General features: G+C 37.7%; 1 long non-coding RNA gene across 1 annotated transcript; it reads right to left on the bottom strand.

The window, feature by feature from the left end:
- Positions 1-395: 395 nt before the first annotated feature.
- Positions 396-111,366, bottom strand: LOC127527705 (uncharacterized). The gene is made up of 3 exons (XR_007934868.1): positions 110,466-111,366; positions 98,372-98,451; positions 396-579 (listed from the first exon to the last, which is right to left on the bottom strand). It is a non-coding gene; the product is annotated as an uncharacterized LOC127527705 (long non-coding RNA).
- Positions 111,367-121,896: the final 10,530 nt, after the last annotated feature.

Here is a 121,896-nt window from a genome sequence, read left to right as displayed (position 1 = left end):
TTGTTTCTGCCATATGCAGCAATGTAAATGAAATAAACGTTTTCAGTCAGGCATAGCTATAAGAGTCAGGCCAATAATATCTTTGCTGGTGAAAGGTTGAGCATCCCAAATCTGAAACTCTCCAGATCCAAAACTGAAACCACTGTTATTCATCTACAATGATAGTGTATGACTTGATGTAAGGTTAACAGAATTGGCAGTTATGTTTGTGAAAATATGAATTATAAAATAGCATTTGAAGTAAACAATGTGTCACACTCTGTGTAAGAGCCAGTCTTAGAAGGTTAATGCTTTAAGATAAACTCATATTTTTGTTTGCATAATTTGAATAGAATAATATTTTTTTTCATAGTCATAGACAATGGTATAGACTTTTATGTCCTGTAAGGTACAACAACAACAACAACATTTATTTATATAGCACATTTTCATACAAAAAGTAGCTCAAAGTGCTTTACATAATGAAGAACAGAAAAAAAAAAGACAAAATAAGAAATTAAAATAAGGCAACATTAGTTAACATAGAAAAGGAGTAAGGTCCGATGGCCAGGGTGGACAGAAAAAACAAAAAAAAAAAAACTCCAGAAAGCTGGAGAAAAAAATCAAATCTGTAGGGGTTCCAGGCCACGAGACCACCCAGTCCCCCCCTGGGCATTCTACCTAACATAAATGAAATAGTCCTCTTTGTAGTTAGGGTTCTCACGGAGTCACTTGATGCTGATGGTCATACAGACTTCTGGCTTTTAATCCATCCATTATTTTTGGAACATCATGGTACTTAGAGTAGAATGGTGGTGGCACAAGCCACCACCAAAAGGACACCGGAAAAGGAAACAGAAGAGAGAATAGGGGTTAGTACAGATTTTAGAGCCACCATGAATGGTTATTATAATGAATTGGATATACAGAGTATCAGGGTTAAATTGCAGTGAAGTTATGAGAAGGCCATGTTAAAGTAATGTGTTTCAGCAGTTTTTTAAAGTGCTCCACTGTATTAGCCTGGCGAATTCCAACTGTAATATAATATGGTAAGGTAAGGTAATATGAGATCGAACTTTCTTGCTATAACTAAGATACAGTGTGAGTCAGTTGTTGTTTTGAGTAGGTGGTCCCAGTGCTACTGGGGACTGAAAGACCCATTTACAGCATAAAAATGGGATAGCATATAGTTTTCTCACTGTTTAGAAATGGTTCAACTGTGTAAGCAAACTTAAAAAAATCCATCCATCCATTATCCAACCCGCTATATCCTAACTACAGGGTCACGGGGGTCTGCTGGAGCCAATCCCAGCCAACACAGGGCACAAGGCAGGAAACAAACCCTGGGCAGGGCGCCAGCCCACCGCAGAACTTAAAGAAATGAAACAAGAATTTTAATCTTTAAACAGAACTTTTCTTTTCTTTGCCATATCAATTTTTTATTTTTAATTTTTACTAAAGTTTTTTAAATAAAGATAATTTGCCTGTGGAATCATTTCAATATGTCAAGCTATTGCTGAATCCCATTTTGCTGAACTTTGATCATTTTTGGGTAAGTGCAGCTACACCCTGTTTAAAGAAAGTGAGCTTGACTGCTGTTAAAGACAGCTGATAATGAAGAGCTACAGGAGATGCAGACTTCAGTATTCAATACAACAGTAACAACACCAGTAAAAGCCTAGACGAGGCTGTACAACATCCACCTACTGACTGCACATCTGAATGAATAGCTAAAGAAAATGCAAACATGCCATTCCAGAATATAGCTGCAGCATTTTAACACACAGTATATCAATAAACTTATGCTTATCTAAACTCTATTTGCTGTTGTTATGCCATATACTGATGCAGTAGTTAAAATGACAGAAAGATATCGTAGCAGACAGAAGCATTTCTCCAAAGAGTGGTGCCAAGTAGCTGCTGTGGTCTATGTGTGTGTGTGTGTGTCTGTCTCTTCTATCACCACGCTCATTACAATGTACAAATTAATCAGTAATTGTTAGCAGGTATTTTATCCTTGAATTTTCTCCCAGTATCAAGTCTTTTGCTCAGTTTCTTTTGCTCTCACCTTGAAACCCCGGCAGTTTAAAGTGCACAGACTGGAGGAATTGAGAGCAGGTGTTTTAAGAACAAATATTCCAAAATCCAAAAATATCTGCAATCCAAAATACTTCTGGTCGCCAGGCATTTCGGATCAGGGATGCACAATGTTTACTGACAAGTATTATCTATTGTAAGTGAAAAAGCTTCATTTCTCCACTGTCTTCTGCTGTCACAAACTTCTAAATATGTGACCTACCTATTACAGAGACTTTATGCTTTTACGTAATATAGCTGTGGGCTCATTCAATTAACATTCTCTTACATAATTAACCAATAGCCTACTGTATTATACTATCAATAGCTGTTCTGTCTAGGAAAGAAATGTTGAAAAAGTTTAAAACAGATATGTTTGGCCACAAAACTATGACAGCAATCTCATTACTCTAAGAAAATGTAATTTATGTTTGTAAAGGTCACTTGTAAGCCAAGCTAAAATGTATTGGCCAAACATCTTCACCACTTAAGATTCTGGCACCAGCCTGTCATGATTTTGAAAATAATGAGTGTGAAAATGGATCAACAATTGTGACAAATTCTGTTCATTTTTTTCTGTGTGCCTTGCTTAAGAAAGAAATGACACAATGAGCATTACATAAGAAAAACATAAAACAATTTTGATGAAAACAGGACATTCAGCCTTTAAGAATCCCATTCTTAAAGGTCTGTGATGGTATTTTATCATGTTATCAGATCAGCTGTGACACACTCCTAACACAAAAGGTACCAAGAGACCTCTGAGGTTATTTTCTTAATGGGCAATAGAAACAAATGCCAAAACCAGCTGTGTTCCTGCTATCTGTAACCTTTTATCTATCTCACTGTCCATATTGTACCCTGTATATTCAACCCTCAGGACCTGTAATGGTAGACTGCTTGCTGACGAGGACACCTTTACTTCAACCCAGCTTTACCACCAAGACAGGACTGTACAAGAGCATCCTCTTGTGCCCTTAAGGGACCACAGAATGGACAATGTAGCTTCTGGGCTCAGCTAGTAACAACCAAACAAAGACCCTTGTTTCTATAATGATTTGGCTGATTTTCTGACCGTTACTTGGTCTTTTATTTTTTACAGGGTTTCAAAGACCAAGGAATCTATTGGTAACATCTATTTTTTTATTTCAAAGTGTTTCTAATGATGTGAAAAATAAATTATGTTCTTCTATGGAGCTGTATTGTTTTCTTTTAAAGGTGCTGCCATTTTTGTTGATGGTTGACAGACAAGATGATCAGGAGTTTGCAAGCATGACACAGCGTTATAAAAGTCAGCAAAAGGTCAACATTTGCCAGTCGTCTGAAATTTCAGTTTCCTCTAAAGAAAAAATCTGAGTGATTATTCACTTTGTGACTTAATTCTCTTTGCTTTCAAAACTGGCACTTCTGAGTGCAGGCAGGATAGATTTAAGCTTTTTTAAAATTATATTTATTTGCATCAAAATCAATTGCAGCAAATATGAACAATATAAAGAAATATACAACCTGGGTGGATCAAGTTTTTATTCAGTCACAGAATACAATTCCACGCTGACGTTTTTTTTTTGTAGTTCAAACTGCATATCCTTAATTGAAAACTGAGAAGAAAAAGAGTTTTTGCCATAGAGAGTCTAGCAGAGTAGGAACAGAGCTCTATGAAAATGACTTGTTTCAATTTTTACAAAGCAGCAAAGATGGAGGGAAAGGCTCCTCACAAGTGTCCATTTTTGCAAATGAGCTGAAGTCTTTACAAAATTGTGAGAAAACCAACAACCAAACTTAAAGAACACTTTCTTGAGAAAATGTCTAAAAACAAAGCAGCTGCTCTCTCCTCCATTCTCATCCAAAATAAACACACACATGAAACACCTAGCTTACTTTTTTCATCCCTGTCAAATCACAGAAATGTTACAAAATGTTACAGAATCATTATCAGACGACCAAGGTTATTTTCCCATTGGGCATTAAAAGCAGCACTGTCAACTATGCACAATACTATAAATCCTGCTCTGCCATACAGCTTTCCCAGAATACACTGCAGTCCTCTTCAGCCTGACAAGACTTTAAGGCTAAGGCTTATGACCTGAAATCCATCCATCCATCCATTTTCCAACCCACTGAATCCGAACACAGGGTCACAGGGGTCTGCTGGAGCCAATCCCAGCCAACACAGGGCACAAGGCAGGAACCAATCCCAGGCAGGGTGTCAACCCACCGCAGGACACACACAAACACACCCACATACCAAGCACACACTAGGGCCAATTTAGAATCGCCAATCCACCTAACTTGCATGTCTTTGGACTGTGGGAGGAAACCGGAGCGCCCGGAGGAAACCCACGCAGACACGGGGAGAACATGCAAACTCCACGCAGGGAGGACCCAGGAAGCGAACCCAGGTCCCCAGGTCTCCCAACTGCGAGGCAGCAGCGCTACCCACTGCGTAACCATGCCACCCAATAAGACATCTTTCCCTAAAATTTTCCAGGTGAAGCCACATGTCCTCACTAAGATGGGGCTCATCATCCAACTGAAGAGGACTTACATTTAAATTCTGTTTGGCATAAACAGCAACCCCACCTCCTTTTTTGTTCTGTCTATTCTTCCTAAAAAATGTGTATCCCTCTATGTTACACTCATTCCCATCTTTGTTATTTAGCCAGGTTTCTGTTATTGCTATAATATCATAATTATGCTCTGCTACATAGAACTCCAACTCACTTACCTTATTTTTGATACTTCTAGCATTAAGGCAAACTATTTTTAATGTGTTACTCCTTCTACATTTAAATGTTTGCTTAGAATTCACATTACTATGCATTTTTCCTCCATGTATAGATCTAAACCTGGCCCGTCCTAAACTCCCCGCCCCCCCCATTCCCTAGTTTAAACAATCCTTGACTAGCCTACACATACGCCTCCCCAATACATTGGTGCCCCTCCAGTTCAGATGTAACCCGTCACGGTGGAACAGGTCCCATCTGTTCCATAAGGAGTCCCAATGCCCCATAAGCCTGTACCCTTCTACCCTGCACCAAGATTTGAGCCACACATTAAGCCTTCTAACCTCCTCAATCTTACCTGGACCGGCGCGTGGCACTGGCAGAACTTCAGAGAAGACTACCTTGTCAGTTCTGCTCCTCAGCTTGGCACCTAACTCCTTGAATTTGGATTGCAGAACTGACAGACTACCCTTATGTATGTCATTTGTTCCAACATGGACAATGACAACTGGATCCACCCACGCTCTGGCCAAGAGCCTATCCACCCTTCCAGGGAGGTCTCCCAACTATGCTCCTGGAAGGCAACACACCATGTGAGACTCTCTCTCTCTGGAGCACACCTGTGCTTCAATCCCCCTAATGATTCAGTCCCCAACTATCACTACCTCTCTCTTTTTGGGAACTGGTTTTGAGGTGGCCCGTTGGTGCTCCTCATCCCTGCCTACTACCTCAGAATTATCAGAGACACCGTCCAGCTTCGCAAGGACATGATAACGGTGTGACACTTCTAATTCTGGGGTTGATGCCCCCAGGCAGTGTGCATCCTTTACCTTACGCCTTGTGACCGTGACCCACCTATTTCTACCGGCCTAGTCTGGAATCTCCTCCCACGCCACCTTGGGGGTGCACACTATCTCTCTAAAGGACACCTGGGCCAAGTCCGCCAATTCTCTATTACAATGCAGGTCAGCCAACTCCTCCTCCAGTTCAGCGACCCTGAGCTTGAGGTGCTGGATCTTCTGGCATCTCTTGCAGATGTAGCCCTCACAGACAACTGGCTCTTCCAAACCATCATCTAAAAAGTCCAACATCCAACAGGACTTGCATTGCACGGGCCTCATTATTAAAATTTGATTTGGGATTAGTAAACTGCCTTAACTTTTTTTTTCTTAAATTAAATTTCTTCTTCTTTTGGCTGCTCCTTCACATAAATGGTAACACTAAGTTCTGCGACAGATATTTTACACCTTTTCCCCTGAAGCTCCTGTATTGTTCTCCCTCTCAGCTGCCTTCTATTTGTCTTTCTATGAGGTTAACTTTACTTTTCTCTGTCTCTTCTCCTACCTTTGCGCTCCTCTTACTTATAAGCTCTACACTCACACTGTTTGTATTCCCCCGTATTAATGAACCCTTACGCTGTCGCCCACTTAACTGCTCTACCTCTGGACTGCTAAGGTCTGTTTAATCTAAAATAAACAAATAAATAAAACTTTACTACCTTATTTGCTCCTACAGACCCTTGTGCCTGATCGGTGTCTTAATGCTGGCCGCTTACCTGCGCACAGCCGCTGCCCTTTATTCTTTTCCTTTAAACTAAGGAATCACTGTTACAACAATGCGGTTATTTGCTTACAAATGCCAATATCAGTTACTGCTGCTTTCTACCCTACCTCCTCAATGCTAACTCAAATACAGATAACAACAACAAGTAACTTTTCTAAGCGCACCTCCAAACACCCAGCTACTTTTGCTCTTGTGCAGGTGAAAAAAAAGCAAAAAAAAAAACTATCTAAAGGGAAAAAAGCTTTAAAAATTCCCATTTGGTTCCTTATCGGCAACCAAAACCCAAGTTTTTTAGAGCAAAATGTATTTTCTCACACCACAGAACAGACCAAAAACTCTCAACAGCCTCTAGCGTTTGCAAAGCACACATCAGCACAAAGCACACGTCAGCCACATGACCAGCCTTTTAGCCACGTGACCAGACTTTTGTCAGTGTCAGTATCAGCGAAGGCTAAAGTCCATTTGGACCCCTAGGCTGGTTTTCTATGACATGTTGTCGCTATTGTTGGACTTTCGATGACCTGCATTATATAAAGCACACATCCATTCAGTAGCACAAATGGTTCCCCTTTTTGTATATACCGTGACCTTTATAGAGTGCAAGCCCCTTGGTGTATGGAATATGTGCAATTTTAATTTCATAAATGGTTTCTGGTGAGTAACAGTGTCCCCTCAGTTTCATCATAGTTCGACAACCGGGCTGTAGAGTCTGTCCCCCTCTGTGTCAAGAGCCCTTAACTTTCATATCTGGTGCCCCTCTGATGACTAGTGAATTGATTGGTTTTGATCATTGCTGGCTTTTCTCAGTGCCACATGGAATGACATCAGCACTGTGTGACCTTAAACTGGATGAGCAGGATAGAATAAGGACAGCTATTTTTTTCAGGAAAGAGCACTCTATTTTGAAATAGTAACTATAAGAAACTATTCAGACCTCTTCAGTTTCTGAACACTTTATTGTGTTGTATAGTTAATTTTAAATGGATACATTTGCCAATTTTGCCCATCAGTCTAATAACCCATAATGACAAAATGAGAACATGAAAGGTTTGCAAATTTATTAAAAATGAAAAACTGAAATCTCTCATTCATTTAAGTATTCAGAACCTTTGTTGCTGCACTCCACATTGTGTTCCGGTGCATTAAGTTTGCTTTAATTCCCCTTGACATGTGTCTAGAACTTGAATGGAGTCCACCAGTGGCAAACTGAATTGTTTGAACATCATTAAGAAAGCCACACGGTTGTGTATCTAAGAAATGGTTTAGGGGTCATTCTGAAGGAACAGTATGTCAAGTGTATTGGAGGTGAAAAGAGTTTCAGACAGAGTAATGACATATGAAATTGGAGGTGTGATGATGAATGTTGGTAGTGCATATGCCCTGCAAGTTAGGTGTTCGATGGGTGAGAAAGATGATTTCTGGAGTGAGTTGGATGAAGTTATGAACAGTGTACCCAAGGGACAGAAAGTGGTGATTGGAGCAGATTTGAATGGACATTTTGGATAAGAGAACAGAGGAGACGATGAGGTAATGGGTAGGTATGGTGTCAAGAAAAGGAATGAAGAAGGTCAGATGATAGTGGATTTTGCGAAAAGAATGGGCATAGCTGTGGTGAATACATATTTTAAGAAGAGGGAGGAACATAGGGTGATGTACAAGAGTGGAGGAAGATGCACACAGGTAGATTACATCCTATGCGGAAGAGTCAATCTGAAGGAGATTGAAGACTGCAAAGAGGTGACAGGAGAAAATGTAGTTAGGCAGCATAGGATGGTGGTCTGTAGGATGATGTTGGAGAGTGAGGGCAGAGACAAGGATCAAATGGTGGTTGAGTTTAGGGAGGAGGACAGGCACTGGGTGGCAATGAAGAGTTACCAGACAGCTGGGCAACTACAGCAGAAGTAGTAAGGGTGACAGCAAGAAGGGTGCTTGGCATGACATCTGGACAAAGGAAGGAGGAAAAGGAAACCTAGTGGTGGAATGGGGAAGTACAGAATTGTATACAGAGGAGAGAATGGCGAAGAGGAAGTATGATAGTCAAAGAGATGCAGAACGTAAACAAGAGTACAAGGAGATAAGGTGCAAGGTGAAGAGAAAGGTGGCGAACGCTAAAGAAAAAGGTGTATGATAAGTCGTAGCCAGAAGGAGTTGCATTGTGTTTTTGTGGACCTGGAGAAAACATATGACAGGGTGCCACAAGAGGAGCTGTGGTATTGTATGAAGAAGTCGGAAATGGCAGAGATGTATGTAAGAGTTGTACAGGATATGTTCGATGGAAGTGTGACAATGGTAAGGTCTATAGTAGGAGTGACGGATGCATTCAACGTGGAGGTGGGATTGCATTAGGGAATGGTGACGGACAAGTTGACAGATGAGATTAGACAGGAGTCCTCTTGGGCTATGATGTTTGCTGATGATATTGTGATCTGTAGCGAGAAAAGGGAGCAGGTTGAGGAGACCCTGGAGAGGTGGAGATATGCTCTAGAGAGGAGAGGAATGAAGGTCAGTAAGAACAAGACAGGATACATGTGTGTAAATGAGAGGAAGGCCAGTGGAATGTTGAAGATCCTGGGAGTAGAGTTGATGAAAGTGGATGAGTTTAAATACTTGGGATCAACAGTACAGAATAATGGGGATTGTGGAAGAGAGTTGAAAAGGAGAATGAAGGCAGGGTGGAATGGGTGGAGAAGAGTGTCAGGAGTAATTTGTGACAGACGGGTGTCAGCAAGAGTAAAAGTGAAGGTCTACAGGGTGGTGGTGAGGCCAGCTTTGTTATATGGGTTGGAGAAAGTGGTACTGACCAGAAAGCAGGAGACAGAACTGGAGATGGCAGAGTTAAAGATGCTAAGATTAGCATTGGGTGTGACGAGGATGGACAGGATTAGAAATGAGTACATTGGAGGGTCGGCTCAGGTTGGATGGTTGGGTGGCAAAGTCAGAGAGGCGAGATTGCATTGGTTTGGACATGTGCAGAAGAGAGATGCTGGGTATATTGAGAAAAGGAAGTTAAAGATAGAGCTGCCAAGCAAGAGGAAAAGAGGAAGGCCTAAGAGAAGATTTATGGATGTGGTGAGAACATGCAGGTAATGGGTGTGACAGAGCAAGAAGCAGAGGACAAGAAGATATGGAAAAAGATGATCCACTGTGGCATCCCCTAAAGGGAGCAGCCAAAAGAAGAAGACAATTGTGTATCTAAGGTCCCACAAGCCACACTGCAGTTAGGACTACAGCCGAGTTATGAAGTTCAGTTTCTTTAGACATCTTGTGGTATAGATCAAAGTAAGGTAATACAACCATTTTTAAAGCTTTGAGTATTCCTGGAAGAATAGTGGCTTTAATAATTTAAATGGATGAAATTTGGAACCATCACAACTCTTCCCAGAGTTAGCCATCTGGCAAAAAGAGGCCATGTTTAGTGGAGTGAACAAGGACCCAATGGTTACACTATCAGAGCTTCAGAAGTCCTCTGCTGCAATGAACAAACCTGTCACAAGGACAATCTTCTCAGAAGCACTCCATCAGTTAGCCATTTATGGAGTGGCTGGATGGAACCCACTCTTTAGTGAAAGGCATATAACAACATTTAAAGGAATCTGACAGCCTGAAGAAAAAATTGTGATGAGACAAAAAATGTAACTCTTTGGGCAGAAATCCAAGAATTATGTCTGGCAAAGACAAGACACTGCTCATCACCTACCAAATAACATCCCTACAGTGAAGCATGGTGGTAACAGAATCAAATACTCCTTAGTGGCAGGGTCAGGGAGATGAATCAGAACTGAGGGATCAGTTGATAAATGCAGCTAAATAATGAGAGGTTCTTGAAGAAATCCTGCCCTAGAGTGCACATGAAATCAGACTGGGGCTACAGTTCTCCTTTGAACACAGTAATGACCCAAAGCATAAAGCCAACACAACATTGGAGTGGCTTCAGGACAAGTTTATGACTGTCCTTGAGTGATCCAGCCAAAGCCCAGACTTAATCCCCAAAGAACATCTAGAGAGAGACCTCAAGATGGAAGTCTGCAGACACTTCCCATCCAATCTGACGTAGCTTGAGAGGATCTGACAGGAAAAATGGGATCAATTTCCCAAATCTCGGTGTACAAAGCTTAAAATGACCCAAGAAGAGTTGAAGCTGTACTTGATACTGAAGAGGCTTCTACAAAGTACTGAATTAAGGGTCTAAATTCTTACATGAATGAGAAATTTACATAAACTTGCAAGTCTTTCTGAAAACGTTTCACCTTGCCATTATGGATTATTGAGTGTACAATTGGGCAAAAATGGCAAAATTATCTCTTATGTTGTAGATTTAATTTTATGTAAAGTGTACAGAATGTGTGAAGGTCTGAATACTTTATAAATCCACTGTATTGCTGATTGAATATAGCAACACATTTTGGGACCAAATTATACAAATCTAAAATTTTAGGAAGAATGTTAATAATTTGACAGTACTACAATTTAATATGACCACAGCAGACAAATGTTAAATATGAAATAAACACTCAAAAGTTTGGCACATTTAATTAATTAAGCACAACACTGATAAATGCCTGTGTTGTAATACTGTGTCCAAAAATAATTGTGAAAATAAAAACAGCACCGAGCAATGGTTAAAAGAGAAATAAATAGTCAAAATGAAGGAAGTGGTGAAAGCCAGAAGATTCAAAACTGGAAACAGAAGGAAAGGGGCAAGACAAGAATCAGATGTTAGGGGCAACCAGAAGTCCAAACCTAGCACAAGGGCCTACTTGAAATGTAAACTATTACAGCTAAACAGAAATGACTTCTTTGACAAGAATGCATCAGTGGATGAAGCATAATGAGGCCTTTGATGCTGTTGCATCCATAATGTCATCAGAGAGAGATGGTTGTGATCATGTGACAACTTCACAGGCATTGTGTAAATAAAAAAAAACAGAATGTAGGCAACAATAAACTTTGTCAAAGCAAATCAAAATAACAAATAAGCCACAGAAAAGGAATCCTTGGTTGGAAAAATACATGTAGAACAACTAATTAATATAACAGTCTGTTATATTCTAAAATGTTTTGAATAGTTCCTTGTAAAGCAAATTTAATTTTTTTCTAATTTTAAGTAAATTAGGTATAATGTACTATATGAGTCAGTTATTATTTTGAAATGTTCTTAAATTCCCTGTGTGCAGATAGTATTAAGATATTTACTAAGCTGCTGTAGAAACATGTGTGTGTGCTGGTTAACTGTACTGCTAGATGATCCAGTAAAAAAGATAAAGAACTATCCACTATTTTTGTCTGCATTATTGAACACAGATACTGCAATTGTATCATTAACTTTTAAAATGTTATTTTACCCAGGAAATAACAAGAGGAAACACTATTGTCCATACTGATATGGTAGGTAGGCTGGGATTCTATTTCAGTAGATTGTTCATTAAGCAATAATGACCCATAGGGCATTATAACAAACTCAACTTGATTTGTGACTTTGGTGATCCCACGTTTATCTGATAAATAAGGAATGACCTTATTCCAATAAGGTCTAAGTAGAGGACATTTCCAAAACCTATGACCCACTAATACAGATAAATCGCGACATTGTATAGTATTAAATTCCTGTTTAGTGTTGGTTGGCAGAATTCACCAAAGTGTTTTTTACAGTGAATTTGCTGGGTTTGCCATTGACTTATTTAACCAAATATTTTCCTGAATATCTGCTGTGCAGCCAACTTAGAAAGACTTTTTTCCCCTAGTCCACCATGATGCTTTGTGAAGCCAGAGTGTCATCAGAGGTGTAGCAGCCAATGTCACAGCCCCATGAGTATATAATGCTTATCCTAGTAGTGGGCGGTATGCCAGATCAACTGCTATACTGGACAAAATTATTTTTCTGGTATAGATGTAATAAGAACTGTTTTACTGATATGCTAAAAGTTAGCAGAAAACTTGTGAAAAATAAAATGCAAATTCAGGAGGAAACTAAAAAGGTAATGTCATTTTTCAAAGACTTGTATGTGACCTATGTGTAATACATGAGCCTACCTTTTAGTAGTATAACCCAGTGTGCTGTACAGTTGATGCAGACGGGAAGAAGTAAAGAATCCATGTGCTTTAATGTTTCTTTTATTTGGTAACAATGGCAGTGAAGGAGCAAGCACATCGGTTTCGACAGAAGTGAGTACCTCCTATCAAATGTGTGGGGGCTAAGCCTGAAGTTTCAGCAAGGCTCACGAAAATGCTCCCTTGGGTTCCCCTTAACACCACTAATTCACTTTCTGTTTGTTTGTCCTTTTACCCTCCCGAACTCCATATCTATTATTCTTCTCCCCACATTGTTTACCTCTCTATCTCTTTACATGCCTGTACCACTTTACAATTCTTTCCTTATTTTCTTTGAGATTTCTCCAACTTTTACTGTACCTATGATTTTCTGATTCTATCAAGTATTGTTAGCCCATACATCCATCTCAACAGGGATCTTATCTTATTCATTGTTCTTTATCATCATGGAAGATTGCAAACATTCCAAAATGTAAGCATACTTAAATTGTGCTATTTGTTCTTGGGCTTAATTTTCCTGATTACTGTTTCTTAATCTAATTACAAAATTTGACCTTCATATGTTTATCAATTATTTCTTGTTTAATGTCTGATATCCGTTTGTGTCCCATGTTATTAAAGTTATCTTTGCTTCTATTTCAATTGTATTCTTTTTAATATGTGTGAAGCCCTTTGAGCATGCGAAAGGTACTACAGAAATAAAATGTATTATTATTACTATTATCCTCATTTCTGTACATTTTTATTTTTACCGTTATTTGCTTTATCCAAAGTGACTTACAAAAGACTGACAGCATGGTCCTTAACTGGAAAATTCTGGGTTGTTTCCAGTGTCTGAGGGGAAACTGCCTTAAACGTAAGAGGCAGAGTCTTGAGGAATGTTGTATTTCAGCCATGGTTTCTTCTCCTCTAACACTAGAATTACCAAAGCCTATGAAAAAACTCGTAAACCCGGCCCACCTTAAATTCGTTCGAACCTTTCCATCAGTGTCTTTTCTTTTGTAAATGTGTGCTTTGTGAGCATGTCCATGTTGATCAAACAGAGGAAGCTCTGCAGTTTACTTGTGACTTTAAACTGTAGGAAGATATGTAAATAAATCAAGGTAAATAACATTCGATCAGGCTTTTATATAAGAAACATATAAATGTTTTTATATAAATACTATCACAAAACATAATCACAAACTGGATTTTGCACAATACCTTGGCGAGCTCTATAAGCTGTGCTGTTTCTTTGAAGGACAGGTGTGGGGCAGACTGACTGGCAGGATGACACCCGAACTGTTGCTGAATCCAAACGGTGCCATCTTTCACCTTTACACCTGGTGCAGCTGCGTTGTTCTTATATGTAAGTGGACGTTTCTTGCAGGGAGAGTTTCTGTTCTCTTCGATGTAGAACCCTCATCCTCATCTGAGTTCACCTCTGTTAAAGCACGTCTTTATTTGAAAATAGCAGTGTCAGATCAGGGGGAGTGTGAATGCGACTGAGGGAACAAAACTGAATTAAAAAGAAAAAAAACACTAACCTTTACAAGTACCATACATTTACAGCAGCTGTTACGGACTCAAATCAAATGTATGTTTTTATTGTATAATAGTAAAAATAAGAGCAGCTCACTACTCAAAACATTTATTTTGTGATGCACCAAGGTTCGAACCCACGGTCTGTTGATTATGAGTTAGCAGTTCTTACCACTGTACTACCAAAGCAGTCGGATCAACAAAGTACACTAAACCAATTTCATTTTCTTCAGTTATAGTCTTGAATAAAAGCGCTCTTGTTCTGTTATATTTGTACCTTTTGTGAAAGCGCTTATTTGATATTTGGACTTCAGTCTTCACACATTATACACTTCATGTCAAAATTTTGTTGTTAGTACTAAAACATGAAAAAAGTTTGGATTTTAGTTATGTGTTCAACATTTCTTGCATTTCCTGTCATCCTACACTTACATAGATCTTTGTAGACATGGAACACACATGAAATGCATGTGTTACAAATAACGATATATTATTTAGCCTATACAGCTCCAGGTACCTCACTCTCAGATAAAAGAGGATTGAGCTGGGGGAGCTTTTTGCTGTTTCTGCAGTGGTGGGGGGATGGGATAGCAGGCTGCTTGCTGCTTGTATTGATCGACACATTTACAACACAAAAGACGCTGACGGAGTGGTGCAAACAGATTTAAGGTGGGTTTACGATTTTTTTTCATAGGCTTTAGTAATTCTAGCGTTAATGTTTTTCTTGTTTACTTGTGATTACTTTGTTTATGTTAACATTGTTGATTATGTAGTCTCCTTATGTTTAAGTATCTTGTCCTATGTACCACATGTTTTGGGGGTGGTACCCCAAGACGTGGGTCAACCTGCCTATTAGGAACAGAGAATGCCTTTAGTCTTATAAAGGTAAGGGTAACTCATAGTCCATTGTGGTTCATTTGAATGTGTTTGGGAGTTGGTGAGTATGTCGTGTGATTTATTAGATTTTTGAACATTTTGGTTTGTTTTTGACCACTCTTTCAATTTCATATCGGGACTTCATTCACCTTGGATTGGCTTTGCTGGTGTTCCTTTTGCCTTTTTGTGCTTCACACAGCTTCAAGTTATTACAGAGCATTTTTGTAAAGAATAAATCTTTTACTTTATAAAGTATATATCTTGTGCTTGCCTTTGTTACTAGCTGGGTTTTGATGGATTTGGCCTCTAGTGGGTATTTTTGGAATTTTTCAGGTCTTTTGTGTGGCAACTGTCAAGTTTCATAACAAGGAGGAGATTATAAGGAGACTTAAGACTTAGTGCAGTGACAGAACCTTTAAGAAAATTATACCATTCAAATAAAAAGTAATCATTTTGCCTTTTGTATACACATACATGTACATATAATATTTGTAGCAGTTATACAAATGATTGCTAAAAAAACCCATCTGCAAAATCAAATCTGTGTCAAAAAACAAAACTGAAGGTCATAAAACCAAATGAAAATGAAGACATCTTAAAAAACAATGAAAAAAGAGAAATTACATTATAACAGGATCATAGCCAAACACAGAAATCCTAAAGCTAAAGGCCGACATTTTTGCCTTATAAAAGAGCCAGATGTTCCAAATTAATTAACATAATAGAAGTGTCTACCTTTAAACAATCCTAAAGTGTTTATTTGATAGAAAAGCAAAATGTTATTTTTCTTTAGCCAGTAGTAGTAGGGTGTTGTACCATGTTAGCCATTACGGATACAATGAGAAATCAAGAAAAATGATACCTTTTATTGGCAAACTGAACAGAATTACAATATGCAAGCTTTCAAGTCAGCTCAGACTCTTTCATCAGGCAAGTTTCAGTCTAAATTGAAAGTTTCTGCTTGGCAACTCAGTTTATGAATAAGGATGGCTAAAACATAAACCAAAGGGCGGAGTGGTGGCTCTGAGGCTAAGGATCTGTGCTGGTATCCAGAAGGTTTGAATCCCCGGTTCAAATCTCCGTCAATGCCAAAAGAGATCCTACTCTGCTGGGCCCTTGAGCAAGCCTTAACCTGTAATTGCTCCAGGGGTGCTGTACAATGGCTGACCCTGCGCTCTGACCCCAAGGGGTAAAACTAACAAACTAACAAATTCCTAATACAAGAAATTGTATAAGGTGAAATAAAGAACAAAAAAAAATAATAAAAGGACAAAATAAAATCTCAAAAAAGCAGGGAAAAGAAAAACAAAATGTACAAAAATACAAAATTCCAAGATGCTGACATGAGTGGGAATATAAGAAGGACGTATTAAATAGACTTACAGCAAGTAGAGGCTCGTCCAGTGAAGTTAGTTTTAAAAATATGTCAAGTATTCTCTGTGATCTCAATTTAAGCTTCTTTATCCTGGGAAATTAGAAACAAAGAAAATAATTGCTACAAAAATAAATTAATAAAACCTCTGAATTTCAAGATCAATTTCTTCACAAATTTTTTCCTTGCCTCATAATATCTAAAAAATTTCATCTTATCTATTCTTTACTCTAGAGATGGTCCACTGTGTATTTTGATTAATTTTATTTTATTACTTACTGTGCAAAGCTGGTGGTACTGAACAGTTTACTTTGTATATGGCTGTTTCTCAACTTCAAGATGTCCCTCAAGCTGAATGCGTACTTTCTCCCCAATAGGTAGTAAGCGATTTCTGTGCATCACCTTCATAGGACACGTTCCGTTCTGAGGTCACTGTCTGGATACCAATAACCTAGACATCTGGTTCTCCACTATGTAAAGAGATGGTGCCCAGCAGTCATCTAAATGATAGTTTATGGACAGCCCAAGTTTCTGTTTCAACACTCCATCTCCAAGAGCAAGAGGTAAGTAGCAACCGCTGTTCTCATACTGTTGTTTGTTTTCTTCTTTCTTTCTACCCGTCTATGTTTTTCAGTGTTGGAAATGTCCAAATGAAATTGTTCACCATGTTCATCTCTGACTGCACCAAGGTTTTCAGGGGAAAAAAGTCCAAGTGAGAGTTCAAGAAATGAACCTTCAATGACATACTGCATCCCATTGTTTGGTATGACCTGAGAGGATCACTCATTATTTCAGGATAGTTTACAATTTCCCAAAAGTTTCTGCAGGCACTTTTGAATCTCTGAAAAATAATTCTGTTAACTTCATTCCACTTTTCTTCTAATATCACATCTTTTTAACACTTCTCTGATTTGAGAACCAGCAAAAAATTATTCGTTAACCTTAGTATCACTGATCCTGGGAAATTTATTTCTAAATGACATGAATCCCATTAGTGTTCTCTGCATTGCTTTAGCAGTGTTTTTCTTAAATTCAAGTTTGATATGCAGAAGAGGAAGGTAAACTTTCTGAGGGTCAGCAAGTGGATGGTTTACCACATTTTTCTTTTCTGGAACAAGTGAGGCCCATTTGATCACTCTTTCTGAAATTAGTTCTTCTTCTTGAACCTACTGTCCCATTTACACAAAAAAACAACAGAATTTGGTGTAAGGAAGGGAAACTGCAATCACCTTTAGATCTCCACAGATATTCCACATATACAGTACTTGTGATACTGAATGTTTTCTAAAAGTAACTTTATGTTTTCTTATGACCTTTTCATGTTAGTAACATGTTCTATAGGTGTAGAAGGGAATTTATTTCCATAAATGGAGAAGGAAAGCTTTCAAGCTGGCTTTTGAAAAGTCAATGTACAAGTGCTGTTCATCCGTGTTATTTTCTTGCCCAAGTGTCTCCCTAACTGATTTTTAAAAAATTAAGTAATAGTGATTAATATTTGCAAAATATAAGTTTTTTTATTAATAAATATTAATGCAGTGGCACTAAATGCTAAATATATGAAGGTGGTGTTACAAGAAAACTAAGCCAAATAGAAAAAATATGACTTCTCATTTGGATTCAGCATTAAAAAGTATGCTTGGAACCTCCATCACAATCCTTGGGACCAAATTGTTGCTGACCAGCAGAGTCTTCAGACCTTTTCTTTTTTATTTTAGTGAGATTTCCAATAAGTCCCTGTAGTGTATTCCTCAAAAATGTGTGCTATAAAGCCTTTATACAGTCAACTGGTCATACCATAATTCATGAGGTCTACCATATAGCGGAGTCTTCAAATCCTCAGTTAATAATGAATTCTTAAACAGAACTCCCTTGTGGTATTTTTTTGTTGGAAACGTGATATAAAACTATATATTTTGTACTTAAATTTTTACCAGGTCAGCTCTGTGAAAAGGTCCAAACCCCTATTAACACAAAAGATTCATTATCAACATCTCCTTCAAATTCTGTCCCCTCGAGGCAAGTGTGACTTGGAATAATCCTAATAAATCCAAGGTAAGTCATCATAGCACCGAATTTAATCACATTCTGGCAGAGATCCCTGACTAGTGGCTCATGTAAGGAAAGTAATAAGTCGGAAAAGCAAGAAAACAAACCATGTGAGTTAAAGAGGCCAGCAGTAAATATGAGTCGTGTCAGATTCATTCTTCAGCTGTGATGTGGAGACAAAACAAGGTACATTAATCATTCAGTATTTCTGATGCTTTTTACAAACTGAAGGGAAATTCACTTTAATAAACAAAACCCATATTATTCAACCAAAGTGTGTTAGATTCTAAAACTGAGTACTCTTCTTGGCCTTTTCTTTACTGTGCAGAAGTGCTTCTGTATATGTAGGATAGGAAACCATATATTTTTACAATTGATTGTAACTAATACTACACAATTCTAATCAGTTTTGTATTATTCTTTTAAAATCACCTTCACAGCTTTTATTTATTCTCAGGTTATCTGGATAATGCTGACAGATATTACAACTACAACTTGGACAATAGTCACTTTCCTCCATTACCTTGCCATTACTCATTTTCTTTGATGTGCATAAGAAACACATTTTATAAATGCAGGAAGCACATATTATTTTTTTAAGGAAAACTGTGACATTTTCACAGTAGGAACATGTTTATACAGTCCCATTTTCCTTAAAAATATACATTGCTACACAGTATGACTCAGCCATACACTTGGTTTACTAAGTGATAACGGCAAAGCAAATCCTGCTACTTGAATACAATTATCAATAAATCACAGCAAGCTAAGTTCAAGACTGAAAGTGTGAAACTAAGCCATTTTAAGAAGTTAAATATTTAGGACAGTTTTAGTAAAGTGAGAAGCACCAAGGACGTGTCATATAAATATTTGTCTCAGTTGTATAATGTTACAACATCAATTAAATTGGAACAAGAAAGAAAATCTGAGTTATTCTAAAATCACTGTTAGTGACGAGAATGTAAGAGACTATGAATTTGTGTGTTCGCCAACTTCCACGTTCTTCTGCTCCATAAAACCCGGTCAGCGTGAAAAGTAACGCATGTGCACACGCTTGCTGCCACTCCCCAAACTTATCTCAGAATTACGCCTCGTTTATTAGGCGTAATTCTGGGATAAGTAATATCCCCCTGGGGTGGTATCCCCCCTGGGGTGGTAATTCTGGGGTGGTAATATCCCCCTCCTACGAAGCGTGAAATCATCAAATACCAGATCACAGGTTTGTGGTGCTTGATTTATGAGTGTATGGGTTTCTAAGTAATCACTGATGCTGGAAGAGTAGGAACATCTGTGAAAGACAATCATAATAATGAGGAGCACCAGTAGCAGAGAGCTGTGGCGAACGTCGTAAGATCAGGATGATAAGGACCTTTCCAGGGTATTCTGGTTTCCTCTCACTTTAAAAACAGCAGGGTAGGCCGAAGGTGACTGTAAACAGGCCTTGTTTGAGTGTGTACATTTGGGTGTCCCATGATACCATGGCATCCCACCCATGGTTAATTTAAGCCTTATTCCTGATGCTGCCAGAATGGATTCTAGTTCTCTGTGACTCTGGAATATACTATATGCGTTTAAAACATGAGGACTAATTATTTTTTAATTGAAAAAGCATAGCACAAAAATAAATTAAATAAATAAATAGGTATTATTACACTTTGCTTAATAATGTTGCTTAAAATATCACAGTTGGTTGGTTAAATTACTTGCCTGCTTGCTATCAAAACATTCTCCCATTTTCTCTGTGAGTTTGTAAATGCTCTGGATTTTTGACGTTTTTTTTTAAATGCAAGCCTCGTTATAATTAACGGGCAAATCTAAAATGGTATTAATGTAAATGGCCCATGATGGAATGGAGGTATCATTTATTAGCTTTTCCTGTTTTGCACACTGTATTAATGGCATCGATTCTGGCTCGCACAACATTTGGGTACAGAAAATAAATGCATAATTAGAAAGAACTTTACACAATCACTATTATTTCTCAATCCTGAAAGGGGCTTGTACTTTTTAAACAATTTTGTATCACAATTCTTAATACTTTGTCTGAGAAGAGTATTGTATTAATTTGGAAACATAAGAGTAATTCATGTAGATATAAATTACCATAGGGTTGAAAGATGAAAATGAGGGGAGGTATATTATAGGCCTTAAATGAATGCTGAATATTCTTTTGTGTTATTTAATCCATGTTATTAGTAGTGGTGGTTGAAATAAAAAAAACTTGTACCTCATGTTTTTGTGGAGAAAGAAAATAAAGTTTATGATAGATGAGGACCCAATGGCGAACCACACTGGACAACAGCAAATAATACAAAACACCCACGAAAAAATCTCACAATACTCAGGTCACATAATCCACACTTCAAGTTATTCAGTTATATACTCAGAATATTGCAAACAGCATGTATTTTTTTGCTAAAATGTGCAATTTTGCTCCAGAAAATGAAAGTAGTAAACAATGAGGAAACCTCTTCATGCAGGGCCGCACTTTAGAATCGAAAAAAAGACTTTTGACAAGTGAATGCGGAGAAGAGGCAGGTGGTCTTCAATTCAAAAATGAGACCTCCTCTGAAGGGGCATACAACTGTATAACTTGACAGGTGGATTATGAGACAGGAGTAATGTGAATTGGTTTTTTTTATGGCTGTTTTATATTGTCTGTTCTGCGGTGGGTTGGCACCCTGCCCAGGATTGGTTCCTGCCTTGTGCCCTGTGTTGGCTGGGATTGGCTCCAGCAGACCCCCGTGACCCTGTATTTGGATTCAGCGGGTTGGAAAATGGATGGATGGATATTGTCTGTTATTGGCCATTGGGTCCTGTTCTATCAGTAACTTGATTTCCTTTCTCTAAAAAAACATGCAATTAAAAATGCTTCTCAGCCACCACTGCACACTACTTGGGATGAATAAGATATACAAAATATAATTTTTGGGAGAAGTATTCCTTTAAAACTAGTAAAATGTATGAACAAGAAAAAATCTGCAAAGGATATATTGGTAACTTGTGGAAACTTGTTGTACTTACATTTCCAAAGCCACTTTATTGCCAGTATATTGTAAAAGATTTCTTAATGGTTGGTAAGAGAAAGGAGGAAACAATTATTCTGATGGACCATTCAAATCCCTTGATCTATTGAAACATTTTTACCAGTTCTTTAACTTAACATAAAATATAAGCCATGTAAAACTTTACAGTTATCTAATTTAATGTGTAATATAGTGTGGAAGAATATTACAATTCGTTTTTAAAAAAAATGTTACTTTCATGTTAAATCTTTCTAGAGATTAGGTGAGGCGTCCCTGTCAATTTTGATATTTTGTACTATAATCAGGTTCTTTTTTGTTTCATAATCTGCCGAGTGATTCACAGTCTGCATTCCATATGGACTTTGTTTGCATTCCACACAGTTTCCTCTTGATGCTGAAAAATTAATTATTTTGTTCAATCATATGAAGTTTGAAACAAAAAAGGAATTGCAGCAGTAGCACGTGATCATATGTCTCGCACAGATGCGCTCACAATATTGCCAAAACTCTCCGAATAATCCTGGGCTTAATTTCCTTGAGCAGTTTTCAAGTAAAATAATTGCAACTTTAAACAGAAGGCTGCTGTTAAAGACATCTTTCTGGCATTAGAAAGTCTGTGAAAAAACTGTGATAAACAGTGATCATTTTGAAACATGTACAGTTTGGTGGCATGCAGATCAAGCTTGTCATAATTATAGATTGTTGTGCAGTTTTCAAGGAATGAATGAATGATTTAATAATTCTGTACAAAATGTAAATACTAGAGAATTTAAACCTTAGTTACAGAATCGGAATGAGATTATGTCACTGTAAAGTTTATTTATTTTTTATTCTTATTATTCAAGGTATTAGTATAATGCAATTTTAACTCATCACCAACTATTTTAGAATGACTGCCAATTTATCCTTCTGTTTTTGTTGACTTTTTAAAATAACTTAAATCTGGAGGATAAGCTGTTTATTTTTTCTAAAGAGTGTCTAAATAGGAGAAACATGTAGACTGTTTCAGGGAGCACGTTCAAGCTGTTAAGATCAAAGACCTATTATAGAATACTTCACAACCATTCATCATAGCTACACTGCTCCTACTTTTGTGTTTTTGCACAGTACTTCAAAGAAACTTTTAAAAGAAAATCAGAAAAAGATAAGCTCATTCTCCACCTGGCATTACATTTTTCCCCAGGGTTTAATGACCAACTAACATTTTCATCTCTCCCTTTATTCTCTCTAATGGTAGCTTTTAACACCTACACTCACCTCTCACTCCCTTCATGTCCCCTCTCTTTGTTCCTCCTTCAGTTACACACCCGATGAAGGCTAAATTCCTGGCATGTTGTTGTTTCTTACCTTCTTTACATTAGCAAATCAAAGAGTTAACACTAGATTTACCAGAGCCTACGAAAAAACTTGTAGATCCGGCCCACCCTAAATCCGTTCGCACCTCTCCCTCAGCGTCTTTTGTCCTGTAAATGTGCCGATAAAGACAAGCAGCAAGCAGCCTGCTATTCCATCCCCCACCGCCGCAGACCGTGCACAAACTTCTCCCGGCTCATGCCTTGATTGATTATCTGGGAGTGAATTAAGTGCTGGAGTTTTACAGTGGAAATAATAGATCATTATTTGGAATACATGTATTTCATGTGTGTTCCGTTTCTACAATAATCTGTGTAAACACATTGTTAAAACAGGAACGTTTGTCATATTTTAGTGGTAAATGACAAAATGTTGGCATAAACTATATAATGTGTGAAGCCTGAAGTCCAACGATCAAATAAACACTTTCACAAAAGGTTCAAGGGTAAGGCATCAACGTCTGGGGCGTAGCGGTAAGATTTGCTGACTTATAATTCAGAGTCCCCAGTTCGATCCCGACTCACTCCTATATTTGCCGTTTTCAGCAGTGAGCTGCTCTTATTGTTAATATTATACAGTACACACATACATTTGGTTTGCGTCTGTAACAGACAGTGTACATTTATAGGACTTGTGAAAGTTACTGGGTTTTTTTTTCACTTTTATTCTCTCAGCCACGATCACGATACATACTACCGCCCTAGGGATCTGACACTGTTTGTTTTTATTTGAAACTGCGAGTAACTGTAAATGTGAGTGGTGTTTTGAGGCAATGGAACTGGACATTCTCTGATCTGGAGGGATCAAAGCTGACTCTTCGTATCTCACCATCACTTGATTTTTTTTATTCAGTTTTATTGAGTGTTCCTGCTCACACTGAATTAGTATGTACCTTATGGTCTATGATGTCAAAAAAAACAAAAAAAAAACAGAGACATAGGTATATATAATATTTGGAATTATTCATTTTATGACCTGTATAGTACATTTTGGAAAACATTGTGGCACGGATGCAATATTATTCATATTATTCATATTCATTTGCATAACACAGCGTGTTTTTTTTTTCCCCGATCTTGCCAGTCCCCATGTAATGCATGTATTCCAAATAGCGATCTATTATTTCCACTGTAAAACTCCAGCACTTAATTCACTCCCAGAAAATCAATCAAGGCATGAGCTGGGAGAAGTTTGTGCACGGTCTGCGGTGGTGGGGTGTGGAATAGCAGGCTGCTTGCTGCTTGTCTTAATCGGAAAATTTACAGAACAAAAGACGCTAAGGGAGAGGTGCGAACGGATTTAAGGTGGGCCGGATCTACGAGTTTTTTCGTAGGCTCTGGTAATTCTAGTGTTAAGAGCCTGGGCTGCTGTCTCCATGGACAAACATAGGTCAATCAGGCCGTCAGGCTGACACATGAATAGTACTTTAAGGGAATGAATATTTTTTAACTGTATTATCCATACTAAAGTCCGACTAATTCTCTCTCGTTTTAGATTGAAAAGTTCATGGAATGTTTGCTCTCTGTTTAATGCAAAATGCTTGATAAAATGAACAGTCAAATGGAAAAAGAAATAATATAACTGCTTTGTTTTGAAATATGGAGCCACTATCAAACAGTAGCTAACATTTTTAGGTCACTTAAATAAAATCTACAGGTGCCAGTCTACACTCCATAATTCAGAATTAGGTTCTAGCAAGAATTAAAAGTTACTATACGCGATACACATTCTAAACTAACTTGTTAATGCCAAGTATATTTCCGAGCACAAAATGAACTGCTTCATTGTCCAACAGCAACTGATGAGAAAAAGATGTACATAGTGTGATAAACAATTAAAAACAGTTATTTCTGTCTTGCTATACCTTATTGAATTATTTGGCTAGCTCACTTTAAAAATGCAGTATACTGTACCCATAACTCAACGAATTATTAAAATTGGTAGTGATAGGTTAATTGGCAGAGGCTTACTAGTGTGCTTACATTTTGAGTCTGTTCTTGCAAAAATAAACATCCAAGCAAGTATATGTAGGAAATAATACAAAACAAAAACAATAACTAGAAATGAAAATCAGACAGGGAAGGAAAAGTTAGTGAGGTAGCTGTAGGGTATCTCTGTGGTCAAATTCAGATCTCCGGAGCTTTGCTTTCTCTTTACAGCTTGACCTGAAATTTAGATGTTTGACTCTGTTTCTGTTTTTTCATATTGTTTGTTATCTGCTTTATCTGCACAAAAATAATTTATCTGTTTTGTTTGATCGAAACAATTCCTGAAGCTATGTCAGTTATTACAATACTAGAAATAAAATGATAAAACAATTGAAAAAGATTTGCATTATGCTGTTTTTGAAAAATATTTTTGCATTAAATGTTACTATATTCAAGGGGGAATGTTATTGTGCCAGTTGGTAAATAAAGACAATGGGTAGATCAAATATGAAGGGCAAAAGATAGCTGATGCCTGTGCTGTGGATTTGTGTACATGGCGTAATGTTTCCAGTGCTTAATATGAAATGACAAACTATAAAAAACACAACTGCAAGGAAAAAAATATTCCTTCCTCTTTTATTATTGATTTTAAATTAATTTGCATATGTGCGGTATGAGGCTGTAAAGCTGTAATGAGGATGTGTTACTGCCAAAGTTATAAGGCAAAAAAAAGTCATAACAAGGATAATTATATATTGCTTCTGGGAATTTAATTCCTAATAGCGGTTTTCTTAACAATTTTTTTATAGATACAAGAATCACAATAAAAAAGGGGAAAATGTTACATTATTTTTAAAAAGGTTAGATTCGGTTTGCATTGTTTAACATTTACAACATGACATTAATTTATTGTAAATAGCTTTAGGATTTTAAGATCTGAGAGTTATTAGCAGCACTTACCAGCAACATCAGTATCTCACAGTAAGCAATCTAAAAAATCTAGGCTAATTTCTACCTGATACTTCTCAGATAGGTGTTTAACACTTTGATAGGGACACAGTGGTTTGGGCTTTTGTCCTACAGCTACAGGTGCCCAGGTTCCATTCCCCTGTGGGACATTTCTACATTCACCTTTGGGTGAAAATGTACATCCTAAAGATGTGCCAGCTAGGTTAACTGGCATCTCTAAAGTGAGCTGCTATGAATTAGTTTAGTATATTTTGAGTGTTTCCTGAGAGTACCATTCTATCTGGAATTTAATTCTGATTTGCCTCTGAAGCTGTATGTCATATCCATCCATCCATTATCCAACCCGCTATATCCTAACACAGGGTCACGGTTATTTAAGTATATATTGTGGCAGATGGCTGGGGACCCTACCCAGCCGGGACGCCTGGAAGGACCAGGAGAGGGACAATACCTCTCCTGGACCATGAGAGGGCAGCTGCCCTGGTCTGCATCGGGGCCACGGGATCAGAGCTTGGAGGCTCGGCCCTGTTGGGGCCCGTGGCCACCACCAGGAGGCCCCTGGAGGATTATGGAGCCCTAGACTACAGCACTTCCATCACAACCGAAAGTGCTGTGGGAAGAAGTTCCAGGCACACCCGGAAGTGGTGCCGGAAGATTGTCATGAAGCGCCTGGAGCACATCCGGGGTGTTATAAAAGGGGCCGCCACACTCCATTAGGAGAGCCGGAGTTGGGAGGAAGAAGACAGAGCTTATGAGAGGAGTGAGGGTGAAAGAGAAGAAGCAAAAGGCAAAGAAAGGACTGAGTTGTGTTTATTGTGGTGGTCCGTACACTGTGTGCTGTGTGTGCAGAAGAAAATAATAAAAAGTGTGTGCTTTTGGACATTGCTGTGCCTCAGTGTCTATCTGTAGCTGAGCTGGTCTTTTACAATATATATATATAAATATTTAAAATGGTTAGGTGGATGAATATTTAAAATTTAGAATTTCCATAACATTGAAGATTTCTTTTATCAGTGAGAGAACTATTGCCTTTTATTACTTCGTTAATTGACTTACAAAGCCTATAAATGGTATTCACTCCTTGGAAGTTTTTTTACAGTTTATTATTATAAACTATTAATTCACAGTAGATTTAATTTAGCATTTTTGAAATTGATCACCAGAAAAAGCCTGTTGGGTCAGTTGGCGTGTACCTGAGATAGCAACGTGCTAGCAGTAGATCAAGACCAGGCTACATAGTACGTTAATAAGAGAAGATGATCCTCAGGTCTGTCTCAGTGAACAGCAAAACAAGATCAATACCATGTTTAACTAATTTGCAGCTAGTCTTGTTTTGGCCTTGTGTTTCTTCTTGGTTTGCTCAGCTGGTCGTCTGACTGTCCATTAACGGTGGCATGCCAGCAATTAATGTCTCACCCTATCTCAATTAACAACATTCACCTACACATTCCACCCAATGTTAAGGGACAGAACACAGAAAAAAAGGTACATTCTGATGTAAAAGTAATAAAAAATAGTTGCAAACATTAAGATACCTTAGGTCTAAAAGAGTGCTATTATTGTTATTGTAAACATTATTCACTTTAAGAGTATGGAAAGGCTCTGAAATTCTCATATGGAAAGTAATGACAGCAAGAGGTACACATTAGTAGAAGCGTATCGGATGCATAATTGTCTTTCCTCTACAGCATAAAGAAATGCACAGAATCGGTCAACCAAATGTAATTAAAGGCTTTTATTTTGTTCTGTTTTGACGTCGTCAAGCGTTTGTTTTGTGTTCTCCTTTGAAGTAGTCAGGGACAGCTGGGTGAGCGCCACAAAATTTATTTTTGTCAAGTCTGTCATTCCCTCAGATGACCACAACATATAAAACACAAAATAATTGATTGAAAAAGTCTTCAACATAACATGACATGCTACCAACTGGTGCAACCAACTGGTTTTAGATGTCCCATCATTAATTTAATGGAGATCACATGTCTGGGGATTCACTTGATTGTGGTCCAAATGCACCTTATGTGGAAGGGCCAACTTATGGTAAGTCAGTATGGCGGCCTATTATATACAGTGACGTCAAAAGAACACTCCGAGGAACTCCATGAAAGGATTAAAAGCACAAGTGAGGGGATGCAGTCAAAAAATATCCAAGTCACTGAATATTCCTTGTAGTCCGGTTAAAGCAGTCATGAAAAATTGATAAAACTATGACACAGCTGTAAATCTGGCTACAGCAGGCTGTTCAAAAAAATGGAGTGATCGTGTAAGAAGAAGATTAGTGAGGTGGGGCCACCAAGAGACCTATTTGAATTGTGAATTACAAGCTACAGAGGGTGAGACTGGAGAGACCATGCTGACAGTAACTGTTACCGGGTGCTTCATCAGTCACAGCTTTATGGAAGAATGGCAAAGAGAAACAACACACATGACATCTCATGTTCTATTGTCAAATGAGACCAAAATTGAGCTTTTTTGCCCATCAGACCAAATATCATGTTTGAAGACTGCACATTATCATAAAACACACCATCCCCACCGTGAAGCTTCGTGTTGACAAAATCATGCTGAGGGGATGCTTCTCTGCAGCAGGCCCTGGAAGACTTGTGATGGTGAATGATAAAATGAGTACAATGAAATCCTGGAAGAAAACCTGATGCAGTCTTCACCTTGGGAAAAGATTTATTTTCCAGCAAGATGACAACAGAACACAGAAATGGCTTAAAAACAACAATGTTAAATGTTGTTGTCCTTGATCGGCTGAGTCAGAGTTCAGATCTCAAATCTGATCGAGAATTTGTGGCAAGATTTGGAAAAGGCTGTTCCCTCACAATCTTCATGAAACCTGACAGAGTCTGAAAAGTTTTGTAAAGAAGAAAGGGGAAAAATGGCAGTGTGCAAAGCTAATAGGGACCTGAGGACACAGATTCAGGGCTGTCATGGCTGCCAAAGGTGCATCCACTAAATATTAACTTGAATTATGTGATTGATTATTTTGTATTTTATAGTTACAATTATAATTAATGTAGACAACTTTGCAGAGAGAAAGCATTTTTTCCTGCTGATCAGTGTCATAAAAGTAAAATTAAATTAATTGTGATTCAATGTTGTATAACAATAACATGTGAAAGCTTACTTTTTATACGTACTGTAAATGTGGATTCTTTTATCAAGCCATTCTTGCTGTATTACATGGAATTATTTTATGTACAGTACATTTTTGTTAATTTTTCAATTAGATTTAATTACAGTTTTAAAGTATTTTTATTCAGTTTGGAATTTAGGTTTAAGGTTATTTAATAATGCAATATTTATACATCAATAAATCATTTTTTGATAAGTTAGATTCAATCATAATCTCATCCATCCATCCATTTTCCAACCCGCTGAATCTGAACACAGGGTCACGGGGGTCTGCTGGAGCCAATCCCAGCCAACACAGGGCACAAGGCAGGGAACCAATCCCGGGCAGGGTGCCAACCCACTGCAGGACACACACAAACACACCCACACACCAAGCACACACTAGGGCCAATTTAGAATCGCCAATCCACCTAACCTGCATGTCTTTGGACTGTGGGAGGAAACTGGAGCGCCCGGAGGAAACCCACGCAGACACGGGGAGAACATGCAAACTCCACGCAGGGAGGATCCGGGAAGCGAACCCAGGTCCCCAGGTCTCCCAACTGCGAGGCAGCAGCGCTACCCACTGCGCCACCGTGCCGCCCCATAATCTCATTTATTTGGAATTCAAAACATCCACATTTCCAAAGGGCGACCTTACAAAGACCTAAGGCAGAAGGTGGCATGGCTCTACCTAATTTTCAATTTTATTATTGGGCAGCAAAAATACAAGCTATAAAAACCTGGACATTGACACAAATAGATGAACATACACAGGCTTGGTCCACAATAGAAATAAAATCCTGCAGTACTTCTTTATAGTCCTTGCTTTGCACCCCAATAAATACAAGTCATCGCCAATATACTAACAACCCAATTGTGCTTCACTCACTCAGAATATGGAACCAATATAGGAAGCACTTCAAGACAGAGAAGCTTTTATCTGTGGCACCTCTGCAAGATAACCTCCTTTTTCCACCCTCTAAAACGTGTGCAGTTTGTAATGTCTGGAAGACATTTGGGATTAAATCACTTAGAGATCTGTACATAGACAACATCTTCACATCCTATGAACAATTGCACTCCAAATTTAACTTTCCAGCAACACATTTCTTTCACTACCTTCAAATTAGAAACTTTGTTAAACAAAACCTGCCCAATTTCCCCACCTCCCACCTATTTCTATTCCAGAAAAAATATTGATCAGTCTTGAGGACTCAAACAGCATTTCTGTAATATACAAAAACATTTTAAAGTTCCTCCCTTTCAAAGATCCCAGAGTACAGTAGGAAAAGGATCTCTTACTCAACATCTCAGAAAAGGAGTCGAAGGTAGCAATGCACAGAATTCACTTGAGCTCCATTTGAGCAAAGCATTCAATTATTCAACTTAAAATGATCTATCAAGCAAATCTGTCTTGTTTAATTTCCAGGGCAAGATCCAACCTGCAAGCGTTGCAATCAAGTTCGGGCCTCACTGGGTCACATGTTTTGGGCCTGCAACAAATTAACATCATTTTGGACCAAAATCTTTAAATGCCTTTCAGACAGCCTTGGTGTCACAATCCCTCCTAACCCACTAACAGTTGTGTTTGGTGGACTCCTAGATGGGCTTAAAGTGGAGAAGGACAAACAAACTGTAATTGCGTTTACTTCACTTTTGACACGTAGACTTAACTTGGTCAACTGGAAGAATCCTAACTCACCTCTTTGAAGTCAGTGGGTAACTAATGTTTTATACTATTTGAAATTGGAAAAAATCAAATTCTCACTTAGAGGATCTGTGCAAAACTTTTTTAAAAACCAGGCAGGAAAAGAATAAGCATTTAAATTGAGGAAGCAGATTCTCTTCCCTTTTTTATTCTGTTTATTTATTTATTTTCCTTGGCCTAGCTCTCTTTCTTATGAGTGGGGGTTGATTTGATTCGAACCTAGTTTTGTAAAATTTGACTTGCTTGTATGGAATGTCATTTGATTTTAATAAATCCAATAAAATGTTAAAAATGCAATATTTACAAATCACCCTTAGTATTCAAATGAGAAATAAAGGCAGAGATAACAACTAACAACTGAATTGCTTTACATTCTTTTCATAGCATTTTCCTTCTTCTCTCTTCAGCTATCCAAAAATAAAAAGTGATTGTGCTGTATCATCACAGATGGCCATGTCAGCTGTGGAGTTTGCTCTACAAGCCCCTCTGCTCCACATCTATACAAACGCTGCTCACGATGTGTCAACACAGACACTGATACTCACTCCAGATTTTTGGCTGCAAACTGTCAGTGAATGCAGCCAATGTAATACATTTCTTGAATACTGATTTTAGAGGAAATGTAGCAATTAATTCATTGTAGTTTTCTCACACTGCATCATAAAAGACGAGAGATGCTCAGATGGTAAGAATGTGTAAGCTGCCTTACAAATTAACATAAAAAGGATTTGAGTTTTTTGGGGGCCACACAAACACTTGTTTCATATTCACCACCCAGGGATGCTTTGAACTTTGTGAACAATATAAAAATTTAAATTAGTGTATTCATTTTGAGCAGATACAGTCGATCTCTTTGGGAAATAACTGCCATTGTTTTTCTGAGAATCCTGTCACAGAAGTTTATGTTTTGTTTTTATTTGTACAATTTTTCCATTTTCTAAATTTTATTTAATAAAAAGTGTATACTTTTGTGAATTCAATTAATTTCTCAATCCACTTGTTTTTTTTCTTGTGGTTATTTTTTTTATTCATTTTCATTTTGTTTATTATTTATTTTGAAACAGATCATCATTATTTTTACCTATGTATGTTTGCTGTGGAGAGCAGTCCTGAAAGTCACGTGAATTACAAAGAATAAGAAAGAAATTTAACACAATTAAATAAAGCTAAATGAATTGAAAATGTAAAGCATAAATCAGTCATTCAGAAAAGAAGAACCAATCTATAAAGAGAAAAATATATAATTCCACTAGTCATGCAGTAAAAATACATAGAAACATATATACAGAATATATTTTATTTACATACAAAAACCAAAGGCCAGTTTGGTAACTAATAATGAATAGTGCTGATCGGCGAAATTTGGCAAAATGTTTTTCGTAGCGAATATGGTGTATTTGCTGTTAACCTTGTTGCCGAATATCTTCCTTGAAATCTTCCCTGCAGCTGGCTGAGGCAAATATTGTTTTTGGCACAGATTATGATGTGTTGCAACCAGTGCAGAATGCAGCTGCCAGAAACTTAACTAGGAAAAGACAATCTGAACAAATCTCTCCAGTTTTGATGTCATTACATTGTTTAGCTGTGTCATTTAGAATTTACTTTAAAATACTGCTTATGGTTTACAAAGCCTTAAATAATCTCGCTCCATCCTATATCTAGGAATGCCTGTCACCTTACACTCCAAATCGTAACCTTAGATCTTCAAATGAATGTCTGATTAGAATTCCAAGAGCTAAATATAAAGGAAGTGGTGAGGCAGCTTTCTGCTGTTATGCACCTAAAATCTGGAATAGCTTACTGATAGAAATTCGCCAGGCTAATACAGTATCATTTTAAAAAACTGCTAAAAACCCATTATTTTAACATGGCTTTCTCATAGCTACATTTTAGTGTAATCCTGATATTCTGCATATATATGCATTTAATTATCATTTTTATCATGGCTCCGCAATCCATACTAGCCCCTACTTCTCTGCTGTTCTTTTTCCATTTTTTTGTTGTGGCTAGATCTGCACCACCACCACCTCATCAAAGCACAGTGCAGTTCCTACATTGATGGATTAAAGGCCAGAAGTCCACATGACCATCATCATCTAATTCTTCCATGTGAAGCCTGAAACCCATGAGGACTGATTGGGATTATTTATGTTAGACAGAATACCCAGTGGGGGCTGGGTGGTCTTGGAACCCCTGCAGATTTTGTTTTTTTCTCCAGCCCTGTGGAGTTTTTTTGTTTGTTTGTTTTTTCCGTCCTCCTGGCCATCGGACCTTACTTTGTTATTTGTTACTTAGTATTGCCTAATGTTATTTTTATATTTTTCTTTTTTCATCCTGTAATCCACTTTGTGATACATAACTTGTATGAAAATGTGGTATATAAATAAATGCTGTTGTTGTTGACTCTCCACTCGCTTTTTGACTCAGTATTTTGATTTTGGTTCAGGCTCTAACAAATGACTCTAACTGATTTGTAATGTGGCCAATTTCTGATTATTTTCATATTACACATACCATAATCATAACAAAATATTAAATAAACAAAACAATATTTATAATATCAGGATTAATAACAAAATTAAAAAAAAAACCTCTTAGCCAGGGTCAGAGCCCGGGTTAAACTATAACTTTAGAAATGTTCTGATTTCAGCCACTGCTTACCTATAATGCCATCTTGACTGATGGCTAGGATATAATTGGTCGGGACAGGTAGTGGCAGGAGCCACACAAGGTCAGTTGCCTTCCTAGATGAGGGTGTAATAGAGAAATAGTAATTAGCACTGTGAATACTAAATCCTCCCCAGTGTTCCTCTTAAAGTCAGTCCCCTTAAAAGGTCCACCATATTCACAAGAGTGAAGACAGCTTAGAAGGAATGATTATAAAAAAAGATATGGATTAAACAGAAGATTGTCAATGCATTAAAGCTGTAAAGGGTGTTATAAAAATACTAAGCAGTAAAAATATACACTTTAATGAGGGCTAAATATCTTTTATTGACAAGAGAATATCCTGACAGAACTTTGCAACAGCTGACTGTTTCCTAATCAAATACCTAAATGAATAATTATGCATTGGCTATTTCTTCTGACGTCTCATTTGAATCTTTTTTGCATGCTGCATTAGGTTTCAGGGATGCTGCATAGGAAAGAAAGCATTGCAGCTGCAAGGCACCAGTCATGTAAAGACGGTGCAAAGTAAGCAGCATTCTAGAGTTCAAAATGCGTATTAATTTCATGGAAGATTGTTTCACGCCTCATTAACTTTGACCCCTAGATAAATACATAACAGTGCAATCAAGGAATAGGACTGTGGGGAAAAATGCAAAGATTAAGCTGCAATAAGACTGCTAAGCAAATGTGCCTCTAGGCTTACAAAAGCAGCAGAGGGAAAGTTTAATTAAAACAATAATTATCAAATACATTTTATACAAATAACACCTGTTTACATGATACAATAAACCTGTATAAAATCTGATAAGGTAATTTAGCAATTCCGGTTGGAATATTAAAAAAACACATTAATGACTCCAGGGAAGGCATAACATAGATATGCTGTATGTTTAAGCATTTGGGATCTGATTTACCAGGGACAGAAGTATCTACATGTAGAATCTGAAAAGCTTTTTTAGAAATTTGCATTTTTCACACACCATCAGTATCAAGATCAAGTTACATGTAGGTCTTCAACTTATCTAGTTTTTTTCCTCTCTTTTGTTCTCAGCTTCATTAATTTTCCTTTCTTAACTCTTGATTTTGAAAATACAGAGATATGATTTTCATTTCGTAATAATAGATTATCAATAGACAGGATTTTTCTGGTGGCACATCTCTGGCACATATTTTGGAAGGATTTGAGTTAATTTATACTGTATGTATAAATGATATTTTTATGTTTGTAATATTATAATTATTTTAAACATAATACTGGCCCAGTAAGGCTCTGAAAATAAAAAGGCACAAATGTGCACTGAGTCTTAAAGTCTTGCCAAGCTTTTAATAATAAGCCTTAAAGGAAAAATGTACCATATCTTTGAGGCATTTGTATTTAAAATAAAGAGCTTTACTTGTTTCTTTTAAAAAAATATCTTTTTAGTACATGTTAACAGTTTTATCACAAGTACAGAAACATTATTTTAAACTGGCGTAATTGGGCATTGCAAGTAAGCCCAAAAGGCATGTTCCGCTTTACAGTTGAGGTACATACTATACATATGTGTGTATGTGTGCATTAATCAAAACATGAGGTTTTTATGCATAATTTGTATAAATTAGATTTTCCTCTGGTGTCCATGACCCTTTTTTTAATTTGAGCAGGTTTGGGAATACATAGTTTCGCTGACCGATACATCTTATATATAAACGTCTATGTGTGGAAGTGTGTGTGTCTGTCTGGCCCGGAAGTGAGAGGTGGAGTCGGGGTAAGGGCTCTGCCTGCAAGGAAACAGAAAACTCTCTTAGCCACTAATAACACAAGTGAGGCGAGCACGTCAGCAAAAGGAAACCTCTGAAGAAAGACAAAGTTGCTTAGCCGTTAAGATCAGCAAAACAGTATCCCTTTTACTTTTCCTCCCACCGGTAATACACAAGCGAGGTGAGCAAGTCTGTAAAATGAAACCCCCGAAGAAAGACAAAGTCGCTTAGCCGCTAACATCGGCAAAACAGTATCCCTTTTAATAATAATAATAATAATAATTCATTACATTTATACTTTTCCTCCTACCGCTAATGCACAAGCAATGCGAGCACGTTGGCAAAATGAATCCTCCTAGGAGAAAGATGCCCAGAGTAGTTCCTTTCAATTACCTGACATCTCTACATTTCATTTTTTTCTCTGACAATTTCAATAGTTTCTAGGACCTCAGGCTTTTTACAGCACGGGCTTACACAGCTAGTATAATATATATAGTACGTCTGGAGACAGCCATGAATAAATTGTGTTTAAAACTGGGTGGGAACAATTAGACAGCTATTTGAGTGTCATATTTCTAAAGCAATCCTGTGCCTTATGAAGGCGGAGCTCAAAGTAGGGACGGTTATTTTGAACTGCAAACAGCAGAGGTGCTCTAGTTAATCTGATCTGGCAGAAAGCAAGCTTCTGATTAAGATAAACTGTACAGCCAAAAGTCTCCTAAAAGGACCTCCTATTAAAGAGAGAGCACATTGTATAAAATAAGCATAACCTATTGCATGGGGAAAACCTTTCTGTACACTCAGATTATACATTGGCATTTGAAGACATCAAATGTGAACGATACTTTGTCACAAATGCTGTGTGTGCTCTCTTTTGTTCAGCTTTATGACAATAGTGTAGAAATCAATGTAAGATTGAAAGAATTGGCAGCTATATTGATGAAAACATGAACTACAAAATATGCATTTGAAGTAAATGGTGTGTCACACTCAAAATGACTGCTGTTAAGAGAGCTGATAACAAAGAGCCCCAGGAGATGCAGTTTGTAATCAACACATCCGAATCAACAAATCTGCCTAACGACACCTGCAGAAGAATGCCAAGGCTGCACAACATCCACCTTTTGACAACACATTTAAATGAATCACTAAAGTAAATTAACATTACCTTCTAATTGAAAATGCCACAGTGTTTTAACACGTAGTATATAAACCACAAGGCTTATCTAGACTCTGTTTGCTGTTATGACATATAGTGATGTACTATTGAAAATGGCAGTATCTTAGCAGACAGAAGCTCTTCTCATATAGTATATGTTGAACCATGTAGCAGTGCTCATTAAAATGTACAAATTAATCAAAGTTTCAGTTACCTTGCGCTAGTGAGCTCCTGAATTGATAGCAGCAATTTTAGCTTTTTATTTCTTTTGCTCTCTTCCTGAATATTCGGCCGTGGTTTAAAATGCACGGACTGGAGAAATTAGGGCAGCAGATGTTTCAGGAAGAAGCTCTGTGGGTGTACACCTTGCAGTGATGGATTTCACAATTATTCACTACACACTTTTTAATGGGATGTCTCCAGACATGTATTCTCTTTTGAGAATCACATCTGGCCCTGCAAGACTAGGGTATGCACAGATGAAGATTAACTTTTGGGGTGATCAGTATAAAGGAATACTCCACTTTGCTGTATTCTTTTTTCATTTTATCAATAAAAATGTGATCACGTTAAAAAAGGAATACTCTAAAAAATAGGAATACCTAAAAAATTATACTTTTTATATGTTACTCACCCATTGCACTTTGTAGTGGTGGGCGAGGAAAATATTTAATCTCATGTTTTCATGCAGACTGTATGGGAAAAAAAAGTTTGTAGAAGCCAATAGTGACCAATGCCGTACAACAGAAAACGATGTAAAAAACGTTCATGAAAAAAAAAAGTAACCTCACGCTACTTATGTTGCATATTTCTCATTTCAGTTATCTGAATAGTTACTAGAAGTAATAGTATAGTTACTTCTGGGATAATTAGCACACATCATGAACAGAAAACTAAAGCTTCATGGGAGCCCCTTTTTGAACTGAAGATGGAACTCTTGACTAGTGATGAGTAAACCCTGCTGAATTTGCTTCACCTTGAGTTTGGCAAAATCATGGAAATGTTTGTAAACTTTGCCAAACTCCATGAAATGCATTGAAGTCAGTGGGGAGGAGGAACTAAATATAATAATACAATGGTCTTTTAAGCGTCCTTGAGGGCTAGTGGAAACTCCGCCAACAATTCTGGACCAATTATTGTGGCTAAATATATGACGGAAGCTGTAAAGCAGCAGTGCTAACCACTGTGACACCGTGTTTCAAACAACAAAAGACACAGATGGAACAAATAATACAAATAAAATACAATAAACTTGTGTGCTTGCAACACAGAGATGGACAAGATGTCAAGAATCTTACAGTAGGCATGCATCTTGCATCATCCCAGTTCCAAAGGTATCACATCCTAGTGAGCTGAACGACTTCCAGCCTGTCGCTCTGACGTCGCATGTGATGAAAACCATGGAGCGGCTGCTGCTTCACCACCTGAGGCCACAGGTCCACCACGCCCTCGACCCGCTGCAGTTCACATACCAGGAGAAGGTGGGAGCGGAGGATGCCATCATCTACATGCTACACCGATCCCTCTCCCACTTGGACAGAGGAAGTAGTGCTGTAAGAATTATGTTTCTGGACTTCTCTAGTGCCTTCAACACCGTCCAACCTCTGCCCCTCAGGGACAAGCTGGCAGAGATGGGAGTAGATTCATACCTGGTAGCATGGATCGTGGACTATCTTAAAGACAGACCTCAGTATGTGCACCTTGGGAACTGCACGTCTGACATTGTGGTCAGCAACACAGGAGCGCTGCAGGGGACTGTACTTTCTCCGGTCCTGTTCAGCCTATATACATCGGACTTCCAATACAACTCGGAGTCCAGCCACGTGCAAAAGTTCGCTGACGACACTGCTATCATGGACTGCATCAGGAGTGGGCAGGAGGATTAACATTATTCAAAGTTATTGTCTGTTATACCTGCATTTTTATTACTCTTTAATTTAATATTGTTTTTTGTATCAGTATGCTGCTGCTGGAGTATGTGAATTTCCCTTTGGGATTAATAAAGTATCTATCTATCTATCTATCTATGAAAGTTCTACACGTGGTTGCTACAGCTCTGTGAGTCATGTTGGCCTTGGAAAGCATCATGGGGCGTTTGGGAAAAAATGTTTGCATATGCTTTGTGGGCTTCTAATTTCTACGAAAATATTCTACAAACAAGGTCACTTGGGAAATTAGCATATTTACTGCGAAAAATGCGAATTTCGACCATTCCACATTAGTCTTGACTAGTGAACAGGGGAAAAGGGCAGGTCTTCAATTCAAAAAGTAAAAGACTTCTGTTATATCATAAACATTATTCTCTCCATACATTTTACATTTTTCTCAGCCGTCACTACAAAATGCATTGGGTAAGCAACTTAAACAAAGCATTATTTTTGGGTGGATTATGTCTTTAGCAAAGAGTACCCATTTTTAGAATAAGTAATTGTTACTCTGTGCGAATGGCAAACAAGAAAGCCATCACATTAGTATTTTATGACCACTTAAAAGTACATCAAACACTTTTACATTAGATTAGATAGAACCTTATTTATCCCCAGGGGAAAATTTGGCTTTTTACAGAAGCAATTTCTTGCATGTGTAAGATAGGTTTTGCTTTGATAACAAATGGTTTGCCATCATTTCATTTCAGAGTTAATGTCATATGAACACTGTTCAGTGAAATTCCTATCTGCATGTTTGACCAGCATGGAGCAGGTCCACAGTGTCACTGTTTAGCAGACTGAATCTCACTCTGTTGGTTATGTATAATATAACAAAATAATAGGTAGTGGTGAGCCAAACAGCCAAGTTTGCATCTGCATACAGTTTCGTGAAATTGATACTATACTGCATTTCATGTGCAGCCGTGAAACTCGCTGAAAGTGGTGTTTTAGAGTTTTTTCAGGGGTTGAAATAAATACTGGTTAAGAGTTTGGCAACAACATACCCCACATATTTGGTAGAAAAGGAAGTAGATGAAAATAAATGGGGAAAAAGCTGTCTTTTGGAAATTCACCTTAGCTAAAAACAACGCACAATGACACAAAATGATGTACTCTTAGAATAAAACTTTAATTCAGTATGTCAATAAAATTATTATCCAAAAATGCTGCCATGATATCCTGCTTTGGCCAATACATAACGCTGTACATGCTAATAAAGGTGTCCTCCCATCAGGCCTAGTGCACAGGAATTGCTCTCCTGCGTCTGTGCTGGCTTTTGGGTTGCCTATACTTTAAGTTGGGCCGATGGCAACACACACGCAACATTTAGTGAAAATAAGTTTATCCATTTTTGAGTGCTTGATGAACAAACGAATAGACAGATACTGATTTTTATTTTGATAGATTTTTACATACTGTATCATGAAAACAAATACCGAGTTGGTCAGTTGTGTCGTAATGCTGTGGAGTGTCACATATTAGTTACAAGGCAGATGTACACAGTATCCCACTTTTTGCTCCCTCTCTTTCACATGTTCATGCTAACATAACGTATGTACTTGCTTAGTAGCCATGTTCACCAACCATACATGTTACAGAGAAATGGATTTAAACAAAATTTCTTTGAAAAAAAAAATGATTTCACCAAGTAGATAAGACTAAAAACTACAACAAGAAATGGACCAAATATCTCAAAGCTGACATTCGAAGCTGAAATTCATAAACAATTACAGGAAAAAAAAACTTGCTTAACAACACCTGTTCTAGTCCTTTTACTTTGAAGGTTAATTGAAATAGTGTTTTGTAAAGCATGCATACAAATTTAAATGGTTCTTTTTGACAGAATGGCATGATAGCATCAAAGTTAATGCTGCTGTCTCATAGCTCCCAGCCTTGGTCCATGTTTGGCATGTCTATGCAGGTTATCTCTGGCTGCTCGATTTTGATCCTATGTACAGGATAGACTAACTAGCAATATCAGCTTAGCCCAGTGTGAATAGGTGTGGCATGATGTGCTTGACTTTAGTGCCATGAATATAAAACATGCCCTATAATGGAGTGACATGTTGCACAGTGTTGGTTCCTGCCTTTTGCTTTGTGTTGACAGAATTGAATTTGGGTCTAACAACCCTGTACTTGAAAAAGCACAGCTTATCGACTGTATGTACATTCAGTGGACTCATATGTAAACTCTAATTGGTAATCTGGCCTCTACCATACAATTTCATCAAAGTGGGAAAAATGTGATTCTTAAAAATATTCCAGTTTGGTATTTCTGTTGTATCTGATTAGAAGCAGATTGGTTAGTTGCCTAAATTGTTTATGTTCTTACTGAATAGCCAGGAGCAGGACTATTGAGAAGTCAATCAGCCTATAAAATATATTTATTGCCTGCTCTTTTCCTTTGTATTGCCTTGATGAGGGATACAGCATGCATGCAAAAAAGTAATTGCAAGGTAAGGAACCAGAAAAGATATAAAAAAAATAATCTTTTTAATTGAGCTTAATATTAGCAGTTACAACCTGATGGTCTTCAGGGAAATTCTGATTGCTGATTCCTAATGCATATGTATGACTGTAATTGAGTTCACATTTTCATATTTACAGTCTTGTCACCATCATCTATATTATGCTAAATATAGGTGATTTTAAGGAAATGGTTTTAAAGACATCTGAAGTACATAAAAAGTGAAGGAAAAATGACAAATTGCATTCAACTAACGATTCCTCTTTGCCCTCTGAATTTCCTGAAGGCAAGTATTGATGCTGATTGCTTTAGAGAATTTCCAAAGAAGGCCTGAAAAGTAAAAAGACAGAATGCTACATTTAACTGAAAGGATTAAATCTGAATGAACCTACATGAAACAATGACACTTGTTTTGGAATGCAAGAATTTTGTAGAACAAAGGATATGCATTCTGATTATCAGGGAGAAAAAAGCAACCAACGGGAGCATGAGAAAAATTTTTTAGTGAAACACCAGTTTCAAATAATTTCAAATAAATTAGAAAGAAATGACCTGAATTATAATAGAAAATCAATCATCATTTATAAATGTCTCACATACAGAAAATAAAAAATACAAAAACAACACAATATATGAATACATAATGTATAATACAAATGTACAGATGTTTAATAAACTGTCATACAATTCCTGTCTGATAACACAAAGAATTCACGACACGTGTTTCACCCTAACTGGGGCTCATCAGGTGTACGTACCTTTGCTTGCCCATGCGGGGATCGAACCTCAGACATTAACACCTCAGACGCTGGTTCCCTTACTTGGCAGGGTGAAGATCGGAATATTACAGGCATAGGTCTGAATCCATCCATCCATCCATCCTCTTCTGCTTATCCGAGGTCGGGTCGCGGGGGCAGCAGCTTGAGCAGAGATGCCCAAACTTCCCTCTCCCCGGCCACTTCTTCTAGCTCTTCCGGGGGAATCCCAAGGCGTTCCCAGGCCAGCCGAGAGACATAGTCCCTCCAGCGTGTCCTGGGTCTTCTCCGGGGGCCTCCTCCCGGTCAGACGTGCCCGGAACACCTCACCAGGGAGGCGTCCAGGAGGCATCCTGATCAGATGCCCAAGCCACCTCATCTGACTCCTCTCGATGCGGAGGAGCAGCGGTTCTACTCTGAGCCCCTCCCGGATGACTGAGCTTCTCACCCTATTTTTAAGGGGTGAATTGCAGTCTGATTATTTAGGTGGTCATCTGCCAGGTAACGCTTGTGGCTAGTCAGCCAGTCAGCCAAGTTTCTCCCTTTATCGCCATTTGAGTAGCCAGAATTTACTGGGACATTGTTCAGCCATGGGTTCCCATACCACTAACCTTCTCAGTTCACAGATTTGAACTGTGCTAACTGCTGGCAGCCAGCTATGAACCAGCAACCTCTGGATTTTAGTAGCCCTCAGAATTAGCCTGACATGACTGCAAAAAGTGTAGTCAGTCTATGGAATAGGAGTGAAGCACAAGAGAAAGAAAAGAGTCATGACAAAGCAAAGGTCAAAACCAAAAGTCAAAAGAATAGGACGTCTGAATTAAAATGTAAACCAAAAACCGGAGTCAAAAGGCAGAGCTTAGTTTCAATAACCAGCAATCAGTGGCTATATTTGGTCTAATCTCTGATAGTAGTGACTGTTTTGGGGGAATCACTGATGACATCACTGGAGAATCCCCATGGAAACAGACAACACAAATACCACAAAATGGTGGTGGCCATTGTCAAACCAAAATGGTGTTGGAAAAGACAGTAGGTATTTATCAATTTCAAAATGGACGCTCAAAGTAATAATTTCACTGCAGAATTTCATTCTTTGGATTTTAAACCTCCAAAACATGCTTAAATTAAGTTGTACATTTTGATTTTCCTTTTTCATGAAACCCCATTGTCATCCTCAGCAGTTAGTTAACTAAGTTTAGCACATCTGTTATACTGCACAAGTCATGTAGGCCTTCCCCAGCCTATTTCATTAATGTTCTCTTCCTGGCCATATCACCACCACTGGCTGGGATTCTCATTACTGATAAATGCACTGCACTCACTAATAGCCTCATGCTGGAACATCTTGCACCTGTTACCATTCCTAGAATCTTTACATATAATGCACTACCGTGGCTGTTTGTTTGTCTCTCCGGGATTTTAAATCACCTGTACCTCGCAAACTGTTTCACCTATTGACCTGAAATCTGGTACACACGTACGAAGTGATGTCTACTATCTGCTTTCAGGGTGATGACTGACCTCCAAGGTTATTCCTCTTTTTATTTTTATTTTATTTTATTGTAGAATTAGCTCTTGGCAGCAGCCAGCAGGGCCATTCTCATCCCTACCACCTTTGCCATCACTTCCAACTACCTCTTCATATCTTAAATCATTCTTGAGGCAGATTGAAGACTTAAGTGCCAGCTTAAGTGGAAAAATTAAAGAAAACGTACTAAGTAATTGCAATAAAAACACTGACTTAATCAGTTTTAACGAGAAAAGATGCCGACGAAAGAAGCAGCAAGCGCATCAACCTCTGAGCAAATGAAGGCTAAACGTACAGAGAATGAGGATGAAAACTATGAATGCTCAAGTCAAGTGTATTCACTGCACGTTATGGTGCAGTGTGCCGTTACTGGTCTTAAATATTACAGGACAAAATATTTTTTCAAAAGTTTTACTTTATAAAAAAAGGCCGATTGTGATAGATAGCATTAAACTGAGCACAAATATACTTTAAGATTAACTATATTATGTAGGAATTGGGAGGAACATGAAATTAACTTTTATTAAATTCACTGTGTTTATTCCTTTAATGATGCATGTGCATTGCATTAGTTCAGCTGAGCTCAAAATGTTTGATTGCTGATTTTCATTTGTACTGTTTTATTTATACTTCTCATTCTGGGGTCCGACAATAGTCAGCCAGCATTGATTTGTTCCACTTGCCCCGATACTACTTTTCCATCATTGCAATATAAGGATGAAACCTGTTCACCATATTTGTCACTGGCAGCACCAAGGCTAGCAAGGAAGAAATCAAAGGATAAATGTAGAAAATTAATCGTTAGCAACATGTTTCATAGCTCTACATTGTTTTGTATGTATCAGCATATTGTCAATCAGCTGGATTCAATATGGTGCTCTGTAGTTGCCAAGAAAATTCTTAACAGCATCCTTGAATGCCTTCCTTGCAGTTTCCTCCAGCCCCACTAGTAGATCTTTGAACCGCTTGTTATTGATGACATATCTGATTTGTGGACCAACAAAAATAACTTCCTGTTTTATTGTATTAGGAATGCAAACATCTACACTCATTAATAGTGAATCAATTTAAAGTTTCCAATTGACTTAATATGGATATCCCTGGGATGCAGGAAGAAACTGGAATATTTGTAGATAACCCACTTTAGAGTCATGAGGAGAACATGTACACTATACATATCATAACCAAAGTGGGGTTCAAAACCAGCTTTCTGTACCTATGTATTAGGCAGTAGCGGTATTCTGTGCATCACCAATCTACTTCTACAGAAAGCATAAACAAACCAAATTTATTTAATTACAGTCACATTGTATATTGTATTTAATGTCTAGATGATATGAACACAGCTTTCCCATGACACTGCCTGGGATAAGCATGTCAAGAAAATGTATTAAGCAGCCTGTACGTTGTTGTGAACTTGTCTTCTATATTCAATGCTATAAATACTTTAGAATGGGTTGTTGCTGTTTCATTTCAGTTGTGAGCATGTTTCAGTAGTGAAAATGGCTACAACGTATTGTTGTCTGGAATGGTATTCACCACCAATGAGCATTACAGCTACAAATTGAGATACTAAAATATCAACAGCCTGAATCACAAATGAAAAATGACCTCTGTGAAGGCATTTTTCCAGGTCCAGGAATCACAACCTACAATTAATGTCCCTTTCAAGCCAAAAAAATGCTCGTGACCACTCTACATGCACACAACTAGGATGGCAGCGAATTTATGGCATTTCTTATATTCTCACAATATTTTCCAATATGTTTGATGGTATACTTATATCAGCTCGACTCTATGTGCATTGAAACAACACTCTCAAGCATTTTTGTTTCCAAAGATACCTTTTTCAAAACTTTTTTGTGACTTCTTGAAAAGAATAAAACATTTGTGAAAAGTAAGCTCTTATTCTAGTGAGTTCAGAGATCCTATGAAATTTGTCCAATAAAATGAATATGAGTGGCAATGAAGAATATTGATATAGTTATATAGAGTGCTATGGGATCATTTTTTTTAAATACCTCCCTGATGACCCCCTAATCTTTAGTTGTTTCTGAAGACAGACTGTCAGGGATGCAATTCTAAATACAAAGAAGCATTAGTGATAATGTTCATCCCTGTTTGGTTCTGCATTCAACTGTGAAAGAGTCATAGTTTATATTATGGGAGAGATGGCCCTGACATGGAAGGATGGGGGAAGACAGCTCCCCCAAAATGCTAGATGGCAGCTCCCCTGGAGTTTAGCGGTGCCCCGGATTCCCACAGGGTTCATGGGATTTGGAGTTCAGTTGCTCAGCCCTGTTGGGTACCGTGGATGGTGCCGGTGGAGCTGTGAAAGGACAGGAGGAGTCATACCTCAGCCACAGCCTGGAAGTCACGAGGACGGAAGCTCCACAGTATTTCTGGAGTCGGGAGGAGTAGGGCAGAGCTTGCTGAGAGGTGTGGAGGAGAGATATGAGTGATTATTATTGTGTTTATTGATTGTGTATTGGCAGCTATGGTGCTTTGGGAGCACTGTCGAAGAAGAAATATTTAATAAATATCTTCTGGGTGCTTTTAACCTGTGTTCTGTGCATCTGTCTGTTGGGTTTAAGGGTCATCAGCTACCCCTAGCATCCACAATTGTTTATATAAAAAGAGTCCTCTGGGCTAGACTATAGTAATCTGATTCAAGCACATACATATTGTACTCAAAACCAGATTTGCATAGTACAGTAAAGAGCTATCCCCATTGAACTTATTCAAGTTTTTTTTCTGCACTGACTTAGGAATTCTAAAAACTTAGATTTTATAGTAATATACTGTACATGTATACAGTAATCCCTCCTCCATCGCGGGGGTTGCGTTCCAGAGCCACCCGCGAAATAAGAAAATCCGCGAAGTAGAAACCATATGTTTATATGGTTATTTTTATATTGTCATGCTTGGGTCACAGATTTGTGCAGAAACATAGGAGGTTGTAGAGAGACAGGAACGTTATTCAAACACTGCAAATAAACATTTGTCTCTTTTTCAAAAGTTTAAACTGTGCTCCATGACAAGACAGAGATGACAGTTCCGTCTCACAATTAAAAGAATGCAAACATATCTTCCTCTTCAAAGGAGTGCGTGTCAGGAGCAGAGTCTGTCAGAAAGACAGAGGAAAGCAAACAAATCAATAGGGCTGTTTGCTTTTAAGTATGCGAAGCACCGCGGCACAAAGCTGTTGAAGGCGGCAGCTCACACCCCCTCCGTCAGGAGCAGGAAGAGAGAGAGATAGAGAGAGACAGAGTTTGTTTTTCAATCAAAAATCAATACGTGCCCTTCGAGCTTTTAAGTATGCGAAGCACCGTGCAGCATGTCATTTCAGGAAGCAGCTGCACAAAAGGTAGCAACGTGAAGATAATCTTTCAGCATTTTTAGACGAGCGTCCTTATCGTCTAGGTGTGCGAACAGCCCCCCTGCTCAATCCCCCTATGTCAGGATCAGAGAAAGTCAGCGCAAGAGAGACAGAAAAGTAAGCTGGGTAGCTTCTCAGCCATCTGCCAATAGCGTCCCTTGTATGAAATCAACTGGGCAAACCAACTGAGGAAGCATGTACCAGAAATTAAAAGACCCATTGTCCGCAGAAATCCGCAAACCAGCAAAAAATCCGCGATATATATTTAAATATGCTTACATATAAAATCCGCGATGGAGTGAAGCCGCGAAAGGTGAAGCGCGATATAGCGAGGGATTACTTATTATAAGCAAAAGACTTGACAGTAGATATCAGCCCTTAATAATTCCAGCTAGAATTATTGCAATAGTAATCTTAATAATAATCTTGCAAAAGGGGATCTTAAAGGAATACTCCACCCAAAATTATATTTTTTTATAAATTACTTACCTCATGTAGTTTGAAGTGCTGAATGAGAGAAATGTTTATCCCATGTTATCATGCAGAACAAAGAGAAAAAAGTTAATGACATAATAGAAGACAGAGGTGACTAATGTTGCATAAAGGCAAAAAAAAATCCCACTTTTACAGGAAAGAACACCATATTAACAGATGGGTTCTCGAGTAGCTAAATGAAACCAAAGAACTACTTCATAAAGCAAGAAAGTTAAAACTTGTCTACTTTGGGCACATTACAAGGAAAGTTGGCTGTATGGAGAAAAACATTATTTAGGGATGCACAGAAGGCAAGCACAGCAGAAGGTGACAGAGGAGAAGATGGACTGAGAATATTTCTGAGTGGACTGGGATGGGAATCAATGAAGCAGTCTGGGAAACACAAAACCACGAGACATGAAGAAAGGCCACACTCGCTGCCAACCCTACCACAGAAGAATGACATTGAATAACAAGAATAATACAGTACACACATCATGTCATCCAGTCATATGTTCGAAATGTGCAAATCATATGCATAACAGTTAGTCAGTTATTTTCTAACCTGGAGCTGGAACCTATCCCAGCGAGCATAGGGTGCTAGGCGGGTACAAACCCTGGACAGGGTACCAGCCCATCACAGGATGAACACACACACACACCCCAATCACACACTAGGGTCAATTTAGGTTCACCAGTTCACCTAACCTGCATGTCTTTAGACTACGGGAGGAAACTGGAGCACCCGGGGGAAAACCAGACACAGGTAGAACATGCAAACTCTACACAGGGAGGAACTGGAACTTGAACCCTGGTCTCCTTACTGTAGGGTGCTGCCACTGTGCCGCCCAACATGTGCATAATTTTCTAAAACAGTTTTTAAATATATACTTCTTTAAAAATTAGCATACATCACAAACAGGAAGCTAAAGACACTCTAAATCTGTACAAAGTGTAGTTTAATTCAACTAAAAATTGTAAGTCACACATATATCTTGGCTAAAATGATCTAAAATTTGTAAGGAGCTAGACTGAAACTGCGAACTGTCAAACCAAGTACTGGCCTCTGTATGTCACACTTAGATAGTATTAATAATGTTTCCAAAACAATTAGGTAGTGTTAATACAGAATCTCCATAGTCTTTATCAATATTGTTTGGAGTATCATCAAGTGGAAATAGATTATGAAATATGAAATCTGTTGACACATCATACACCACATTGCTTATATGCTTTTTGTATTACTAAATTAGAAGAATTGTAACCTACGCTCCATAATTGAATGGGAAAGCAATGTTATCTAAAACTAGAAAACTTCCAAATTTTGCTTGCAAGGAATGGTCCAGAGCTTCTTCAGAATTTGGTTAGAATTTGTTAATGCTGTTCTAAAATAAGTTTACTGGTCCTCTGATTAACCCTTTTTATCTTTTGATGTTTAAATATACCTGAATAACTACCTCATAATGAACTCTCTATAAACATTGTTCTCTGGAGAGCGATGGGAAGAGATGCCGAGTGTTGAGTATGACTCAAAGGAATTTACCGGTAATTTGAATCATTGTTGAACTTTGTATGTGTATTTTTGACTGATCTGTTTTTTACTAGCATTAATGTGACCAACATGCTCAAAAAATTCAAACAAAAAAAAAATCTATTTCTGGTTTGTTGCAGTTTCTATAGCTACAAAAAATACAGATGTTACCGTTCTGAATGTTTACTGTCAGGTTGTTTTATCTGGTATTGGTGCATGGACACAAGACTGCAGGTATGTTGTGACATCAAGAGAGTGATGGATGAGACATCGTGGCTGGTATGCCATGTGTGGTCACCCTGGACATTTTTAGCTCTACTGACCCTTCTTCATTGCTTGTACTTTGTCTCTTTGTATTAATGTTATTTCTGATAATATATATCATTTTTTTAAGCACAGTGGTGATTTTCTACCACTAGAGGTAAGATGTGTGTAGCAGTGTTTCTCAAAATGCTTGGGTCCAAGGACCACTTTGTCAAAGTTAAAGAGATGGCGGACTACCTGTGGCTAACAGCCACTTATTACAGTAAATTTTGCATTACAATTATTGCATTATTTTTTCTACAGGTACTCAGGAAAAATACGGTAAACACCCAAGATACAAAGAAGAACAATTGGCGGACTCAAATAGTGAGTTAGTATGCCTGAACAGTGACGTACTACTCCTGCTATTATGCCTTTGGAAGGTGATTAAGAAAGACCACCAAAACTGAGCACAAACAGAAAACTCACACTTGTCTTCAGTCTGCAAGTTACTGTAAGTTAATTCTCGTATGGCTTCTTTATGAGCTACCATGCTGGGTTATTTTTATTGATTTTACCCATAGGTCTTTGCATCTCACCTGTTGTCTTCTATCGGGTCTGGGTAGCTGTCTTTATTTGAATTTCATGCCTACCAGTTATGCAACCCTTCACCTGGAAAGAAAGTCAGCATTCCACTACATTCAAACCTTTCTAAGTTACTTTTCAGAGTCCCAGATTTTAGCCAATGATCCATAACAAAGCCTTGGAAGTGGAGTGAGGGGATTGTTGTTGCCAAGGATTGGTACTCAATGTGGACAACAAGGTGGATTTAAAAAAAAGAGTTCCACACAGTCAAGAGGTAGAGAAGGCACATTTGAAGAAATGTTGAAAGAGAGAAAGGGAAAGAGCAACCGCTACAACCATGAAGAGCCAGAGTGGGAAGGAGTGGTATAAAAGACTACCCGGCACATGCTCACAGACAACCAGTGGGCCGTGGCCCACACTTTGAGAGCCAGTGGTATATAGGAAGGTGATTTTTAGGCTACTGCTAGGGCCTGTTACATTTTTTAAACCCCATATGCTATTTCATTTATCTGTCTCTCAGTCAAATCCCTTAGCATCATGTTTTTTGTGTATAAATTTTATTATTTATATTCTTACAAGGTTAATTGTAGTGGGCAATGGAGGCTGACAATCGAAATCAAATGTAAAGACTGTTTTTTTTCAAAGTCTCACTTGTATATTGTCTCACAAGGTGTGAAGACGTTCTAAGCTGTTTGGTTTGACCATATAGGCCTGATGCTGGAGCTCTGTTGCGTATTTTTCTCTTTGAAGCACCCTTAAAATGAAAATTGGTAAGAGAAATTACATTTTTTTCTCAGTGTCTGTATTAGTATTAGATTCACATCCAACTTTGTTTAAAACCTCCAGGGAACGTATTGTTTTTATTTGTTGGTATGAGTAGCAAGTAGGCAACAGCTTTTTTGGACAGGGTACGCTGATTAAAGTGAGATAATTTTGTCTGAATTTCATACAGTATTTGATGTCCCCAAAGGAAAAATGTACAAAGACGAGCCATCTTTTATAGAGGAGTCAATGTTGCAGCTATTTAAGTGAACATGTAGTGGGAATTACATGTCTGGCAGCTGCGATCTCATTGGCACGAGGCCATCAGAATTTCTACAGGGCCTTCCTGAGGCTATTAGAAGATATAAAAGATTTAAAGATTGGATATGATGTGGGTATTTGCCTTGATCTAGTAAAATGCTTAAATCGGATGCAAAAAAAAAAAAATCTGTTTAAATTTGTTTGTGGTAGTCCAGAACATCTGCATAACAACAGCCCTGTGTTGGTTTGAAATTAAGTAAATTCTGACTGCTAAGCAGGAGTTTGGGACCTCAGGTAATTTATTCCCATGTTCATTTGTACCTTCCTCTTCATTCAGATACTTCTGTGGACTCATATTATATTGAGTGCTTCCATACGGATAAACTTGCAGCTCAGCTGAACCTTGAAGTAGCTAAGCATCTAGAAAATATGTTACAACAAAGCTATACTTTAAAAGCAATCTTTCTTGATTTCTGTTCTGTAAAGCTTTTCAAAATTTTGAGCAAGTTTAAGTCTTTTGTTTCATCATATTCTGTGCATAATATTGCAATGCTGTTGATTCTATCCTCAAGAATGTTTGATCTTAGATACAAGATGATCCATTTTAAAGCTTCTGTCTTCTGATGCCACTGTAACAGATATTGCCAAAAATACTTTGTGCATAGTAAACATAGTAAATAGAAATGTATGCATGCTGTAACATTCAGTTGCGTTCGGGGACTAAGTTAACTGATATGAAAGTTGAAGTATTTTACATTTTTTTGGTTGCTTCATTAGAGTCAGTTATGTTTGTTTATTAGATATTTTTGTAACAATGAGTCATATTCAAAATTAACAGTCATTGTAGAATAGCATTACATGTGTTAGTAGACTACATTAAATATGTGCTTTTAACAGGACTTTACAATGTTATGTAGTAAAAACGGAGCACAAATAGGCTTATTGTGGCTCAATAACTTCATATGCAGAAGATTCCAAATCAAGTGATATAAAACTGGCATCAGTTGTTGTTGATAGTTGTGGAAGGTCTATGAGTATTATTTAATTTTTTTAAATAACAAAAGACATCCAAAAAAGAAAACAAAAAAACAATATTTACCAAAAAAGTATTTAGTGCAATAAATACAATCCCCTCTTCCTGCCCCTTAGTAGCAGTATCATATCACTCAGTTAAACAAACTAAAGGCCAATTCATACTGTATAAACAATAAAGTGAAATTACCAACAAAACATAATAACATGTACAGTAGTCACCATTAATATTACTCAATGAAAGTAGAAAAGCATTTAAAATAAGTTCCCATCTTTGACATGTATATAAACTGCAGTTTCCTTTCTAACCCAAAGCTATCTTTGTTTAAAACCTTGAAATCAGAAGTGTTGCTGTAGTTCACACTTTTGCAAATCAATCCTACCTTGTCGGAATATGCTGTTTTTGAGAATTTTAGAGATTTGCATAAGAGTAATATATTCCAATCTTTGAACATCACCCTTTTAAATATAACTTTCTACATGTTTTTATTTAGTTACAAGTTAAGGAATGTTACCAGAAGCATCAAAACTCAATTTGTTATCCAATTCCCATCTATCTGGACAATGATTTCACAACTAATTGCACTGACAAAGCAATTTTGTCAAAACTACTCCATAGCATCCACAAGAGCAGAAAACCAACAACCACATTAAGCATTGGGTCTCATAATCAGATTGATTATTGGGTAATGAATGTACAGTTGATACAGAAAATATTCAGACCCCTTCACTTTCTGCACACTTTATTGTGTTGTACTATAGATTGCATTTTAAATGGACGCATTTGGCATATTTGGCCGTTAATCCACACTAACCAAAGTGAAATCATGTTTTTAGAAAGATTTGCAAACTTATTACAAATCAAAAATTGAAATCTCTCATTTATATAAATATTCAGACCCTTTGCTGTTGTATTCTAAACTGTGGTTGGGTGTATCCTGTTTGCTTTATTTTTCCTTGAGATGTGTTTAGAACTTAATTAGAGTCCACCTGTGGCAAACTGAATTGATTGGACAACATTTAGAAAGACACACATCTTTATATATATATATAAGGTCTCATTCACACATATAATTCAAACTGCATGTCAGGATGAAAACTAAACTATGAAGACCACTATGATCAAATTGTGGTGGGGCATAGATCAGAACAAGGGTAAAAACTCATTTCTAAAGTATTTAGTATTCCCATAAACACAGTGGACTCAATAACTGTGAAATGGAAAAAAGTTTGGAAAAACCAAGACTCTTCTGGTCAAGAACATTTTTAGTCAAGGAAGTGACCAAGAACCCAATGGTCAATTTAAAAGAGCTTCAAAAGTCTTCTGTTGAGAAGGGAAAAACTGCCGGAAGGATGACCATCTCAGCAGCACTCCATTAATCAGACTTTTAACAAAGCCTGCTCAAGAGACTAGGTTGATGGCTCACGTTTAAGCTTGACAGCCCAGGCAATGCTGGACTGGGTTCAGGACAAGTCTCTGACTTCAGACCAGAGTAATAAAGAATTGGACAAAGTGCAGACAATGAGAATTATGACTCCTCTTATCCATACTAAGTGGGCAGTGCTAATGTCCTTGAGTGGCCCAGCCAAAGCCCAAACATAAACTCCATAGAATATCTGTGGAGATCATAGTTTACAGATGCTTTTTATCCATTCTAATGCAAATTGAGTGGATCTGCCATTAGAAAATTAGATCTAGAACACAATAAAGTGTGCAGAAATTGAAGGAGACTGAATACTTTCTGAATGCACTGTAAGTCAACTTAGATACACTGTTCCTCAACATGTACTTCACGCATGTTAATTCATATCAGGTTTGCACATGGAGGATATCTCTGTCTAAATGTGCCTAATATTAAAGCCTAACTGTAATAGAGGCATTCAGGTTCCTGCTCCCATTTGGCCTGGTTGTGGCTCTGACCTCGGCTTACACCGATATGAACTACCTCACTCACATAGTTATCAAACTCCTGTTAGAGTTACCATAGATCCAAAGTTCTCATAGGCCTCTTCTGTGTTACATGAAAAATCATTTTACCATGAACACTTCACAATAATGTTTGTTCCACTATAAGCTTGCCACCCCATTTTGACTATAAACAAGAATCCTAAATCACTTAATATTTTTCACTGGAAAAAGTACAGTATTCTCTCCTGCAAATAAGTGCTGATTATACTCAATATGTGTTAATTTTCTAGACAGTTTGCTACTCTTGTATTACCTTTTATTGGTGTTGTTATTATTGCAATGCTTTCCTGTTTTCTTTTTTTGTTTGCTTTTGGTGGTGAAATAGGACCTGCATAAGACAAATGCTATATTAAAATGTATTATAGTGCATGAAGTACATTAAGATTCACCACTATGAGATAATTAGAACAAAGTCAAGAAAGCTTTATTGAGAATATACAGCTCATAAGTTTTTCCTGGTGGGCTCCAATCTATTTTTTTAAAGAAACCCCACCTCTCCCATTCAGTTATAACTTAAATAATTATTGTATTCACCTAAGTAAAACATTCAGCAAACAAACACCATCAAATAACTCAATGAACTGTTTTTCTAAAACAAAAACAAAAATGGTTTACATCAGTTCATTAACTATCAGTGCTTGCACCCTGTTGACTATGGTTTCCTCTCCTGAAGTTTGAAAGCTCTCTTCTTATTCTAAAGATCTGCTCACAATATAAATACTATGCTGGTAGGTGTGTGCCTACATGGAAACCTCTGTCGACAGGTAATGGTTTCTGCTCTCAGGATAGGTTACCTGAGATTTGTTTTTTTGTGCTGCTGAATTTTTAAGCATGCATTTTTTTTCTTTCCATCCATCAGCTACAAATAATTAAAAAAGAAAACAAACATTAAAAAGCTTTGTGATACTTTACAGTGACTCTGTGAGATTATTTTATTATTATTATTATTTTAACTACTTGGTAAATAGGGAAGAAAAATAAGACAGATACCTGGTAGAATAAAAGGTTGAGTGTTATACCCATAGTCTACATTCAATTTAGCAGTTTGGATAAACAGTAGACTTCTGCAATGCAGAAAACAAATAACCTGTGTGACCAGTAGAGGACACCACTGAGCCCCAAGCCCTCGGACACACCCATACCAACCTCGGGCAGAGATAATAATTTATTTTAGTAAATACCTTCACTAAAGACTTCTTTGTATAGCTTACAGAAACACCCAAACACAATTATCTTCTTCTGCTTTAATATCAAAGTGCAAAGAAAATCTCTGCAAAGTGGTCTAAATTAATTACAGACATAAAACACAAAATAACTTATTGTGTAAGCATTCCCTCCCGCCAAGCCAGTATTTAGTAGATGGACCTTTGGTAGCTACGTTAGCCTTGAGTCTGTGTGGTTGTCTCTCTACTATTAGCTTTGTACATCTGGACGCTGCCATGTTTCTCCATTCTTTTTTTTTGGAAAACTGCTCAAGCTCTCCCAAACTTGTATGGAGACCATATGTTAGGAAGTCTTTTTCAAGTCCAGACAAAATATTCTGAATTGAATTGAAATCTGGACTCTGACTTAGACACTTCAGGACATTACCGTTGCTATTCTGAAGCCATTCCAGTGTAGCTTTTGGCTTTATCCATGGGGTCATTGTTTTTATGGAAATTCTTCTCCCAAAATGCAGGTATTTTTGAAACTGCCTCAGGTTTTCCTCTGCATTTGGCTGCATTCATTTAACCCTCACAATCCTTCCAGTGTCTGCTGCAGGGATGCATCCCCATAGCATGAGGCTGCCACCACTAAGTTTCACAGTGATAATGGTGTATTTTTGATAACGTGCAGTCTTCAAACATGATGTTCAGTGTGATCTCCATCAGAATTCCCAGAGGTCTCTTGGTGGCCTCCCTCACTTGTTTATTATTTAGTTCTTTAGGATGGCCAGCTCAGATTGGATAGTTGGGAGACAAAGTCAGAGAGCCAAGATTGCATTGGTTTGGACATGTCCAGAATAGAGATGCTGGGTATATTGGGAGAAGGATGCTAAGGATAGAGCTGCCAGGGAAGAGGAAAAGAGGAAGGCCTAAGAGGAGATTAATGGATGTGGTGAGAGAGGACATGCAGGTGGTGGGTGTAACAGATCAAGATGCAGAGGACAGAAAGATATGGAAGAGGATGATCCGCTGTGGCAACCCCTAATAGGAGCAGCCGAAAGAAGAAGAAGGATGGCCTGCTCCCGCAGATTTACAGCTGTGACATATTTTTTCCATTTCTTAATGACCAATTTAACTGGACTCCAGGGATATGCAGTGAATTGGATATTTTTTTGTTTCTGTCTCCTGACTTGCACTTTTTAATCTCGTTTTCAAAGAATTGCTTGGAACATTCTTTTGTCTTCGTTATCTAGCTTAGGCCACGATACTGACTCACCACAAATTTGATATATCAAATTCAGATTCATTTATGCAAACCTCAATTTGAACCCCAGACTTGTGATTTCCATTGAACTAATTCTTTGACTTCTAAAGCTTTTTGCCTGCACCAGAGATTATTTAGGTATGTCATATTAAAGTGATTGAAATACTCAAGCAATTAGTTATTTTGTATTTTACATTTCTAAATAATTTAGACCACTTTGCACAGACTGTTTTCACTTTGACATTAAAGAGTCTTTTTCTGTCCACCAGTGTCAATAAAAGTAACTTGAATGTACAGTGATTCAGTATTGTGTAAAAATAAAATGTGAAAATTTAAAAAACTTGAAAAAGTGGTTGGGTACTTTCTGTAGGCACTGTATATTGTATGTTGAGCCACTTCAGTGTCACAGCTGCCATATGCAAGCTTAGTTTCTGCCTTGCACTTAATATAGTGTGGCTGTGCATATACTCCTCATAAACCTATTCTTTTTATCTAATAATTTATTTTTATTTATTGTAACATATATGACCAAATGCATTCTCATTGTGGAAAAAAAAACTACCTTAGTTACCTTGAGGATAACTTGACCTTAACTATGAGACTTGTATAAAAATTTTCATAGGCAGGGTAGCCATAAGTGGCAATAAATAATGAATTACTATTGTTGTTATCCAACAAGATTCTACTAAACAATAGGCTGATCTACAGCTGTTTTGCACTGTGCTGTTTCTTTTAACAAATATGAAAGAAGAGGGAAAAAAAGTAAAACAGTCGTGGCAATTACAGTAACTTTCAACCTAGTGTGAGAAAAGTAATGGATAAAAAAACGCACTAATATAACTGTTAACTGGGATTTGTTGTATTACTCAATAACGGGTTAGCATCTATATTTTGATAACACTCTCACACCGGATGTATTTATCATTTGCATTTGTTTATGAAAGCACTTAATAGTTCCTTTATTTTATGTAATTTTGCACAATTGTTTCTTCCTTCTAAACAGTATAATTTCTGTATAATACGTATATTTTTTAGCAGATGCTTATCTCCAAAGGGACTTATGAAAGAGATAAACATAATCAAGTAACCATCAGTCTGTTGGACTTTTAATAAACAACCATTACATGACAAGATTACTACATTTAATACATTTATTACTACATTTATATTATATTATGATATTCGTATTGGAATTAATAGTCAATCTGAGTCAGGATCAATATCTTAATTATATCATTTAGAGCTACAGTGCTGTTAATAAGTAAATATGCCCCATGGAAATTGGTATGATATTCAACATATTCACACGTGTGGTTATTTTGGTCATCATTTCAATAATAATGATGGATGAACATGATCTGATTTAACAATAAAAGTACAGATGATATTTTTTCAATCATTTAATCAATAAAAAATCAGAAATGCGTTTGTATTTTTGTGGAAAAAATAAGTATACCCATCAGTACTTGTTGTTGCCCACTTTTGTATTATTATAAGCAAGAAAAAATGCAAAGCAAATGTGTATAACGCAAAAAGTGAGTCGTCCCGATTTACGTCTTAGGCAGACTGCCCAAGATGGCAGCTTCTCCAAATTTCAGGCATTCACAGAAGTGATGTCAGAGATGGAATGTTGTCCTCCTTTCTGCAGAGGGAGAAGAAGAGAGATTGTTATCATACATCGCCATCTCCTGTCTTGGCAGAGAATTAATATCACCTAAGCCTTTAAGCTGTTTAACATGCACACATTCATGACTATATATGTATAAACTGTATATATTTATAAAACATTAAAAATAATGATGCCATAAAATAATCATATCAATTTTCTTAACATTTATATTGACACACATTTACAATTTACAAATGTCTTTCATATTAATTAAACTAATATACTTACTATTACTCAAAAAAATCACGTTTCTACAAGTTAGCATAATTACAAATACAATTACATGTGACTCAATAGCAATAAACTATTGCTAAAATTACTATGCTATTCTATCATTACACTGCACTAGGCATTGCAGCATCATCGCCTTAACTAGTGACAAATTGTACTAAGAAAACAGAATAATAAATACTAAAGAATTAATTATTTTGCTTTGTGTGAATCTTAGCGTTTCATTCTAAAGAGCACATTTAGTGGTTTTCACGTTTACATTATTAATATAGAATTTCAAAAGTTAAGCTGAATCTTTCAAAATCTTTTCCAAAATATGTGCAATATTCTCTGAATGTTATAATGTTTATTTAATCACAACTTTACTTATTTACATACCTAGAAAAGGAAGAATAATAACAGAAATCTTGTCTCGTGGCTCGTTCTACAGAAACTTTATCAGGAATGAGCCAGTGTGTGGAGGACTTCCTCTTCCCCTTGTTGCCAAGCATAAATAACTACTGCAGCAGGTGTTCTTTTTAAGGCCCTGATAGTACATAAAAGAATAGAATAATTAATCAATAACATGTTATTCTTAAACTGAAACCGTTTCCTTTTTCATGTGTAAGTAAGTTAATTACAGAGTAAATATTAAACCTACCTAATTAAAAAAAATGTTTGCTGGAGCTAACAGAAAATCTCACATTCTGTGGAACTCGTGGTTCACTCTACAATGGCAAGCAGTACAGAAAATCAGTACCAAACCATATTTTTTTGCCGTTGGGCTGAGGTCGTTTTGGTCAGAGTCATTTTTTGCCTTCTTCCAAAGACGAAGTTTGGCATTGTCGCCAAACAGATCATTGTCTCATTTGTCCAGAGCAAACAGTTACAATAATCCTCTCCTTCTTGTTCCTTGTCTAGCAAACCTCTGCCATGTGTCTGTATTCTTTATTGAGAACAAAGACTTCCCCTTTCCTGACCTTGCATGTAGGACAAAGTCAGGCAGTCTCTTCCATGGACTTTGCTACTGACTGAGGCACCATTTGCCAGGAAATCCTTTGGTATTTTGGGGACCTCCCCACAGCATCATTTGGTCAGCTCTTGGGCTTAATATGGTGGAACAACATGTCCTGTATGGAATGCCAGGAGTCTGAAACTTTCTTTATTCAGTTTAATGATTAACTACAAACTTCTTGGAAATGGCTTTCAAACCCTTCCCAGACTGACAGGCATCAACAGCAATTCTTTAATCTTGGCCTTAAAGAACTGCTAAAACAAAACCATATATTTCCAATTTTTATATAAGATAAAGCCCTCCAAATTACTGACTAATAATTTTCTAATTATTTGCACCAGTGTGGTTGGATGTAATTCTAATTTTAGGCATTTGATGCAATGATAAAACACAAGGAAATTACATTTCTTTACATATAAATATTTCAAATGAGTGGAAATGTCATTTTGCATTCCTTTTTTTAATCAGATCACCTTTATCCGTCGGTAATTTTGAAATGACCATCAAACATCTTTAGCCAAATAATTGTAAAATATACAAACCTTTCTTCCTAATAAAATCCTGTCCTTAAAACAGAGTGGTTCTTTACAGTTGGGGAAAAAATAACAGCTCAATGCCATAATGGTTACTCGTGTTCACTGCTTGTTTGCAACACAGCAGAAATATATAAAAGAAGTCAGCAGTGAGGAAAAAATGTAAGTAAGTGAGAATTTAATTATTCCTAGAAGTAGATAAAGATTAATGAAAGTAGCAACATAATTTAAATTAGCCTTGGAATAAGCTGTTTTCCTTTATTCTTTTTATCAATTGAAGGATTTAGAACATTTCAGAGTTAAAAAAGCCATTTTGTGTTTTAACCTTGTACAGATATTTGTTAAAGAATACAGTAATGAAAACATAAAGTTTTTTATGGCAAGGTTTACCACAACAGAAATACATTTAGGGTTTGAGAAAATAATACATTTTGTTTAGTATTTATTAATTAAAACCAGAATACTGTATATTAAAACAAAGGTAATGAAATATTCAATAGTTGGTAGAATAAGGCCACATTGTGAAACGCTAGGGATTAATATATGGTGAACACATGGAGATTAAATGAGGTCTAAAACTTTCTCCTGCTTCTGCTTGTATTGGTACAATCTGATCTTTGCTGAATGACTTTTAAATTTGGTCCCAAAACTTCAACTTCATCTCCAGGGGGCTCATTTATAAAACTTGCTGTGGAATTCATTTTGAAAATATGCACACACCGAAAAAACAGGAAAATGTGTATGCTAAAAAATGTCAGATTTATAAAACTTGGCATGTGCACATTTCTAAGCAATTTACCTTTATAATTCACGACCATCTTGTAAATGTGCATTTGTGAATGCGCCTCGATGCTAATCAGCTTCATACATATGTAATCACCATGTTGCAGATGTTCATTGGTTAGTACAGCAGCCTCTTTCCTGACGCGTCGGGACCCTGTCAAGTGCATTAAGAGCATCTGGCTGCGCTCTGCAACTAAGTGTGCAAGATCATGCCCAGCATTTGTCACACATGTGCAATTAGGAGACATCAGAAAGGCCTTAAGAATAGTACTACCATGCCAGACCAGGGGGTGGCGAGCTGCACTAACTCTCCTCATTCTGTGAAGACGGCACTTCTGGTTCCAGTGCCATGGATGAAGGCACTTCCAGTCCAGAAGATATTACTTCCTATTCCGGTCCCAATGACGTCATTTCTGGTATCGGGCTTTAAAGCCACCATCTCTTCCTATTACAGTTAGTTCCATATTGGACTCAAACCTGTGAAGATCTCAATCAATTTCAACTCCATTTTGCAGCCAAGGCACAATATGTCTGTGGTCTACTTTTGTGACACATTGTACTTCCTCTCCTCTGTGTTCTAGGGGTCCAGCAAAGGCATAAGTTGTCAGCATCTGATTACTATTACCTGGCACATGTAATGACATGATTGCTGATACAATGAATAGTATAAAACATATGAAAAAAATGGAATGTTCAGCCAGTTAACTTACCACAAGTTAGCCATCACATATAAAATATTGCCAAAGCTAGTTTGCTTCAAAATAAATGAATCATGGGTTGACCCAAGCCATAGAGACATGAAATTTATCAATCTCATCTTGGCATCACAAATGACTTTGGTCTCATCCGTTACAGGAGATGGACGTCTGAAGCGGAGCTCCGTTAGCAGCGGCTTTATTTTCTCACGTATTTCTTATTATTCAGAGGTATCCTGTATTTACCTGACCCGAGGAGCTTCCACTACAGTATATATAAACATGAGCAACAAGAAGAGAGGTCAGAAAGAACCGGAAAAGAAACTTAAAACTACATCAAAGTCTAGACAGACATCAAGCCCAAGTACAAGGTACGGCCTCTCGGAGACTGACCTGGAACTGACAGATGACTGCGCAGAATTCCTAGGACCCCGCTCCAATGCATCATCTCCAGTTGAGAGTGAAAATGGGAGCAAGGGTGCAAGTGATGCAGGTCATGATGGATCATCAGTTTTCAGAAGACGATCAGCTCAAAACTAGAAAAGGCCCTGCAGTACGTGCTCTCATGTATTCCTTGCAAGCCCGAAGCATCGGCTGCAATTCCACCTATGGAGCACAAAAGCCAAAACGATCTGTCCGAACTAAAAGACATGATCGCAACACTGGCCACTGCCACGGCCGTAAGTGAGCTTAAGAAGGAGCTCAAGAAGGATAACAAAGACCAGGAAATGTGTCTATTTAATCATTTCGACGCAACCTTTAAAGGTATATTGGGGAAATTAGAGGAACACATTGAAGAAAATAGATCCAAACTGAAAAATCTTGCCGATCAGCTAGATGACATTAAGCAGGCATTCATGGTTCGAATTGAAACAGTGGAACAATTGGCATCTAATACCAATGAAAAAGCTACAGCTGCGAATTCCGAATGCAATAAACTCGGAGACAGACTTGCAGCCCTGGAAGATGGGTGCAGAAGGAATAATATTAGAATCGAAGGTCTACCTGAGAAACGAGAAAGTACAAACCCAGTGAAATTTGAAGTAGAATTTCTCTCTAAAATAATTGGAGATGACTTTAAATCAGATACTGAGATAGCAGCAGCTTATCGTATACGCAGATCAAATACCTTTAAAACTAGGTCTTTTATTGTTTGCTTTGAGCAATTACGATGTAAGCTTGATGTGATGGCACTTCTCAGACACAAGCAAGAGATTATATTTGAAAATAATCTCATTCGTATTTTCCCTGACTTCTCACCTTTAACAGCTGCAAAACGGGCAGCCTTCTTCAACATTAAACAGCTGTTACGGAAAGCCGATATCAAATACAGCCTCTTGTATCCCGCCAAACTGAAAGTGGAAGTTCATGCCCAATATTACGCATTTTCAAGCAAGGGGGAAGCTGAAAAGAAGCTGTTCCCGACACTCTTTTGAAAGACAATAATGAGCTGTATCCTGTCATGAATATTTTAAAATTGCTGAAGATTATATTTTAAGCTTAAAGACTGTTAATGATTATATTTTTGGCAGATAGTATTTAGACTTTAGCTGCAATAGATATCTCTAATTTTTAATTCTCAAACACCACTGCTGTTAGGGGGAGGGGGGGCTTGTTTTGTTTTGGATGTGCTCTGTCTCTCGGTATGCCAGAGGACTGGGAAATTGTAAAATGGGGTCTAGCCTCATGTGGGGAGGCAAAATGGGGGGATAAGGGGGGGAGAGAAGGAGAGCAGGCTATATCTAATCTATCCTTTTAACCCTTATAATTATAACTATCAACGCAACAATAGGCTGTATGGCAATAACTCATGGGGAACTCGGAAGTTAAGATTAAAACTGCCTCACTACCAGTTAAGACTATAAAATGACATTAAAAGTTCAGAATCAATGTCTCCATGATGGGACAGTTAATTTTGTGAGCTGAAATGTTAAAGGCCTGAATCACGAATTAAAGAGAAAGAAAGTATGCTCTCACCTAACAGGCTTAAATGCTAAAATAGTATTTTTACAGGAGACCCACTTACTAAGCAAGGATCAGTTCCGGCTACAAAAAGACTGGACTGGCCAAATGTTCCATTCTAGCTTTACAAAGAAAACCAGAGGTGTGGGAATTCTCATACATAGAACAGTCCCATTTGTAGCATCAGATGTAGTATCGGATCCTGAAGGGAGATATGTGATGGTCATGGGCAACTTATTTAACTGTAAAATGATTTTGATAAATGTTTATGCACCCAATGTCGATGGAATTCATGCAAAATCTATTTACATCCATTCCCAATGTGAACACTCATAAAATTATAATGGCTGGGGGCTTTAATTGTGCTTTAAATCCACTCTTAGATAGGACTCCTGCCACAGGGGGGACGACATCTAACACTGCAAAGACAATTACACAGTTTGTAACCAACCACAACTTATCAGACCCCTGGAGGTTTCTAAACCCAAACTCAAGAACATATTTGTTCTACTCACCAGTGCATCATAACTACACAAGAACTGATTAATTCTTTATAGTTAATAAATTCTTGCCTACGATTAAATCTTGCAAGTACGACACAATTGTTATCTCCGACCATGCCCCTCTAGTCTTGGAGCTAAAATCATTAAGCCCCTCACACTCACCTTGTAGATGGCGTCTTAACCCTCTTCTATTAGCAGACGAGAACTGCATAGAATTTATATCCAAACAAATCAGCTTCTTCCTAGAGACAAACACACCCTCAGAGGTTTCTGCAGGAACACTCTGGGAAACTCTAAAGGCCTTCTTAAGAGGACAGATTATTTCATATCTTTTCCATAGAAATAAATCAGAAACCAAGAAAGTGTCAGAACTAAGAAGCGAAATTACTAGAATAGATGAAGAACAAGCCAAGTGTCCAAGTGAAGCTCTTCATAGGAAAAGGCAGGCTCTGCATACAGAACTCAACATCTTGACAACTAAAAAACTGAACAACTTATTTATAAATCAAGACATCATTACTATGAACACTGAGAGAAAGCTAATAAGCTTTTAGCTCAACAAATCTGCAAGCAAGAAGTTCGCAATGCAATCCCAGTAATGACCAAAACGAATGGAGAAGAAATCATTGACCATAAAAATGTAATGCACACATTTAGAAACTACTATAAAACCTTCTACTGAGTTTAAAGAAGACAACACACAATCTAATGCATTTCTGGATACATTACAGATACCACAAATAGATACTTTTAGTGCTGAGGAACTGGATAAACCTCTGACACTATCAGAATTACAAGATGCTATAAAGTCACTTCAAGGCGGGAAATCAGCACGCCCTGATGGCTACCCTGTAGAATTTTATAAGAAATTCTCCACTCAGCTAGCTCCCCTCTTATTGGCAACATTTACAGAAGCTAGAGACAATCAAATTCTACCTCGAACTTTTCGTCAAGCATTAATCAACGTCTTTCCTAAACAAAATAAGGACTTGTTACAATGTGCATCATACAGACCAATTTCACTTCTGAATAATGATGATAAGATACTCTCAAAAATTATAGCTAGAAGGATGGAGAAAGTGTTGCCTTCAGTAATATCACAGGATCAAACTGGATTTATTAAAGGCCGACACTTATCTTCCAATCTTCGATGCCTGTTTAATGTTATATATTCACCAGCAAAGTCAAACACCCCAGAGATATTATTATCATTGGATGCACAAAAAGCATTTGATATGATTGAATGGAACTACCTTTTCACTGCATTGGAGAAATTTGGGTTTGGCCTGAATATTTGTGCATGGATCAAACTATTGTACACCAGTCCAGAAGCTTCAGTTTGTATTAACAATATTTGTTCAGACTACTTTAAACTAGAACGTGTCACCACTGCTGTTTTCAATCGCCATTGAACCACTGGCGGTCCACTGTCGAAATTCTAATCAGATAAAGGGGATAATCAGAAAAGGACTGGAACAGAAAATTTCTCTATATGCAGATGATATGGTTTTATATTTATCATACCCAGAAAACACTGTGCCTGCAGTTTTAACAGCACTTACGGAATTTCAAAAGATCTCTGGTCTCAGAATTAATTTGAATAAAAGTATACTCTTTCCAGTGAATTCACAAGCATATAATATTAGATTGGACACCCTACCTTTTACCATAGCAGATCAGTTTAAATACCTAGGGGTAAATATCACAAGTAAACATAAAGCTCTTTATCAACAAAATTTCACCATCTGTATGGAAAAAATTAAGCAGGACTTGCATAGATGGTCAACCCTTCATCTCACCCTAGCCGGAAGAATTAACATTGTTAAGATGAATATCCTTCCTAAGCTTCTTTTTTTATTTCAAAACATTCCAATATATATCAATAAATCATTTTTAAGCAATTAGATTCAACCATAACCTCATTTATTTGGAACTCAAAATATTCACGGATCCGAAGAGCAACCCTACAAAATCCTCAGGCAGAAGGTGGCATGGGTCTACCTAATTTTCAGTTTTATTACTGGGCAGCAGACATACAAGCCGTAAAAACTTGGACACAAATAGATGAACATACACAGGCTTGGTCTGCAATAGAAGTAAAATCGTGTAGTACTTCTTTATATTCCCTGCTCTGCGCTCCAATAAATGCAAGTTATCGCAAATATACTAATAACCCAATTGTGCTTCACTCACTCAGAACATGAAACCAATTTAGAAAGCAATTTAAGATGGAAAATCTTTTATCTGTGGCACCTCTACAGGAGAACCACCTCTTTCAACCCTCGCAAACATATCAAGTTTTTAACATCTGGAAAAAATTTGGGATTAAATTCCTCAGAGATCTTTATATAGACAATATCTTTGCATCCTTTGAACAATTACATTCCAAATTTAACCTTCCAGCTACACATTTCTTTCACTATCTTCAAATTAGAAACTTTGTTAAACAGAACCTGCCCGATTTTCCTTATCTCGTACCCTCCACCAGGCTGGAAAAAATACTACTCAATTTTGAGGACTTAGACACCATTTCTGCAATATATAAAATTTTATTAGAGTCCCTTCCTTTCAAAGATCCAAGAGGACAATGGGGAAAAGATCTCTTAATTAATATATCAGAAAAGGAGTGGAAGGCAGCAATGCAGAGAATTCACTCAAGCTCCATATGCGCAAAGCCTACAATTATTCAACTCAAAATTATATATTGAGCTCATCTGTCTCTCTTAAAACTGTCCAAAATGTTTCCAGGCCAAAATCCCACCTGCAGTCTCTGCCTTCTTTTTCAAATCCCTTTGTCAAAGGATGCATTTCCCTTCATTTCCAGCCACTCAATTATGTAGCTTAGTTCAACAAGTGAGGAGCTTGCAGACAGAAGCCTCACCATCCTATCTGACTTAAAAACTGTCTGCCGGCTGCTACTATACTTTCTCACAAACCTAATAACATGCACTGAGTGATTTATAACAAAAAAACATGCTTTTAAAGTTTATTTCTTAAGGACCTTCCTAAAATTTTCATTTTCAGATTTTAGGTGGCCCAAATTAGGGACCTCTTCTGACCCCAAACCACCCCATGTTTTGCATCCTGGTAACAACTACTTGAACCTGTTATCAGATCGGCTTCAAGTATGACAGAAAAACGGGGATGGGCAAGTTGTGAGGATGGCATAATGGTGAGAGATTATGTTTGTGACGTGAAATTGCAACAAATACATCTGCTGTAGACTGGTATGGCATGCAGCCATGACAGAGATAGTGAGAGAAATATTTGAGTAAAGAAGTACAATTGGTGAGAATAAAATTTGGATTAACTACTTCGAAAGCAAGTTCATTACCACAACATCAAGTCCAGCACCATTTATCCATTGATAGGTCACCCTGAAGTATATGACCCTTGTTCCTCCCCCTTTAATACCATCTATGAGTCATCCTCAAATTTTTATGAATATCATTGCAGCCCTTTTTTATGTGATGACAAAGCAAACACACAAACAGGCACTTTTTTATATTGATGTATTGTTGCATTCTTAGGTAACTTAAAACATTGTTTTTCTAGAATCTAGAATGTTGAAGTGATGGTAAATGGTATATTTTACAAATTTGCCAATGGGAATGAATAAACATGTTATCATGGCAGAGCTCACAGAAGAATAGTAGTGCAAAATAAACATAATCCTTTGTGGTTAAGACCATTATTATAAAAAGTAAACTATAAAGTGGGCACTCATAGAGGTGTGGAGATTTCTATCAAAATGGTATAATGTATATTACATGTGCAGTTTCAAAAAATTACATCTATATCATAATTCTAGCTGTAATTAAGATGGCACTTAGTCTCTGCTGTCACACACAGAGCGCATGGGAGGCAGCTAAAGGGCTTGAGTAAGGGCAATTTCAAATCAGACCGGGATGTGACAGAGTGCACTGACTCTTTTTCTCCCTTTCCTGCAGACCATTCACGGGAGATTCCACCTGGCCTTCTTGACGTCACTTTCGGGTCCGAGCTATAGAAATAGACCTTGCCGGCTCCGGCCCCTGTGATGTCACGTCTGGGCTCGAGCCTATGAATGAAGACCCTCATGAACTTGACCCCTTTCACCTTACTTCCTGTCTTCCCCTTTAAAAGCCTCCACCTTTTCCCTATTCCCTCAGTTCTGTTTTGGACTCGCTTTTGTGCACATCAGTGCTGTGTAACATACTCACGACTTTGCAACCAGGAAACCAATTATACGGGTGGCTGCCCCAAACCTTGCTATGGCTCTTTGTGGCTTTTGTGGCACTGCTCATACTTGTTATGATTTGTGACATCTTATCAATTTTTTGCTTCAGATAATTTTTTCCTGCTGCTGTATTGTGTTGTTTTGGAACTTAGGCCATCAGAGAAGATTAATAAATAGGTGGTTTCTATTAATAATTTAACTACAAGTTTGGAAAATTTTATTATCGATATTTTTTGAGTTTTCCTTGTCAGCAACTTGTAACCGCGGACAAATAAATGTTGTGTTGTCGAAATGTACTGCACATTTTGTAAGGGGCATAAGTCCCAGAAGGACTAATGCTAATGTGCCACACTCAGTGCAGAGTGTGAAATTACAGTTCCAACTAACAATACCTTCATTGTGTGCTATCGGTGGAGAAATTCTTTTGATTATTTGCTTCTCACCAACTATGGAAAAACCTAGTATGTCACATCTTTCAAGTTTTCGGCAAATTGATAAAATGATGTTGCCGTTATAATTAACCATCTAATTTTCAGCCTCAGTTAGTTAAGCAACAATTATTACATGTCAAACAGTCATCACTAATCTCATTAATAAAGTTAGTGAAAGAGGAGTTACAATGTTTTTCTGTTGCATAACCATCAACAGCAGAGCTCATTATACATTTCATTAACATAGCAACTGCCTTGCAAATTAAAACAGCAGCAGAAACTGTAGAAATCGTCACAGTAAGACTAATAAAAACAGCAGTATGGTATTCATGGTTAGCATTCAAAACCGGAAACATGAAAAACGAAAAGCACCATAGAAAAAAAAATACAAATTGAAATATTATGGCAGTAGACTGTGATATAATCACCAACCCCATTAATCATGGTCAGTGATAATTAGCAGTGTAGTACACAGACTTCAGTTCTTACTGAATACCGAATAAATGCCATCACAAGAAATTATGATATCACAGTTTCAATAGGCATGTAACAAGGAAAAACGTGAACTCAAACAAGCATGACAGAATAGTGGTGTGGCACTCAGAATTAAGTCTTGTACTGCACAATAAATATCAAAGTAGAACCAGGCCTGTGACACAAAAGTGGTTAAATCAGCCCACATGCCAATATTGCAGTGGTAAAGCAAAATGAAATTCACTGACAATTTCCTAAACAAAAAAATTATGTTAAAATAATGTAGGATAAATATCAATATTCAGGTTGCAAGACACAACACAGTCTTATTATTCAGTTCATTCAACATTCCCTACATGGAAATGAAGCACAAGTAACACATACAAATACAAAACAAAATATTAAAAAAAATGACATTACTCAACATGATCTATCAAATCATTACTGGCTTTGTTAGTAAATATATGGGACATTGGGTATAAATTTATGGTACTTGTAAAAAGTTTTATTCTCTCAATCACGATCACGCTCTAACACCAGCCTACCACCCCTACCATCCTGCCTCTCCTGATCTGACTCTAAGTAACAGCACCAGCATAAATTCACACCCGATCTGACACTGTCGTTTTCAAATAATATTGCATTAGTGCAATGATGTTTTCTGATTGGTACTATTCAGGTCATAAAATGATTTCTTCAAAATGTCACATATATTGTCTCTTTCTTTCAGGTGTGTAATAGAAACCACAGCACAGAGAGAAGTGTGCGCATTGCAACAGGTACACATGTAAATGTAGGAAGAATGGTTCTTGCGTGTGTGTAAACTGTTAACATTTGAATCTGATGATTGCATATAGCGCTGAACTGACCTCTCTGTACCATTCTTTCCTCTGCATGTCCTGGAGTACAAAAGAAACATCACCATACAGCAACATGGAGACTGGCAAGATCAGGGGGAAAAAAACACGTGAAATGCGCAGTCAGTGATTACTTCCGCATGATGTTATGTGAATGAATATGAATAATATGAATAATGTCGCATCCGTGCCACAATGTTTTCCAAAATGTATTATACAGGTCATAAAATGAGTTATTCCAAATATCATATATACCTATGCATTTTATCCATCCAGATCAGAGAATGTCCAGTTTCATTGCCTCAAAACACCACTCACATCTACAGTTATTCTCAGTTTCATATAAAAACTAACAGCGACACTTACGGGTAGGGGGAGAATGCATCGTGATCATGACTGAAAGAATAAAAGTGAAAAATAAACAGTAACTTTTACAAGTCCTATAAATGTACAGCGGCTGTTACAGACACAAACCTAATGTATGTGTGTACTGTATAATATTAACAATAAGAGCAGCTCACTACTGAAAATGGCAAATATAGGAGGCAGTTGGGATCGAACCAGGGACTCTTGATTACAAGTCCGCAAATCTTACCGCTACGCCACGGAAGCTGTTGTATTGTAAGTGTTTATTCGATCTTTGGACTTCAGGCTTCACACATTCTATAGTTATGCCTACATTTTGTAACATTTATTACTAAAATATGACAAAGTTTCTGTTTTAACAATGTGTTTACACAGATTACTGTAGATACAAAACACACATGAAATGCATCTGTTCAACATAACGATCTATTATTTCCACTCTAAAACTCCAGCACTTCACTCCCAGATCATCAATCAAGGCATGAGCTGGGAGAACTTTGTGCACGTTCTGCGATGGTGGGAGGATGGAATAGTAGGCTCCTTGTTGCTTGTCTTAATCGACACATTTACAGGACAAAAGACGCTGATGGAGAGGTGCGAACGGATTTAAGGTGGGCCGGATTTATGAGTTTTCTTGTAGGTCTGGTAATTCTAGTATTAACAGGTTGAGGCCACTGACATTTTTTCCTCCTCATCTTTTAGTTTGCTGTGTCTCCCAGCACAGTCTCAAGGGAATGGAGGAGATTCTAGGAGACAGGCAGTTACTCTAGGAGAGCTGGACAGGGCCGTAGAAGGTCCTTAACCCTTTAGCAGGACTGGTATCTGCTCCTTTGGGCAAGGAGGAACAGGATGAGCACGGCCAGAGCCCAACAAAATGACCTCCAGCAGGCCACTGTTGTGAATGTCTCTGACCAACCAATCAAAAACAGACTTCATGAGTGTGGCCTGAGGGCCCAACATCATCTAGTGGGCCCTGTGCTCACTGCCCTACACTGTGGAGCTCGATTGGGATTTGCCATAGAATATCAGAATTGGTAGGTCCACCACTGGTACACTGCACTTTTCACAGATGAGAGCAGGTTCACCCTGAGCACATGTGACAGATGTGAAAGGGTCTGGAGAATCTGTGGAGAACATTATGCTGCTTGTAACATTGTTCAGCATGACCAGTTTGATAGTGGGTCAGTGATGGTCTGGGGAGGCACGACAACGGCACCTTGACTGCCATTAGGTATCGGGATGAAATCCTTGGACCCATTGTCAGACCCTATGCTGGTGCAGTTGGTCCTCGGTTCCTCCTGGTGCACAACAATGCCCGGTGCTCATGTACCGAGAGTATGCAGGCAGTTCCTGGAGGATGAAGAAATTGATACCATTGACTGGCCCCCACGTTCACCTGACCTAAATCCAATAGAACACCACTGGGACATTATGTTTCAGTCCATCCGACGCCACCAGGTTGCCCCTCAGACTATTCAGGAGCTCAGTGGTGCCCTGGTCCAGATCTGGAAGGAGATCCCCCAGGACACCATCTCTTGTCTCATTAGGAGCATACCCCAATGTTATCAGGCATGCATACAAGAATGTGGGGGCCATACAAACTACTGAGTAAGATTTGGGGTTGCTGCACTGAAATTTCAGCAAAATGGACTAGCCTACTGCATCATTTTTTCACTTTGATTTTTGGGGTGTCTTTGAATTCAGCCCTCTGTAGGTTGATAATTTTCATTTCCATCACACAATGTGGCATCCTTTCGTTACTAACACATTACCAGTCCTTATCAGTAGAGATATCCAGCAGGATTTTTTTTCCCATTGAGATCTGAGGTGTTATCAAAGTGTTCCTTTCATTTTTTTAAGCAGTTACATATATATATATATATATATATATATATATATATATATATATATATATATATATATATATATATATATATATACAGTATAAAACAAAAACATTTATAGCTATTTTTATATGCCCCTTGAAAATTATTTAGTTTTAATTTCACATTCCTGCAAACTTATAATTACTAATGTGACTACAATGTTTTTATAGTGTGGTTAGAGAAAAAAACACCTCTAATTTTTGTTGCACTGCTGTCTAAAAGTAATTTACTTTCATTAAAATAAATGCTGACAAGCAGTTTACAAATTTTTATGTAATCTCACTGGAGTAGGAGAAGGATGTAATTAGGCAAGGACTTCCATGCATTTTTAAACACTGCCAGTAGAGACCTTTTTTTGTGCACAGAGACCAGTTAAAGCTTCATCTGAAATGCAGTAAGGTGGCATAATGTGTGATATGTGCATCTTGGTGAAATAATGAATAAACACTTTCATTGCTTATTTCGTTTTAATAATCCTAATTACAGAGAATTTGAAAATAGCATATGATTCTGAGAAGTGCAAATGTAAAAAGTGATGTCTGCTAGTAGCGATTGCACAGAACCTTAACCAAAACACAATGGTTACTTCTGATCTTGATATACAGTACATTGATGTTATTATAAACTGTCCAATCAGTGCAACCTAACAATCAGACTTTTAACCAGAATTTTAAGTACAGTCAAATGTCAAAAACTGACTAAGTTGCATCTATATTTTTATATTTTTTGAAACATTTAATGTTGGTCACCAAGATCATTTAAAATAAAATCAGTCATACAGCTGATGAAAAACCCTGCTATTGGTCATCTCCCATCACAGTTTAATCTAAGAATTTACCAAGATAGTTGGGTTTGCCTTTTATTTAGGGGAGTAACTGCTGTATTCCTCAAGGTTTCATAATATTTTTCATAACTGAATAACTTAAGTTGCTTAAATGTTTTTAAATGAGAGTCTATACAGGTCCTTGATCTTTTGGAAAAAGTTGACCTGAGGCAACTCTTTAACTGGTTACTTTCAGATTTTTCCAGGGATGCAGCTCTCTGCTTACCGGACACTCCCGCATTTATTGGCAGCAAATTAGTATTGTGTTAGTTTTTTGTAGTCTAATGTGATTGGACAAATGTCAACACACTGTCATTTTGATGTCAATGGTTCACAGGTATCGTCCACCTTTAACATTACCTAACTACAGTGATCGAGGACGAGAGCACACACAGACTTTTTCCAGTTCTTGTTATGACAGAGTTGGCTAACTGGGTGTGGTGTAAGTAATGCCTTTTTTTGCTTTCTCTGTTTGCTGTTTCAAAATGTCGGTACCAAATCATTATGGACAACAACGGGAGTACGAGATCTAAAACATCTTTGTGAAAAATGCAAGCAGTATGAAAGTAGCTGCAGTTATCTAGACAATAGTATGTGACTAATTTTTTTGGATGGCTTAGTATTGCTGAACAGCTAGATGAAGGCTACAGGATTGGCATTAGAAGGCACAATGAAGAGGTGCCCAAAAATTAACACATACTGTCCAGAATTAAAGACTGTGTGAAATGTTGTGGAGCATTTGAATTGGCTTTGTGTGGCCATGATGAATGCAAGAGCTCTGATTAGCCTGGGATTTTCCATGGGTTGGTGCATTATTCTTGATGGAGTGTTCAAAGAGCACCGTGAGAACAACTGTATTTAAGGGAACTTCAAAAATTGTACAGAATGAGCTTTTGGACTGTATGTTTTCTGTTATGAGAGAATTAATTATAAAAGAAACACAGAGCAGTATTTTTTCTCAACATTGACAAATGAGACAACTGATATTGCCACACAGTCTCAACAACATTGATGACAAAAACAATGTGCAGGAAAGATTTTTTGAGTTCATCCCAATGCAGTCAACTACAGAATATAAAGAGTGTCTTGGTGTCACCATTCCTGAGGAGCAGAAAAGTAAGCTCATCTGCCAGGTATATCACAGAGCCAGTGTGATGAGTGGTGCCACTGGAGGTGTTCAGAGGAAAATGCAAGATGTATACGCAAATGCCCACTACATCCACTGTAACGCACATCAGCTTAACTTGATAATGCAACAGTCCACTTCTCACATATACAAAGTAAGAATTTTTTTCTGACCTTGGAGGATTTGCCAGCTTTTTTTTCCACATCACCCAAGCAGTCAAGCATTCTTCATAAAGTAGCGGCCCAGAGACTTCCAACATCCATCAAGTTAAGATTGAACTTTCACAGCTGTGCCATCAATGCCTTATTTGTGCACAAACAGGACCTCATTCACTGTTTTGAGAGCATATGGGTCTCAGGTGACTTTGACCCCAATACTGTCAAAGAAGCAGAAGTCTTTGCTATGCTACTGGATGATCAAAAGTGAATTTTTTTCTGCAACTATTTCACCACGTCATGCCACTTTGCCAAGCTCCAGAAGAGGAACATAGATGTGGTCCATATAAATGGGTGCATCCAGCAGAATATACAAAAGATCAGGTAGTAGCTGTATTCATGTAATTAATTATTATTATTATCATTATTTATTACTGTCCCTTTGATTATCTCTCTTTAAATTCTCATTTTCCTTTGTAGAAATTCAGTCCTTTTGATGGTTGAGCAAAGGAGTGGCTCTTAGCAGAAAAGAGGCATCAGGAACTTAGCTCAGAGGACCATGAAAGCATTGCAGCTGAGGTGACTTTATGGTGTAAAAATCAGTCTCAATCCATGTTACCTGGAAGTGTAATATTTTAATCTGTGGCATTTTGTCATTTCTACAATTTATTTTGTTGCATTAACATATCAATCACCGCAAAGTTTTAAAAATTAATAATTTGTTTATTTCTGGGTCTTAAACAAACACAACACACAAGGCTTTGTGCAACCAGAGAGTGTTCCAGCCAAATTAAAGTTTATTCATAAACTGTGCTTTTCTAGTTTTCTAGTAATCTTGGTGCCATTTTGTCGTCTCTACATACTTGTTTGTTTATTCTTCTCTCTGTAAGTCTATGACAGGACTGTCTTAACATATGGGCACCCTGGGCAGTTGCCTGAGGGCCCCACGAGCATAGGGGCTCCATGCTGATCTATGTATGTTGTGACTTGCTGAGCTGTTGTGTAGGTAGGGACCTCAGTGCACTGCTTTGCCTGGGGACCCATAATGCTGTTAAAATGACCCTGGGAAACATCAGTGAACGCATCTCTTTCACAAATCATCTTGAGTGTGCCACTGCTACAAGAGGAAAGGTTTGAACAGTACAACAAGGCCTTTCCTGAAGATACACTGAACAACACTGTGAAGGCCTATCCAATGCTGAAGAGAAGCAAGCTGAAGACTGAGCTTAGCCTCATCGACAGCAAGGAAGACTCCAAAGCCTGTCGTGGTACTGTGTCCCACAGAAAGAGAAAAATCCTGAAGAAGTCATTTCACAGGCCGTCACTCTCCTGAAGATCCTAATAACTAAACCAATGACCATGTCAGAAGCAGAATGGCGCTTCTCAACTTTGAAATGGATTAAAACCTTTCTCATCAACACCATGACTCAAGAGAGGCTGAATGTATTGGCCAGGAAATGAAAAACAGACCACTAACTGAAATGACTCAATTTAATCAGAAAGTAATTGAGAAATTTTAGCCCTAAAGGAAACTGGGGCATTTTGTATTTTTTTTTATGAATTTATTTATTATAATTATATTTGATTCAAAGCACTGGATAAGTCTTATTTGCTTTAGATTGCCTTTTTAGGCAAATCATTTTGCCCTTATTTTACCTTTTTACATTTTCATTCTGTTTTTTTTTTTGATTTGGTAAATACATTTTTCATTTATAAAGATTCTATATTTGCCTTGTCCTTTAAGCCAGAGGTTTTTTTGGTTTCTCTCCCTTAAGAGAATTTTTGTGTCTCTGGGACAATTAAATAATTTTAAAACTTTTAAAACCACTTGTCCATTTTGAGCTAGTTCAAGTCTGATGGTCTGATTCTTGAGTATTTGGGGACTGGCTGCCTAGGGTGAGGCGTGTTTTCGAAGCTGACTAGTTAAGTCCTGGTTGGGTTTTCCTTCATTTTGAGGCCTGTTCATTTCTTTTTGCCATTTTGTGTTCTGCATCACAATAACCTGCAGACCTGAAAACTCAACATCTGCAGGCCACTCAAACCCCTAAAAGGGATAAAACAAATCCTGGACAAATATACCTAACATTTTCAAACCTCCTTTCTGTTTTTTTTTTTTAATTGGCATTTAACCATTGTGGCTCTTGGTGCTTTGACTTGGTTTTTGTGTTTATTGCAATTAGGGAATCAATTCCCAGATGGGTTTATCCATTCCCGGGAATTCAGGAATCCTGCATGTCATTCCCGGGAATCCCGAGCTCCCAGGAATGACACAGTGCATGGGCATCTCACATGTGAACAATTTTAGAGCGAGCAACACTTATTTTTAATAAAATTACTGCAATATGTTGACACCAATAAAAGACTAACCTTAACTACAAGCAGTTCGTTCTGTCAATAAGTACATGTATCTAGTTAGTTGCGGTAATAAGAGTGTAGAAAGCACAACGTGTCGAACGTGCGATCGTCCAGGCGAGAGCGCACCTTCGTGCAGAGTACGCCGGCCGCTGAGAAAGCACGCTCTGCCTCCACTGAAGTAGGCGGCACAGTCATCAGATACCGATACACTTGTTCTAAACAATGTCCGTGCTTGCCGTTGCTCTGAAACACCGCCATTTCAGCTTTTACTGATGCACCAGTTTCTTGTCATCATTCTGTGATGGTAAGTTTCTTAGCACAGATAATGCGGAACAGACTGACGCATTGCAATTTCAAGTTGCTGTTCAAACCTGTCAACAGCACAGACGTCAATGAACTCTGCCCCGTCCCAGCATTCGTGCGCTGCAGAGTGCAGACTCCTCCCAGTCCACTGTGCTCAGTCAGCTGGGAGATTGACTGCTGCTGGTCTGTTGTTGACTGAATTAATCGGCAACACACTACACCATGGGCTAAAAAACCATGCCACTGAATTATTTTCAGCTATAACTGTTATTTCTTGATTGATTTTTACACTTTCACACGCTATACATGTGAGCTTGGCTGTTACCGTTTTCCCAGGAATTATAGCAGTTTCATTCCCAGGAATGTGGGAATGAAAAATGTCCGGGAATCCCAGGTTCCCGGTAATCAGGAGCCTGGGAATGGATTCCCTAGTTGCACTCTTAAACTTTATTATTCCTTGGTTTGAAATCTTGACATTTTTGGTTCAGTTATTTTTATACCATAGTCTGTTTAAATGAAGATTTTTGGTTTGTGAATATTGACTTTTATATTCCAGAAACATTAGGTGAATTGAAGATGAATTATGCTGAGGTAAATGGTTTGCTCTTGTCAAACATTTCTTATGTTCTTATCAGCTTCAGCAAGGAAATTAGTGGTGTCATAGGTGTAATGAGAAAAACATTAACAAAATAATGATTAAAATGAACTTCTAAATTAATACTAAAAAGAATTTAAAAATAACATAACATTCTTAATAATAGCAAAATGATGTTCTCTGCCACTATGTCTATTGTTTTGCTATAGAATAAAAATGAGAAAAACTAATGAACCAAAAATTATTTGTGTGTGCTTTAGGTATTTAATGAAGGGCTTTGTGGTCCTGATTTTTAGTAAACCAAAACCATCCAAAGGATGGACCCTTTCCTTATTCTCTTCAGCTGATGTCTGTTTTGTTTTATGCTGCATTTTCTTGCTGATTGTCAGACATATCCCTTATCTTTGATTTCTTGTTTTAGACTGTTGCCGGTTTAATAAATGAAGATATGAAAACAATTCTCATGCTCAAGGTATAAACCACAGCAAACCTTAAGAAACAAATGTTGCATCTTCTTTCTTTCTTTTATGAAAGTATGGTAAATTGTGACACTGTGATGTTTTCCATAAGTAACACACTTGTCAGTGAAACCTACAGCATTGCAATGCATAATTTTATTACAGACAATTCCACTATTTCTACATCATAAATTATTAATGTAAAGGGTTAGACATCTGTATTAAGCTGCCAGGCCCAATTCTATGGCCAAGAGAGTTACTTCATTCTCTGATTCATTGCATCTCTGCTGTACCCAAAAGAAACAGTTAACTAAAGCACATCAAACAAATGGTGTAAGAGCACATGAACAAGAGGGAAGCATCTGAACACCCAGAAGGCAGTCTATCCAGGAATCAAAAGGTGGTCCACGTAATGTGAAGTGGCTGCACTGCTGTGCCTCCCTAATCTCAGTTTTATCAAAAAAATACAGGACACTTAAAATGTATTGATTCTTAAGAATCTGCAGTCTCGTTTTCATTTTTGTATTTGCTAATGTACGGGGGGGGGGGGGGGGGAATCTAATACTTTATTACTACACTGATAACAGCTCCATGCACATGCTGTTCAGAGTCAGCAAAACTCAAAGTTTAGCATCTGCAGCAGATTTTGAATAACACACACTGATGTCTGTCATCTGCTTGCAAGAGAAAGGGTGGATATGAATACTAAGGGTGTTTCATTTTTAGAAAATTACATTTTCAAACTAATCAGCCAACTCTTTCTCAAGCTGCACTGACACTGCTGTTTCAGAAAAGGCAGTAATGGAAATGTTATTCCTGGACCCCAGTCAATCCTCATCCTCACCACCCTAGCTTGCAAAATAACATGCACGGTCTGATTAAAATGTTCTCTTTGTTCAGTCATGGTTTAATCTGGGTTTCTCACTGAGGCACTGATTATATTATTCTGTGTGCTGTTGGGATTTTGTTGGAAACATATACTTCTCAGTACGGATTGAAGCATGCATTTCAATTAAAAGTTGCTCATGTTCATTCCATACTAACAAATGTGAAATACAATTTGTATATTGATTAATTACAATACTAGATGTCAGGATGTTTTATTAAAATTCATTAAATACACTTTTCAGTTATTTTCTATCCATACACATCAAAAAATCCTTATGGGAATTTCTATTTTTAACTTAGAGCAGTATAAAGGAAAGTAGTCTAAGAATAAATGTGATGCTTTATTTAAGCAACAGTAATCTGTATTCATCTAAAGGCTAGTTTGGAGAAGTGTCATAGCACAAGCAGAAAATTTGCTTTCAAATGAGAAGTCATAGTTTTTTTGCACCCTTACTGACTCTCAAATATGGATTCAAAGATAAAATCTACTGCTTGTCATTGTTATGGGACCGTGATAAGTGGTCTGTGGCATCACGTAAATTTTATATAATCACACCTGAAGAAGGTTGTTTTCCTCTAGGGGGTGATAGCTCCCTGGTTGGAAAAAGTTCTTTTTAATTGCGGCGTTTTAAGTAACCTGAACCTATCTATCTATCTATCTATCTATCTATCTATCTATCTATCTATCTATCTATCTATCTATCTAAATAGATATATTATAAAGAGGCAATATCCCTCCTATAGTGATACGGCAGTAAGAAATCACATAAGAGAAAATAACTTAGCTTTCTTTAATGACGATTTATGCGGCATAACAGACGAAAGGAAGCCAATGGCAACACAAGTACTGAAGTGGTAGTTCGATGTATACAGTCTGCCATTTACGTTGCTGCGCTGGAAGGCTTTTCGGGATCGGATGACGTTATCTCCCATCCGTCCGGGCTTCCTGGTGTGCCAGGCAATGTTCCAAGTCTTTATACCCTTTCTCCATGTGCAGACCCCTACTTAGGTAAATCGTGCCATTCCAAACAAGGCAAAGAGAGGATTAAATTTCATGCACACAGAAATAGTACAATGCCCATTTTCATAGTTGTCCCTTTTTCTCTTCTAATGCTTTCCTAGCAGTTCTAAATTCTGAGCCCCTCTGTGCTAAATGTAGCCTGTACATGTGAATGGATTTATAAAATATTTTTTGTACAGAGCATAATGACATTAAACTTATATTCTTATTACAATCCACCCATTGTCACTGTATCTGTGACAAAAACAATACTTGAAGGTCTTATCCACAAAGCAAAAAGGTACTTGATCCCCTCTTACAGTGTAAACAATTCCTTAAAAACTTTGTGGAAATGTGGGTTGTAGTGCCACTATAGCTCCTATTTCATTCATCTAATATACCAGCATAAATAAATATTAACAATGATAAGTTACAGTACAATTGGATGAATAATTAACATGGTGTTACTAAATAGTGATCATTGTATTCCCCCCAGTGCTGTAGGTGGAGATCTCCTGTTATGTCTTTCATTACTTACATAGTCAATTTTGTAACTGAATATCACTGGGCTCATACAGTGGGTACCATAGCCTCAGATTACAGTATAAATCTATATAGCATCTTGATGGACTTTACTATTTTTTGGCACTCATATCATTTCTAACTACAGTATATTGTTATATGTGTCCCACCCTTTGGTGTCTGATCCCTTTAAATGAGTTACAATAGTTGTAACATAAATCAGATGTTATTCCAGATCTATTGCTATGATTATTAATAATTGTTCTTAACCAGTATTATTGCATAATTGTACACTATCTTTTATCCTCTCCAACTTCACTATGGGATGTTCTATTCCCTTTCAATTTACAATTTAACATCATTGGTAAATTATGTACGGTATATCCTCATACCCTTGAGCCCCTCCTATAAAGTATATTCCTAAACTTTCTACAGTATATACATGCCTTGTCCAACCCAGTGGTTTGTAGATAAAGTCTTTTGCTTGGTGGCTTTGCAGATCCCTCCGAACAAATGTGTGGCTGGTACAGGAACTAAAGTTTTTGCCATTACTGGAACAGAAACTAAACAGTGTGATTGCCATTAGAGAGCTAATGAGATGCACAAATGGTGACTGTCCATTTAGCAGAGGAAACAGTAGTCATTCATGGGAGCCTTTGCATTCAACAGCTGTCATCTCACTTCAATGGCATTTCACAGTCTGTTTGTGTTAAAGTCCATAAAACTTTGTTTCTGAAGCAAATGTCTGCACAACCATATCATGGCGTCAGATTTACTTAGCTGGACTTTGATTGATTCCACACTTCTTCCACTCTAGAAAAGCACGTTGTTTCTTCACCAGCTATTATTAGGTATGTGCAGCAGACCAAGAGTCATTAGTGCAGTACAGTCACTTTAAATCTTCGCTTGTAGAACACCAACTTTTCTTTATTGATAAAGCTCCACCACTGAGTTGGAGAGGTCTTAACAACCACTAAATTGAGTGGGCAAACTAAAATACTTGCTATGCTAAATAAAGAAGGGTGACGGGTAGAGCAAATACATAACATAAAACAATGCTTCATCAATCATATGTATAACACGATACAGCACTACATTAATGAAAATCCTAGACTCCCAGTTTCCAGTCTCATATCATATATCATAAGTAACAGTTAAAGATAAATTAATATGGCAAATTATTACAATTAAACCAGGCTAGTGAAAATGTTTCTTAGTAGGATACACATTAATACACTAAACAAAAGAAACATATTGCATAAGTTATCTATCATAGGTGTCTTAAATTATAACAAGATGTTACATATTTGAACTTATAGGTGTATTCATTTTTGTCTAAAACAAAATCTTATAACATCTATACCCTATAACTAACTGTAGCTTATCTTATCAAGAGACAAATCTCATACATGTCTTTAAGATATTACAACAGCACAGTTTATATAGACTAATGGTAAACTTTTGAATTATTCCCGTATAATATAAATTTCCTAATGTATAACTGACTTCAGCTATGTGCATTATCACTGAGTACTAACCTTAATACATTGATGTAACAACATATGTTCATAAAATTAATCACTAACAGATACAAATGAATACATGCATTCAGTTCTAATACATTTCATTATTACTGAAGTGATAATAATAATAATCATTTGACATACATCAAATATGTAAATCCTATTTACTGTATTTTATATGAAGACTAGAGAAAGAGGGCAGCACAGTGGCGCAGTGGGTAGAGCTGCTGCCTCGCAGTTGGGAGATCTGGGGACCTGGGTTCGCTTCCCGGGTCCTCCCTGCGTGGAGTTTGCATGTTCTCCCCGTGTCTGCGTGGGTTTCCTCCGGGCGCTCTGGTTTCCTCCCACAGTCCAAAGACATGCAAGTTAGGTGGATTGGCGATTCTAAATTGGCCCTAGTGTGTGGTGTGTGTGTGTGTGTGTCCTGCGGTGGGTTGGCACCCTGCCCAGGATTGGTTCCCCGGCTTGTGCCCTGTGTTGGCTGGGATTGGCTCCAGCAGACCCCCGTGACCCTGTGTTCGGATTCAGCGGGTTGGAAAATGGATGGATGGACTAGAGAAAGAAATTAGTCTACTGTAGTTTAATATAGCAACATTTAGCCTGTTTGTACTTTACAATTATTTTGATCACTTAAACATTTTATTATACAGGATGTTATACCCTTACACTTGCACAACTAATCAGCATGCAAGGAAATAATTCCAATAATTGCTGTTCATTAATCTATGATTGATAAGCAAACATTCACCACCTCTTGGTCAGATTATATCTATTTTCTCTGCCCAAACTTGCGGTTAAACTATTTCTTGCAGCTTGTATGGGAATATGCTGTGTGTTTCATCCATTGGTCACAGGATGTTTGCTGAATCTGGAGAAAAAGAACATTTATAGTTTTGAAGTTACATATCTTTTATGCTTATATCCATCCATTATCCAACCCGCTATATCCTAAGTACAGGGTCATGGGGGTCTGCTGGAGCCAATCCCAGCCAACACAGGGCACAAGGCAGGAAACAAACCCCGGGCAAGGCACCAGCCCACCGCAGGGCACACACACACACACACACACACACACACTAGGGACAATTTAGAATTGCAATGCACCTAACCTGCATGTCTTTGGACTGTGGGAGGAAACCGGAGTGCCCAGAGGAGGAAACCCATTGCAGACACGGGAAGAACATGCAAACTCCACACAGAGAGGACCCGGGAAGCGAACCTGGGTCTCCTAACTGTGAGGCAGCAGCGTTACCACTGCTCCAACGTGCTGCCCTATGCTTATAATATGTTATTGAAATTCAGATTTTTAAATTCTTAACTCTTTAACTGACCACGCTACAGGCTGTCCTTCTGCCTTCAGTTAAACTTTTCTAAAATTCAGCAAGGTCAATAAGTCATCTTTATTTAACACTGCATCTGTTTCTAGCCTTCATCAATGACATTCCAAGATCACTGACTAGGCACAGGATGGATTACAAATACCAATTTATATTATTCTTATTATCACTTTTGATTTTACTTGCTATAGCATTTTTTTAGATATTCACATGTAATACTAAGTTACTATGTTATTATGTTATTATGTGGGGCGTCCCCCATCTTTTAGGGTTTGCTTCACATTATTGATTAGTCAGCTGACAGACAAACAAGCATAGACTTTTAACAGACTTACAAATAATGGCATATATGAGCATCTGCCACCCCAGACACTGAATAAGAGTAATTCATCCATCCATCCATTTTCCAACCCGCTGAATCCGAACACAGGGTCACGGGGGTCTGCTGGAGCCAATCCCAGCCAACACAGGGCACAAGGCAGGAACCAATCCCGGGCAGGGTGCCAACCCACCGCAGGACATAAGAGTAATTCATCTTTTTTTTTTTCATTACTAGATTTTATCCCACTTCATGCCCAAGCAGTTTACTTGGCTAAGGCAGACGTTCTTTAAATAACATTCAGCAAACTGGAGAAAGCAACTGTACACAAAAGACAGCCTCCACTCTTTGCAGTCATTTCTACACACTTAGCAATTGCTTCATTCTTTCAAATATCATCACATATTCTCATACTCACATTCGCTTTTACAATTGCACTTCATTCACAGAATAAAGTTCTTTTACAATCGTATTTCATTCTCATAGTTCTCTATTACATGTGCTATAAACTCACTTCAGGTTGTGCTTTTTATTTTATTTATATAAGGTTTTCACCGTTCAATGCACTTAAACACTTCTTGCCCTTCATGCTTATCACGACAGTCAAGCAACTTCTCAGGACGCAAACTGGTATTACTTTAATCAAATTAGGAGCACTTCTAGCTCAGTTTCATATGGAGCTAGTCTCCAGATCATGGAAACTCCGTGGCGATCCGATTCAGCGATTTCACCCATCAGGAAATCACATGTCACAATTCCACAACAAGAAAACATTCCCAGAAAAAGCTACACAGTCACAAAGAATATGCTGACTCAATAAGGAAAACATACATGCTTGAACCTTTATTTCCTATCGCCGGGCAAGTGTGCTAACCACTGTGCCACTAATCGCTTTACCTTAATAGTTCCAAAAATACACAACCTCCATTCATGCACATCAGGCACATTCTGCTTCTCACAAGAACTTATCTCCCTTCTCATTTATTATTATAAAAAGAGCACTTTTCCTTTAAACTTGATCAGGGTTTGAAAGGAAAAATGTTTTGAACGTTTATGATAAGCTTTAAACAGAAGTGGAGACATTTTTATTTACTTTAACTCAATTATACATAGATAATTATATTTCTTTGTCATGTGAGATGCTGTCTCATTTTAAATCCACACTTCTTCAATTAATACCTTCCTAAAGTATGGCCAGTACTTGCAGGAAGGTAGCAGAGGTATGCTTCTCATTTCAAAGTTAAAACCAAACATATTTGTTCTTTTTCCAATTTAAGTTAGAGCTCTTTATATTTTAGTGCTATTTGTGTACACATTCTACAATTTCCTTTTTAATATTAGCTTATAATGTAGGTCTGTAATTTACACAATACTTATAAAATGACTTCAATAATTTCATTAGTTTCTGTGTGTTTAGCATTTTAACACACGTCATGATAGCAGTATAGGTGGGGGGGGTTGCCAAAACCTTTAACCTTTAAGCCTTTAACCTTTTGGGCAGCGCAACAGCAACAGCCGCACAGCTCGTAAACTGCGTTTTTAACAGACAGACAAATATTTCATTTTGGATTATATTGGGCTGCTATTATTCCATTAAAGATTTCTACAATTATTTTAGTGAGCACGATCAAGACTTTATGGATTTTATCGGCATTGACATTGTTCATCTTTAAGTAACTGACTGCCAAACCCGCTGGATGAGTGACTTGTCAGACAATAAGGTACATGCATCTACTCTAAATAACGCACAGTGCTTCATAGCTTTACAAAATATTATTTCTAATGGCTAACGATGTAACTTTTTTAATAACAGTGTTCCCCAACTCTTTCTCTGGCAGGTTTTTGGATATTCTGATTAATCTGTGCTGTTCACCCGGGTGCCGCTTCGCTTTATTCTGGACAACCAGTCTTGTGTCTATAATTTTAAAACTGTTATTTTACAATTTATCGTGACAGGCTTATTTTCGTCTTTTATTTTATTTATTCCCACATTTTATAATCATGCTTTGGACTTTTAAGTCCAACCCACATAATGTAATTAGCAGAAGCTACCACAACTCACCGGCAGCTATCTGGCTTTTTTTTTATTATTACCCATGCAGTGTAGCCAATGTTTTCAAGACCGCCTCTTGCACTTTCACAGGATTAAAATCCCATTTCAGTTAGAGCCAGGCATTTAGGACAGTATAACTTGGTCACAGGAGTCCATGACTGTGCGCATGACAAGCCCGGTATACTCAGTACCTGACCGAGACCTTCCATGCCATCATTATCAGAAGCGTATTTTTTATATATATGATACATTATAAATATGAGACGGTTATTAATTTAGCCACAATCCTGCTCACAGCACCATTTGTTTTCCTCTAGGGGGCGATAGCTCCCTGGTTGGAATAAGTTCTTTTTAATTTTGCCGTTTTAAGTAACCTGAACCTAAATAGATATATTATAACAAGATGATATCCCTCCCGTAGTGATACAGTGGTAAGAAATTACATAAGAAAAAATAACTTCTTTAATGACGATTTACGCGGCATAACAGACGAAAGAAAGCCAATGGCAACACAATTGCCAAAGTGGTAGTTTGATGTATACAGTGCATGCAGAAAGTATTCACAGCGCATCAATTTTTCCACATTTTGTTATGTTACAGCCTTATTCCAAAATGAATTAAATTCATTTTGTCCCTCATAATTCTACACACAACACCCCATAATGACAACGTGAAAAAAGTTTACTTGAGGTTTTTGCAAATTTATTAAAAATAAAAAAACTGAGAAATCACATGTACATAAGTATTCACAGCCTTTGCTCAATACTTTGTCGAAGCACCTTTGGCAGAAATTACAGCCTCAAGTCTTTTTGAATATGATGCCACAAGCTTGGCACACCTATCCTTGGCCAGTTTCGCCCATTCCTCTTTGCAGCACCTCTCAAGCTCCATCAGGTTGGATGGGAAGCGTCGGTGCACAGCCATTTTAAGATCTCTCCAGAGATGTTCAATCGGATTCAAGTCTGGGCTCTGGCTGGGCCACTCAAGGATATTCACAGAGTTGTCCTGAGGCCACTCCTTTGATATCTTGGCTGTGTGCTTAGGGTCGTTGTCCTGCTGAAAGATAAACCATCGCCCCAGTCTGAGGTCAAGAGCGCTCTGGAGCAGGTTTTCATCCAGGATGTCTCTGTACATTGCTGCAGTCATCTTTCCCTTTATCCTGACTAGTCTCCCAGTCCCTGCTGCTGAAAAACATCCCACAGCATGATGCTGCCACCACCATGCTTCACTGTAGGGATGGTATTGGCCTGGTGATGAGCGGTGCCTGGTTTCCTCCAAATGTGACGCCTGGCATTCACACCAAAGACTTCAATCTTTGTTTCATCAGACCAGAGAATTTTCTTTCTCATGGTCTGAAAGTCCTTCAAGTGCCTTTTGGCAAACTTCAGGCGGGTTGCCATGTGCCTTTTACTAAGGAGTGGCTTTTGTCTGGCCACTCTACCATACAGGCCTGATTGGTGGATTGCTGCAGAGATGGTTGTCCTTCTGGAAGGTTCTCCTCTCTCCACGGAGGACCTCTGGAGCTCTGACAGAGTGACCATCGGGTTCTTGGTCAACTCCCTGACTAAGGCCCTTCTCCCCCGATCGCTCAGTTTAGATGGCTGGCCAGCTCTAGGTAGAGTCCTGGTGGTTTCGAACTTCTTCCACTTACGGATGCTGGAGGCCACTGTGCTCATTGGGACCTTCAAAGCAGCAGAAATTTTTCTGTAACCTTCCCCAGATTTGTGCCTCGAGACAATCCTGTCTTGGAGGACTGCAGACAATTCCTTTGACTTCATGCTTGGTTTGTGCTCTGACATGAACTGTCAACTGTGGGACCTTATATAGACAGGTGTGTGTCTTTCCAAATCATGTCCAGTCAACTGAATTTACCACAGGTGGACTCCAATTAAGCTGCAGAAACATCTCAAGGATTATCAGGGGAAACAGGATGCACCTGAGCTCAATTTTGAGCTTCATTGCAAAGGCTGTTAATACTTATGTATGTGTGCTTTCTCAGTTTTTTTATTTTTAATAAATTTGCAAAAATCTTAAGTAAACTTTTTTTATGTTGTCATTATGGAGTGTTGTGTGTAGAATTCTGAGGAAAATAATGAATTTAATCCATTTTGGAATAAGACTAACATAACAAAATGTGGAAAAAGTGATGCGCTGTGAATACTTTCCGGATGCACTGTACAGTCTGCCATCATGCCATTCCAAGCAAGGCAAAGAGAGGATTAAATTTCATGCACACAGAAATAGTACAATGCCCATTTTCATACTTGTCCCTTTCTCTCTTCTAATGCTTGCCTAGCAGTTCTAAATGCTGAGCCCCTCTGTGCTAAGTCTAGCCTGTACATGTGAGTGGATTTATAAAATGTTTTTTGTACAGAGCACAGTTATAATCTTATTACAAAGGTGCAGGCGCCAGTTGGGTGCAGGTGTACGTGAATGCATTTCGCTCCATGGTTAATTGAGGTATTGTGCAGAAGCGGGTGGATCAGTCAGGTTCCTCAATGGTGCTGCAGAGGGGCTTGCACAGCACGAAAGGGGTGAAAGACAAGGAGGAAAGAAAAAAATAGAAACAAAAGAAAGCATGGAGGTTAAAGGATGGAGAAGAAGGGCAAGAGCGAGAGAGAGACAATGCTAGAAAGAAAAAAGGAGGTGGACAGGAATGGGGCCCCGGGAGAGGAGTGTGTGGCTGGTGCTCTAGAGGGTTGCTCCAGTTCAGCATGGGAGCAGAAGCAACAAAAATACACCGGAGGATTCCCCGCAAGGCCAGAGATGGCAGCAGGAGTCAAGGAGGTGGAGGCTCAGTGGTCACCCATGGAGTGCCAAGGGATGGGTGGCAGGGACATGAGCAGATCAGAAGGTTGTCTGTACCTGTTAGATGACGTCCCTTCATGCTGTGAGACCCGAGCAGAGTAAGCTGGAGGGATATCAGTTTTAAAAAAAAAACACAGAGCACTGTGACTTTAAAGAGAAGATTCCTATCATGATTAAACCTTGTTTATATGGATTTTTTATGGATTATTTATTTATTAAAGATTTGACTGCACTATTTATGTGGACACTTTGATTTGTTTAATGGTTTTTAATAAAAGCACTTTGTCATTTTGTACCTACCCTTTGTTTGGAGGTAGGTGTTCTCATCTGCCCGGCTCATCTCAGTTACGGTATTGGGGGTGGCGGGTTCAAGATGCTCCCAGAAGGAAGCAGTAGTGTGGAGCCAACCTGAATTCTCACAGGGACAAAGTGATTCTACATAGTGATTTAGGGAGAAATAATATAGACCAGGGCCTGCACGTGGGGTAAAGTGAAAAAATGATCATCTCAGACAATACTATGGTAAGGGTGGTATTTTCAAGTGAAACTATTTTTCTTTTTCATTATGAAATAATAATACAAAAAATATATATTAAAAAAAAGATTTTTATGTGATTATTCAAAAATGCACTAAAAAGTAACCATTTCTTGTATTAAGATTTTGTTGGATATATGAGACTAAAAATAAAATCGTGGGGCACCCATAAAATAATTAATTTATTTCAATTAAAATGCATAGATTTGTTAAAGTGACATTTCTAACCAGCTTAAGTATGGAAAGAAAATGACGCATCATACAAAAGTTGATTAAAGTATGTAGGATAATGGTTATAACTGGAGAAATTATTAAATTGTAAGAGTTTTTTTGGAATCATTTAAGGAATCTTTGCATTTTAATTGAATAATGTAGCATTTTAAATCCTTTATATCTGCTTAGCTGATACATTAATTGCTAAATACTTCCTATTCTGGCTAACTTGTGTCAACCTTAATGACACAGTGTTTGCCAGATTGATCTTATTAAATTCATGTCCTGACAGTTCAATGAGTTATAATTTGCTAGATGATAACATTTTCATGATAAAACATGGTGATACTGTATATTATTAAAGTTAGATTATTAGGTGTGAGCTGATACCCATTCACACACACCTACTTTTCTAGTCTTGTTACAACTGCTGTAAAGTTTCACTGCATTGAATAGGCAGGTGATTTGCAGTAAACAAGAATGTTTTAAGAATATTGCGGCAAATTGGTCTGGCAGTACCCATGATGGCTTCACCCTTGCCAATATGTTAAAAGACAACAAACTGTGAGGTTGGGGGAAGGTGTGTAGGTGATTATTCCTATCACACTTACAGGTTGGCACCTGTAAGAAGAAGATGTAGGCAGAAGAACACATCATGGGACTCACAGTATGGTGGAACACAATATAGACCTATGCTAAATGTGGGTTTATCCTTGGGATTAATAAAGTATCTATCTATCTATCTATCTATCTATCTATCTATCTATCTATCTATCTATCTATCTATCTATCTATCTATCTATCTATCTATCTATCTATCTATCTATCTATCTATCTATCTATCTATCTATCTAAAGGTATTTAATGTCTTCAGATCTCAACGGGAAATTAAGGGTGTGATTTACAGACACTTACTCTATTCACTGTCGCATCCCCATTTTTGTTTCTTTGCTCTGTTGGAAAATCTGCCACTTGTCTTAGTAAAGAACAATGCTCTGCTGTTGTCCAGCAGAAAAACAAGCTCTTCATTAGAAAAACATTTTTCTTTAACTGCATGTAGGTTATTACTTTTGCATCTTATAAGTTATTGGTGTCTGATTTTGTGCTTTTGGTTCAAATGTGTATTAATTTATAGTGTTGTGTTTACTTCCAATTTACTTTGAAAAACTTTAATTCAACGGGGGGATCAAAAAGATAATAAATAAATCAATCAGTTGATTTTTACTTGACTTCACACAGGGTCCCGCTTTTGAATTGAAGACTCTTGTTTTACATTGTTTTTATATTGTTTACTGTTGGTCTGCATTGGTCCTTAGTTTTATCAGAAATGTTATGTCCATGTTCCATGAAAATATGAGATTAAAAATTTTTCTTAGCCATCACATCAAACAACATGGGGTAAGTAGCATATAAAAAAAAAAAATTTGGATGGAGTATTCCTTAAATGGTTAATGAATAGGATTTGGTTTTGATAATGTGCTTTCTGTCATTTGTACCTCACAAGTAACCTTTGTAACCTATTGGCCAAGCAGAAAAACATCTTTTCTTTAATTTTTATTTTTGTTGTCCTATTATTTTTATTTTTGTTGTTTTGTTCTTGACAATAGATAGAATAATAACAACACAGTATGTCACAAAGTAAATTAGTTTCATTGCCTATTTTAGGAACAATTCTGGAAAGTGCATATGATCAATACAGACAGAAGAAAACTGCAGATAACTTCATGCAAATCATCTGCGCAAAGCAATATGCCCATTATAGACACTGAAAAAATCAGTATTTTCTTTCAAGGTGTTAACCTGTATACTGACAGAAGTAATTTGCAAGGGGCAAGGATGCAACACATTTATTAAACTGTATTTAAAAAGCTATGCTATTTGTCAGCTATGCAATAACGTAAGGCACAAAACAGCTACAAGGAAAGTAAAATAAAGAAAAACTGGATCCAAATGTAGGGTACTTTGTGTGTTTTTATTAATATAAAGCAATATTTTTATTTTATTAAGGCCTTGAAAAATATATTTCTTCTCTGGCCTTCTACCATGATAGGCATAATTGTAACTAAATGCAGAATAAATGAGGCAGGAACTGAGATCCATGAAAAAAGTACTTTATGGATGTGACCATATATGCGTAACACATTAATGCAAAACATTAACAGACATCCTTAAAGACAATTTCTCTCGTCATCTTCACATCCACATTAGACAACATCTCAGTTAGATTCATAAGAACAGAGACAGAAACCTGGAGCAGAGTGCCAATCGGAAACAGAGATTTTCATAGTGGGCTGGTGATGTTTCTGGGCCAGTCGAGCTGCAGTGCACACCCTTTTAAATTCGTTGTGTGCAGGTATCATTTCTAAGAGAAAAAGAGGTGACCACCCTCTCCAGGTGGTAAAAATCCATACACGTGAAACTGAAACTATCAAACCATCTGTCCATTTTCTTAACCCACTCACTACAGTTGACCATTTTACAATGGACGGACACCAAAGGCAAATGAAAAAAGAAAGGTGGTGTTGAGAAAGTAAGGATGCAATGTGATGTATGAAAATATCAGTTTTATTTAGAATGGTGGGAAAGTTTACAGCACTGCATTGGTTCACAACTTTAGTAGCAGTAGGTGACAGCAAAGTCACCAGCTAGACAAAATAGCAAATGTGATTTGCCCTGCAGTCTGTCATGTTACCTTCCAGGATTATTGTGTTTTGTGGGCCGACATCGATGTGAGGTGATTCACATGATGCTAAATGACTTAGTGACCAAGTATAATTGTAACTTAGCATCTCTACCTAGCTTTTGTAGATACTTTACAATTTAGGCTAATTTGCAATGTGTTAAAAAAGAGAAAATGTTTAATGAGTGTTAAGATGTTCATTTTAAGCAACCAAAACACTACCTGCTATGAATGGCCAGGGAGAACAAAATGGTGCCTCTGTGCTTCACCGTTCTGCTCCATCTGCTTTAGTGTCAGTCCAGTGACATGATGAGGCAGAGACAGGAGGTAGCAAAGAAAGGACAGCAACAAGTACTGTATGTGCAACATGTGGTACTGTGGTCTGATTACAGGATGGAGGTTTGCAGGTATTTTTTAATATTACAAAAATTACATGACCAGTGTGAAATATAATTATGACTGCAGAATATGAAGAAAGCATCTATGGAAGGACATACAGTAATATACTATAGCTATACATACATCCTGTATTATGTATTGCAAAGTTGTTATTTGCCATGGTACATAGTAGTACTCACTACATTGTAGCAGTCCTATTGATTACCTGTTTCTTTGTTATTGAAGATGTGGCTGGCCCTGTGGACAGGAATGAAGTTACTTCAACTCCAGGATCCATGCAAAAGAAAAGAGAGGGTTCTACTGGCAACAACAGCTAAGGAGGATAAAGGAAGAGATGAAAGGACTGTTGGAAGGCTGCTGTAAGCTATGATTACTTTGCACATCCTCAGTCCAAAATTCTTGATATTTTTTGTCTGCTCTGATCTCCAACAATCACCAAGACAGAGCATGTTGCTGATGTGGTAAAAGGGATTGGAAGGCTTGGCCTTAACTACCAAAGGTAGAAATTTGAAGCCACCTCCACAAAATCCCAGCTGGTGTGTATCATGTCACTCCAGGGCTAAAAGTAAGTAATTTATTTATGAAGCACAATTTATTTATGAAGCACTTTTCACAGACGTGACATCACAAAGCACTGTGAAGAACAAATTAAAAATAAGAAGAACAAATTAAAAATAAACAAAAAGTCCAATTAAACACTAGTCAGTCTTAAGTTGCTTACTAAAAGAATCTGACTCAGCCATGCGTGACACTAATGGAAGACCATTCCAAAGCTGTGGCACAATGCACTGAAAAGCATATTCCCCATGTAGCTTAAGCTGAGTACAAGGCCCTGTCACCCAGACCTAAGTGCTCGACAGGCTTTGTGGTGGCACAGGAGGCCAATAATAAACTCAGGGGCTTGTTTGCAGAGAGCTGTATAGGTAAGCATTTTAAAATGAATTCTGTAATAAACTGGAAGCCAGTGCAATGCATACAAAATTGGAGTAATATGTGCCATCTGACCAGATCGAGTTAAAAGCCAAGCTGCTGCATTTTGGACTAACTGTAGCCAAGTAAGGGAGGATTTATCCAGGCCAATATACAGGGCATTACAGTAGTCACGACTTGAGGACATAAAAGCATGTACAAGCATCTCCATTTCTGGTCTTGAGACTACAGACCACAATTTAGAAAAGTTTCTTAAATGAAAGAAACAGGAGAGTCTAACAGACCTTACATGTGACTTTAAAGGCTGATTGAAAATAACCCCTAGATTAGATAAGTTTGACTTGGCAATTGGAGAGACAGAAGCCATCTTGAGATTAATCTCAGAGTGAAGGTTAGGGGGAGCAACAATTAGATTCTCAGTTTTTTCCTGAGTTCAAATGCAAGTAGTTATCACAAAGCCAATTATGAAAGACAGTCCTAGTCTGCCACTGGCAGCAACTTAGATCTTCAGCAGGCATTTGTATAGTTTGAACCAGTATGAACCTGCACATTTATTAATATGAGTACTGGAAAATGATACCCTTGTGAGAACACATTCAGAGGACAGTTTTCACTTTGGTCTGTACATAACAAGGACAAGAAGAGCGTTAGAGACTTTCCCCAAGTCTGTTAGGTATGTATGAAGAAAGTTGGACTAAGGCATTTTTTGCTAGCATAACCAAACACATTATAAATAGACTTCAGAAAAAAATGAATACATTTTGAATGGATTAAGAAGTTTTAGCGTTACCTGAGTCTTATAAAATGGTCATATACATGAAGATGAGGGTAAGTTAAAAACTGAAAAAGAGTAAATTTTTACAGACAAATTTCTTGCTGGTAAGATTGAATGTGGTGTAATTAGACAGGACCCATGGAATCCCATCAGGTTTCAGCCATTCTTCAGGACCTTGGTCTATCAGAGATATTCTAAGTTGTATAGGAGACCATCAACCTTGATGTCTTATTTGGGAATCATTGATACCACCTAAAAAACTAGAGGAGCTTCATTTTAAAATGCTGAATGTAGACATGTTCTCTCACTATTTAAACAATAGATTTAACACAGCAATTACACTGATCTGCACCAGAATCCTCCTGCGCAAAAAAATCAATGTATTTCATGGATTTAGGTGTGCTGAATTCATTTGTGAAATTTGAATTTCTCTTCCGCAAACCATTTCCACAAGGTATCAAATTCAGTGAAAAAAATGCCTTCTTAAAAAAAAGTAGATTTTCTTAAAAAATAAGTTACCTTTTTTATAGTATCAGTATTTTTCATGTTCATCATATTATTTGAGGTATATTTTGAGCTGAAAAATGTCAGTCTTCCTCATTCTTAGTGTTAGTTGAGGTTGAAACCACCTAAAATCAAATGTTGGCTACACATTTTTTGCTCTCAATCAGTATTCTTTTCTCTCTTCTTAGTCCTACAAAATAGCCAGAAATTTATATTTAGAATGTTTTAAAAAATCCTTTTTATTGTTAAAAAGAGAGAAAGTTGCTGTTTAAATGGTGGTAACAGGTAAGTAAATTAGAAAAAAATTATATGTTACATTACATTACATTACTGAAAAAAAAATAACATGTTCCACATTTTTTGGGAATACAAAAGAGGCAAACTACAAGGAACTAGTTGAGGTGCTTCTCTCTTCCTACCTAGCGCTTGGTGGTAACATTTTTGAAATCTTTGAAAATCCATTTCCTGCACTCTCCTTTAGGTTTTTCCCAAAGAACATGGGACTGGTCTCTGAAGAATCATGGGGGAGGTGGAGTGAGTCTGTTAGCAAACATCTATTGGTCATTCCACCATGAAACATCTTCATGAGCTTACAAAAAATACTACTAAGTGACTTGTAAGTGATTATTGTATTTAAACCACTTATTTGTGAAATGTATACATTTCCAAGTCTAAATAATTAATGTTAAAAAATATACAACCCCAAATCAGAAAATGTTGGGATATTATGGAAAATACAAATAAAAAAAAAATCCAGTGATTCTTACATTTGCTTTGACTTTTACTTCATTGCAGACAGTATGAACCCAAGACATTTCCTGTATTGTCTGGTCAACTTCACTTCACTTGTTAATATATATATCTGAAAAAAGTTGGGACGGTAAAGTGTTCACCACATTGTCATGTCACCATTACGTCTCACAACACGTTTTGGTACTGAGAATACCAAACGATGAAGACTATCAGGTGTTATTTTGTCCCCTTCTCCCAGCAAACACATCTTAAGGTGTGTTACAGGGTAGTCATTGTTGCATTTTTCCATTCAAAATTCTCCACACACTCTCTATTGGGGACAGGTCAGGACTGCAGACAGGCCATGCCAGTCCAGTACCCGGACCCTCTTCTTCCGCAGCCATGTCTTTGTAACATGTGCAGAATGCGGTTTTGAATTGTCTCGTTGAAAAATGCATGGACGTCCCTAAAAAAGATGTCGCCTTGAAGGCAGCATATGTTGCTCTATAATCTTGATGTACTTTTCTGCATTAATGTGCTGCCATTACAGAAGTATAAATTATCTTTACCAAGGGCACTGACACAACTCCATGCCATGAGAGACCCTGCCTTTTGGATTTGTTACCTATAATAGTCTGGGTTGTCCATTTCTTCCAAAAAAGATCGAGAATACTGATTCAACAGACAACAATACACAGTTCCACTATGTATGTGATAGTCCATCCCAGATGCCTCAGAGCCCAGAGAAGTCAAAGACCCTTGTGGACATGGTTAACATAAAGATTTGCCAAAGTAATCAGGCTTTTCCCAAGTACTTATATCAGCTATTGATGAGTGACATTTCTTGATGCAGTGCAATCTGTGGTCATCGGAGATCACAATTGTTCAACTTAGGCTTGCTCCCTTGCTCTTTACACACTGAAAATTCATCCAGATTCCTTGAATCATTTAAAAGTATTATGCATGGTGTAGGGAGTGCAATCTTTCTTTGAGGAACATTGTTTTGAAACATTTCAATAATTTTCTCATGCATTTGTTGACAAACTGGAGATCCTTTGTCCATCTTTGCTCCTCAAAGACTCAGACTTTCATGGATACTTCTTGTAAGAGCCATTTTCCTTGTTCTATAAGACTCATGAATATTTCTTAGATGACAATGCATAAATAATGGGAAGTTCCTATAACCCCCGTAAATAGATTCGCAGTGGTATATTCTTACCATTTCTAACAGCTTGGAATAAGCATTATTAGTCATTCAGCTAGTGATAGCCTTGCCTTGTATAAGGTGCAGAGGCATACGGTTTTTAACCATGATCGCACGTCTTCGTGCCTGAGCACTTGCATTGTGCTAACCGGCCTACGGGCTCTTTGAATGTTAGAAATAGCAAGTAAAGAAAATTTATTTACTTAAGTATCGCACCGTACGCCAAGGCGTACAGAAGAAGAAGCTAAGAATCTTTAGGTATAGAAATAACTAAAGTCTTTCAAGAAAGGCTAAGTTTAAAGAAGATATCTTTTTTCCTTTTTTTTGTCTTTTATTTTACGTGTTTAACTATTTTTTCTTTTATTCTTGTGTGGACTATTTGCTTTTATCTTTCACTAAATACTTCAAAAACGAACTTCTGGACTCTGAGAATTCTTTTGACACGCGTCTTACCCGTGCCTGATGACACCTTATATATTTCAGCAGCTACACAAAAGTTAAAAACCTGCCTAAAACTGAAATCGAACTAAGAAAGAAAACTTGAAATTTCCCTGGATTTCAAAAGAAAGCAAGTTGTGTGTTCAAAGCTTGAGATCGGATTACGACGACTTAAAAGGGGTTTGAGCACAGTTCTTTGTGGAATAGCAATGGCATCTGAATCCGGGAGCCAGAAGAAATTCCGACCCCCAACGAAAGTATCAGTGGCTTCAGCGAAAGCCGCTACGATTGTGACTCTATAACAGAGGATCATCTCCATTACGACAGAAAGCCGCTCGACTCAGCAACAATTAAACTACAATCGGAAATGGATTACAAATATAGACAATTATCTGATTCCATGAAGAACATAACGGAATTACAAAAAAATTAATATAACTGTGAAAACATAGAATTAATTTTCAATAATCAGTTCGCCAAACTGAGAATGGAATACAAAAAGTTAAGTGTCAAAATTTTATCCATCCAGAACACCGAAGATGCAAGGAAATTGATACAAACCAACGTTGACTCTAAAATGGAAACTATAAACAGGTTTTGTGGAAATACGACAGAATGGATATTTGATGCACAACAAAATAAAAGCCTCCATCAACAACCTAACTTTTCGGCTAATCAATTCAAGGATTACAGAACAACCACCGACATTCCTGACGTCTCACCTGAAGACAGTATCTCTCAGGTTTCCTTTCAAGGTAAAAGTCATGTAAGCTCAAGAGCTAATTCAGCTAAAAACTCCCACATTTCCATAAAATCTAAACAGAGTACAAGATCAACGACTACTTCGGTTAATGCCATCAGATTTCAAGAAGCAGCACACGCTGTGCTGTTAGTTAAAGCAGAGAACCAAAGAAAGCAACAGGCTCTAGATATGGAAGAAATGCAGTTAAAAGTTATGAGAAAGACTGAGGAAATGCAATTAAAAGCCAAAAGAGAATATGAAGAAGCGCAACTGAAAGCTAAAAGAGATCAATTGGCTTTAGAAGAAGCCATTAAAGAATCCGACGCAAAATTGAAAGCGCTTAAAGGGCGCAATCGCAGCCCAAACAGACTAGATCCCTATAACGTCACCCCGACATTAGATGTAAGAGATGTAAAACCACATGAAAGTAAAGATAATCCCCAGCATTCGCTTTATCAGCAACAAAATAAAGCGCCAGCACCTTTTCAACAACAATGTTATGGACAATGTTATGATCAACAGCAAAACAAAACACAAGTGCCTAATATGCCCCATATAAAGGTGCCAATATTTGATGGCGATCCACTGACTTATATGAACTTTAAAAGGGCATTTGATCGAATCATCGATCGGACAACGAGTAACCCTGACGATAAATTAGAATATTTGATACAATTTACTAAAGGTGAACCTAAAAGCATTGCACAGAACTGCGCATACTTACCACCAGAAGAGGGGTACAGACACGCCAGAGAAAGGATAGAAACTATTTATGGAAATCAAATACAAATAGGGGACGCCTACATGAAGAAAATCAGAATGTGGCCACAAATAAAAACGAACGATGGAGAAAGCCTAAGAGCATATACACTCTTTCTAGGCAATTGCAAAAGCGTTATGTCAGGTTTAAAGAACGGAAACGAATTTGATAACAATTTAAACATTCGTACTATGTCATCAAAGCTTCCTCAAGAGCTAAGAGAGCGCTGGCAGAATAAAGCAATAAAGATCGAAAAAAGGGAAGGAAGAATACCAGGACTCACTGAACTACAGTATATGGATTTTTGGAAGATCGGCTCGTATCCTCCTTATATCTAATGTATGGCGCTTCATATGACAGTAATACTTACAAAAGGGAAAAAGAAAAGGTCGATTATGAAAAATATCCAGCAAAAAACGGAATCAGAAAGGGTAACTTTGTCTCAAATTTTGTCACTACAGTAGAAAGGGGAGATAAAACAGAGAAGATTGAACGTATACCCGATAAGCACTGTCTTTTCTGTGACAAGGGACACGAACTTAATGACTGTAATGCAATTCAGAAACTAACTTACGAAAGTAAAATTGACTTTTTAAAATCCAAAGGCTTATGCTTTAAATGCCTTAAACAAGGACATCTTAGTAAAAATTGTGAAGAAAAAATAAAATGCAGCAAATGTCCTCATTTTCACCCAGTTATGTTACATAAAAATAAAGAAGAGAACTCTGATGATAAAGTTGAACTTCTCAAAAAAGAAAACACTAAATCGGTACAAAAGGACACTTCTCTTGTAAGTACGCCCGTAATATCGAAAGAGTCGTGTATGGTTACCGGGGCCGGAAACGGTGTCTTAGCTGTGGTCCCAGTTAAAGTTAGATCTAAAGGCAACGAAAAATACATCGAAACATATGCTCTGATAGACCAGTGTAGCACAGCTACATTTTGCACAGAAAGTTTAAGTGAGCAATTAAATCTCACAGGAAGAAATTTGAACCTACATCTCGACACCCTAAACCACTTAGAAAGACCATTAAAATGTAAACTCATATCCAGTGTACAAGTCTGTGGGCTAGAAGACAACACATTTTACGACTTACCAGATGTGCATACCGTAACGGTTATACCTGGACATAAAAACAAAATCCCTATCCAAGAAGATATTTTGGAATGGCCCTACCTTAAAGACGTACATTTACCCCAAATAAACAACAACAACAACAACATTTATTTATATAGCACATTTTCATACAAAAAGTAGCTCAAAGTGCTTTACATAATGAAGAAAAGAAGAATAAAAGACAAATAAGAAATTAAAATAAGACAACCTTAGTTAACATAAAAAGGAGTAAGGTCCGATGGCCAGGGTGGACAGAAAAAACAAAAAAAACTCCAGAAGGCTGGAGAAAAAAAATAAAATCTGTAGGGGTTCCAGGCCACGAGACCGCCCAGTCCCCTTTGGGCATTCTACCTAACATAAATGAAATAGTCCTCTTTGTAGTTATTGTTCGCACGGAGTCACTTGATGCTGATGGTTATACAGACTTCTGACTTTTAATCCATCCATCATTGTTGGAACATCATGGTGCTTTGGGTAGATGGTGGTGGCACAAGCCACCACCAATAGGACACCGGAAAAGGAAACAGAAGAGAGAGTAGGGGTTAGTACAAATTTTGAATGAATAGTTATTATAATGAATTGGATATACAGAGTGTCAGGATTAAATTACAGTGAAGTTATGAGAAGGCCATGTTAAAGTAATGTGTTTTCAGTAGTTTTTTAAAGTGCTCCACTGTATTAGCCTGGCGAATTCCTACTGGCAGGCTATTCCAGATTTTAGGTGCATAACAGCAGAAGGCCGCCTCACCACTTCTTTTAAGTTTTGCTCTTGGAATTCTAAGGAGACACTCAGTTGAGGATCTGAGGTTGCGATTTGGAATATAAGGTGTCAGACATTCCGATATATAAGACGGGGCGAGATTATTTAAAGCTTTATAAACCATAAGCAGAATTTTAAAGTCAATTCTGAATGACACAGGTAACCAGTGTAGTGACATCAAAACTGGAGAAATGTGTTCGGATTTTCTTTTCCTGGTAAGGATTCTAGCAGCTGCATTCTGCACTAACTGCAAACGATTGATGTCTTTTTTGGGTAGTCCTGAGAGGAGTGCATTACAGTAATCTAGCCGACTAAAGACAAACGCATGAACTAATTTCTCTGCATCTTTCGATGATATAAGAGGTCTAACTTTTGCTATGTTCCTTAGGTGAAAAAATGCTGTCCTAGTGATTTTATTAATATGCGATTTAAAATTCAGATTACAATCAACGGTTACCCCTAAGCTTTTTACCTCCGATTTGACTTTTAATCCTAATGCATCCAGTTTATTTCTAATAGCCTCATTGTATCCAATTGCCAATCACTAAGATTTCGGTTTTTTCTTTATTTAATTTGAGAAAGTTACTATTCATCCATTCTGAGATACAGGTTAGACATTGTGTTAGCGAATCAAGAGATTTGGGGTCATCAGGTGCTATTGATAAATACAGCTGTGTGTCATCAGCATAGCTGTGGTAGCTCACGTTATGTCCCGAGATAATCTGACCTAATGGAAGCATGTAGATTGAGAAGAGCAGCGGACCCAGGATAGAGCCTTGTGGAACACCATATAGAATATCATGTGTCTTTGAGTTATAATTACCACAACTAACAAAGAATTTTCTCCCTGCCAGGTAGGATTCAAACCAGTTTAAGACACTGCCAGAGAGGCCCACCCATTGACTAAGGCGATTCTTAAGAATATTATGATCAATGGTGTCAAATGCGGCACTCAAATCTAAGAGGATTAGAACAGATAAATGGCCTCTGTCTGCATTTACCCGTAAATCATTTACTACTTTAACGAGTGCAGTTTCTGTGCTGTGATTTGTTCTAAAACCTGACTGAAATTTATCAAGAATAGCATGTTTATTGAGGTGCTCATTTAACTGCATAATGACTGCCTTCTCTAGAATTTTACTTAAGAAAGGCAGGTTAGAGATGGGTCTATAATTTTCAAGAGCAGAGGGGTCGAGATTATTTCTCTTAAGTAGGGGTTTAACTACCGCAGTCTTAAGACAGTCTGGGAAGACCCCCGTATCTAATGACGAATTTACAATGTCAAGAACATTATCAATAAGCACACCCGATACTTCTTTGAAAAAATTTGTTGGTATTGGGTCAAGGGCACAGGTGGATGGTTTCATTTGAGAAATTATTTTATGTAAATCAGGTAAATCTATCCTAGTGAAAGACTCTAATTTATTTATTATGGAGTACTGGGGTTTCGGGGGATCCTTAGTGTTGGGGAGATATACTATGTTATTTCTAATATCATTAATTTTTTGATTGAAAAATACAGCGAATAGCCTCACAGGTTTTACTGGAAGTACTTAGGAGGCATTCCTTTGAGTTACCTGGGTTTAACAGATGATCAATTGTCGAAAATAAGACTCTGGGATTACTAGCATTGTTATTTATAATCTTAGAGAAATAGCAGCGCCTCTCAAGACGGACTGTGTTATTGTATTCTGTTATTTTAACTTTTAATATCTCATAGTCAATAGTTAGTTTAGTCTTCCTCCATTTACGCTCAGCTCTACGGCATGTTCTCTTTAAATCAGACACTCTTTGGGTCTTCCAAGGTATAACAATGCTAGAAGATTTTTTAACTGTCTTTTCAGGTGCAACTATGTCAACAGCAGCCCTCACTTTAGTATTAAATCTTTCCACCTTACTATTTACATTCTCCTCGCTATTATAGTTGGCACTATAAACGGACTGATTGGTTAGAATGTTTGTAAGTTTTAAAGTTGCTGATGAGTCAAAGAAGCGTTTTTTAACAATATGCTTCTCATGAGTGTTTTCTATCATTATTTCTATATTAAAAAGTAGAAGAAAATGGTCTGAAAGACCCGTATCAATGACCTGCTTTATATCAACTTTTAGTCCTTTAGTAATTACTAAGTCTAATGTATGACCTGCTTTATGTGTAGGCTGATTAACGAGCTGTCTCAAATCAAAAGAGTCCAGGAGGTTCATAAATTCTTTTACTTTTTGGTCACATTGATTATCTACATGAAAATTAAAGTCGCCGACTATTAAGAGTGTGTCATAGTTCGTAATTAAGATTGACATCAAGTCAGAGAATTCCTCAAAGAAAGACGCGTTGAATTTAGGAGGTCTATACACGGATAATACTAGAACGTGAGAATCTCCCTGAATAACAATGGCGAGATACTCAAAAGACTTGAACTTACCAAAACTGATATTTTTACATTTTAACCTGCTAGAGTAAATGTTTGCTAGCCCTCCACCTCTCTTTCCTTGGCGATCAGCACGAGTAAAACTGTAATCCGGAGGCGCAGATTCGATTAAAACAGCTGCGCCATCTGAGCTAAGCCACGTCTCACTTAGTGCAATAAAATCTATTTTTTTTTTCACTAATAATGTCGTTGATAAAAAACGTCTTGTTAGTTAAAGCTCTAATATTTAATAGTGCCATATTCAATGTTTCGGAGGAGCAGAGATGAATACTATGTGCGTTATTGATATAGGGAACAGGAATTAAGTTATTTTTATTAGCGCCGCTCTGTGTGTATTTTTTGTTTAATCTATGATCTGTTTTTACAGTTTTAACACATTGTTCATCTAAAGTAGTAACTTTAATTAAATTATTGGCGTTTATGCCGTATTGCCTAGATTTTGTATGTGCATTAAGATTGGTTATTACGCAGAAGTAGGCATGATAATAGGCACAGACTCTCATAAAGTCATGGAGCCATTGGAACTTATACCAAGCGAAGGAGATGGACCTTTTGCAATAAGAACGGTCCTAGGATGGATTGTTATTTGTTATGAGAAGGAGTCAGACAACGAAGAAGTAAAAAGATGTTCAGTTAATTACGTGACGATAAAGAAGGTGGAACAAATGTTGCTCCAGCAATACAATATAGACTTTCCAGAACGCGACTATGAGGAAAAAGAGGAAATGTCACAAGAGGACATTAAATTCATGCGCATAGCTTCAGATACTGTAAGCCTAGTAAACGGACATTACTGCATCAATCTGCCCTTTAAAGATGAAACTCTTGACGTGCCAAACAACCACTGTGTTGCAAAACAACGTGCTATTGGACTTAAAAGGAAACTCATGAAGCATCCAACATTCCATGAGGATTATAAAGCCTTCATGAAAGATATTTTAGACAAAGGATATGCTATCAAGGTACCTACTGAACAGCAAACCCTTGAAAAAGAGAGAGTGTGGTACATCCCTCATCATGGAGTATATCATCCAAAGAAAAACAAAATCAGAGTGGTTTTTGACTGTACGGCCACATACCAAGGTTTTTCTCTAAATGAACAGTTGCTGAAAGGACCTGATTTAACTAACACACTCATTGGAGTTCTTACAAGATTCAGAGAGGAATCAATCGCTCTCATAGCAGACATTAAATCAATGTTTTACCAAGTGAAAGTTCCAGAAAGGGACATGGATCTACTTCGTTTTTTGTGGTGGCCTGAGGGTAATCTAAATAACGAACTTGAGGAATACAAAATGACAGTGCATCTTTTCGGTGCTACTTCGTCGCCCAGTTGTGCCTCCTATGCCTTAAGAAAAACAGCTGAGGATGCTAGAGACATAGCACCAGAGGAAGCAGTTAACACTGTGTTAAATAACTTCTATGTCGATGACTGTTTAAAGTCTGTTGCTACTGAAGAACAAGCCATAAAATTGGCCAAGGATCTACAAACCCTATGCTTAAAGGGAGGATTTCATCTTACAAAATGGATAAGCAACAGCAGAGAGGTCTTGCTGTCAATTTCTGAAGAAGACAGAGCAATAAATCAAAAAGATGTGGATTTAAGTTATGACTTATTACCAGTTGAAAGAGCTTTGGATGTCCAATGGTGCACACAAACAGACAGTTTCAAGTTTCAAGTAAATCTGCAAAATAAGCCTGCCACAAGACGCGGTATTCTGTCCGTGGTTAGTTCAATATATGATCCGCTTGGATTTTTAGCGCCAGCCATATTACCTGCTAAGTTTATTCTAAGAGAACTGTGTAAAGAAAAATACACTTGGGATCAAGAAGTTGAAATTAAATACGTTCGGCAATGGAAAAAATGGATGGACGATTTGCAATTACTTGCGGATTATAATGTGGACAGGTGCATTAAACCTCCTGAATTCGGTCAAACAATGACCGCGCAAATACATCATTTTGGAGATGCCTCAGAAAACGGATATGGCACCGTTTCCTACCTCCTCCTGACTAATAAGGAAAATAAGAGACATTGTTCATTTCTAATGGGGAAATCTAGAGTGGCACCACTAAAACCTGTAACTATACCAAGGTTAGAACTCACAGCTGCAGTGGTAGCAGTCAAAATGGACAAAATGTTTAAACAAGAATTAAAGATTCCTCTGAAAGAATCAATCTTTTGGACAGACAGCACCACAGTACTACGGTACATAGCAAATGAAAACGCACGCTACAAAACTTTCGTCGCTAACAGAATCGCTGTGATAAGAGAGCACACACAACCCTCGCAATGGAGGTATGTTGCATCTGCACAAAACCCAGTGGATCAGGCATCAAGAGGATTAACAATAGAAAACTTCGTCAAAAATAAAACTTGGATACAAGGCCCAAACTTCCTGATAAAACCAGAACACGAATGGCCTAAGAGACCAGATGAAATGGATCTGTCTACTTGTGACGATCCAGAAATCAAAAGGTGCGTAGCAAATTGTGTAATTGTTGAAAAAAAAATCGAACCAGTAAAAAGACTTGTAGAACACTACTCTAAATGGTTCAATTTAAAGAAAGCAGTAGCATGGTTCCTTAGGCTCAAAGAGATGCTAATGCGTCTGAAAGAAGAGAGAAAGGCAATTCAATACACAGTCAGCAAATCTGGACACAGCCCAGAGAAACAAAAAACACTGATAGAAAAACATATGAAAGAATACAAATCATCGATAAGGCTAAATCCACTGTCCGTAGACGACTTATCTAAAGCAGAAGACAAACTTATTCGCTTTAGTCAATTAAAGGCTTACCCAGAAGAACTTAAAGCCCTATACAAAAATCAGCTTATAAAAAAAAGTAGTAAAATCATCAAACTGGATCCAGTTTTACAAGAGGGAATATTAAGAGTCGGAGGTAGACTTAGCAAATCTGCTTTGCCAAAAGAAGCCAAGCACCCTGCGATAATTCATAAAAGCTCACATATTGCTACCCTCCTAATCAGACACCTTCATCAAATGCACAAACATTGTGGACGTAATTATTTATTAGCAGAATTACGCCAAAAATACTGGATACCTCAAGCAAACGCAGCTATCAGAAAAATAATTTCAAAGTGCACTATATGTAGAAGATACAATGCGAAAGTAGGTGAGCAAAAAATGGCAGATTTGCCAGAAGATCGCCTAGTACCCAACAAACCACCTTTCACTAACGTTGGAGTGGATTATTTTGGTCCCTTCTTTGTCAAAAGAGGACGAAGTTCAGTTAAAAGGTATGGAGTAATCTTCACCTGTTTAACAACAAGAGCCGTGCATATAGAGATTGCGCATAATCTGGACACAGATTCTTGCATACAAGCCATACTCAGGTTCAAGAGCAGAAGAGGCCGAGTTAAAATCATACGCTCGGACAATGGAACAAATTTTATTGGAGCAGAAAGAGAGTTAAGGGAGGCTATAAAACATTTGGAGCACGAAAAAATCAGCAACGAAATGATGCAAAGAGAAATCGAATGGATTTTTAACCCACCATCAGCCTCCCATCAAGGAGGAGTTTGGGAGAGACAAATCAGAAGTATAAGAAAGATTTTAAATTCGACATTAAATCAACAAACCCTCGATGATCAAAACCTTCCTACGTTGATGTGCGAAGTAGAATCAATACTTAACAACAGACCCCTCACAGAGACATCAAACGACCCTAATGATCTGGAACCACTCACACCCAATCATATATTATTGATGGACACTCAACCTGAAATACCACCTGAACTCGTATCAGAAAAGGATCCATATCCAAAAAGACGCTGGAAACAAATGCAATACATGGCTGATTTATTTTGGAAAAGATGGACTAAAGAGTACTTACCAATACTCCAGCAACGTCAAAAATGGCTTACACCAAGAAGAAATTTTGAACCAGGGGACATTGTCTTAATTGTAGATAAAGCTACGCCCCGCAATTCCTGGGTAATGGGTCGAGTCATCAAGACAATGCCAGATGCCAAAGGTGCAGTCAGAAGGGTTTGCGTGCAAACTAAAAACAACACATTGGACAGACCCGTGAACAAACTGTGCCTGATCCAGGAAGGATCAAGTAATTTAAATGATTGAATCTTAATTGCATGCTTATTTTTCATTGTGTATGTGAATTTACAGTAGAGTTTAAATTTTAAGTTTCTTAATTTAAGTAAGGAATAAGTTTAGTAAAGTAGTGAAGGCTCTTAGTAAGTAATGTTAAAGTAATTGATTTCTGCCCTAGCATAAACAATTAGGGGCCGGATGTGTAAGAGCCATTTTCCTTGTTCTATAAGACTCATGAATATTTCTTAGATGACAATGCATAAATAACGGGAAGTTCCTATAACCCCCGTAAATAGATTCGCAGTGGTATATTCTTACCATTTCTAACAGCTTGGAATAAGCATTATTAGTCATTCAGCTAGTGATAGCCTTGCCTTGTATAAGGTGCAGAGGCATATGGTTTTTAACCGTGATCGCACGTCACCGTGCCTGAGCACTTGCATTGTGCTAACCGGCCTACGGGCTCTTTGAATGTTAGAAATAGCAAGTAAAGAAAATGTATTTACTTAAGTATCGCACCGTACGCCAAGGCGTACAGAAGAAGAAGCTAAGAATCTTTAGGTATAGAAATAACTAAAGTCTTTCAAGAAAGGCTAAGTTTAAAGAAGATATCTTTTTTCCTTTTTTTTGTCTTTTATTTTACGTGTTTAACTATTTTTTCTTTTATTCTTGTGTGGACTATTTGCTTTTATCTTTCACTAAATACTTCAAAAACGAACTTCTGGACTCTGAGAATTCTTTTGACACGCGTCTTACCCGTGCCTGATGACACCTTATATATTTCAGCAGCTACACTTCTATTTTGCCAAATCATGATTACAGTCACATTACCTGTTTGAAATCACATCATTATTAAATTATTTTACCTCATTACTGGCCCTAATTTGCCACCATTTCACTTTTTTTTGGAATGTGTTGCAGGCCTGTAAAGCAGGAGAAAACATGAAATATCTTGGGTTCATACTGACTGCAATAAAATAAAAGTAATTGTAAGAATTGCTGCATTTTTTTATTTGCATTTTCCATATCGTCCCAACTTTTTCTGATTTGCAGTGGTATTACATTTTTGTAAGTGTTTTTTACTATTTCTCTTGAAAACTGGATGCAATACAGCAATTCTGTTGCCAGATTTGGATTCAACACCCTCAAGTCTATAAAATACACCTAAAAGTTTTGAATAGGAGTGGAAAAAATAATCTTTTGTTAAACTAGTGTTCTTTCCTGAGTTTCAGACCATTATCTTTAATAAATGTAGCTGCTAAACCTTCTACTAAACTTAATGGATGTAACTGGCAACACACACGAGTGAGTCTTATTCTTATACCAAAGGACTAGCAGAGTTCAAAACCAAGAATCCAATGACCAAACTGGGAACTGATATTAGAGTCTTGAAGAACCTAGACAACATTCAGAATATCCAGAAAGAACTACAAAGAAGCACTTGAAAAGTTGTTTAGATTTTACCTAAAGTTTGAATAGGACGTGGCACATAGAGTCAGATAAAATATCAGGATCTCTTTAATCCAATATCATGTTTTGAGTGACACTCTGGTAATATTTCAGTTGGAAATAAAGGTAATAATGTACAAAGTCATTCATTCATTTTGTCAAGTCATTTTCAAACCAGAGCCTGACCCAGCATCCATCCATCCATCCATTTTCCAACCCGCTGAATCCGAACACAGGGTCACGGGGGTCTGCTGGAGCCAATCCCAGCCAACACAGGGCACAAGGCAGGAACCAATCCCAGGCAGGGTGCCAACCCACCGCAGCCTGACCCAGCAGCAATGTGCAAAAGGCAACAACCAACTTTGGGTGCCAGTTCAGCGTAGGGTACATTCACACAGACAGCCACACTTAATCCTACAGGGCTACTTTAGTGTCAGCAAGTAAGCAAAGTACACGAGTTTGAAATTCAAATACTGAAGTGGTTTTCAAGATTCTGTATGGAAAAGAATAAATATTTGCCCAGCAAAAAAATCATAACCTGAGAAAACTGTATATTTCCCAAAGAATACATTTTGATTCTTGACACGCAGAAAAAAATATGTTCCAGGTGAATTTTCTGTATTGAAGCACTCATCATGCATAATGAATTTTCTGCTTCAAGGTTGCTACATTTTTTTGATTTTAGCAATTCTATTTGAATGATTACAGTTTAATTTAATAAATGTGCTGTATGCTTGGCATATGCAGATAAATGCTGACCATCAGCCTGACACCATCCATTTGATCTTATATTTACTTTTACCCCAATTATAACATGAATGTCACCTGCACTTAAAAATATGACTTCTAAGGCCATGGTGATTTTAATTAAGTGTTATCTGCAACAGTTATTAAGAATATTTAAAGGACAGCATGCATAACAAATCGAACATAATCATAATTGTTTTTGTAACAAATTACACAATTGGTTCAAGTGAATGGCTTCATCAGTATATTTTAAAATTTAAAGGATTCTTATTTTATATGCTAATAGGAACGCACTGTTTATAACAGGCTTACACTTGTAACATGGTTCTCGGTTGTGTGTGAAAAGGTATTTTTTGTGTATACTGTATCCGTTGAAAGGAAATAAATTCTCACATATCTTGTCATATTAGAAAATAATGACTCACCATACTTAAAAACAAGCCATCATCATCATTGGTGAAATGATTACTGCTTGAGTGTGGAATAATGTGATTGCAGGTTGGCATCTTTTGCAGCTAAACTTGGCCATGACTGCACATCCAGAAGATCACTGCTACCTGCTGCGTCCACTGCCTGAATCTCATCAGCAAATCTCATCTAATAATTTTAACCATTTATTCCTATGTTATGTCGATGTTCAGTTTTAGTTGAAAGATTATTAAAATAGTATGCAAACATTTTCTGAATTTGGATGTCTGTCTGTAGTACCATTGTCGAATAAAGCAAAATGAGCTTTGCAGACTTTATTTGAGTCATGGTATAAACAGTAAAGTTGTTCAATTCAGCTGTCATTTCCAATGCAACACATTGTGGTAATCCAAGTCCGCAGATACTTTAAAAGTAGAGGTTCCATCCATCCATCCATTTTCCAACCCGCTTTTAGTGTTCCAGCAAGTGAGAACACAGTGGTGGGACAATTCTGCCTTGGCGTTTGGTGCCCTGTCTGAGTCATCCACTCACTCAAAGGCCTGCAAGTCAGAAGGCTTTTCTGGGTTTGAACCAGCACTACATCAAAGCGCGCGTCCAATGGCACTTTATTATTTACATGTGCAACTTCAAATTAAAGCTGCCCAAAAACAAGGTGTGTGCCCAAAGCCCAAAGGAAGGAAGGAAAGGAAAGAGCAGAGAGGTGGGTTTTAGATGTTGCAGGCAGAGAGAGAAGTGTACGCTGTGAGAGAGAAAGAAGGTGAAAGGACACCATGGAAACCTACTTGTAGAGGCGAATGACCAGCAAATGTGACAAAGGTTCCAAACATGAGATTTGAAATAGCACCTTATGAGACCACCAGGGGTCATCTTTTGTTCGGTCTTTGGGCTTACAGACACTAATTTACTGCTGAGCATCTAAAGCAGAGAGAAGAGCTTTTAAGTTTAATCAAAAGGAGATTGAAAGGCAGCGTGATTGAAGTGTTTAAAATTATGGAGGGAAGTAGTACAGTGGATCAAGACTGTTACTTTAAAATGAGTTCAGCAAGAACACAGTTGGAAAGTTGTTCAGGGAATTTTTTTCATAAATATTAAGAAAAAGACTTCTTGATCTCAAGTAATTTATTCCTCAGGAGCTGTTCTCCAGAGCCAACAAATAATATGGCAACCTCCGTGTGACTTCAAAATGCAGAAAGGAAAACAGAAATTGTTTGCATATATGAACTTAATTAACAATAAGAGGAACAGATATTCCAAAAATTATGGTGATGGTTTTCAAAAAGTTAATTGACTATCCTAATCATGAGCCTTACGCAGCTGTCTAAATATATACCAAATCAATGTTTAAGGGCTTTAAAATGTTCCAAGAGTAAAATATAAAAGTGATGAAGCTGCTTCCTATTCTTCTGCCTCCATCTAGTGAAAGTTACTGAGCGAGAGCTTAAGTACTCCTGTAGTTTGCAATCAAGTGACAAGAACAAAACAGACATTATAGGCATACACTTAGTAAACACATTAAAGTTTAATACGTCTGGTACAGATGTTTTAAGGCAAAGGGGTAGTGCAGAGATGTCATTCCTGCTTCACTCACAGAGCCAAGATCTATATGGGGTTTGCAGGTTCTGCCCATTATTTCAAGATTCATTGGTACCAGTGACTGTGATCAGCTGCAGATGATTATCAGTTTAAACATGGAATACTAAAGATATGTCAGTACTTCTTCTCAAATAACAAAATACATTTAGTCCTCTGTGTACTGTGAAGCAAGTAACATCCATCCCATTTTTCCATCCTTTCCCAATCTCACAATGATTCGTGGTTTGTTCAAATCATTTCAAAATATCTACAGTATACCTAATTAGTGGATTAAAACTATGCAGGTACTTTACTTATAGGATTGCACACAGCACCCTCTTTCTGATTGGCTGTGTGACTGAGCCCTGCACAGGACTGTTGCACTGTCCATCATGTTTGCCTCTTGCCTTATACCCAGTACTGTTGTGATAATCACTGGTTCCCAGTGACACTAAAAAAAATTAAATATGCTGCTCAAAACAACCAGAATTAAATATATATGACTATAATGCCTGTTCAGGTCTTCTCCTTTGATTACACAAAATGCATGTTGTTAGCCTCTACCTTACTAGCAATCACTACACGACCGGAATCAGCACATGCACAATGATGTACTGACTGCCACATGCAATATCTCTATCAAACAATACAACAACAACATTTATTTATATAGCACATTTTCATACAAAAAAGTAGCTCAAAGTGCTTTACATAATGAAGAAAAGAAAAATAAACACAAAGTAAGAAATTAAAATAAGACAACATCAGTTAACATAGAATAAGAGTAAGGTCTGATGGCCAGGGAGGACAGAAAAAACAAAAAAAAAAACTCCAGACGGCTGGAGAAAAAAATAAAATGTGTAGGGGTTCCAGGCCACGAGACCACCCAGTCCCCTCTGGGCATTCTACCTAACAAAAATGAAATAGTCCTCTTTGTATTTAAAGTTCTCATGGAAAGACTTGATGATGATGGTCATGCAGACTTCTGGCTTTTAATCCATCAATGTTGGAACATCATGGTACTTTGAGTAGATGGTGGTGGCACAAGCTGCCACCACAAAGAAACCGGAAAAAGAAACAGAAGAGAGAGTAGGGGTTAGTACGGATTTTAGAGCCACCATGAATAGTTATTATAATGAATTGAATATACAGAGTATCTGGATTAAATTATAGTGAAGTTATGAGAAGGCCATGTTAAAGTAATGTGTTTTCAGCAGTTATTTTAAAGTACTCCACTGTATTAGCCTGGCGAATTCCTATTGGCAGGCTATTCCAGATTTTAGGTGAATAACAGCAGAAGGCCGCCTCACCACTGCTTTTAAGTTTTGCTCTTGGAATTCTAAGGAGACACTCATTTGAGGATCTAAGGTTACGATTTGGAATATAAGATGTCAGACATTCCGATATATAAAATGGGGCAAGATTATTTAAGGCTTTATAAACCATAAGCAGAATTTTAAAGTCAATCCTGAATGACACAGGTAACCAGTGTAGTGACATCAAAACTGGAGAAATGTGCTCGGATTTTCTTTTCCTAGTTAGGATTCTAGCAGCTGCATTCTGCACTAGTTGCAAACAATTTATGTCTTTTTTGGGTAGTCCTGAGAGGAGTGCGTTACAGTAATCTAGTCGACTGAAAACAAATGCGTGAACTAATTTCTCAGCATCTTTCAATGATATAAGAGGTCTAACTTTTGCTGTTTCTTAAGTGAAAAAATGCTGTCCTAGTGGTCTGATTAATATGTGATTTAAAATTCAGATTACAGTCAACAGTTACCCCTAAGCTTTTTACCTCCATCTTGACTTTTAATCCTAATACATCCAGTTTGTTTCTAATAGCCTCATTGTATCCATTATTGCCAATCACTAAAATCTCAGTTTTCTCTTTATTTAGCTTTAGAAAATTACTATTCATCCATTCAGAAATACAAGTAAGACATTGTGTTAGTGAATCAAGAGAATTGGGTTCATCAGGTGCTATTGATAAATACAGCGGTGTGTCATCAGCATAGCTGTGGTAGCTCACATTGTGCCCTGATATAATCTGACCTAACCAAAGCATGTAGATTGGGAAGAGCAGCGGACACAGGATAGAGCCTTGTGGAACACCATATAGGATATCATGTGTCTTTGAGTTGTAATTACCACAACTAACAAAGAATTGTCTCCCTGCCAGGTAGGATTCAAACCAATTTAAGACGCTGCCAGGGAGGCCCACCCATTGACTAAGGCGATTTCTAAGAATATTATGATCAAGGGTGTCAAATGCGGCACTCAGATCTAGGAGGATGAGAACAGATAAATGGCCTCTGTCTGCATTTACCCGCAAGTCATTTACTACTTCAACGAGTGCAGTTTCTGTGCTGTGATTTGTTCTAAAACCTGACTGAAATTTATCAAGAATAGCATGTTTATTGAGGTGCTCATTTAACTGTATAATGACTGCCTTCTCTAGAATTTCACTTAAAAAAGGCAGGTTAGAGATGGGTCAAAAAATTTTCAAGATCAGAAGGGTCAAGATTATTTTTCTTAAGTAGGGGTTTAACTACAGCAGTCTTAAGACAGTCTGGGAAGACCCCCATATCTAATGACGAATTTACTATGTCAAGAATATTATCAATTAGCGCTCCCGATACTTCTTTGAAAAAACTTGTTGGTATTGGGTCAAGGACGCAGGTGGAGGGAATAGAATAATTAACTCTTTAATATAATTTTTTTGAAGTAACAGGAATATTCTTTTATAAATATAATAAAGACACCATCACATATCACCGTACATGTTTGTGGACATCCGTGTGTAATACTAAATGTTTCAGGGCACTGCCCTAGTTTATCTTAGAGAGTCCTGATTTGTGTTCTAGACGTGTTCTAGATGCTGCAGAATGAGGTGAACCCAATATTTGTTCTCACAACAATAATGACATTTCCACTGTAATACTGTGATCACCAGGATTAAAAGCAGAAAGTCAAACAAGACATTCTGGGGACACAACGCTAGAATACTTCACATCCCTGAAAATGATGACCGGAAATATCAAAGTTGTTTTCCCTGTAAAAAACACTTCTTTAAAAATGCTTGAAAAATGCATGAAAACTATCTGAACAATACATTAAAAACACAATTAAACACCTTTAAAATACTTGAAAATTGACCAGCACTGGAAATTTACAACGCACAAGTGTGAATGGGCACTTAGCATTTATAAGAGGCAGTTAAAATCTTAATTCTATTTTATTACCTATCCATTCCATTTCATTCCATATAATTCATTATTTATTTTAATCTTATTAGTGTTGAATTTTTTGATTAAGGCTTGCATTTTCCAAGCCATTTCTTTTTTCCTTAGGAGTGAAAAGCACAGTGAAAATATGTTTACAGGTACTAACAGAAAAATGTATACACTGTAATATTATTGACATATTTATGGGCCAGAGTGATAATATTAAACTCCCAGATAAATAATCACTCAGTAGAAAATTTAGACATGTGAACTTTGTAAAGAACACTGTAGGACAGAGATGTCAACAGTTCTGATTTCTTAAGGGACATTTGTAATAAAATCAGTTTAAAGTATGTGTGAGAAATGGTCCGTGGTGTTCTGCAAATTTTAAATAAATAATCATGCCCAGAATGTGCAGGCTCAGAATTAAGTGTGGGTGTGCATGAGCATGCTCTGCTCCAGCGATGGTTGGGATGCCTGAGCTGATCGCTCATAAATGTGTGAATGCAAGCATCAGAGTGTCAGTTAGGTGCCTCATGCTTACCTCGGAGGAGCGGCATTTCACACTTGCATCCAATCAAAGCAATATACAGAGCCTGCACAGTAGAGACAGGGGACAGAAGACGGAATGGGAAAATGAAAAGGAATAGAGACAAAGACGGAACAGAAAGAAACAGAGAGAATGTGAGAAGAAAAAGGAAAATGAATGGAGGTTAACATCAGAAAGATTGTGAGGCAGGGTCGGGGACAGTCCTGCTGTTGAGAATGGAGGTAGGTGTTTGGGTGGGGGCTTCAGGGCTGCGGGAGCAAGAGGCTAAAGAAGGTGCACTCATACTGAGCATTGTCTAGGTGTAGAAGCAACCTGACATGTGGTGTCTCCCACAGATGCCAAAGAAATGGCAGCAAGGGGCAAAGTGCGGCTCAGCATGACACCCCATGAATCCCGAGGTCCAGACAATGGGGACCCGAGCCAGGTACTGGTTGACTACACCTGTCGGGAGAACATCTCTTCTGGCTGCAAAAGCTCAGGCAGAGTAAGCAGAGGAAATGTTAATTTAAGATGAAAGCATTGGGGATTTAGATGAAACCATTGGATTTTTAACCTGCACACAGTTTCACTAATATTATGAATTATGTATTTATTTATTTATTTACTGCACTGCACTTTTTGAAGATTTTTTTTGTGATGGTTTTAAAAAAAAGCACTTAAACGCTTTTGCACTACCCCTTGCTACATGAACGTGTCCTCAATGCCTGGCTCATCTTGGTCTATGACTATCGACGGTGCTGGGTTGGAAAGGCTCCCAAAAGCAACCGGGAAGTGTGGACCTAACCTGTTCCATCACAGTACAGAATACAGAAAACGCCTACGAAACATTCAAAGAAAGTCAAAAGATGTTATTATACTTACACAAAATAAAGTATTGATATTATTTTGTTAATCTGTTTTTTTTTTTGCCTTTGGAGGTTTGCTGTAAGTCCAGATCTCAAAAAGAGATCAACATGATATTCTAAAACACCTTAAGAAGGATGTGTGCTGTGCCCATAAGTGCAAACTTCTGAATTTCATTTGCTGATGGATGGGGCAGGAGCATGTTTAGGTTCTGATCAAATCCTTTCTTCAGTGTAGCTAATGCTCCTATTGTAACTGGCACAACTATTGTTTTAGAGTTCCACATCCTTCTGACCTCCATTTCCAGGTCCTTGTATTTACTGAGCTTTTCATTTTTTTAATGATGTTTTGAATCATCTAAAATGGCTATATTGATCAACAGGCAGGTCAGCACAATGTTAGAACAATTAGCTAAAATGGTTCTGTCAGTAATTATTAGTATGTCCCACTTGATGATGCTATCATTGATGTTAATGACCTTGTCGCACTAATGTTCATAGTATTTATGTTGAACCCCCAGATGTTTGAACATAGTTCAGTGAACATAGCTGGCCACTTTATTACGTCTGTGTATGTACTTGTGTTGTACAGCCTGCAACAATATGACTTATGTGTTCTTTTGCCTTGTTGCATAATATATATTTACTGTCTTCTGGTTGTTTCAAGATGTTTCTCTGGTTGTATCTGGTGCTGAGAGCCTGGTCCTGAGCTATGATTATCAAGCACTCTGTCTCTCATTTAAGAACAAAACTGCATAGCCATAGTACAGACACTTCTCCATCAACACATGGTCTTCCAAAGTCTCAAAAGAACTGTCTATGTAATGGCTTGCTTTTGAGTAGTTCTATTTTCACTTTCTCAAAACTGTTCTTCAGTTATGTTTTGACATTCTAAGTTTGCTTCTGAGCTACCTTCAGTTAATTTCTCTTTTATCTTTTAATCTTCTTTCTAAAGAGAGAAACATTTGGCAGCATCATGGTCTCTAACTACTTGTATGATCTTATCCTTGCCTATCTTGGTGTAATCTCTTTGGCAGATGACAGGTGAGTTATGAGAGGACTCAAGTTTGAATAATCCATGATCACCATCACATCTCTTAATATAACATCTTTTGACATCAACCTTCGGGTGATGTATGTCTCATGTTGTCAAAAGCTTTTTGTCTTTCAATCTATTTTTTCAATATCAGTTCTCAACCAATGGGAGTGAGCAATCAATTAAACAATTCATCTGCTTTAATACTTTTTTTCTGATTACATCACCTCATCTAATGCATCACATCATCTCACTCTTAATATGCAGAAACGTATTGGATCTTCCAATCAACTAACGCCACCAGTAATTTCTGACTCATGTCGATTCTCCCAAAAAGATGGCCATTTTGTGGACTGTCCTATTGATCTTAGCTCTGCTATATAGGTGGGGTGTATGGGCTTTCCATCAGTTTACCCCCTCTTTCTGGAGGGGTGTTTGTTACTCATTTGCCTTATTCAAACCTTGAAAAAGGATGTTGGTGGTTTCTCTAAGATGAGGCAGAGACCTCTTGCACTTTCAGTTATAAGTTAAATTTAGTTAGCCCTTGAGTTACACTCAATCCTTTCCCTTTTGTTTAATAGTTATTCTAGGAGAGCCAAAGAAGGTCCTTAACCCATCAGCAGGACCAGTATCTGCTCCTTTGGGCAAGGAGGAACAGGATGAGCACTGTCAGGGCCCTACAAAATTACCTCCAGCAGGCCACTGGTGTGAATGTCTCTGACCAAACAATCAGAAACAGACTTCTTGCGGGTGGCCTGAGGGCCCGACATCCTCTAGTGGGCCCTGTGCTCACTGCCCGGCACTGTGGAGCTCGATTGGCATTTGCCATAGAATACCAGAATTGGCAGGTCCACCACTGGCACCCTGTGCTTTTCACAGATGAGAGCAGGTTCACTCTGAGCATGTGTGACACATGTGAAATGGTCTGGAGAAGCTGTGGAGAACGTTATGCTGCCCGTAACATCGTTCAGCATGACCAAGTTTGGTGGTGGGTCTGTGGTAGTCTGGGGAGGCATATCCATGGAGGGACGCACAGACCTCTACAGGCTAAACAACGGCACCTTGACTGCCATTAGGCATCAAGATGAAATCCTTGGACCCATTGTCACACCCTATGCTGGTGCAGTGGGTCCTGGGTTCCTCCTGGTGCACGACAATGCCCGGCCTCATGTGCCAAGAGTATGCAGGCAGATCTTTGAGGGTGAAGGAATTGATATCATTGACTGGCCCCCACGCTCAACTGACCTAAATCCAATAGAACACCTCTGGGACATTATGTTTCAATCCATCTGACGCCACCAGGTTGCACCTCAGACTGTCCAGGTGCTCAGTGATGCCCTGGTCCAGATCTGGGAGGAGATCCCCCAGGACACCATCCATCGTCTCATTAGGAACATGCCCCCATGTTTTCAGGCATGCATACAAGCACATGAGGGCCGTACAAACTACTTGATCTGGAGTTGCTGCAATGAAATTTCGGCAAAATGGACTAGCCTGTCGCATCATTTTTTCACTTTGAGTTTCGGGGTGTCTTTGGATTCAGCCCTCTGTAGGTTGATAATTTTCATTTCTATCAAACGATGTTGCATCCTTTCGTTCCTAACACATTACCCAGTCCATATCAGTAGAGATATTCAGCAGGATTTTCCCCATTGAGATTTGATGTGTTTTCAAAGTGTTCCTTTCATTTTTTTGATAAATTTATAAATAACCTTGTCTTAAATGGGCCTTATCGTCTGCAGGCAGCTTCATGTCATCCACATAGAATAGTTGACTTACTTTGTTGTTATTGTTGACTTCAAATCCAATGCTTTATCTATTCAGCATGTTGGTTATTATTATTATTATTATTATTATTGTTATATATTTTTATTGCCACCCAAGTTGACATTACAGAACCTTCCTTCCAGTACCCTAATAATTCAGAATTGATTCCTAAATAGAGAATTTCAAGACCTCACTTCAGGCAATAAAGAAAATGACCACATTGTCTGAATTAATATTATTATAATGTAGTTTGCACAATAGTAATACTGTTATAGCTTCCAAAATGTTATAACAAAAATATTAACCAAACATAAGGTTTATCATTAGCCACAGAAAACAGAATAACTGGATTTTTTACTGCTATGATTATCTCTTTTCAAATTACACTGTATTAATATTAATTGTTAAAGCAAGCCATTTATGTTCCCAGATCAAAGTCATTTAACCATTCAGTGTTAAAACTGCAGGAATAACTAAACTGTAGTATAATGTACATTAAAACAGTCTGTGGTTTTAATTATAATGGCTTTATCAAATAAATAGGCACTAACCTGTGAACTTTTAAGTTGAGTAAAAATGAGTGGGATAAAAGCTACTGAAAAAAAAACAATGTGCGTCTGTGTGTGTATAATATTACTTTACCACCTTACATGATGTAAAAAAAAAAGAAAAAGAAACAATTGAACAGATGCAAGAGCTCCATTATTATGTAAATCATTTCACATAATATGACTTTTATTTAGACAGTTGATGAAGAGCAGGCAGATGCACACATTTCGAATATATTCTTCAAGGATGGAGGAGTTCATTCCTGAATGGCTGCAGCAGGTGTACACTTTTATAGCAATCTATTAATCATTGGCTAATTCATGGCTGTAAATAAACTTTACTATCAGTGCATTACTTTTCAAAGATATTTTAAAACACAACTTATTATACTGCAACATTTCACAAAACAATATTTTATCCATTCATTTCTGTTTTTTGAGATGACTAGTTGCACAATTTTGAAAAATCAGGCAACATAATCTATCATGTTTAAGGCTAAAGACTCATTTTTGTACATCCTTTTTAATTTTATAATTCTTCAGTTGTTCTCATGTTCCATGCCATTTTTGTGACTTTGTTCAGCATCATTCTGGTTTCACTTTTGGCTGTGCTCACCACCATTTTGTGCCTTTTTCTGTCATGGCTGCTTTTATATTACTTATAGTTTCTATTCCCATTGTTGTTCATATTACACATACATTAATATGTTGTATTTCATTATCACGCAATGTGCAGCTTCTGGCATCCTAGCTTTGGATGGATAATTTAATAAAAGTATCTTTTGTGCTATGTTTTATGGAATATGGCCGGCCTGTCACCCCGGCCAACACCCCCAGGCCGCCAGATGGAGCTCTCCCTGCGGCATGGAAGTGCCCCGAATACCAGCAGGGAATCATGGACGATGGAGTTTTCCTTTACAGCCCTGCTGGATACCACAGGGGCTGCAGGGAGGCTCAGAGAGTTGTTTGTGCCCTATAACCCAGAAGTACGTCGTAGGCAAGGCGACAAAGGAAATGACGTGCTTCTGGGATGAAGAAAAGGGTTTTTTATCTGACCCGGAAGTGATAAGGAATCACATGGACTGTAGGGTTGGAACCACTTCCGGGTCAGGGAATTTAAAAGGACGATGGGAAATCCCAGACGCTGAGCTGAGCTGGGTGGAAGGGTGGCAACGCGTCTGGGAGTGGAGGATTGATTGTTTATTTGTGATTATCGATTTATATTGGAGTATTGTGGAGTGGTGGTGCTTGGTGCACACTATTATTATAATAAATAATCATTATTTGAACTTTTATCCGGCGTCTGACGTCTGGTCTAAGGGTTCAAGGGGTCATGGGGACCTTTAAACTGTCACAGTTTGTATTTAAAATCTTAGCCCTAGACTTTTTCCTTCCTTTTTTGGTTTGCTGCTTTTTTGACTTTCCTTTTTGATCTTTGCCTTTGAATTTGGCTTGCATATTTTAATCTCTTGGTTTTCTGACCCTGCCTGTATTTTTGACTAATATCAGTTATTTCCTTTGGCCTTTCTTACCTCCTGGTTTAAAAACACTAATCTCTGTGCCACAGACACCTTGTTTTTTAAGACTTTTCATGTGGTGAAAAGTCAAGCAAAATGACACCTTTTATTGGCTAACTAAAAAGATTACAATATGCAAGCTTTCGAGGCAACTCAGGCCCCTTCTTCAGGCAAAATATAATCACCCTAGTACTAAAGACTTTTCATTAAACCTAAAAAGACAAATATGCAAAGAATTAAGTTATAATCCTAATGCAGAAATCTATAAACTGGAATGGATTTTGATAGTGAAGGAACTGAATTACTGCCATGTCTTCTGTAGTCAAAAGCAACTTGTCTACAAACACATTTGTATATTTATGTAAAAAATTCTAATATCAGATGCAATGGTCACCTGTCCTGCATTGAGATCTGGGGAAATTGGAGGCCAGGCAGCACATTGAACTCTTCATCATGTTTCTCATACTGTTCCTGAACAGATTGTGCGGTGTGGCAGGACACACTATCCTGCTGAAGGATGCCATTTACATCTGGAATGTGTCAAATGAACGTACACACCAATGCCCAGACTCAGGGATTCCCAGCACTACATTGTCCTCCACTGGCTTCTCTTCTGCCCACAGTGCACCCTGGTACCATCTCTTCCTTAGGGAAATAATGCACATGTACCTGGCCTTCCAAATAATGCAATAGGAAATTGTATTCATAGGACTGGCAACCTTCTTACACTGATCAAAGGTTCAGTTCCAATGCTGAGGTGCCCATTCTAGGCTGTTTCAACAGTGCACACGGGTTGGCATGCAGTGTACATTGTGACACATTACTCCCATAATAACCTAAATTGCCTATGATTTGCGCCAAAGTATGTACCAGATGGGACTGTCAGTAGGTACTTATCACGGCTGACCCTTTTTCTTGTCTGTCTATCTGCTATGCGATGCTGTTCACACCACAGCTTGACAGAAGCCGCCTATCTGTCTTTCACCTACTCCACCTCTGCCAATGTCTGCATTGTTTCCTACTACCACTTGTGAACATTCATCTCCACAAAAAAAGCACATTCTAATTCAGACCATAGTTTATTTCTTAATTTTGATTTCTATATTTCTCCTTAGTATTGTGATTTCTAATTCTGATCCAGAGTTCTTGTCTTTATATTAGTAAATAATTAAAAAAAGATTCAATTTGCAGTTGGCACAGTGGTAGCACTGCTGCCTCACAATAAGGAGACCAGGGTTTGTGTCCCAGGTTCTCCCTCTGTGGACTTTGAATGTTCTCCCCATGTCTGCGTGGGTTTCCTCCCATATTCCAATGACATGCAGGTTAGGTGGATTGGCATTACTAAATTGACCCTAGTGTGTGGTTGGGGGGTGTATTTGTGTGTGTGTGTCCACCCAGCAATGGACTGGCACCCTGTTCAGGGATTGTCCCTGCCTTGCACCCTATGCTAGGTGGGGTAGGCTCCAGCAGCCCCCGTGACCCTGTTCAGGAACCCAAAAGTGGGTTAGAAAATGACTGACTGACTGCAGTTCCTAGTCTAAATGTTTATTTTTGTTTATTTACCCAGCATCATCATAACAATGTCTGGTCACATTCACTGTTACAAGCCTTAGCTTCAATTTTTTATGAAAAGGACCTGTCAAGGTAAAGCATCATGTATGAATTCCAAATGAAGTTGGGTAATGGATATAAAAAGTTATGTGTGAAAACAAAATACTGTGGGTTTGTTGAACTTATATGCAAGATGTTCACTACTGTTACTTTATCTATTTTTTTTAGCGTATCCTGCTTCTTTATGAAATGTGTTTGTTGGGTAATCTTTGGTAATCTATCAGTGTTACATTTCTTCTTTGAATTTATTTTTACTTTTTGTTGATTTTTGTTAAATTATATTCAGTCAGTATATTTATACTGTATTGTCATCTTTATGACAGGCTTTTGTGTGTCTTAATCTTTAAATGTGCTACAGTGGATCCAGAAAGTATTCAGACCCGATCATCTTCTGTAGATTTAAATTTACAGTAAATGAATAAATACGTTTTCAGAAAGGTTTGTAAATTTATTAAAAGTCAAAAGCTGAAATCTCTCATTCACACAAGTATTCAGACTCTTAATTCAGTAGTTTGTTGATGCCCCTATGGCAGTAATTACAGCTTTGTGACCTTTTGAGTAAGGCCCTGCAACCTTTGCACACCTGGATTTGGACAGTTTATCCCAATTTTTCTGACAGATTCTTTCAAATTAGATTGTAATCTTCCATTTCCAGATGTCTCCACAGATGTTCTGGGGGTTTATGTCTGGGCTTTGGCTGGGCCACTCAAGAACAGTCAGGGACTTGCCCTAAAGCCATTCCACCGTTGTCTTGACTGTATGCTTTGGGTCATTGCCATCGCCTCAGTCTGAGGTTCTTTATGTACCTCACTGTATTTGGTTGCATTCATGCTTTACTCAGTCTCCCTGTCTCTGCTGCTGAAAAGCTTCCCCATAGCATGATGCTGCCATGATCATGCTTCATCACAGGGGTAGAATTAGTCAGAGGATGTGCAGTGCCTGGACTTTGCCATACATGGTAGTTGGAGTTTGGCTCAAAGAGAACACTGTTCCATAAAACACACTTTCAGCACAGCGCCAAGCATGTAAGTCAGCATAACATTACTAAATATCAACAAATAAAAAATGTATCGTCAAATAAAAAAAGTGATTTCAGTCAAATCTGCCAAACTATTTTTGTGATTTTAGAGTAGTTAGTTTTTTTTTTTATTGTGGGAAGGGGGGCAGTTTACACCTAAATATTAAGATAACAAAATGTCCTTTCATAGTGGATACCTACTGCCTTAGATATACTATCCTGCTAAATTT

The sequence above is a fragment of the Erpetoichthys calabaricus genome, chromosome 4 (assembly GCF_900747795.2).
Source record: "Erpetoichthys calabaricus chromosome 4, fErpCal1.3, whole genome shotgun sequence".
NCBI classification, from domain to species: domain Eukaryota; kingdom Metazoa; phylum Chordata; class Cladistia; order Polypteriformes; family Polypteridae; genus Erpetoichthys; species Erpetoichthys calabaricus.
The sequence above is the reverse complement of the archived record's forward strand: the minus strand, read 5'-3'. Positions and strand labels throughout refer to the sequence as shown.